At 50.0% G+C, this 142,100-nt stretch overlaps 3 protein-coding genes and 1 long non-coding RNA gene across 6 annotated transcripts; 2 read left to right on the top strand and 2 right to left on the bottom strand.

Annotated features, from left to right (window-relative positions):
- The first annotated feature begins 60,140 nt into the window (after positions 1 to 60,140).
- On the top strand, positions 60,141 to 61,746 carry GPR45 (G protein-coupled receptor 45). The gene has a single exon (XM_047779187.1). It carries the CDS (start codon positions 60,206 to 60,208, stop codon positions 61,493 to 61,495), a length of 1,290 nt encoding a protein of 429 aa, XP_047635143.1. The 5' UTR covers positions 60,141 to 60,205; the 3' UTR covers positions 61,496 to 61,746.
- Positions 61,747 to 74,944: 13,198 nt separating this feature from the next.
- TGFBRAP1 (transforming growth factor beta receptor associated protein 1) lies at positions 74,945 to 124,614 on the bottom strand. The gene is made up of 12 exons (XM_047781323.1): positions 124,560 to 124,614; positions 110,261 to 110,961; positions 101,722 to 101,916; positions 99,420 to 99,574; positions 90,560 to 90,642; positions 87,837 to 88,178; positions 85,372 to 85,429; positions 82,774 to 82,917; positions 80,660 to 80,803; positions 79,850 to 80,009; positions 78,176 to 78,609; positions 74,945 to 76,427 (listed from the first exon to the last, which is right to left on the bottom strand). Exons 2-12 carry the CDS (start codon positions 110,946 to 110,948, stop codon positions 76,251 to 76,253), a joined length of 2,580 nt encoding a protein of 859 aa, XP_047637279.1. The 5' UTR covers positions 110,949 to 110,961; positions 124,560 to 124,614; the 3' UTR covers positions 74,945 to 76,250.
- A 2,558-nt stretch (positions 124,615 to 127,172) lies between these two features.
- Positions 127,173 to 130,037, bottom strand: LOC125127784 (uncharacterized). 2 transcript variants are annotated; one of them, XR_007135061.1, is made up of 4 exons: positions 129,605 to 130,037; positions 129,321 to 129,381; positions 128,437 to 128,767; positions 127,173 to 128,260 (listed from the first exon to the last, which is right to left on the bottom strand). It is a non-coding gene; the product is annotated as an uncharacterized LOC125127784 (long non-coding RNA). The 2 variants fall into 2 exon arrangements; XR_007135060.1 differs by lacking the exon at positions 127,173 to 128,260 and having other exon boundaries at positions 128,406 to 128,767.
- On the top strand, positions 130,007 to 141,523 carry C5H2orf49 (chromosome 5 C2orf49 homolog). Of its 2 annotated transcripts, none has more exons than XM_047781320.1 (4): positions 130,007 to 130,334; positions 132,696 to 132,862; positions 136,503 to 136,932; positions 138,762 to 141,523. In XM_047781320.1, exons 1-4 carry the CDS (start codon positions 130,236 to 130,238, stop codon positions 138,816 to 138,818), a joined length of 753 nt encoding a protein of 250 aa, XP_047637276.1. In that variant the 5' UTR covers positions 130,007 to 130,235; the 3' UTR covers positions 138,819 to 141,523. The 2 variants fall into 2 exon arrangements, with proteins under 2 accessions (XP_047637276.1, XP_047637277.1); XM_047781321.1 differs by having other exon boundaries at positions 130,009 to 130,334; positions 136,503 to 136,878.
- Positions 141,524 to 142,100: the final 577 nt, after the last annotated feature.

The following is a 142,100-nucleotide window of genomic DNA, read 5'->3' as shown; positions in this document are numbered from 1 at the left end:
GCTTTGGGAGGAAAGCAGGTAAGAGGTGGGGCCAACTATTAAAGGGTTGGCGCTTCTTCTCACCGGCCCCGCGGCTTCGCGCAGTTAGCCTCCCAGGCCTCAGCTTTGCTCTTCAAGAAATGGTAGGACCGGGGACACACACACACACACACACACACACACACACACACACACCCGGATAGAAGGAGGTGGGTGGGAGCGCCTCAGGGTTGCCCAGGTGAGGCAGAGTCTGGCATTTTCCGAAGCTTGCTCGGGGGACGCGGGGGTGGGTGTGGATCGTGATTAGGAAGGAACACGCGGGCGCGCGCGCACACGCACGCACAGGCACACACATACACAGTTTCTCCGTCTCCCCGCATCCCTTCCTCTTCCTCTCACCCCGCCCCCGAGGGGCGGTACCCTAGTCCCTAGGGGGAGGTTTTTGGCCGCGAACCGGGGAGGGCGGCGGGCCCAGGAGGAGGGCTTGGGTCCCGGGCGCCCCAGCTGGGTGGCGGTGGCGCGGCGGTCCCTCCCCCACGGCCCCCTCCCCCTCCCCCGTCTCCTCCGCCCCATCCTCCTCCGGTCCTCGGCAGCCGCGGCTAGAGGAGCAGCCCGCGGCGCAGCGACCGCGCAGCCTTTGTCTCGGGGCCGCCGGGCGGCGGGCCCAGCGCAGGCGTAAGTGACCGGTGGCCGAGCCGCGGGGCTCGGCGGGGAGCGGGCCGGGGTCGCGGGCGCTGTCTGCGGGGGACGCGGGCCAGCCCAGGCGTCCGGAGCTCCGGTTGTGCGCTACCCGGGAGCCGCGGGGGGCTTGGAGGGGCTACGGCCGGGAGGAGCGCCGAGAGGGGCAGGGGGCCTGGAGATGGCACGGGGTGGGTGTGCGGGGCGCGTGCAGGGGTCGCCAAGACCCCGCGCTAGGGGACCGGGATTCGGTACTAGTTCGCTGAGCGCCGCAGCCTTGCGCCCGCGGACATGCGACTTGAGTGCAAATCCTGTCGGCTGTGTTTCTCCGGGCAGAGGCCAGGCGAGGACGCAGGAGGCAGCGATGTCAGGGAGTGATGAAGGAACAGGAGAGGAGCAGGCTGGCGTCACCATCACCACCACCACCATCATCACCATCACCGTCGCTGACCATCGTCCATACTAGCACCCCCCCCCCCCACCCGTGTAATGCCAACTTCATCAGATTATTTCCTTTTCATGGGTAATATGAAAATGCGACAGACTGCCTCAAATTAAGAATAAGTACATCCTCAGGGGCGTTCAGTCATCCCTCCATTGCCAGTTAGCCACCTCCATTTTCCCGTCAGGAAAAGGGGCACAGTCAGACCCGGAGGGCTGGGATGCCTTCTGTTTTTCTAGTTCAGGTACTGAAAAAGTTTTATAAATGAAAAAAGAAATTTCCCCCTCACTTGGAAATAATGATGATGATGATAAAGTAATATTTTTACTAAATTAGATAATCATGAGTTTAAAATTTTTCTCTTCTTTCATTTTTGAGTGAAAACATCAGTAGCAAAGGGAGACATAAGGAAAATAAAACTTTCCTAAAATAGCACCAAGAATAGAGGCAGAAGAAGTCTTCTGCAGAGAAATCACCCAAGTGGGCTGAAGGCTTTCATTGGAAGAAGAGAAAGTGCCCTGTTAGTGGTTAGTGTCACTAGATCTCATTAGTTTGGATGCATAGCGTGTCCCTTGGGTGTTTGTCACCCTCCTGAAGAATGTCTTAATTGCTGTGTCTCAAAACTGACCTTTACCTGATCCAGAGCCAGCGGGACTATTAGGAAGGCCAGCATGACAAGCAGAGGGACTTTCTTCTCATCAAAATAACTTCCAGAAAACAGGCACCCAAGTCTCCAGTGTTTTTGCCTACTGGTCAGAAATGAACCTTGGACGTTCACATTCTGAGTTGTAGTCTGAGACAGACAACTAGACAATTCTACCTTTCCTGATGTGCTTGGGAAAATGTCTTGCCTCAAAGTCAGGAGAACACTCTCCTTTTCCTTAGGGCAGTGGTAGGTTCTCCCTGTGTCCCGGCCCTGCAATTCAGGAAGAAGGAAGTGGTGCTAGCAAGCACAGTGTGGGCCCCCCAGAGCAGCTCTTGTCATTACCACAGTTTAAGATTCCTCAAACATTGAAATAGAACTCTACTTCATTAACGCAATTTGGAAATGGGGTTTTTAAATAATATATGCGATTTGTAGCGAATGGCTTTGATGACATTTCCTTCCTTAAAAATATTTCAGGGCTTCAAATTTAAGGAAGGCATCACCGCTCTAAAACAGTCGCATTTCCAGAACAAAACATCAAGAATTCCTTCACCATGTTTTTAGTTCTGGACCTTTGGGAAATAATTAGCTGCATAAGGAAGCTTTATGCCTTTGGTTGTTCCCGAGTTCTGTTGTTATATCTGGCATGAACTGTTCAGCCCATAGGAGTATTTATACCTCGTATGAATTACACTGTAGTATTAACTAACTTCCTTTTATTGATGATAAAAGCTATGATTTACACACTTAAGATGCACAACTCTTCAGGGTTGTACTGCTTGATGGATCTCTGCCTCTGTGAATCCCCAGGAAACCTCCACCCAGAGCAAGAGACAGAAAATCACCCAGGTCCCAGAGGGTCGGTCCCCTTATACCCCTTCCCACATACAACCACTCCTTAGGCTGTTCTCAACATAGAAAAATATTTTATTTTTTTGTTATTATTTTGTTTTGTTGGGGTTTTTTTTTTTTGGCCACCCTGTGGCATCAGGTCTGAGCCACCATTGCGATGTATGCCACAGCTGTGGCAATGCCAGATCCTCTAACCCACTGTGCTGGGCTGGGGATCAAACCTCCTTCCTGGCACTGCAGAGATGCTGCCAGTCCCACTGCACCATGGTGGGAACTGCAGAAAAATAATTTCTTTTAAAATAATTTCTTTAAAATCCCACCTCCCCCCACCCACCCCATTAAATCTAGTTGGCCTCTGCCTTTAGCAAATATGACTGGGTCCAGGCCCTGGGCCCAGCACAGTATAGACAGGAAACTTCCCCTGGAGAGGCAGATAAGGAGATGATTAAACAAGCAGGGGAAATATTATGTGCAGATACAGAGAGTTATAGGAATTCAAGGCAGACTGTACCCCGGCTTTGAGGGGGCAGTTCAGTTTGGGTTTTGGGGGGGCGGTTAGACTTTAGAAAAGTTTTTTATTGGAGTAAGGTTGACTTACAATGTTGTTTTAGTTTCGGGTGTACAGCAAAGTGATTCAATTATGCATATACATATATATACATATATCCATTCTTTTTTCAGAGTCTTTCCCATATAGGTGATTACAGAATATTGAGTAGATTTCCCTGTGGTATGCCTGGGAACCTCCATATGCCACGGGAGTGGCCCTAGAAAAGGCAAAAAGACAGAAATAAATAAATAAATAAATTCATTTGTATCACTTTTATTAGATTCCGCATATGTGATATTATATGATATTTGTCTTTCTCTGTCTGACTTCATTCAGTATGGTCATCTCTAGGTCCATCCATGTTGCTGCAGATGGCATTGTTTCATTCTTTTTTATGGCTGAGTAATATTCCATTGTATATATGTACCACATCTTTATACATTTCTCTGACAATAGGCATTTAGGTTGCTTCTGTATCTTGGTTATTGTAAATAGTGCTGCAGTGAACATTGGGGTACATGTGTCTTTTCAAATTCTGGTTTTCTCCAGATATACACCCTGGAGTAGGCTTGCTGGATCATATGGTAGTTCTAGATTTAGTTTTTTAGGGAACCTCCATACTGGCTTGGGTTTTTTGCTTCGTTTGTTTGTTTGTTGAGGGGAAAAGGGAAGGATGTGACTTTTTTTGGAGGATGTGACTTTTTAAGGTGGGAACTGAGAAATGAGCAGAAGTTGTCAAATAAAGCATAGTCAGAGGAGAGAAAGAGTCCATGAGTCATGGCTCAGAAAGAAGAGCACCTGGAGGGTTCAAGGAACAAAAATAAATGGGGGAGTTCTCGTCGTGGCATAACAGCAACAAATCTGACTAGTAACCATGAAGTTGTGGGTTCAATCCCTGGCCTTGCTCAGTGGGTTAAGGATCCAGCATTGCTGTGAGCTGTGGTGTAGGTCACAGATGTGGCTTGGATCCTGCATTGCTGTGGATGTGGTGTAGGCTGGTGGCTACAGCTCCAACTTGACCCCTAACCTGGGAACCTCCATATGCTGTGGGTGCAGCCCTAAGGGGGCGGAAAAAAGGGCAAATAAATAAATAAATGGGAATCATCAGAGGACAGGCTGTGGAAGGAGAGTGTGAGGGACAGCTGGCGGGGGGGCAGTGAGTGGTGGGGATAAAATGTATGAAGCCCACATTTTATCAGGCCAGAGCTGCAGCCTGGGGGCCACCGGGTGTGGGCGGTGACTAACGGCTTCAGCGTGAATGAGGTTGCCGATTTCAGTGTAAGAGCAGAAGCCTAGGATGAAAATCTCGAGGGCACCAGGAGACCAAAAGGGAGACGAGGAGAGACGGCAGAGAAAGCAGGAGAAGTGTGGTGTTCCCAGGTCTGGGGGTGTCCCCATGTCCCCCGCAGCTGAGAAGTCCTGTTGCTTTTCAAAGCTGGTTCCCCAGACCAGCAGCAGCAGCACCCAGGGATTTAGAAATGCAAATTCCGCACTCCACGCCGGACCTCCTGAATCTGAAACTCTGAGTGGGACCCAGCACGCTGGGTTTTTTATTATTATTATCACTATTATTATTATTATTATTATTTTGTCTTTTTAGGGCCTCACCCAAGGCATATGGAAATTGGGCTAGGGGCTGAATCAGAGCTGCAGCTGCTGGCCTACACCACAGCCACAGCAACGCTGGATCTGAGCCACATCTGCGACCTACACCACAGCTCACGGCAACACCAGATCCTTAACCCACTGAGTGAGGCCAGGGATGGAACCCGCCTTCTCATGGGTACTAGCTGGGTTCATTATCACTGAGACACAGAAGGAACTCCCACTCTGTGTTTCAAGCCGCCTCCCAGGTGGCACAGATGCTCCCCAGTGTTTGAGAACCACTGCTCTCCTGCAGTAATTGCTGAAGCTCCGTCAGTGCCTTGGAAACTTGGCGAAAGGGATGTCACCAGGTCCTGGCCTGTGTAGGCACATTTTTAAAAATTTTAGCAAGAGCGTTTAGTTTTTTTTTTTTTTTTTGAATTTAGGAATTTCAAATGTTTTATTTTATTTTGCATGTTTCTTTTGGTATATTAGTTGATAATGGATTCCTGTTTTTTTCATTCTGTGCTGTATGATTTGGGGAGTTTTGTCTTTATCTACTTTGAAACACTTCCATTTACATGGAAAGCCACCTGCAGCATTGATAATGGGTTTACCGCCCTCAACTCTGAAATGGAGGAATTAAAATACAGACCAGAGGACAATCATGGGGATAAGTGAATATCAGCTCTGAATGGCAGCCTGAGAAAACACCTCAATGCTTAAATGAGCTCTTCCCAAAAGTTCCAAGACTCCATCAGGGCTGTATTTCTAATTATGTGATCCTGATGCCATGTGAAGTAATTGGATATGTGCCCTTTGCACGCAACAACATAACCCTAATTATTGTACTGCTTTTTTTTTTTTAATCTTTTTTAGGGCCACACCCAAGGCACATGGAAGTTCCCAGGCCAGGGGTCTAATTGGAGCTATAGCCACTGGCCTACACCACAGCCACAGCAATGCCAGATCCGATCCATGTCTGTAGCCGACAGCAAAGCTCACGGCAATGCCGGCTCCTTAACCCGCTGAGCGAGGCCAGGATTGAACCTGTATCCTCATGGTTCCTAGTTGGATTCGTTTCCTCTGAGCCACAACGGGAACTCCTAATTGTTGTACTTCTAATGTACTTCTGAGGAAAAGGACTCTTCCTGACTCTTTTGTTGTCAAATTCCCAAGTATTTTATTTAATTTGGCAGGAAGAATTAGAGCATATTGTTCTCTTTTGCTATCATCAGGGAAAATCTGTGGTCAATTTTCAGATGAGAAGAAGCCCATTTGGATGCAGGCACACCTCCAAGATACTGCGGGTTCTGGACCGGACACCACAGTAAAGCAAATATCACAACACAGTGAGTCACGTGGATGTTTTTGTTTTCTAGTGCACATCGAAATTACATCTACATTGTAGTCTAGGAAGTGTGCGGTAACTTTATGGTTAAAAGGACAATGTGTATACCTGGAGTTCCGGTTGTGGCTCAGCAGAAACGAATCTGACTAGCATCCATGAGGATGCAGGTTCGATCCCTGGCCTCACTCAGTGGGTTAGGGATCGGGTGTTGATGCGAGCTGTGGTATAGGTCACAGACATGGCTCGGATCCCGCATTGCTGTGGTTGTGGTGTAGGCCAGCAGCTACAGCTCTGATTCTACCCCTAGCCTGGAAACCTCCATATACCACAGATGTGGCCTTAAAAAGACCAAAAAAATAAAAGACAATGTGTATACCTTAATTTAATAACACTTGGTTGCTAAAAAGAATGCTACCCATCGCCTGAGCCTTCAGTGAGTCATAATTTTTTTGCTGGTGAAGGGTCTTGACTCAATGTTAGTGGCGGCTGCCTGGTCAGAGTGGTGGTTGCTGAAGGCTAGGGTGGCTATGGCAATTTCTTAAAATAAAGCAGCAATGTTTGTGGCACCCCAAAACAATTACAATAGTAACACCAAAGATTACTGATCACAGATCACCATAACAAATAGAATAAAGTGGAAATGTTTGAAATATTGCGAGAATTCCCAGAATGGGACACAGAGCAGATGCTGTTGGAAAAATGGCGCCAATAGACTTGCTCAAGGCAGGGCTGCCCCAAGCCTTCCGTTTGTAAAAGACGTGCTATCTGCCCAACATAATGAAGAGAAGTACAGTTAAGCGAGGTCTGCCTGCATTACTTGTACTGCCATCCCTGTTCAGAATGAAAACTTTACTTTTTGTAATAAAAACTGGTGGGTAATTCCAGCTCTCTGTATAGTGACAAACACAAAGAAGGTCCTCAAACACTGAGTTGTTGGATGGATGGGTGGATGTGTGGATGGATAGGTGGGTGGATGGGTGTGTGATGGGTGGATGGATAGGTGGGTGGATGGGTGGATAGACGGTTGGGTGGGTGGATGGGTGGGTGGATGGATGGGTAGTGAGAAAGTATTTGGATGTATTAATGGGTAGATCTGGATACATGTTTGGAAGGACAAAGAGCAGAACGGATGAGTGGATGGATGAATGGATGGGTAGTTGGATGGATAAATGGATAGGAATTTGGAAGAGTGGATGGATAAAAAGATGGCAGGAGAGACTTGTTCTGCCTAAAAAGAGAAAAGCGGTCTTTTTTTTAAAAAAATATTGTTCCCTCTGTGGAAGGTACAGTGAAGTGCACTCAAGACGTAGAGGTTTTATTTCCCATGTGGTCCTTTTTTTGTTGTCTTTTTGTCTTTTCTAGGGCCGCTCCCACAGCATATGGAGGTTCCCAGGCTAGGGGTCGAATCAGAGCTGTAGCCACCGGCCTACGCCAGAGCCACAGCAGTGCAGGATCCGAGCCGCGTCTGCAACCTACGCCACAGCTCATGGCAACACCAGATCCTTGACCCACTGAGCAAGGCCAGGGATCGAGCCTGCAACCTCATGGTTCCTAGTCAGATTCGTTAACCACGGGGCCACAATGGGAACTCCTCCCATGTGGTCTTGCACAAATCCTCGACATCTCTGAGCCCCTCATGTGAAAGGATGCTGTCGGCCATCCCACCTGCTGCCAGGCTTGTGGTCAGAACCAGACTGTATGTGACCATGAATGTGGGGCTAGAGCTATAACATGTCATTTGCAAATAATTCCTACTACTTGTGGTTTTACCTGTGGTTAGATAATGAGTTGTAGTCTGAGCTTGATTTTAAATATGCTCCGCCTTGGGGACATCCAAGTCATCCTTCGTGCCGTTCAGCCAGACTCCTGCTGGCTCCCCTGGCTCTGTCACAATCAGGCAGCAGAGGCATATCTGCCGTATCTCTCTCTCTCTCTCTTTCTTTCTTTTTTTTTTTTCCTTCATGACCCATGGTATGTGGAAGTTCCCGGCCCAGGGATCAAACCCTGACCCCAGGAGTGACCAGAGCTGCTGAACTGACAGCACCAGATCCTTCACCCACTGCACCACCAGGGGACTCTCGGTCTTTGTCTTAATACACGGATTCACTGCATGGTGTACGCAGCATAGAAGCACATGTTACCAGTGTGTCAAATCCGTGATGTTTTTATTATAACAGGATGAAAATGTCCAGAACCATCATATAAAGGGAAATAGAGGCAAATGATAATGCCGGTGAGGTTGTGCTCTCTGCAGCAGAAATGGCAGAGGCAGCGGGTGCGTGAACCGCTGACTTGTGGGCACCTCTAGTGTAACTGTCTGAGAGTGGGATGCATACCTGAAGCTCCTGGCTGCTGTGAACATGTCATGAGCCAGTGGCCCCCGCGAGTTCGCCTCCTGCCCTTTGAGCCAGTCCTGTGTTAGTTCATTTAACCCTTGTAGCACCCTCTATAGGTGCTACAGCCCCATTTTAGAGATGAGGAAACCAAGGCGGTAGAGCCCTGCCAGGGGTCCAGAGCGGAGTGGTCCTTCAGGAACTTCAGGTCTGATCTCTCTTCTCTTGCTGGCGGTGTGCTAGCCGCCAGGCTTGGCTTTTTCTTCATTGCCATGGAGAAGGTGGTACCCAACTCCTTGGGATGTTCACACAGAACCCTGGCTGAGAAAGCACTTTGCAGTGGGAAAGTGGCCCATGCATGATCTGTCACTTTGGCACCCACCTCCCACACTGGGCTGCATGTCCGGGGCCCTCTGCTGATGGCCAAGGTGCCACAGAAAGGGGGTCTTCCCATGTTACCTCCCGGCCAGTCTCAGCTGCCGTCTCTGCCTCCTCGTCCCACCCTGAAGTCTGACTGCGTGCATCCTGTTAAGAAGACATCTGAGCTCCAGCTGCGTTTTAAGGCTGGGCATCTGGGGCGGGGAGCAAGAAAGAGCATGGGGAATCGTGTCCTTGGCAGAAATGTGCTCTGGTGGCATCAGCATCTCTCTGTAGATGTGATGGTGTGGACTGTGCCTCCGAAGCGAGTGTTTCCCACAACACTGCCACTTTCCCACTAAGTGGCCGCGCCCACCCACCCTGGTGGTTCATGCTCTAGTGGCCCCTGTCCCCATCACAGGAAGAATAGGACTGTCCAGTCTTCCTCACTCAGGCCAGGCTTCGCTCCCAGCAGTGGCAGGTGTGTGACTTGCTGGGTGGTCACCGGAGAGAGGGGCAAGGAGGAAGACCCCCAGCCCCAGCCCCTCAGGTGGCTTTCCTGGGATTGAGGAGCAGAGGGCAGAGTTGACAGGGTTGGTAGAGGCTCTGCCCACAGTGGCATCTTTTCTCTTCTCCTTCCCAGCTGCTCCTTTCCTGCTGCAGGAGAGAGAGGGCGTAGGGTTGCCTCAAAAAGCTGTTGAATGCCTGAGGCTCTTACACATGGTGTAGGATTAAGACATGTAAATATTCTTATGAGAGAGCTGACTTTTTATCTGATGGTCTCAAGGTAATAACAGAAATAATATCTAACTGAAAATAAACAATCGGCCTCCTGGATCATAAAATCTCAATTTGTGCACTTGCTAATTTTTCCTGTCTGCTACGTCAGAGGAATAAAATGGACAAAACAATACAGGCTGCAAACATTTCCTGCTGATTTTGCTGTTGACATTCAGTGGCCAGTGACTTTTGGCCACAGGCAATGGAAGGAGAGACAACAGCTTAAATCCGTCATTTTCTGCCTCAGAAGGTTTTGTTAACAAAGACGACTTACCCCACGGACAGCTTTCTAGAATATTCACATTTCCCAAAAATGTGGGTAGAATAGCATTTGAACAGGGGGGAGGGACCTGGTTTTGGGTTCTGCCTTCTCCATCTAACCTCTGACATTTGCAAGCCACCCCCGCCCCCACTTCCATGCCCATGAGCCTCAGTTTCCTCTTTTGTGACTGGGGTGGAGGGTACACAATTGCGGCATTCTTCCCAGCCCCGAGATGCTGTGATTCTGTGGTTCTCTTCCTTCGTGGACCTTTTCCTGTCCTTTTTCTCTCACATTCTGAGCTCAACACGGCTTAACTGGGTGCTGTTACCGTAATTACCCAATCGCTGAACACCCCATGATGGAGAATAAAGTCGCTACTGTTTATGCTAAACTGTTTCATTCTTTTGGAGGGAGGGTGGGTGCACGCTCCATGCATGAAGCACTAATTACAGTAATATAGTACATTCGATTACAGCTCTCTTTTGCCCTATTTTATTGATGATCATAGCTCAGGAAATCCAAGCCAAGATTTTTATTTCCATTCCCATATCCCGTGCATCCAACGAGAGGCCAGCTCCCCAGAATGAGAAAAGACGGACTGAGGTTGTGAATGTCACGTTAGGGACTGAGATGGCGGAGCCTGTACCAAGGGGACAACATGGGGGCATCTTTCTAAAATTTACTTTTTTCTTAAATATATTTGCAGAAGAAATATTAGCCAGATGTTACAATGAGTGCCACATTATTATGGAGTAAAATGCAAAATTTGTAGAAGTATTTAACATGAAATAGAATGCTTAAAAGAAATTTCAAGCAAATAGGGGCTAATTTGGGGGTCTTCCCCCAGATCCTCCTTCATAGTTTTCTACTATCCAGGGATTTTGGTGGAAAACCTTGTAAGTGTTCATTGCTAACATTTGGGGAGGACCATGAGCTGTACTAAGTGTTTGAATGGGATTCTCTGTAGATTCTGTAATTATCCCCATTTTGCAGATGAAGAGCCTGAGGTACAAAAAGAAGTTAAATAATTTGTCCAGAGTTGTCAGCACTAGTAAGTGGAGAGTGAACATGAAACGCCAGCAACCTCTCCCTCCCTCATTCCTCGCGCTGCCACCACCCCGCTCAGAGAGAGCAGCTGCACCCCAAAGAGTGAACTGTCCACGTCATAGACATGGCAGGTAGGTCTGATGAAGGGCGAGGATCAGAGTTCCGTCGAGGCTCAGCAGGAACAAATCTGACTAGGATCCATGAGGATTCGGGTTCGATCCCTGGCCTCACTCAGTGGGGTAAGGATCCAGTGCTGCCATGAGCTGTGGTATAGGTTGAAGATGAGGCTCAGATCTAGTGTCGCTGTGGCTGTGGCCTAGGCCAATAGCTACAGCTCCTATTCGACCCCTAGCCTAGGAACCTCCATATGCCACAGGTGTGGCCCTAAAAAGACAAAAAAAAAAAAGCATGGGGAGCACTCTTTGGGTCCCCCAAATGGACTTCATGACAAGGGCAGTGAATGTATCTCTGAAGTTTCCTTACTGGACCTTCTGAGGAGCTCAGGGCAGAACAGAATCTCCTGAAACCTGCACATTTTCCAGAAGTAAGCATATGCTTCTCTACCATGCCTCCTGCCTCCTGATGAAGTCAGCTCTGGTCTTGCTGTCCACTGATGGGCCTCTGTCTTCCCTGGACCAATGAGCCAAGAAAACTTGGTTTGGGACAAGAGGAGAGACTCTGCAAGGAACATACATTCTGTCTTGTAGCTACAAAATGGATTGAACGTATGCTTAAAGAGAGATGTGAGCAAAAGTCTCCCCCAAAATGGAAACACTTAGGTATAAATCTTAAAAAACTATGTACAAGACTTACATTCTGAAAACTTCAAAACGCTGATGAAAGAAACCAAAGAAAGTCCAAGTAAATGAAACAACACACCATGTTTATGGCTTGAGAATACTCAACTTATTAAAGATAGCAAGTTTTTCCAATCTGATAAGAATATTTAATACAATTTCTATCAATATCCTAGGAAAAATTTTTGTGGGTATAGATAGAATTATTATAAATTTTGTAAGGAAAGGCAAAGGAACTAGAGTAGCTAAAACAATTGGGATAAAAACAATAAAATGGGAGGAATTGGTTTACACATTCCAAGACTATTATGGAGGTGGGGTTGTACAAGTCTCTGTGGCTTCAGAGGAAGGATGGACACCTAGATTAATGATACAGAATAGAAAACCAGAAAGAGACCTACATATGCATAGCACTGGCTTTTTACAAAGATTCAAAAGCAATTCAACAAACAGTGCTAAAGCAACGCTCTATCTACAGGTTAAAGAAAGAAGAAAAAGAATCTTGACTTAAACCTCATACCTTAGTACAAAAATTAACTCGATATGGGTCATATAACTTGATATGCTTTCAGTGTAAAGCATAAAACTATAAATATATATATATATATAGTCTTTTTGCCTTTGCTAGGACCGCACCCGCGGCGTATGGAGGTTCCCAGGCTAGGGGTCTTATCAGAGATATAGCTAGCGGCCTATGCCAGAACCACAGCAACGCGCGCGGGATCCAAGCCACATCTGTGACATACACCACAGCTCATGGCAACTCCAGATCCTTAACCCACTGAGCAAGGCCAGGGATAGAACCCGCAACCTCATGGTTCCTAGTCGGATTCGTTAACCACTGAGCCATGATGGGAACTCCAAACTATAAATATTTTAGAAAAAAACATGGCAGGGCTTAGGGAAGCGTTCTTAGACGTGACACCAAGAGCATAATTCATAAAAGAAAAAAAATCAATGCATTAAACTCCATCAAAATTTAAATGCTTTGCTAAAGATCCTGCTAAGAAGTTGAAAAGGTGACTTATCGGCTGAAAGAAAATATTTGCAACTGCATATCTGACAAAGAATTCATCTAGAATATATAAAAATTTCTCGTCAACAGTTTTTATATTTGCTTATAAAAACAAATAAGCGTATTAGAAAATGAACTGACTACATGAAGAGGATATATTTATGGCAAAGAAGCACATGAAAAGATATTCAGCATCACCAACCACCAGGGAAATGCAAATTAAGGGCCTGATGAGACATCACCGCACATCTATCAAAACAGATAAATAAAATATACTGAAAAAAACCGTACTGGCCAGAGGCAGAGAAACTGTATCTCATACATTGCTGATGGGAATGGAAAATGTTACAGCCACTCTGGAAAACAGCTTATTTAAAAAACTAAATATAAATGAAATAAATCAGACAGAGAAAGAAAAAATATCAAATGACCTCACATGAATATTTTAAAAAAGCAAAAAAAATTATACTGAACTCAGAAAAAAGAGATGTGATTTGTGATTATCACAGATTGCGGGAGGTGAGATGTGGAAGAACTGGACGAAGGTGGTCAAACAGTATAAACATCCAAATAAATAAATAGTAGGCATATAACGTACTACATAGTGACCATAGGTAACACTCGCTGTAGGATATATTTGAAAACTGTTAAGGGAATAAATTCTAAAAGTTCTCATCCAAGGGGAAAAAGTCCTGGTTTTGAGAGATTGTGGGTTTGGGGATTTTTTTTTTATTTTGGGGGACAATGGTTATCCTTGGGGAACTGTGGATACATTTGAGGGACTGTGGGGAGACTTGGGAAACTGTGGGAAGACTTGGGGGACCATGGGGAGGCAGAGAAACTGTATCTCTGACAAAGAATTCTGTGGGAAGACGTGGGGACCATGGGTAGTCTTAGGGGACTATGGGCAGACTTGGGGGACTGTGGTAGTTTTGGGGGACTGTGGGTAGACTCAGGGGACGGCAGGTGGACTTGGGGGGCTGCAGGTAGACTTGGGGGACTGTAGGTAGTTTTGGGGGACTGTGGGTAGACTCAGGGGACTGCAGGTGGACTTGGGGGGCTTCAGGTAGACTTGGGGGACTGTAGTTTTGGGGGACCACAGGTAGACTCAGGGAACTGCACGTGGACTTGGGGGGCTGCAGGTAGACTTGGGGGCCTGCAGGTAGACTTGGGGGACTGTGTTTTTCACTGTGGGAAAGGGTAAAATAACAAAGAGGAATACTACCTCTAACTTGAAAATTCTTTTTTTCTTTCATAATTTGTGGTAAAATGTACATATCATAAAGTTTACCAGTCTAACCATTTTTAGGTCTACAGTTTGGTGGCATTACGTACAGTCATGCTGTTGAGACACCATCACCACCATCCAGCTCCAGAACTTTCTTCATCTTCTCAGACAAACTCTGTGCCCATCAAACACTGACTCCCCTCCACCAGCCCCTGGACCCCACTTTCCATCTCTATGAATTTGACTATTTTTGGTACCTCGTATATGTGGAATCAAATCGCATTTGTCTTTTTGGCTTATTTCATTTGGCCAGGTGACCATGAGGCTCCCCTATGTACTGGCATGGAACCGAATTTCCTTCCTTCCTCACCCTGAGAATATTCGATTTTGTTTGCCTACATTCACTGATGGTCACGTGGGTTGCTGCCATCCTTTGGCTGTTGTGAACAAAACTGCCGTGAGCACGAGTGTATAAGTATCTGTTGGTTTCTGCCTTCAGTTCTTTGGGGTGTCTACCCAGAAGTGGGATTGCTGGATCATATGGGAGCTAATTCCACGTTTAACTTTTGGAGGAACCACCATTCTGATCTCCAGGGCAGCACCCCCATTTTACACCCCACCAGCAATGAGCACCATTCCAGTTTCTTCACACCCTGCCCCAAGTGTGCTATCTTCTGTTTGTTTGGGGGGATCATAGTCATCCCCATGGGGGAAGGTGACTCTCCCTGTGGTTTTGGTTTGCATTTCTCTATTGATTAGTGAAGTGGTGCATCTTTTCATGCGCTGGTTGCCCATTTGTGTGTCTTCTTTAGAGAAACGTCGATTCAAGTCCTTCGCCCAAGTTTGAGTCAGGCTGTTTGTTTTTATCATTGGGTTTTAGGCTTGTCGGGGATTCTTCATCTATTCTGGATATGAATTCCTGTTGGGTTTATGCTTTGCAAATATTTCCCTTTGGTGGCCTTTTCACTCTGTTAACAGTGTCCTTTGATGCACGGATTTTTTTAATTTTGATGCTCTTTTTTGCTTGTGTTGTTTCTGTCAAATCAGCAAATTCCTTGGAGAATCTTCACAGTGTGGAAATACGAGGCCCTATCTCCTTGACACCCACACTCCCCTGTGTCTCCCCCCGCCCTCCAGTACCCTTCTCTACCTAGCAGAGTCTGGGGGGGTGGGCACAGCTGTGTAGGAATTCTTTCTACCACTCTTGTCTTCCACCAGGCTGATGGCATGATAGTCCTTCATTCTGGGGCTTTACAGAGTACTGCACAGCACAGAGTGGGGCTGAAAAAAATGTTGGCTAAGTAAATAAAAGGGTGACTGAGTAAATGGCTCCTGGAAGGAAGAAATTGGCCTCTCAGCAGGGGCTGTGGAGCCTCAGCCCTGACTGCTTTCAAAAGCTCTTTCTTTCTTACTCTCTTTCCTGATTGTCCTGAGAGGTTGGCTCCCAGTGGGACCTGGCTTTTATATAATTGTTTGCAGCCTAGCAATCCTGTTCTATAGCTCTAAGGCAGTGGCCTAATTTCCCTCCCTCTTTAATGAAAAGGACATGTCTTCTGTGGGAAGTCGGTGATTTATTGAGTGACCAAAGACTGTTTCTGTTCCTAATAGAAGCCAATGCAGACAAGCTGCTTACTGACTGCGAGACAGGAACTGGACCCTCTACTTCTGAATAGGAAATTCCTTTCATTGCCACTCGTGTGTCCTTGCTAACACGAAGCTGGGTTCGTCCTAATGGACAGCCCTCCTCAAGACACCCTGTCCAAACACCTTTTATTTTTTATTTTGAAACACCTTTTTAAGTGAACTTCATCCATGTTCCTCTCCTGTGAGCTCCCCAGATTTGGAACACAAATTCAATATAATACCAAAATTGAGGGCATTCATTCCGTGATAAAAGGAAGTCTCCTGGGAGTTCCCGTCATAGCTCAGTGGTTAACGAATCCGACTAGGAACCATGAGGTTGGGGGTTTGATCCCTGGCCTTGCTCAATGGGTTAAAGATCCGGCGTTGCTGTGAGCTGTGATGTAGCTTGCAGATGTGGCTCGGATCATGCGTTGCTGTGGCTCTGGCATAGGCCGGCGGCTATGGCTCCGATTCGACCCCTAGCCTGGGAACCTCCATATGCCATGGGAGCGGCCCAAGAAATGGCAAAAAGACAAAAAAGAAAAAAGAAAGGCTCCTGAATGAAGCATGAATCCTTGTTCACAATCCCTTCCCAATTTTCATTCCCTTTAGGACTGCAGGTGTCACTCTCCCATAAGGGATGGCAGGGGCAAAGCCTTAGGAAAGAATAATAGGAGAAAAAAGCATGAAATGAAGAAAATTCAATTAACTTTTGGTGCAAATTGGGAAAAGATTATCATTATAAATCATGATTTCATTTTAGCAGAGAAACCTCCCAAGTAAATCTTACTCGTTCATCTGGAAGAAGTTTGAAGAGTCATGACATTCCAGAAAGGCAGGACTCTGAACTTAGACAGACCTGAATTTGGGTCCGTGCAGTGCCTGCCCCTTGCCATATATGATCTCACACGGGTTATCCACTCCTCTGGAAAGAGGTATATAAAGAAAAATGCCTTGGAAGGAGTTGCTGTCGTGGCTCAGTGGAAACGAATCCAGCTACTATCCCTGAGGATGCGGTTTTGATCCCTGGCCTCACTCAGTGGGTTAAGGACCCACCAGCCCAGCCACCCTGTGTCCACTCCTCCATGGCCTCTGTAACATCTTGGGCTTCGGGGGGCAACCCCATCCCCTAGAGTCGTGTCCCTCCCCAGGGATGTGCTCGTGAGACTGAAGTCAGTGCCAGCAGTCGGTGCCAGGCATCCACAGGCTGCATGCGGGCAGCTATGGTAACCGTGGTGACTCAGCCACCACTTTAATATCAGGGCTATGGAGGATGAACACGTGCTTTCCTTCAGCTGAGTCAACAGATTCCGCAGATGTGTTTCTTCCCGCCTCTGGGAGGGTTTACCGGGTGTTCCTGTGGGAGGCTGTGCTCATTTAGTCAGTCAGTGAATGTTTCTTATTCACATACGTCCAGCCAGGCACTTAGGATGGGCGGTGGGTGAAACCATCCCAATCCCTCCTCCTCAGGGTGCATGTAGAGAGACAGAGGCCAGGTCAAAGCCGAGACAGACATACACGTAGTGTTGGTTTGAGGTTGGGCTTTATTTTGAAGAAAAATAAAGCCGAGGAGTAGCACAGAGTGTCAGCTGGGCGAGAGGGATGGTGACAGAGCAGAACTGTGAGCTTTGGTGTAGGTCACAGATGCAGCTCAGATCCCACATGGCTGTGGCTGTGGTGTAAGCCGGCAGCTGCAGCTCCAATTTGACCCCTAGCCTGGGAACCTCCATATGCCATGCGTGAAGCCCTAAAAGGACAAAGAAATAAAGAAAGAGAGAGAGAAGGAAGTCCTAAGGGAAGAAGGAGGATAGTGAAGAAGTACAGGAGGAAGAAAAAAAGAAGACGAAAAGAAAGAAAGAAAGAAGAAAGAAAGAAAGAAAGAAAAAGAAAGAAAGAAGAAGGAGGAAGGAAGGAGGAAGAGAAGGAAGGAAGGAAGGAAGGAAGAAGGAAAGGAAGGAAGGAAAGAAAGAAGGAAAGAAAGGAAGGAAGGAAGGAAAATGCCTTAGAGATCTGGTGTAGGACTAAGTAAAACAGTATTTGTAGAGCATGTAGCATACGTGCAGTAAATAACCCTGACCTCCCCTCCCGTTGTTCATGGCATTGGCTTTGAGAGGTGAAGCAACTCATTGGGTGACTGGCAATTTAAAAAGTGGTAGTCTAGCAGTAGACCGATGGCCAAGGCCTGGAGGACAGGAAAAGTGATTTTCTTTTCAACAAAACACCATCTTCTCATCCACTTACTCTTTCATCCAGTGTGTGTGCCTGGAGGGAGGAGCCGACGGCAGTGAGGAATTCAGACTGGTCTGGTCCTTGGAAGCTTGGACTGATTGGTAGTTTGGTTTTTCTTCCGTGACTCATTCCAGGGTTGTCTCCAGATAGCGAGGCTGGTTGGGGTGAGCCGCTGTGGCCGCATCATTCAGTGTCGGGACCATCTATTTTACCCTGTGCGCCAAGGATGGGTCCATGGGTGTCATCTGTGTCCCAGCGCCCTCCACACCAGCAAGAGGGCCCTCACCGTCACAGCTGACCACTGACCTGCATCCAGCAAATAACCACTTTTGCCTCAGACAGTTCAGCATAACTCCCTCTTTCTCAAGTCCCGGTTCAGAGAAGAAGCTGGGCAGGGCGTTCAGGGTCCGGGAGCTTGGTGGTTTCTGCCTAATTCACCGAGGCAGGAAGTGAGTGGCCTGCCTTCCTTGTCATGAAGGAGCAGAGGGAAATGCAGCCTTGTTTGGGAAGAACTTTGCAGAGCTAATGGGTTGATAGGAAACAGTAAACAGACTCCCCTGTGGCGCCCGAAGGCAAGTGAGGATAATTAGAATCCTTTGGGTCACCAAAGAGATAGGCGGTTCTGCCTTATTTATTTATTTATTTTTTAAATCTCAAATGTATCCCCTCTTATTCCCTCTGGACAAAATCTGTCTCCACATACATTTGTAGTTCAGCCTCCTAGAGGGCGGATGCCTCCCATCTTTGCTGCTCAGAAGTTTTCTTCTGCTGACAGGACGGAATAGAGGTGCTGACCTGTCCAGGAGCTCACATGAAGGAGGGTGGACAGGCCGCCCCTGGGCTCACAGACCCAGAGCTGCCCAGGCTTCCAGGACGAGGGAAGTTTCTAGTCTTCTTTTTAGAAAAGCAGATTCTCAACAGAGACATTTTCATGGTTTGTTCTCACTTTTAAAGAAGTTCAGGAGTTCCCATTGTGGATCAGCGGAAACGAATCTGACTGGTATCCATGAGAACTCGGGTTTGATCCCTAGCCTCTCTCAGTGGGTTGGGGATCCAGCGTTGCTGTGAGCTGCAGTGTAGGTCGCAGACACGGCTGGGATCTCACATTGCTGTGGCTGTGGTGTAGGCTGGCAGCTGCAGCTCCAATTCCACCCCTAGCCTGGGAACTTCCATATGCTGTGGGTAGGGCCCTAAAAAAGATTTAAAAAAAATTTCAGCAGCCAAGATGAATGTTTTTAAATTTTTTTTTTGTCTTTTTTTTGCTATTTCTTGGGCCGCTCCCGCGGCATATGGAGGTTCCCAGGCTAGGGGTCCAATCGGAGCTGTAGCCACTGGCCTACGCCAGAGCCACAGTAACGTGGGATCCGAGCCGCGTCTGCAACCTACACCACAGCTCACGGCAACGCTGGATCATTAAACCACTGAGCAAGGGCAGGGACAGAACCCGCAACCTCATGGTTCCTAGTCAGATTCGTTAACCACTGCGCCACGACGGGAACTCCAAATATTTTTAATAAAAGCTGTCCCCGTTGTTAAAAAACAAAATTCAACTGAGTAAATGCCAAGATCTTACTGGCTTGATTCAATGATTCGTGAATTAAGCAAGGTCCCATCCAGCAGATGGATAGCTCAGAGGAGCTGGACAGAGTTGAAGACTCTTATTTATTTATTTATTTATTTATTTATGTAATGCCACCTATGGCACATGGAGGTTCCCAGGCTAGGGGTCGAGTCGGAGCTTCAGCTGTTGTCCTACACCACAGCCACAGCAACGCGGGATCCTTAACCCACTGAGCAAAGCCAGGAATCAAACTTGCCTCCTCATGGGTTCTAGTCAGGTTCATTACCACTGAGCCACAAAAGCCTTAAGAATAAAGACTTTTAATGACAGAAGAGAAGGCAACAAGAATGTTATACATGACATAAAAAAAAGTTTATTGGCTATTACAGGGTCACTTTTCTGTAGGGTTGAGACAGCAGGGGTCTACCAGACAGGTGGCCTCACTACTGCTGGTCTGTCCCTCAGATAAAATAGGAATGATAAGAGGGCACCTCAGAAGGACTGAGTGCACTCACCCCTGTCACACACACCAGAAGTGCGTGTAGGTTTGATTTCGGTATTATGAGGTATAAGTTGTATGATGATCACTGAGAAACCCAAGCTGGACACTCAGACAGGGGGCTGGAGGTCAGTGCGTGGGAACCTTGCAGCAACGTGGGAGTGTGTCCGACGGGCAGAGGAGAGGTGGAAAGCAGCAGACACTTGGGGAGCAGGCCAGTGTAAGAGGGAGGTCCCCTGGCCGGGTCTCTGAACCATGAGGGTTGCTTCCCTAACTCTTGCCAGCCTCGCCACCTTCCAGCAGTTGCCCAATTCTCCCATGAAGCCTGTGTTTCTCCTTTAGACTCCATGAGGCAGGACCGGGGCTGAATCCCAGCTCCCGGGGCAGAGCCCAGCACGCAGTGCATATGCTCTGTAATTATTTGTTGTTTGGAGGACCTGGGTGGGGAAGGAAAATGTGCTGGGGGAGGAGTTGCAAATATTTGCGTTGCCACAAAAGAGCACTTGCTGGAGAAGGGACTGGGGGTTGCAGCGGGGGGTTGGGGCAGGGGAGTTGTTTCAACCTTGACCTTGCTCCCAGCGGAGCAGCTGCAGTCCACCCTGAGCTTATGAAATGGCAAAAAGTGGTTTTCCTGAGAATGAAACCTTGAAAGGCAGTCAGCCAAGCAGATCTAATCACATAAGCAAGTGAAAAATAAACAGCCAGTGTCTGGAATGGCTGAGCTGAGGTTGGGGGAAGAGCGTGTTGCCTGTCCTGCAGGAAGGGGCTGCTGTCCCCTCCCGGGAGCATAACTCTGAACCTCAGGGCACATCCAAGGATGCTGACCTCGGATTTACTGCAAGGGGCCACCAGGGGGCCTGTGAGCGCAATAAAGGCTTCTCTGGCAGGAAACGATGGTTCCTCTCCCCCAAGAAGAAAGAGGCACGGCCAGGTAGTGGATCCTCTGTCAGCAGTCCATCACTGTCCAGACGAACACAGACGCTTGGGTTCAGACTCTACGCTGTGACCATGTGAAGGCTCTGAGTCCATCACAGAGGAAGTCAGAAAGGGCTCGGAGACGGGGATGGAGATCCTCATTTAATGAGAACTAGATGGCCTGGCACTGAGCCGGCTGTCCCCATATGGCCTCACTTGAGCCTCACAAGTACTCTCTGTAGGTTGTTGGAAGAGTTACTGTGCATGTCTTACTCAGTGAGGGCAGCTCCCGTGCCCACATCCCCAGGAAGCAGCAGAGATGTGACCCAAACGCCAAGTCCTCACCTGCCCTGTTGTCCAGAGGGCAGAGTTATGCAGTGGTAACAACCCCAGGGAGCAGCAAAGTTGCTTATTCTTTGTGTTCTGCCATCACCAAGGACAGCTGAGCTCTCCTCTTTGTCACCGATATGCAGAGGAGTCTCCAGATCAAGGGCCAGGAGGGGAGAGGGAACACAAGGACCCACCCTGCCCTGCATAGAGGGTATGGTCCCTGGCCGGTGCCGGTCACTTGCCACAGTCAACCTCAAGAGAGCTGAGAGGGTGACCCTACGGTGGGGACACAGACCCGCAGGAACTGCCTGGTGGCTGCACCCATAACAGCACCCTTGCCCTTCCCACAGCCCCCACCCCCGCCCCCACAAGTGCTGAGATGCTCCCTGAGAGCAGAGCCCCAGCCCTCCTGTCACCCCACTCCCCACTTTCCTAGAGCCTCTCCCTCCGCCTGGCTGGAAAAAAAAAAAAAAAGGAAAAAACCCTTTATTCTTTCTCAGGGCACCTACATAAATACAAATATCTCGGCAAATATTTACAGAGCCACAGCTGAAAGATGTCAAGAGAACTAAAGTTACAGCCTGCAAGCTTTCCCCAGATCCTTGATATTAATGTCTCTTTTCTGCATGATACGTGGTACTGGAAAGACATTCTTTTCTAGTCAAATTTTCCTTTCTTTCTTTGCCTCCAAACTGCACACAAAACTTTTGCATTAATTTGAAATTTATTTAAGGAAGGAAAGGACCTTCCCCAAAAGCATTTTATAAATCTGTGTGTGTGTGTTCTTATGGAAACATTTTAAACACACACAGAAGTGGAGAGAATCATAACGTGGTTGTTCAAAAACATATCTGCAAGTCATCCGACCTGCCTGTCATCTAGAGGTGGCATCTGGATCCTTCTCCTCTCTACCTGAGTGAGCCTGTGTGGCTGTCTCCACCAAGGAATGCAGTGGAGATAAAACTGCATGACCCCGAGGCCACATTAGGGATGGCAGTGCAGGGTCTGTCTGGCCTCTCAGGACACAGACCTTGCAAGTCCTGGGCTGCCATGTAAGGAACTCCAAGCCATGGTAAGGGAGAGGGATACCCACCTTAGGGTCATGGTTGGGGCCCTGCCAATTAGACTGAAAAAAGATGAACAGGAGTTTATCAGGGTGTGGGTACTGGTTATGGGTGTAGCCAGTAGGCAGTTCCTGTGGGTCCGTGTCCCCACTGTAGGGTCACCTTCTCTGCTCCCTTGAGGTCGACTATGGCGAGTGACTGGCACAAGCCAGGGACCATTCCATCCCAAGCTGTGCCAGTTAAGCCAGTTCCTGTGACTCTAGGGGAGCTGGCGCACCTGTCTGCATCTCACACACACACACATGGGAGAACTCGGTAACTAATTCAAAGGGGTGGTTAGAACTTCGGCTTATAGAGCATCTCCAGAAGGACAGCTTTATAGAAAAGTGACGGACAGAGGAAAAGAACTGCTAACACCCAGGGGCGGCAGATTATGGGAAGGCAAGTGTATGAGGAAACCAGGGGTAGACGAGGGCCGCTTCTAGCAAAGTTTGTCCTGGAGAGTCCCCTGGTGCCATCTCTGCTCGAGTCACGAGTCTAGAGTTGTCTCTGGTGATGAACTTCTCTCCTGGGAACACATTTCCAAAGTGTTCATGCTTTTAGGCAAATAGGAGGAAGACAAAGGGCTGGGCTTATACTTGCTCAGCTGCCTTCAGCTCAAAATAACCCTCTGCCAAAGTGACATATTTGGGGTGGCATATTTTGCTCACTTTCATTTCCAAAGTAGAGAATCTCTCTCTCTCTTTCCCTCTCTCTCTCTCTCTCACACACACACACACACACACACACATGCACGTACGACAGAGGAGCCCCAGGGGCCCAGGCAGTGGTGTCTTCCCAGCACCAGAGAACCGTTGACTGGACCAGTGGGGAGAACTCAGCCCCCAGGGCTTGAACAGGAAGAGGAAGAAGGCCTGGGCTTGGTCCACAAGGACCAGGATTCCATCCTGAGCTGTGCCTGTGGCTCCGGGGGAGCTGGCTCTCCTGTCTGCACCTCATCCACTCAGTTATGAAAGATCAACCCTTTACATTCCACAGCGTCATTATGGGAGCCAGTGGGATGCTTTATGCATATGCTGACCTGGTGCCTGGCACAGCATTGCTTCCGCTTTGAGTGGCCAGTGCGGGCAGAGAGCTAGAAGCTGAGTGTCCTGGTCTCCTCGACGTGTTGAGCAGCTGCCCTGTCTGCACTCAGAAAGCACAAGGTGGCTCTGCCTTCTCCAAGAGCAGGCAGAAAATGAACCAGCCTGAGAACTGCCCTGGACCACCACTGGAGGGCAGGATCAGCCGGGCCGAATGAGGTGTGCCTTTTTTTTTTTTTTTTGTCTTTTTGTCTTTTTAGGGCTGCACCCACAGCATATGGAGGTTCCCAGGCTAGGGGTTGAATCAGAGCTGTTGCTGGTGGTCTACGCCAGAGCCACAGCAATGCCAGATCCCAGCCGCATCTTCGACCTACACCACAGTTCATGGCAATGCCGGATCCTTAACCCATTGAGCAAGGCCAGGGATCAAACCCACAACCTCATGGTTCCGAGTCAGATTCTTTTCTGCTGCGCCATGACGGAACTCCAGGACGGGGTGTGCTTTAAACACATGTCCTGAAACTCTCTTTGAGGAAAGTTATTCTTTTTATCCTTGCGTCTTCCAGAGCATCAGTGGTAACTCAGGAAGTTGCCACCACCCCAGTGAGAATGGATTTATTGGAGCGCTGCCCTGGAAGACGGGGTGAGTAAGGGCACCACAAGAGCCAGAAGGAGGGGTCGGTTCAGACAGGCGCATCCCCAGAGTCCTTCCTGTACCTCAAGCTGTGCAAGGAGTTGGCTGAGCACAGAGCTTATGGGATGAGCTTCGAGATGGGACGGGAGTGGTCGCCACACTCCAAACCCACCGTGACTCAAGGGGGCATCTGCTGAGAGCTAGGGTCCAGCTTCTCAGCAGGAGAGTAAGACAGAGGGCCAAGGGGTCTCCATGGAAACCTCTGGGGACTCAGCTGCCCCCACAGAGTGTCTGCTGAGGCCCCTCCTCCCAGGGCCCGGCTGCTGACTGTTTCCACTGCCTTCTCCCAAAGAACTCCTCCGCCCTTCATGATTTTTCCAGTGGAAATGATTTTCCCACCACAGCCAGTGTTACTCCGGAACCCGAGCCAGCAGCCCGGGGCGTGAGCATGAGAGGAAAGTCGGAGTGTGTATAGCCTGAGATAGGAGGGGACCTGAAAACTGAGGAGGGAAAGAATTTATTTTTTAAAACCTGTAGAGTTCAGGAGTCCCCTGATGGCCTGGCAGTTAAGGATTCTGTGTTGTCACTGCTGTGGCTCAGGTTTGATCCCTGGCCCAGGGAACTTCCGCATGCCGCAGGCACAGCCAAGCGAAAAAAAAACTGTAGAGTTCAAGCAGCCACATCTGCCCAAGGAAGCCTGCTGTGTGGACTGGACACAGGATACAGAAACCCGTAACCCTGTCCCTGACATTTATGACTTGTGTGATTTGGGACAAGCAGACTAACTTCGCTGAGCCTCAGTTTCCTCATCTGTAAAATGGAGATGGTCCCATCCCCAGGGGCTGTTGTGAAGATGACAGATTAGGCCGTTAAAGCCCTGGGCATGTGATAGACAGAATAATGAAAACATCTTCTCTCTTGAGAGTCAGTGTCATGTAACAGAAGGAGCCCAACTTCAAGCAAGGGCACCATCTAACTTATATCGTCTTCCCTGCAGCTCTTGACAAGTCACTCAACACAATTCTCTGAGAGTCTGAGGAAAGGACAGATGCGGACTGCCTCAGAAAGATGCACAAAGACATTCTTTAAGTATCCAGCACGGACCTGGTGCATAGCAAGTTCCAGTGGCTAGTGCATGTGTTGTTATTGTTAATATCACAGCCAAGGTTTGCATTAAAACATCAGCAATTCCCGGGAGTTCCCATCGTGGAGCAGGATCCATGAGGACGTAGGCTCGATCCCTGGCCTCGCTCAGTGGGTTAAGGATCCAGTGTTGCCATGAGCTGTGGTGTAGGTTGCAGACACGGCTGGATCCTGTGTTGCTGTGGCTGTGGTGTAGGCCAGCGGCTACAGCTCTGATTCGATCCTGGCCTGGGAACTTCCATATGTCGCAGGTGCAGCCCTAAAAAAAAAAAAAAAAAAAAATTAAAAAACTCTCGGCAGTTCCTGAACCTGATCTTGGGTATCATTCTCACCGCTCTGATAACAACGTGCCTGGCTCCTAACTGCTGCTCCAAAAGGATCTGTGATGAGAATGAGTGAGTGGCAGGTTGAACGGCCATGAACAATTGTTACTACTCCCTAAGAGGACCTGTCTAAAAGCCAAGGGCTCATAGGGACCAGCCTGGCACAGACCGTGTTTGTGACGCTGCCCTGCCCCTCCTGGTCTGCAGGGCCCAGGGTCTGTCAGTCTTGCTTGTCCTGGTTTCTCACAGCCATTTAGTCCTTACAGACCGTGAGACAGAGGCCCAAGGCCAAGGGCACAGTGCCGACCACTCCCACTGGAGACTGTGCCTCCCTCTCCTAGGGACCTGGTGACGTGACCATGAATGGGGTGGCTTAAAACAAACCAGGAGTTCCCTGGTGGTACAGCAGGGTAAGGATCTGGCGTCATCACTGCTGTGGCTCAGGTAGCTGCTGTGGCGCAGGTTCAATCCCTGGTGCAGGAACTTGTTACATGTACTATAGGCGTGGCCAAAAAAACAAAAAAGAACCAAGAATTAACATTGTGGCTCAGTGGTAACAAACCCAACTGATATCCATGAGGAATTCAGTTCGATCCCTGGCCTTGCCCTGTGGGTTAAGGATCCCATGTTGCCATGGCTGTGGTGTAGGCCAGTGGCTGCAACTCCAGTTCAACCCCTAGCCTGGGAATTTCCATATGCTGTGGGTGCAGCCCTAAAAAGAACCAAGTTTACCCCTCACAGTTCTGGGGGCCAGAGCCCAACACAGGACTCAGTGGACTATGGTCAAGCATCCTCGGGGCTCTGTTCCTCTTGGAAGCTCGGGGGGTATCTGTTTCCTTGCTTTCCCAGCGTCTCACATCTTTGGCTTGTGACTCCCCCCTCCCTCCATCCTCAAGGACAGCAACGGCTCATGAGTCCTCTGTTGCACATTCTTTTTTTATTTTTAAGGAAAATAATTTATTCCTTTAAAAAATGCTCTTGGAATACAGATGACTTACAATGTTGTGTTAGTTTCAGGTGTACGGCAAAGTGATTCAGTTACATATATACATATATCTATTCCTTTTCAGATTCTGTTCTCATTTAGGTTATTACAGAATAGTGATTAGAGGAGTTCCTGTCATGGCTCAGTGGAAATGAATCTGACTAGTATCCACGAGGATGAAGGTTCGATCCCTGGATCAGTGGGTTAAGGATCTGACGTTGTCATTATCTGTGGTGTAGGTCGCAGACATGGCTTGGATCCTGCATTACTGTGGCTGATATATAGGCTGGTGGCAACAGCTCTTATTTATTTGACCCTTAGCCTGGGAACTTCTCTATGCTTGGGTGTAGCCCTAAAAAGACCAAAAAAAAGAAAAAAAGAAAAAAAGAATCGTGAGTAGAGTGGTCCCTCTGCTGTGTGGGTCCTTGTTACTAATCTGTTTTATATTGTGTGTATCTGTCCTCTGCCTCACACTCGGATGGGATGCTGATTCTTGCCCCTGGAGGGCTTTTGTGATCCCACTGGAACACACAGATCACCTGGGATCCTCTCCCATCTCCAGGTCAGCTGGTTTGACAACCTCAGTTCCACTTGCAACCTTTGCTCCTCTGGGTCACGTTGTCACAAATTTCAGGGCATCGTCCTGGCTTCTTTGTGGGACCGTTATTCTGCTTGTTGCAGATCGTGTTACAGGTGTTTGCCTTTCAAATCCATTGAAGGTGCTGGAAGGGTTTCCAAGAAGAACAGCCACTCCATACCCTAGAGTTCTCTGAATTTCTTAGCTGTATCTCTTTGGTTCTTTACCTTGAATTATAAAAATCACCTTGCTAGCCTATAGGTCCTGAGAATTTCCAAGAGAAAGTTATATCATTAACATTCAGTTTTTCACTTATCCACTCAGCTCCGCAGTAATTCATTTATTCAACATGAATTTATTGAACACCTACTATAAGCCAGCCCTTTCATAGGCCACAGAGGTGCAGCAGAACCACACAGATGCTACTGCTGTTTTTGTGACGTAGACATTCTAGTGGTGAAGCAAAACGAGAGGCAAGCAAAATATTAGCACATTAAATTGATTTTGGAGAGTGATAAGTGTTATATGGAAAGCAAAGAGGAGATAATGAGTGACCGGTGGGGTGGCCGGGGACATGCTTTTTAAAGAGATGACCTTTCAACAGAGACCTGAATGCTGGAGCCACCATGGAAAGTTTCAGGGGTGAGAGCATCCCTAACAAGTGAGCTTCAGGTGCAAAGGCCCTAGGGCAGAAGCCAGGTGGGTCTGGTGAAGAACGAGGAAGGAGGCCCGTGTGGTCAGCAGTGAATGAGGAGGAGGGCTGTGGGAGGTGATGCTGGACAGCTAGGCAGCCACAGGAGGGGCTCTGAGGGCCCTGGTAAATGATGTGTGTCTGCTTGTTCGGGAAAGCTGTGGGGAGCTGTTTGCACTGCCTCTGATGGCAAGGTTTAAACTGAGCTTAGCGCTCATCCTCGGGTTCAGAACAATCACTTGTGTTGGTTGGTGGGCTGGGTGGGGGGTCCAGGTAGGAGAGGATGGGGGATGGGTCATTGAGGACGGACAGAGATGCTTCTGGGTGTGTCGTGAAGGCAGAGGTGATAAGATGCTGGGGGACCAGATGTGCCGAGGGGCCGGGAATTGACAGAGGGTGGAGCATCTGGGGTGTGGACCCTGTGCTGTCAGGGAGGGGAAATTCCCCGTTCCCCGTTCCCCGTTCCCCGTTCCCCGTCCTGAGTTCTTGCGGCTGGAATAACAATACTGTTGACACAATTCAGGTGCACAGGAGAAAAAGAAACGGGTGTAATCCACGCACAGGGAGGTGTCATAGAAACGGGCCCTAAGAAGTGGCCAAAGCAGGCAGCTCTTATACTTTTTTAGACAAAGAAACAATACATTTGAGAGGAATTGTAAGGAAAATTAGGTTTGGACGATTCATTTGTAAGGAATTTCAGGAAAGTTGGGGCTTGGGTAGTGAATTAGTAAAGAAGGTCTGTTTTTGGGGGTTTTTTGGTTTTTTGGGGGGTCTTTTTTGTCTTTTTGCCTTTTCTAGGGCCGCTCCCATGACATTTGGAGGTTCCCAGGCTAGAGGTCTAATCGGAGCTATAGCCACTGGCCTACACCAGAGCCATAGCAACTTGGGATCTGAGCTGCGTCTGCAACCTACACCACAGCTCACAGCAACGCCGGATCTTTAACCCATTGAGCGAGGCCAGGGATCGAACCCCCAACCTCATGGCTCCTAGTCAGATTCGTTAACCCCTGAGCTACGACAGGAACTCCAAGAAGGTCTGTTTACACAGGCCTCTCAGCCCTGGATCTCTAGCTTTTCTGATAAGGGCCCCTCTTCCTCCAGTATAGCCGGTGCCATCACATGGGAGGTTTAGTTCCTGCTTTCCGAGTTTGGGGGGGTGTCTCTTGGGGACCCTCTTGCACCACCCGTTTCTTAGGGAACTTTAATTCAGAATAATCAATATGCCATTGAGGGGCATTTGGGGCCAGCCTGCCCTGGATCCCAACAACACAGAGAGGCACATTTGTTGTTGTTTTGCTCCTGGCCAGAGAAGGATTTGGAACCCAGGTCTAGATACCTGAGAGAGGCTGTGGAAGAGGAAGTTGGATGGAAGAGTCTGGGCTGGGAGGAGGTACCATCTTCATGAATGATGTTATTTAAGGAGTTCCCTTGTGGCTCAGCAGGTTAAGGATCTGAAGTCATTGCAGCGCTTGGGTCACTGTTGTGGCGTGGGTTCTCTCTCTGGCCCGGGAATTTCAACATGCTGGGGATGGGGGTATCATCAAAAAAAGATGGTAGTTGAGCCAAGGTCTGGGTGTCTCTCCCTGGGCCAGGGTAAGGCACTGAGGCACTTGCTTCAGGAACAAAATTTAAGGGGGTGCCAAAACTCTATAGTCAAAATCATAGTTGAATGCACTTTTTTAAAAAAATTAAAGCTAATGCAAAATAGCATTGGGATGAACAAAACAGCAAAATGTTTATGTAAAGACAGGTACGATTTGAGGCACTGAGGGATATTGGAGCCTGAGGCAAAAAGCGAAATAGTAATTCTAACGCAGTCTTTGTAGCAGGAGAGGCACCTCGCTGCTCTTCCCATCGTCCCATCACTCCCCGCCCCCTGCACCTATTCTTGGGTCCAGCAGCTCTCAATCAACCCCCTGCACAGAGGAAACAGTTGGTGCACTTTAAAAAAAATGCAGATGCCTGGGCTCAGCCCCAGACCGATGCAGACAGGATGCCAGAGGCTGGGGCCTGAGTATTGTTTAAACCCCTGGGTCCCGGGACTTGGGGACTGCTGCGTCTGCCAGAGTCTGGAGGGTCCTGGAGAGCACGTTCTCTCACCAGAGAGAGGAGGAAGCAACTCATTCCATGATTATTTTATCTGCACAGCAACTGGCAGAAAGCCAAAGTGCTCGAATGTTCTGCCAATCCCAGATCTGCAGCTCTTAGAGGGCCTCCCTGCAGGCAGGCTGCCCGCCTGCTCCCTTGGGCTCCCCACCAGCCCAGCTGCCCTGAGTCCGCTCCTCCACGGCTACTCTGTAAGCATCATGGGCTTTGGGGGCCCCCCCATCCCCTAGAGTCGTGTCCCTCCCCAGGGATGTGCTTGTGAGACTGAAGTCAGTGCCAGCACAGTCAGTGCCAGGCATCCACAGGCTGCATGCGGGCAGCTATGGTAACCGTGGTGACTCAGCCACCACTTTTATATCAGGGCTATGGAGGATGAACACATGCTTTCCTTCAGCTGAGTCAACAGATTCCGCACATGTGTTTCTTCCCGCCTCTGGGAGGGTTTACCGGGTGTTCCTGTGGGAGGCTGTGCTCATTTAGTCAGTCAGTGAATGTTTCTTATTCACGTACGTCCAGCCAGGCACTTAGGATGGGCGGTAGGTGAAACCATCCCAATCCCTCCTCCTCAGGGTGCATGTAGAGAGACAGAGGCCAGGTCAAAGCCGAGACAGACATACACGTAGTGTTGCTTTGAGGTTGGGCTTTATTTTGAAGAAAAATAAAGCTGAGGAGTAGCACAGAGTGTCAGCTGAGCAGAGCTGAGAAGGAGGCAAGCAGTGAATGGTGGCCTCATGTGGAGAAGGCTCCAGGCAGGGAACCACGTGCAAAGACCCTGGGGTAGAAACGCTCTTGGCTATTCCAGGAACCACAGGGCCCATGGCCAAGGATGGCTGAGGTGAAGGGCGTAGGGGCCCCGATTCTTATTCTGAGTGTGAAGAGACTTGGAGTTTTAAGAAGGTGGAACAGCAGACATTCGGCAGAGATGAAAGGCCTAGTACAGCCTCATGAACTGTGGGAGGGGACAAGGTCCTGCTGAGGGGACACGGGTTCTGCCCGGGCCACAGAAACCTCCCCTCACCCCCTTTTCATGCTCCAGCCCCAGAGGCACATCACCTCTGAGCAGAGCGACACCTCCCTGAAGACTGCAGGCCTGGCATGGGGCAGCAGGTGGCTCCCAGGCCTGGGCGGGGCCAGCACCCCATCCCCAGGGCCTGGGTACCTTGCCAGTGCTGCCAAGCCCCCCTTTCTCCCAGGGGTTCTGTTCACAGCCATCACATGAATGCCGACAGAGCTTAGCTTTTGACAGTTTCCCTGTTTAAAGGAAGACAAGAAGGCCAGAGGAGTCAGAACCAGAATTTCTAAACCAGCAGGTTGTTGAAATGACTGCATGTTCAAGGTTCACTTCCTTCCTCAGGCGTTCAAGCTTCAGGGTGCTCCCCTCCTCACCCGCTGAGTCTGCAGCCTCCTGGCCTCTGCAATGCTGGGCCTCCCCCTGCCTGAAATTGCAGCTCATGTTTCTGGAATTTGCGGCTGTTTCTGGGCTCTGCAGCAGCACCCAGGGGCCAATCAGGCTGAGGCGAGCTGCAGGGCCAGGAAGCAAGGTCCAGCTCTAGGGTGTAGGGAAGGAAAACTCTTCTCTGCCCTTCCAGGTCTTTCTGGCTGGTCTAAGACTTAAACTGACATGAGACAGATGAACAGGAGGAAATCAACCCAAGTTCAACAACCTGTATCCTTGGAAGAGACCCAGGAAAACTGGGTAACTCACTGAAACCCTCACCTTAAATCCCAGCTTCAGCTAAAGACAACAGAGGCTGTGGGGGGAGTTGGGGGCTGTAAGGGGAGGAAGGTGACTGACAGGGAGATGGAAAGGCACAGGTTTGATGAACACGTTTGCTGGGCCTGCAGAGTCAGTGGGAGCCAGAGAGGAGTGGACAGGTGTGCGGGATTCCCCAGGCTGCATGCCCTGTTCACACTGAAGCCACCTGTGCTCATGCCCCTTCCCAAACCAGGTCGTCCAGTTACATTCGTTAGGCAGAGGCAGAGGTCAAGTTCTTCCTGAGCCATTGGCCTTGGTTGTTTGCCATTCAAAACTACCTGAATGCCAAAGAGGCATTTTGCAGGGGGTGACCCATTCCATAGAAACCTCCCTCCTGTATGAGGGCGGGGCAGAAAAGCCTCCCAGAAACACATGTTGTGTGGAGAATTCCCACAAAAAAAAAAAAAAAAAAAAACCTGACACAAGCCTGAGTCTTGTGTGATACAAAAATATCAGGGAGGCGTTCCCTTCATGGCTCAGTGGTTGACGAATCCTACTAGGATCCATGAGGTTGCAGGTTTGATCCCTGGCCTCTAGCTAAGTGGGTTAAGGATCTGGCGTTGCCACGAGCTGTGATGTAGGTCCCAGATGCAGCTCGGATTCCATGTGGCTGTAGCTGTGATATAATCTGGCAGCTGTAGCTCTGATTGGATCCCTAGCCTGGGAACCTCCATATGCCACGGGTGTGGCCCTAAAAAGACCAAAAAAAAAAAAAAAATCAGGGAGACTTTCTGGTTTGAACTTTCCTTGTCTTGATAAGGGCCTTCCCTCAAGAGTCTTAGTGACCAGGGTGGGGACCAAGTCCCTTACACCTTTGTCCCAAGCCCTTCCCCAAAGGGCTCCTAACCCTGGGCTTTGCATGGTTAACACTGAGAGCATGCGAACTGAATTTTACACGTGTTTATTTGTTCACCAATCATAAGAGAACTCAGGCTTCAGGATGCTTCTGCAGAAGCAACCATTTGCTCTTGGTTCCTTTTTTTTCGGTCTTTTCTAGGGCCAAACCCACAGCATATGGAGGTTCCCAGACTAGGGGTTGAATTGGAGCTGCAGCTGCCCGCCTACACCACAGCCACAGCAACTCGGGATCCAAGCCTCATCTTCGATCTACACCACAGCTCACGGCAACACCGGATCCTTAACCCACTGAGCGAGGCCAGGGATTGAACCCGCAACCTCATGGCTCCTAGTCAGATTCATTAACTACTGAGCCACGACAGGAACTCCTGCTCTTGGAAATTTCATCATCTTCGCTTCTCTGAATCCTTAGTGAATTTCCCCCTCATCTTCCAGCCTTTGCTGGTTGGTCCCACGTCATCTTAGTGGGGAAAGAATTGGAGGTTGCTTTTTATAACCTTTCTCATCCTGGTTGATTTAGCTATTATTGGACCATTTTATTTCTTCCTAAAGTATTTGGATTTAATTACATGTTTTTCTTCTGCCTTTGGTTCAAGTGCGCTAATTATGTGGTATTTAGTCTGTCTCAAGTTTATTATTAGGCTTTTCATTGTCCCTGCATTTGCTAAATTGCAGAGAATTTATATTTTTAGGGCTCTTTCCATTCATGATATTAATATTTGAGGAAAGCTTAAAAAAATACATGTATAAATGTAGGCTTTCCCAGTATTTCCAACTCCGCGTATAGAATTCTACTTAGGGAACAAAGCAGGTCAGTTCTGTGGTCAACCAGCTGGTGAGCATTCCTTTCATGAAATCAACTCAGTTTCAGAGCTTCTTCTTACTGAACAAATGGTTGAAAAAACCAGGGGAGTTGAGATGCTGGAGTGTTGCCTCAGCTCTGATGTTTGGTACCTGTGGTGTGGCTGCTGCAGTAGCATCCTGCTTTGAGGATGAAGATAAAGTGAGCACCTGGATGAACCAGGGCTGGGCCCAGAGCCTGTGACTGTGCTGTCCCATGGTGGGTTCTGGTAGAAGGACAGAACTGGCCAACAGCTTTGCACGGCCCCTCCCTGCAGCATTAAGGAAGGCCAACCTCCCCACTTCTTTTTGGCCCTTTCACAGCTCATTCCCAGCTGCACTGTAGGAGGTTAGGGACATGACTGCTGTCACTGTTCTCATGTGGCTCATTCATTCATTCACTCATTCATATATTCAGACAGCAGACATCTGCTGAAGGGTGACTGTTTAGGGGCCTGGGAGAGAACTCTGCAGGACAACCAATGTCCCTTCTCTCATCTCACATGGAGCTTCTGTTATATGGCAGGAAAAGTATTCTGGATAAAAACTAATAAACACACAATATCCCAAGCAGAGTGATAGGCTGGAGAATCGTTCCCTGATTCCCAGCTGCTCATATTAGAATTAATCATCACGCGTTGCCATGGAGAATGCAGCTCCTCCCCAGGAGACAGAATGAATTCCCAGCTCCTGGCCCCTGGGCTTGGTAGGTGATGTACCTTGGCCTACGGGATATTGGTAAGTGACATAAACAGAGGCTTGAACTATGCTTGCAGGGACTGGCTGGCTGCTGGTAGGTACTTCCATTGTTGCCACGAGAACACACCCTGAGTAGTTTCAGTGGGACATCTGTGGCACTGACTTGACCCCAACCCACAGCCCACAGACACACGCAGCAGGCTGAGCCCAGCCCACTCCATCAGTCACGTATCCTGTGGGCCTGTGGGTATGATAGGAAAGGTTTACCCCTGGACAGGACAGTTTGAGGGGTGATTTTTCCGGAGCATCATCACTGGAAGAGCTAACTAATACAGGTATCAATTGGAACAGAGAAATAAAGCAGAGAGTAGGACAAGGAAAGAGGAGAGACCCTCACAGCAGGAGACTGACACGTCCCGTTCATCATGGGAGTCCTGGGAGTTCCCATTGTGGCGCAGCAGAAACAAATCTGACTAGGAACCATGAAGTTGTGGGTTCGATCCCTGGCCTCACTCAGTGGGTTAAGGATCCGGCATTGCCGTGACCCGTGGTGTATGTCGCAGACGTAGCTCAGATCCTGCGTTGTTGTGGCTGTGGTGTAGGCTGGCAGCTGTAGCTCCGATTCGACCCCTAGCCTGGGAACTTCCATATGCCGTGGGTGTGGCCCTAAAAAGACAAAAAGACAAAAAACAAAACATCATGGGAGTCCTGACACCAGACACCAAGTATCCTGTTTAGCACTCATACATTTTGTGTAGCTGGTGCTGCTGATATGATCCTCTTAAGACAAGGAAACTGAGGCCCAGAGAGGCTGTGGCCTGCTCAAAGTCTCACACGTCGAGAGCAGAAAGACTGGGATTCTATTCTAGTTCAATCCCAGCTGGTCATGCTGAGTGCCCTTGTGGGGCTGACCACCTGGAGTTGGCAGAGACCCCACAATTCGAGGCCTGGACCCTGACAAGATCACCCTTATTTCATAAGCTATTGGGACTTCTGACTGACTGGCTATAAATTTCAGGGTTTCCAGGACCCCCTTAGGTTTAATAATTTGTTAGAAACACCCACAGAACTCAGGAGAGTACTGGACTTATGGTAACAGCTGAGTATACTGGATACTCAGCTCTGAAGAGTGTGTTCCCCCACAGCAAACTGTGGTGTCCAGAGCTTTCATCAGGTTTGACTAGGTGGGCACAATTGACTGGGTCACCACCCATGTGATTGAACTCAATCTCCCAGTTGACCGGGTCACCGTCCATGTGATTGAACTCAATCTCCAGCTCCCTTCCCCCTGGACACGGGGTGAGCCAGAGCCCCTACCCCCCATCCCAGCCTTTCAGGTGACCTGACCCCATCCTGGGACTCACCCTGAGCTGTGTCATTACGTCACAAAGACACTCCTATCAAGTCCCATGGCTTGTAAAGCTCTGTTACAGGGACAGGGGAGTGAACACTGTCATCATTAAAACCCTCCATCCAGACTACATAGCAGAATAGACCGAGGAGAAGAAAGGCTTTATGAACTGGAAGAAAGACTGAGTGATGATGAGATGGAAAATACCACAGGTTTGGAGACACAGGGAAGAAAGTAAGAACCTCCCTCCTTGTCTAACTGAGGAGGTAGTGGAAGAGAGAGAAAGCAAGATTCGATGACATGAATGGCTGAGAATTTCTAGAAATGAGGGGAAAACTTTAAAATGATGGTCTCCACCACAGCCACAACAGTGGGGTGTTTTGTAAACTTCTTGAAGTGCTGATGGATTAAATCCTAGCCATTCCCTCCAGGTTTCCATCCTTTGAGAGGACCTCCCTGGCCATCCCAGACACCAGCTTCCTCCTCTGAACCCCCAGCCTGTCTCCATCACTCCTCAGTACTTCTCTCCATCAACCCCGGGGCCACCTCTCCCCTCAGGTGTGCAGCTGCAGGGCTGTCAGGTGCTTAACAAAATTCCTTATCTTAGCAGATAAACATAAATCATTGTCCATGTCTGCTTTCTCTCTCTCTCTCTCTTTTTTTTTTTTTTTTTGCTTTTTAGTGTCACACCCACAGCATATGGAGGTTCCCAGGCTACAGGTCCAATCAGAGCTACAGCTGCCACCTGATGCCACAGCAACAGCATGCACGATCTGAATCTGCAACCTACACCACAACTCACAGCAACGCCAGATCCTTAACCCACTGAGTAGGCCAGGGATTGAACCCACGTCCTCATGGATCCTAGTCGGATTCATTACCACTGAGCCATGACGGAAACTTTAACTTCCTCTGGTTCAGGAATCTCTCACAACACTTCCTATTATGCTCGGATGCCTGAATCTTTCTCTATATACCTGGAAGAGTTCTGTACCACACCTGTTCACATGCCTGTTTGCAAAAGAGAGAAGAGGCCATTACAGATGCCAAGTAAACACCAAAAGTCCAATCCAGGCCCTGGACCAGTCCCACAGGGCCTGCCTTCATCCCCGACCCAGTTATCCTCAGGCCACACCCACCCAGCCCACCAGCCCTTCCAGGCAGCACTCCCACTCCATCGGCCTCCAGGTCGCTTTATTTTTCTTCCCAGCACTGACCGCCCTCTGACTGCTGTCTCCACATTTATTTGTTTCCTGTCTCTGTGTCTGGCCCATCTCCGTTTTAGACTCTTGAAGGTAGAGATGTTGCCTTTTTTCACCACAGAATCCCCAGCATCCAAAACAGTGTCTGACGTCATCAACCCCAGTTGAGTAAGTAAACGTGTATCATTAAATAGAAACTTCCATGGGAGTTCCCGTTGTGGCTCAGCAGCATCAGTGAGGATGCAGGTTCGATCCCCGGCCTTGTTCAATGGGTTAAGGATCCAGTGTTGCTGTGAGCTGTGGTGTAGGCCGGCAGCTACAGCTCCAATTGGACCCCTAGCCTGGGAACCTCCATATGCCATGGGTGTGGCCCTAAAAAGATGGAAAGACAAAAAGAGAAGAAAAGAAACTTCCATGAACACACTAGTTAAAGGTCTCAGAATGAGTGGGTGCCTGGGGGAGAATGTGGGAACGGCGACATTACCTTGCTGGCCCGGGGCTTATAGTCGTGCCCCTGTGGGAACCACCATGTAGGCAGGAGCATCGGGTGGCAGGCCACCAGGTGTGTTGGGAGGCCTGGCTTCCCTTTCTGGCTGATGCTGTGGGCTGAGGCTGTGAAGCACTTCCTGCTGCTGCTGCTGCTGCTGCTGCTGCTGCTGCTGCTGCTGCTGCTGCTGCTGAATGACTGTTAAAACAACAGCACTTGCTCTTTGTTTGCATCAACATGGAAGTGGCCCAGGAACACGTCCCATGTGTTGGGTTGAATCAACTTGTTCCTTCCACCGGGGAGATGGGAGCAAGGTGGCCCTGCCATGTCTCTTTGGAGCTGTTTGCATAGAAAAACCTTTTCTAACCCCCCTCCCACCCCTGCCCAGCCTTTCATCATGTCATGGGAAGGTCTCCACCTCTGAGCCTTGCTGTGGCTCTGCGGCGCCATGGAAGCTACACTCCTAGCCAAACCCAGGACACAGCTCCTGATGAGGATGGAGTGGAAATGCTAGGCCTCCCCAGGAGAGGTCAGGGGTGTCTCCCAAAGAGCATCCCACAGCTGAGGGTCCTGGGAGACATGGTGGAGGGACCAAGTGTTCCTGGACCAAATCAGCTGGGCTCCCCAGGTCTAGGGCTTCTTTCTTGCTGGACTTCTCGGGGCCTTCAGTGGGCCAATTCAGATGATAGTTCCTGATGGGTGTTGGGGTGTGAAGAGAAGGGGATGGGGGAAGTGACGAGGATTAAAAAAACAGGCATTGGTGATGAACTAGCCAGGAGGGTGGAGTCAAGCCTGACTCTGAGGTTTGAGAAATGAGGGAAGCCCTGTGGCTGCACAGAGTGGGTGAGGCAGAGGTTTGAGGAGAGGAAATAGTAGTTGGGGCAGGGGGGTCATGATGGAACTTAACGGCCTTGGTAAAGAGTTCAGAATTTGTTCTGAGTGAAACAGGAAAAGGGTTTGGAGCAAAGGAATGAATGATCTCCCTTACATTTGAGAAGAGTCTGTTCTGGCTCCACGTGAGGGAGACTGTAGAGGGGCAGGAATGGGGGCGAGAGGCTACTGCAATGGTCCAAGCCAGGTGTGATGTGGGCTGGAATGGGGGGTGGTGTGAGAAGTGGGTGTCGGGTTCAGGAAATACCTCAAAGGGAAGGTGAATAGGATTTGTTCAAGGCTAGATGTGGGGCATCAGAGAAGGAAGACAAGAGTGCTACAAGGGTTTCAGTTTAAGCCACTGGAAAACTGGAGTTGCCACCTGCTAAGAGAGAGGGGGAGACAGGACTAGGATGGCGTGAGAATTTTTTAAATATAAGTATCAGAGTTCAGGGAAGGCGTCTCACCTGGAGATATAACTTAGGGAGCTATTGGTGCACAGATGTCCCTAAAACCCTGGGACTTCAGACCACCCAGGGAGCAGGAGGCCCACAGACTTGTTTCTTTGGTGATTAGAGGCTGGGAAAGGAAGGGGAGACTGAGGACGAGCAGCTAGTGAAGTGGGAGGAGAGCCCAGAGCCCAGAAGTCACAGGAGGAAAGCCTTTCAGGAGGAGGAGGTCGGCGAGGATGGAAAAGTGGCTGGTGGGTCCAGCACTGTGACAGGTGGGGCAGGTGAAGCTCCTTCCCAGATGCAGCAACAAGGGGGCAGCTTTCTGTAGAGAAAAAATAGTAATGACCTAAGATGAGTCTACTTTTTATCATCACCATTCAGTGGTCATTCAGTGGTCAGTGAAAAACAATCTTTTTTGGTCTAAGTTCCAAATTCTGGGAGTTACCGTTGTAGCTCAGTGGTTAAAGAACCTGACTAGGATCCATGAGGATGCGGGTTTGACCCCTGGCCTCGATCAGTGGGTTAAGTATCTGGCATTGCCATGAGCTGTGTTGTAGGTCACACATGCAGCTGGGATCCCACATAGCTGTGGCTGTGGTGTAGGCCAATGGCTACAGCTCCAATTGGACCCCTCACCTGGAAACCTCCATATGCTGAGGGTTTGGCCCTAAAAAGACAAAAAAAAAGTTCTAAATTCTGTTGCAATTGCATTTTACACCTCTAAGTCTCAAGTGTCTGGCATTATAATGCAACATCTGCAACCACTACAGCGTGGTCACCACCCTGAGTCTAGTTAGCACCCATCCACCCATCCACCACCAAATGGTTAAGCCCTTCACCCATTTCACTTATCCCCCAACCCCTTCCCCTATGATAGCCACTAATCTGATCTCTGTATCTATGAGTTTGTTTTATTCTGTTTCTTCATTTGTTTTGTTTTGTTTTTTAATTTCTACATGTAAGTGACATCATATAGTATTTGTCTTTGATTTATTTCACTTAACATGATAACTTCTAGGTCCATCCATGTTGTTGCAAATGGCAAGATTTTGTTTTTTGTTCCTTTTTATGGTTGAGTAATATTCCATTGTATATATACACCACATCTTCTTTATCTGTTCATCTATTGATGAATATTTGGGTTGCCTTCATATCTTGGCACTTGTCAATAGTGTTGCTATAAATTTGAAGGGGCACATGTCTTTTTTAATTAGATTGTTGAATTTTACTAATATATGTGAAAGCTTCAAATTAGCACATTTGTTATTTTCTTTTAATAAACAAGGCCTTCTTCAGAGAACTACCAGTTGTAGAATTAGCCCCTACCCATATGGACTCAGGGTCACTCGAAACAGTCCAGAATTGTCTGTGCTCAGTTCCTTGTCTCCAGGCCTGATGGACCTTCATATTCCTGAATTCCAACAGGAAGTTTAGTGTGGGCACAATGGTAGCAGGGATATTGTCAAAAACATACCTGTGTTGACTTTAAAATGTATACCCTGGAGTTCCCACTGTGGCTCAATGGATTGTGACCTGACATTTTCTCTGTGAGGGTACAAGTTCAATCCCTGGCCTTGCTCAGTGGGTTAAGGATCTGGCATTGTCATGAGCTGTGGTGTAGGTAGCAGACACCTGGTGTTGGATCTGGTGTTGCTGTGGCTGTAGTGTAGGCCGGCAGCTGCAGCTGTGATTTGACCCCTAGCCTGGGAACTTCCATATGTCCCAGGTTCATCTGGAAAAAGGAAAAAAAGTATACTATTCTAAATAGAACTTGGTGACTTCAATTCTCTCATTCCCTATGACCAAATGAAGTTTTTATTCGTGTTTAAAATTCAGAACATTACAATTGAGTGCAAACTGCAAGGTGTCATGTTTCTTTTGGACAAATGCAAATTTTAGTCATGGAGATACTAAATTTGAACAGATTTGCAAAGGAAATCTGTGGCTCGGGTCGCTGCTTTGGTATGGGTTGGATCCATGGCCAAGAAACTTTTGTATGCCGTGGGTGCAGCCCAAAAAATAATAATAATAAAGCAGTTTTGCTGGAATGGGGCTGATTCAGTAGTGAAGAAAAATGGCCAAAGCAAGACAGAAAGGAGGTTTGCTGGACCATGTCCTGTTGCGGGGGTGGGGGTGGCCTCTGGACTAAGGACAGGTCAGCCAGGAGGGACAGCATCTGATCGCTGTGGCCTCAGGGCACCTGGAGATGTTCTGTGCCATCGCGTCTGCTGACCGCGGAATGGGAGGCCAGGCACCCTGCACAAGGATGAGGAGGATGTGACAGTCGAGGAGAGAGGAGGAAAAGGATGGAATCTGGCCGACTGCTCACTTTCTGGGCCTTCTGTGTGGCACATGCTGTCCAGGATGGCAAGAGAGGGACAGGCCCACCTTCACCACTGAGTAACGGGCAGTTGAAACCCCGGCTCTGTTCAGGGGCCATGCAGCATGCTGTGAGGCCACTGGGAGCTCCTGGGGGATGTGGCCTCTCAGCTCGTCAGCCACTGTCGCCTGCCTTGGAAGGTTTGTGCACTGGGAAGCCCTCAGGGGCCCTCCTCGGCTCAGGCCCCCTTTCTCAGCGCTTCCTGGAGCCGTTGCCATTGAGTGAATCCAGACCAAAAGGCTGCCTCCTTTCTCGGTTTGGATTCTCGGTGGTCCGGGTTGCTTCTCTGGGAGGTACGGAACATCTTCGTCCTGCCCAGCAAACCCAGGACAGTTAAAGGGCAAAGCCTACAGGTGGGATTCCAGCGGAGAGGGACAGGCAGGCTGGATTTCCATCTGCGGGATCCACGTAGTCAAACGGCTGTGGTCTCCCGTCTGTGCAGACAGCAGAAGTCACCAGGGGGAAGTGCCAGGGGCTGGACCCGAGCCCACCTTGGCGCCTTTCCTTCCTGACCTCACACCTGGGTCGGGAGGGGTGTTCGCCTCCATGTCCATCTGGGCTCTCCAGAGAAAGTGAAGCAGTAGGGGTGGGTGGGTGTGTGTGTGTGTGTGTGTGTGTGTGTGTGTGTGTGGAGAGAGACTGAGAAACTGAACGGTAGGATGTGTGTGCATGTGTGTGTGGAGGGGGTGTGTGTGGGGGGGTGTGTGTGTGTGGTGTTTGTGTGTGTGTGGTTTGTATGTAGAGAAAGACTGAGAAACTGAACCAGTAGAGAGGGGCGGGCTGTGTGTGTTTGTGTGGTGTGTGTGTGTGTGTGTGGTGGGTGCTGTGCTTGTGGTGCTGACATGTGAAATTCGCCGTCACACCCTCCCCGATGAACCGGAAGGTCCCCACTCCTCAGGACAGTCCCCTGAACCTCACCCCAAAGTGGGGAGAGCAGGGGGCCCGCTTGCCTTACTTTCCCCAGCAGAGTACCTCTCTGGAAGTCTGCCCTCCAGACTCTCTGAGGAACACAAACCACCTTTCTTCAAGGCTAAGGGCTGTTTCGTGCGTGCTTCCGATTAAGTGCATGGAGGGGCCTGCTTTGCATTAGCGTTGCCGAGAAGCAAGCTGGGTCTTGGGTTCCCGGGGCCAGCCCGCCTCCCTTCCGCCTCAGTGGCGCCAGCGCAGCCGCATCACATCAGATAAGCAGGCTCACGGGGACCAGGGGCCCATGACGAGGCAGGAGTCACTCCCGCCTTTAAGTAGTTCTCTCCCTGGCGTGGTCACTGAGGGAACCGTGTTCTTGCCAGGCATGGGGAGGGGGCATCTGTGGACACAGAAGCTCACAATATTCATAAAAGAGAAAGAAAACAAAACCAATGCAGAACTGCATCCTGTGCACTGTGATCCTGGGCGTCCAACGTCCCCATCACCACCGGTGCCCTGACTCCTCAGCCCCGGTCTGTGGTGAGGCTGCCTGATCCTGGCTCCCCACCCCCACCAGAGGTCCCTCCAGGTGGAGGCTCCCGGGCATCAGGGGACGCATGTTTTCCCGACCCCGCCTCCCCTCCCCCATCGCTACTGAGGGCACCTTCCCAGCGGCCTCCTTCAGGGCTGGCCTCAAAGGTTTGTTTGTTAGTTTTTCGTTTTAGGGCTGCACCTGCAGTATATGGAGTTTCCCAGCCTAGAGGTCAAATCGGCCCTACAGCTGCGGCCTACACCACAGCCACAGCCAGGCAGGATCCAAGCAGCATCTGTGGCCTACACCACAGCTCACAGCCATGCCGGATCCTTAACCCACTGAGCAAGGCCAGGGATCGAACCCACATCCTTATGGATGCTAGTGAGGCTTGTTACCCCTGAGCCACGATGGGAAGTTCCCAATTTCTGTCTCCATTCTTCAAAGAGGCTGGGGGCCTGGGTGTTACTACCCCTCTCTGTAAGTGAGTGGATTCGATTCAGGAATTCAGAGCCCTGACCAGGGAGACCCAGGCAGGCAGAGGTGGGGCAAGACTCAGACCCCAAGCCCCAGCCACCCCACTCCACTCTCCTGCCCACTCCCTTCTCCCTGATGTCAGCGGCTGGAACCCTCCTTCTCCCCAGTGTCATGTATTTCAGACAGATTCATAAGGAATGGAAGAGTTCCCATCCTGGCTCAGTGGTATCAAATCTGACTAGTATCCATGAGGACAAGGGTTCGATCCCTGGCCTCGACCAGTAGATTAAAGATCCGGCATTGCCAAGAGCTGTGGTGTAGGTCGCAGATGTGGCTCTGATCAGGCATTGCGATGGCTGTGGCCTAGGCCAGCGGCTATAGCTCCAATTCAACTCCTAACCTGGGAACCTCCATGTGCAACGGGTGCGGCCCTAAAAAGACAAAATAAATAAATACATACATACATATATACATGGAATGGGTGTGAACTACTGAAGTAATGAGGTGAGAATGTTGGGTATTGATGATGTACTCTTCCTCCCCTGGGGGTCGGGTAGGGGCTTGGCAAAGTCCCTGTGTCTGGCTTAGGCCTAAGGAATGACACCTTGTCCTTGCCCCCAGATAGTCAAGTTCTGAGTCAACCATGGGTTTCATATCTAGTTCATGTAAAATTTCATATGAAATATAAATACAAACATAATTTACACACAAAAAATTGTACATGAAATATAAGATTTCTATGCTGGAAATCAATGCTGAAATGTAGCACGTGAGCTGGAGGAGGTTTTGTTTGATTTCTTTGGGGCTCCAAAGAATCTTCCTTAATCCTCTAGGATGCTCTGGTTCTGCACTTGTCTGTTCTTGGGGGAGCGGCAGTTCCTGGGAATTTTAGGCAATGATGCTGCCTTGGTTGTTTTCACATGTCCATAGGGTCTGGCACAGCTGAGGGGCTCAAGCAGCCCTTGATGCATAAACCTTGAATTAAGGAACGGGTTGGAGTGTTTGTTCATTCAACACATGGTCGTCGAGTACCTGCTCCATGTCGAATGCTCTGCTGTGCGCCAGGGGCCCAGAGGGGAAAAGACAAGTCTAAGTCCTGCCCCAGTGAGCCGGCAGCAGCAAGCAGACACAAGCCACTACGCTGCATACACTATGATGTGTGCAGCATTGTGTGTGTGTGTGTGTGTGGGGGGAACAGGACATGTAGCAGAGGACCCAGCCTTGCCTAGGGGTCAAGGAAGGCTTCACGAGGGAGGGACATTTCAGCTGAGATCCGAAGAGTGAGAACTAGACATGCAAGCCCAAGGCAGGGTAGCAAAGAACTTCTGGGAGACTGGAGAGCAGGTGCAAAGGGCTGGAGGTCGCAGGCAGCTGGGCATGTGAGATCCTGTGGGTGACCAGAGAGGGTGGCAATGGGAAGGAGGAGGGGTCTGGGGAGTTGGGCCAGGGTCAGCTCACCAAAGGTCTCATCCACTAGTGTTTTTCAGACCTGTCCTCACTGCACCCCACAGTGAGAAACCCATCTTGTGTCGTAACTCAGGACATGCACGTAGGCATGAAGCTACAGCCACCAGCAACACTCTCCTTCTGCTTCGTGAAGAGCTCTGTGTCCATCCTCCTCCATCACTGTCAGCGCCAATCATGACCCAAAACTGATTTCACGGCATGAGTCTCCACACACCCTGCAATCCCTTTATCCCAAGGTTGGTGGGAAGCTTTGAGCCAAGAGCGACCTGATGTGGTTTCCCACGGGGGAGATTCTCCAGCGGCAGAGAGGGAGGGAGGGCCACGATGCGGGTGAGCAGGGGTACCCCAGGGCTGCTTGGCCACTGTGACCCGGTTTCAGGATAGGGGCACCCCAAACTCAAGCGTGGCAGTGTGAGCAGAGAGGTGGGTCGAGTTTTGAGATTCTTAAGACAGAGATCAGATGATCTGCTGGTGGCCTGGAGGGAGGGGAGGGGAGGGGTCGGGGAGGACTCCAGGCTCCACCTGGGAAACGGCAGGGCCAGTGGTGCTGGTTGTGGATGTGGGGCAATGGGGGTCGGCCCCATCTCGTGGCGGGGGGGGAGGCTGCTGAGTTCTGATTCGAGGATGTTGGGTGGGAAATAGCCAAGAGTTGGTGTCCATGGATGCCGGAATTCAAGGAAAGCAGCTGCATTTGGCTTGTGGAACTGGGTCTAAGCCGTATCTGGGGGTGTTTTAAAGTCTTGGCAAAGAAGTGACCTCTCCAGGAGCGCGTGGTGAGGGGAGCCAGGGCAGAGCGCAGGACGCCCACAGGTCCTGCTCAGCCACCGTCTTTGTCACCAAGTAGGAATTCCGCCATCGTCTCCACACACTCCAGACCTTGGCTGGCATCACTCCAGAGGTTAACACAGAACAGGCTCAAGTGTTCGAGCAGCTTGTTAAACATTTTCTCAAGAAACCTGAACTGAGGCCCCCTTATGGCAGATGCACCTCATCTGGCTGGTTTGGGGGGAAGCCCACATGGAAAGTGGCTGACCTGCGGGCCTCGTTGCCCTGTGGCCTGGTCGTGTATTTCAAGTGTTTTCCATCTTGGCTGCTTTTGAACTAAATGTGTTCCTCATGGTGGAAAAGGTGTGTTTGATGTTCTTAAAATCCTGAACAATAAAAATATGTTGGGAATTATTAGAAGTGGGAGCAGCTGGTATTGAAATAGTTGGGCCCCAGGTTTAAATTAGTGAGTGGCTTTCCTTGATAAGGAGTCATATGAAATTCCAGCCCCTTGATGAAGCAGCAGATCTGCCTGCTGTCTAGGAAATGCCGGAAACACCAGGTTCTCCCGGTCCCCTCCCTCTCCCTCCATCTCACTGTTTTCCATCCCTGCCCAACACATCCGTGACTCTTGAGTTCAAAACAGAAACGTTGTAAAACTGAGACATACAGATAAATGCTGCTCAGTGTTTAAACTGACTTTTTTTTTTTTTTTTGTCTTTTTAGGGCCACACATATGGCATGTGGGAGTTCCCAGACTAGGGATTGAATCGGAGCTACAGCTGCCAGCCTACACCACAGCCACAGCAACTTGGGATCCGAGCAGCATCTGCGGCCTACACCACAGCTCATGGCAACGCCGGATCCTTAACCCACTGAGCGAGGCCAGGGATCGAACCCGTGCCCTCATAGATCCTAGTTCAGTTTGTTACCACTGAGCCACAACAGGAACTCCTAAGTTGACCTTTTTAGGAGGAAAAAATAAGGTATGTTTACTGCAGAAAGTCTAGAATATACAGATTAGCAACGGAAGAAATGTAAAAATCATTCATTTACTCGACAAACACTGAGGAACAGCTGCTGAGTTCCTGAAGGTGCTATAGGTGCTGGAGACACATTAGGAATAGCATGGCAGGGTTCCTGCCTTCCTGCCTGTCTGTGCCAAGGGCTAAGACAGTGCCAGCTGAGTTCTTCTTGGTAGATGGTCGTCAACACCAGTGGACGGGGAAGGGCCCACTGAGATGGGCTTAGAAGAAAGACTGGGGGGGAGAACATTCTGGACAGAGGGACACCAAGTAGGCACAGCAGGAAAACCAGTGGTGTGGGGGCAGCAGGAGGGAGCAGGGGAGACGGTGTCATAGCAGGAGGCTGGGGCTGGGGCCACCATGAGGCAGCTCTCTCCAAGAGCAAGCTCAGGGTTCATTCCCATTTCCAAGTGTGTTTTGAGCCAGTGCACGAGACCTCGAAGCACAAAAAAGACTTGATCTGATTCTGTTTCCCCAGTGAGATTACTGACACCGGTTCGGAACAGGAGCTCCTCTGGGCCAATTCTTTCAATGTGACAATTAACCTCTATTGTTTTGTCAGTTGAACAAGTCTGAACAAGTAGCCCCAGATGCTCAGCAGGCCCGTATATAGTATTGAACACAGTAGATGATGGGTAATTTGGCAGCAGTAAGGACCACTGGTCTGTAGGGTGCCCAGGAAGCATGCCCTCCCCACCGCGTGGCAGAGGGGTTGGGCAGGGTTTGTCCCCACCAGACCCACCTCTCGGAGATCCAGGCGGGTGTTTCCTGAGGAGCTGTGCTGCCCGATGCCAGTATTCAGGGAAGAGAAGATTGTGACATCTGAACTGTCCCCCACCCAGCCCAGGGACAAATGATGGACAGTCTTTTAATGAAGTCTTGTGCTATACATATACATATATATATATATATATATATTATATTTTTTTAAATATTTAAATATTTTTAAATAGATTAGGTGTTTTTCTTAAAAGCTAGAGATTGAAACGTTGGCAAAATGCAAGACTACGAATTTTCTTTCCACTGGAGATGCATTTTAAATATAATGACACGTGGAGTCCCTGTTGTGGTGCAACAAGTTAAAAAGCCAACCAGTATCCATGAGGTCAAGGACCCAGCATTGCCACCAGCTACGGTGCTCAGATCTGGCATTGCTGTGGCTGTGGTGCAGCCCTGCAGGCGCAGCTCCGATTAGACCCCGAGCCCGGGAACTTCCACATGCCACAGGTGTGACTCTCAAAAGAAAAAATGTATATATTGACACAGACTGAAAATTAATGCATGGAAAAAGATGTGGCATGCAAAAGTAAGTATAAGAAAGCTGGCATAGTTATATTAATATTAGATAAACTAGATTTCAAACCGTATTATTGCAGATAAAGAAGGGCACTTCAGGAGTTCCCGTTGTGGCTCAGTGGCTAACGAATCCAACTAGGAACCATGAGGTTGTGGGTTCGATCCCTGGCCTCCTTGCTCAGTGGATTAAGGATCCAGCATTGCCGTGAGCTGTGGTGTAGGTCCCAGACGTGACTCAGATCCGGCGTTGCTGTGGCTATGGCATAGGCCAGTAGCAACAGCTCCGATTAGACCCCTAACCTGGGAACCTCCATATGCCAAGGGTGCGACCCTAAAAAGACAAAAAAAAAAAAAAAAGTGTAGGGTTTATTATTATTGTTGTTGTTGTTGTTGTTATTAAGGTGTGGTGAGGCCAACAAATCAGCAAAAGATCCTAACAGTTTGTTTGGCACAGTCCCCAGGTGGACAGCATGCAGGGCCACTCAGAGGCAAAGCCGGGGGGTGGGGAGGGGGTCGGTGAGAAGCCTTACTGTGGACTCTGCTAGAAGGAGGGGGAGGCGGTACTCCATGTAAGACTAGCTGCTTTCCATCACATCAGTAGGCTCCAGGACTCGGGGGCTATCTGGTCCTGGCCCTGGGCGAGGAGGGCAGGGGGATGGTGGCCCAGCCCGTGGGAGCCCCATGGAGGTGGGCATCGGCCCTGGGAGGGTAGTTTGTATTTGGGAAGTGTGTTCATGGTGGGGTGGGGGACTTGTCTCTGGTCTCCAGGACCCGGCTGACCCTACAGGGGCAGTGTTCCCAGGCTGTCGAGGCCCAGATGCCAGGGCAGCAGTGACAGAAAACCAGACGATGCTGTTCCCCTCCCCGCACCCTGTTCCCTACCCGCCCCCAGCCTGCACTCAGGTCCTGTCTCAAAGGGCAGGTGCCTTTTGAGTTTTACCGTTCTGGCCCTCCATCCTAGGGTTCTGCTGCCCCGGGAGTCCCCTGGGGGATACAGGGAACCCCCTCCTCCTTCGCTTCTGCCGTCAACTCTCAAGCTGCTACTCCCCAGAAGTGGGGTCTGGTCCCAGCAGCTCAAGCTGCACATTTGCTGAAGGACCGTGGGGTCACGTGGGCTGGGCACTCGCCTCCCCCACCACTCAGGACCCCCTGGCGGGGGCTGTACCTGAAATGTAATATTTCAGATCAGGGGATTTTAGGTACATTCTTCTATATTATGAATTATCTGTAGCCAAAATTCAGAGTTTTCTTCTTTTTCATTTGCACTCTTCTCATGCATAGAATTCAAGGGCTGTTTATTTATTTATTGTTTATCTGTTTATTTATTTCAAGGACATCCCTAGAAACTGTTCTTGGAAAAGAGAAACCAACAATAGACAATCATTCCAGAGGATTTCAGTCCAGATTAGCTGCACAGTTAGCAGAGTGGGGGTGGGGGGGGTTTCCAGAATGGCCTTGCTGTCCTGGTTTGTAGTAAAGGTGTCACCAGCACTTCTCTGGGTCCCTCCTTGCACACATGCCACCCCCCACCCCCCCACCCCCCGCAACTCGTGCAGCAAGGGCCTTTGCGAGGGAGGCATTGGGGAGAGAGCAGGACTGTGAGAATCTGGGGCACTGAGCCTAGAGGACTGTGGGGAGTTGAACCTAACACTCCGAGTAGGCCCAGAACCTTGCTTTGGATGCGAACTCGTTTGGAAAGAGGGTCTTGGCAGGTGTAAGCGAGCTGAGATACAGTCACACCGGATGGAGTGGGCCCTGAATCCATGTCCTCCTGAGTGTCACTGGAGACGCAGGGGAAAAGGCCTCTGCCCAGGAGGCCAGGGGGCTGCTGAAGCTGGGAGGGGCCGGAAGGAGCCATTCCCAGGCGTCCCACTGGGTTTCAGGCTCTGGCCTCTAGCCCTTGGAGACTAGAAACTCGGTTGTTTTATGCCCCCCAGGCTTGTGGGAATTTGCTACAGTGGAGACGGTTTCTGTCACTGGGCCTCAAGGGGGAGGTGGCTACTACAGTGAGGCAGCCCCTGTGGCCGACAGACTGACAGCCTCCGGGAACCAGGAGGAAGAGGAAATAATAGGGCTGAGTGCCCACAGAGGCATCATTTGCCTGACTCCTCTCAGGGCTCTGGGTGATGAGTATTAGTGCTCGTACCTTATGCCCCAGGAGAAGGAGGCTCTCCTCTGCTCACCAGGCTGGTAGGAACCACCTCCAACCCCTCCTCCACTCACCCCGCCCGGCACTTCCAGGGGCTTCCCCCAGGCAGCCTTCCCCGGGTTAATCCTCCAATATAAACAGCACAGCCAAGGTCACGTCCAGGGAAACTGGGATGGGCATTTAATGAGCTGGACCACTGGCACCCCGCCTCGAGCTGGGGTGTCCCTGGATGCTGTCCTGCCCTCGTTTGCAAACCCCCAGATGTCACCCCCCCACCCCCATGACAGCCCAACAGGAGTACAGTGATGGCTGTAAAGGGGTCTGGCCCAGGCAGGGCGTCATGGGGGGGGGGTGTGTCTCTGCATTCCAGGCCCCTCACTTCTCTGTGAGGGCCCCCAGCATCCACCGCCAGGCCCAAGAGGCCGGGAAACTCGGGGTCCCTGTGAGAAGATTCCTGGCTCCAGAACAGGGATTCTGATCACACAGGCCGGAGGTAGGGGGAGTGGGGGGGGGGGCGGGGGCGGGGTTGGGTGCTAAGTAAACAGTGAGTTTGTGGACAATGGCTGTTGTTCATGTTGTGTTGTATTATTTGACAAGACAGCCAGTCAGGCGTGGCCACAGGAGGAGTCTGAGGAGGGGCCCTGGAAAAGAGAGTTGATTCCACTTCACAGGAGGCCCTGGAAAAAGCCAGGTCGGGAGCAGAAGACAGTGGTGGGGGGAGTTTTAAGCCATGGCCTGTACTGGGGTGTCCGGGAAAGGCCAGGCAGGACTGGGGAACATCAGAGGATTGGCTGTTTGAATGATCTGGGGGGCTTTGGGGGGAGGGGTGGTCTCTGGTTCTCTGCCCACCCCCTACCCTTACACACTCTGCCCTGGGAGGATGGAGGAGAGGATATTTCCTGCTGGGGGGTGGGTGCAGGGGTACAGAGGGGCGCCTGGCTCTGGGCTGGTGGTCTGAATGTCAAGGGCAGCCACAGCTGGACCCTTTGCTGGTCCCAGGGAGGGGCAGTCCATCCAGCCAGAAAGGTTTTTTTTATTAAAGACGTCAGGGAGTTCCCATCGTGGCGCAGTGGTTAACGAATCCGACTAGGAACCATGAGGTTGAGGGTTCGGTCCCTGCCCTTGCTCAGTGGGTTAACGATCTGGCGTTGCCGTGAGCTGTGGTGTAGGTTGCAGATGCGGCTCGGATCCTGCATTGCTGTGGCTCTGGCGTAGGCCAGAGACTACAGCTCCTATTCGACCCCTAGCCTGGGAACTCCATATCCCGCGGGAGCAGCCCAAGAAATAGCAAAAAGACAAAAAAAAAAAAAGTCAAAACAAGACAGCAGGAGTTCCCTGGTGGCACAGTGGGTTAAGGATGTGGCATTGTCACTGCTGTGGTGAGGGTTCAATCCCTGGCCCAGGAACTTCTCTATGCTGAAGGCACAGCTAAAAACAACAACAATAACAACAACATAACACATAGAAAATTTAGAATATCTGCAGGATACAGATGACACCGTGTTGCGTTTTGATACCACGACACATGCAAGAAAAGGAGAAGGAGAAGCCCACCATACACCAGAGCGACACAATTGTCAGATACCTTGGAACAGATAAAAACAAGTACAAGGCAAAGGGAGATATGAGGACCATTCAAGCCCCACACGGGACTGCAGTCCACACACACCATGCCAGGATCTGCTTGGCCGCATCTTTTCCTTCTTCATGTGTGTAAAATGGTGAAGCATCTGAAAATCAGTGGCCCTTTGAGTCAATGAAAAACAAAATGTATATGTTTTACATTCTATTCTTCACCTCATTCGTAACATGCTAATAAGATAGGTATTATTATACCCATTTCTCAGATGATGTTACTGAGGCTCATAAACAGAAACCCTCTGAGCAACTGACAAGTGGTAGAACAGGAAGGTCAGACGCTGGGTCTTCTAGACATGGGGCCCCTCCCCTTAGGCCCCCAGCCCAGCCACCGTGTCACTCGAGGTTCTGCCTCACAGGAGACACTGCATTTCTGCCCAGCATGTCACTCAAGCAGGAAGATTTTCAGTGTGCCATTTGCAGTTATAGACATTCAGTCCAGGAAGCAACAAAATGACACCTTTGTACCCCAGCCGCCGTCTATGTGGCCTGTGTTTGTTAACAGCAGGCAGAAGCCACCTGCAGCCTGGACCACTTCCAATAGGCCCACGACATCCATGCCGTGTCTGGTTCAGCCCTCACAGGAGGACAAACCCCTTCTCAAATGTTTCACTGCTTGTTTTAAAAACCAAACATTCTATGAAGACCTCTCTAAAGTTGGAAGACATTCATCTCATGTTTCATGGGTTCATTCCATGTAATAAACCACATCGACCTCTTCTATGGTTATTCCTCCTTTAGGCAGGGCCATCTTGGCTCACTGAGGATGGGAACAGTCACTGATAAAATGGCTTATTTCTCAGCAAGTGCCTCAAATGCCAGAGGCCTGCTCCAACGAGCAGTGGGCACGCAGGTGGCTGAGAGGAAGATTGACACGGGGACATTCCGGACATGTGCTTTCTGCCAGCCTGAGGGCCTCGCGCTCTGTGGGAGAAGAACCCCAACGTCTAACCTGACAGAACTTAGGGTGACCCAGGCCAGCTCCAGCAGCATGGCACGGGTCCCATGGTAATTGGGTCAGGGATGTGCTGCAAAGCATGAAACACCACACATTTAAAATGGAGTTTAAGAGTTCCCGTCGTGGCACAGAGGAAACGAATTCGACTAGGAGCCATGAGGTTGTGGGCTCGAACTCTGGCCTTGTTCAGTAGGTTGAGGATCTGCCGTTGCCATGAGCTGTGGTGTAGGTCGCAGACATGGCTTGGATCCCCACATTGCTGTGGCTGTAGTGTAGGCTGGCAGCTGCAGCTCCAATTGGACCCCTAACCTGGGAATCTCCACATGCCGTGGGTGCAGCCCTCAAAAAGCAAAAAATAATAAATAAATAAATAAATAAATGGGAGTTTATTCAGAAGCACAACCTCAGGATAACTCAGGCAGCACCCCAGGACCCATGTGCCCACAAGTGGCTCCAATGGCCCCCAAGCCCAGCAGGATTAGAGGGTTGGTAATGAACTTGCCCTCTGCCCTGATGAAAGCCCCTTCCTACCCTTGCCTGGTGATGGCCAAGGTGCTTTTCTAAATAGTTCATCTTCACCACCGCCCTGTGGGGTCAGTACAAAAGAAGCAACAGGTGGACATCCCATTGTGGCTCAGCGGGTTAAAGAACCTGATGCTGTCTCTCTGAGGATGCAGGTTCAATCCCTGGCTTCACTCAGTGGGTTAAGGATCCGGTGTTGCTGAGGCTGTGGCATAGGTTGCAGATGCAGCTCTGATTTGACCCCTGGGCAAGAACTTTCATATGCTACAGGTGCAGCTGTTAAGAAGAAGAAGGAGAGGCTGAAGAATTACAAGCGTTTCTCAAATTTTAAGGCCAGGAAGTAGAGGCAGGACCATAGTTAGCTGTTCCAGAACTCCCCAACTGTCCCGGTCCCCCTGGCCCTGTGGTCCCCCGTGTGTCATCAGGCATTGATGTTGGTATGGTGATGGTTTCATGGAGACAGGGGTAAAGGGGTTAGGCTTGCCCTGCTCTCTGCCCAACAAATACTGTTCACTTGGGGTCAAGAATGTCAGGACAGGCCAGGTCAAGGGACCAGATGATGCAAATGCTCTTTCATCTTTGTCGCAAAGGTGGCCTCTCAAGTACCATTTCCCTCCTCGTGTTGCAGGCCCAGTAGGAAGGGAGCAGCTGCTGGGTTAACAACCCTCCCTACAACCATCAAGTTCCTGGATGGTATTAGGGACCCTTTTGTGAAAAATAAAGTTAAAACACTATTAATAATCCCATCAATTGACTACAAACAGACGGGGGGAGCAGTTTGAGGGTGATGGAAACCTTCTAAAAGTGGATTGTGGTGATAGTGGCACAACTTTATAAATTAACTAAAAATCATTGAATCGTAAGCTTACCATGAGCAGGCTTTGTGATATGTAGGTTACGCTTCAGTAAAGCTGTTAAAAAATGTTTAAAAATCATCGAAAATCCTCTTAATCAAATACATCAGCAAGGTCTGTTTTATCACAAATGGAAAAGCATGTTTGTTTGTTTTACCAGATCCAAGGTTTTCTTTTTTGAGAAGAGGGGCATAACATGTTAGAAAAATTGCAAAAGTTACCAAAAGAAGTTCAAACATAGTTTCTGAGAAAGCTGTGTGAAGGCAGAGGGGCAGGCGCCTGCAGATGTGATTTTGAAGAAGGAAAAGGGTTCTGCCAAGCAGTGTGGCTGCAGGCGGGCAAGTCAAAGGGCCACAGTGGTGGTGGTGGTGGGGGGGGGGCTCAGATTTAAGTAGCCACAGATGCGCCTGGAGCCTGGGGGAGGTTGCTTGAGACCGCACGGGTTCTACCTGGAAAAACTCTACGTTGGCAGGTCTGGTTTTTCAACTTCTTAAAAAAAATGCTAAGTGTCTCAGATTTCATTAAAACCTCAAAACTACATCTATTTTTAAACGAGCACCATATGCTTTGTGCCTCTAGCAAAATCTTCATACGTGGTTCATTGACTTTAAAAACCTACCTTAGATACAACACCTCTAAACCAGTTGAGAAAGGGAAGAAGCTGGCTTTTATTGGTGAAATGCACAAATGCAGTTGTCAAGGATTCACTTGGAAATGAACGTCCCCAAGTGAGCCGTATGCTCTGGCCTCCACGGCGTCATAGTGGGATCAGCAGCGTCTTGGGAGAGCTGGGACATGATTTCAATTTCTGGCTTGATACAGCAGGTTAAGTATCCAGCGTTGCCGCAGCTGTGGCTTAAGTGGCAACTGTGGCTCAAATCTGATCCCTGGCTCAGGAGCTCAATATGCTGCAGGGTGGCAAAAACAAAAAACAAACAAATAAAACCAACCAAAGAAACAAACAAAACAAAACCACAGGGTTAACATAAAGATGCAGAAAAGGGGGATTTAGTGGGAGTTCCCATTGTGGTGCATCAGAAATGAACCTGACTAGTATCCATGAGGATGTCTTTTGATCCCTGGCCTCATTCAGTGGGTTAAGGATCCGGCATTGCTGTGAGCTATGGTGTAGGTTGCAGACGAGGCTCCGATCTGGCATTGCTGTGGCTGTGGTGTAGGCTGGCGGCTACAGCTCCTGGTTGGACCCCGAGCCTGGGAACCTCCATACGCTGCGGGTCCCGGTGCCGCCCTATAAAGACAAAAGCCTTGGACACGCCTGCAGCCCATTCACCGCCCCAGCGGTCAAGCATCCCACTTGGAAACTCTAGTCTCCGGGATTCTGCAAATACACGGGTCTAACCTATCCAGCCTCCCGAGGATATATGTTCACATTCCCATTTACAGGCAAGGAGACAATCGAGGCATTTAGTGATATGAGTGGTGAGGGGCACTGCTCATGTCTCCTTATCTCCCCTTAGACCCCGCCGTGTCTCTGTCCTGGGGGTTGGTCAGTGACACCCACCCTCCACTAAGGGTGCACGTGTGTTTCATATTCTATAGATTCAGATCCACTGACTGCTCATGCTACACCAGAGAACTCACCCAATCTGCACCAAACCCCTAGGGGAGGGCTGCAGGCGTGTCCAAGGCGTGTCCAAGTTGTGTCCAAGGCGTGTCCTAGGGGCTTGGTGCAGATTGGGTGAGTTCTCTGGCGAGTTCTCTGGTTGCTGGGCCCCACCCCAGGGTTCTGACTCAGTAGGTCTGGGTACCCCGATAATCTGCATTTTTGATAAGTTCCTATGTGATGCTGATGTAGATAGGTGGTACACTGAGCTATGACAGGGCTCAGACCAGCAGAAATAAACACATGACACTACGCTTAGGCATTGCTAAGAGTCAATGAAGATGTGCTTCATTAAAAGACTCCCTGACAGAGTTCTGGTTGTGCCTAAGCAGAAATGAATCTGACTAGCATCCATGAAGACACAGGTTCAATCCCCGGCCTCGCTCAGTGGGTTAAGGATCCAGCATTGCTGTGAGCTGTAGTGTAGTTTGCAGATGCGGCTTGGATCTGGTGTTGCTGTGGCTGTGGCATAGGCCGGCGGCTATAACTCCAATTCAACCCCTAGCCTGGAAACTTCCATATGCTGTGGGTACAGCCCTAAAAAGCAAAATAAAAATAAAAGACTCACCAATTCTATTCTATTTGAAAAATCCCCACATGCCCCAAGAGTCTTGCCTGAATTGAGAAATAAAAAATCTGGTCTCTCTCAGCTCACTTCTCTTAGAAGTTGAAACACGTGGACTAACACCTGTTTTTAAGCACAGCTATTGATGAATTGCTTTTGGCAGTTCTTGCATATTTTTTCATTGCCAATAAAGTTATTGAAATTGGAATATACCATCTGTTTGAGAGTCTGTATCAAAAAGACAGGTGACATAACTGCAGGGAATGACAGAGTCAAGCTGTTTCCACAGCAAATATCTCCATCTGCCCAAACTGACTTCATTCCTTAGATTGGGCATTTGTGAACCACTGTGTTCTTCTGGTGTAAGAATTAAAAGTCCAGAGGTTCCCTGGTGGCTCATCGGATTAAAGGATCCTGGCGCAGCAGAAATGAACCCGACTAATATCCATGAGGATGTGGTTACCTAGTATCTCGTGAGGATATATCTCATGACCAGTATCCATGAGGACTCAGGCTTGATCCCTGGCCTCGCTCAGTGAGTTGGGTATCCAGCATTGCTGTCATGGTGTAGGTTACAGACACGGCTCTGATCTCACATTGCTATGACTGTGGTGTAGGCCAGCGGCTACAGCTCTGATTCAACCCCTAGCCTTGGAACCTCCATGTGCTGCAGGTGCATCCCTAAAAAAGCAAAAAAAAAAAAAAAAAAAAGGGATCCAGCATTGTCATTGCTATGGCACAGGTTTGATCCCTGGCTTGGGAACTTCCACATGCCATGGATATAGCCATAACAAAAGTGAGAAAATGCAGAAGCAAAGGAAAACAAACAAGACCAAATAACAGTAGTTTAATCACTAAGCAAAGCCAAGGATCTGCAGCTCCTCCTCAAGAGCTGTAGATGTTATTCTGAGCCGTGTCCCGTGAGCTGTCCTGTAGATACTGGAATTACCACCTGGTGGAAGAGGTTAACCACATGGTGACCAGACTGTAGCCATGACATAAGGTGCCATTATTCTGAGAACTGGTCTCAAGGAAATGGGAACAAACTGACCCTGGAACTTAAGACTAACTGTACTTACAACAATCAAGACCACCCATGACCACTTTCAGGATGACTGTGCTGCTTCTGCAGGCAGCCCCCTCCCTCCTCCTGTCCCCGCCGAAACTCCCCTTTAAAAGCTCTTGTCCCCTGGTCGTCAGTGGAAGGACTTGGAGTCTGGACTCTGGACTCTGTCCCCCTACTCCAGTTGCCAGCCTCTGAAATAAAGCAAACTTTCCTTCCTCCCAACGTGGCCTCTGTACTAGCTTTAAAGTGGCGAGCGGCAGACCCCACTCTAGGTGACAGAAGGAGATATGAGCCTCCGCTGAAGCCTCCACTGGTGCTTAACCCCTCTCGGCAGGAAGTCTTCCTTCTATGCCTCTTCTGGACTCAGAGCCCCCCGTCGCCCTGCCCAAGCTTCTGCTCCCATTGCTCCCCCTCTTCCCTCCCAGTTCTGTCACTCTCTGTCTCAAGTCACAGCCTGGTCGGTCTTTTCCTATCTGACACTGAAAAGGAGACAGGGAGAAAATAGTTCGGACTTTGTCCCTTCCTGTCTACTCAGAGGTACACATTACCAGCTAAGGAGACTTGTTACCTGCAACTGCAAGTTGTGCAACATCCTGTTGGGAACTCACCTCTGGCTATAGGTCCATCCTTATTAGAATGGCCAAAGCCTTGGAGCAGCTCAGAGAGATTTAGAACCCCTGCCCCTCTGCCCCCCCCAACCCCGCTTTCTAGGAAACTCCCCCCATCTGGCGTTCCCCTCCACATCCATCAGGCACTCCTCTGCCTCACAGCCCGTTGCTTGTCTCTTTCCAAAGAAACCCAGCAGAATCTCGTCCCTGTATTGGAAACACCCTGGACGGGCACTTTCTGGGGACAAGAAAGGTCAGAGTTGCCACCCACTTAAATGGAAGGCGATGGGAAAAACATCTCTCAAAAGCTCGGCCTGGTGGGGCTTTGTTATACTAGTTTTGCTACTTTTCTACAGGTTTGAAATGTACCATAATAAAAAAACATTTAAAAGCTAGGGAAGAGAGATAGACGAAGAGAAAGAAGATGATGGGAGGAGAGGAAGAGAGGGAACGAGGAAGGGGGAAGAAGGAGGGAGGGTCCCAGGGCCTTGTGGGATCCTGCGGCCACCCTGATCCAGGGTAAGCCCCCAGGGTACCACCTGGGGGTCCCGCCAGAGGCCAGAGATGTCCTATTTAGCAAGAAGAGAAAGACTCCTCCTCTCACCCTCACAGGTTACCACCCACCATCCTTCACCTGCTGGAAGGTGTGGTTCTCTGTACCTGGTTTTGGGTGGTTCAGGAGAAGGGACTGTCTTTTCCGTATTTGTCAGTGTCATGGACACTAAACCCTGTCGTTCGCTCTCGCTGTGATCCAACCAAAGATGGGCCCCTCTTTCGGAGTCTCGGCACCTGACCCCCATCTCGGGTCTTGCTCCACTCTGCACTACTTTTGTGAAGGTGAGCTGGTCATGACGGCACCTGAGCTCCCCTTCGTCTTCGCTGCCCCACCCCCGTGGTGTGGGGGTGCGATGGCAGGAAAGGATGGCTCCCTGTGCACAGCAGGACCGCTGAAGGAGCTTTAGCAAATGCTGTGGTTAATTCAGAGCGTGGATGGCAGTGTTTCCTCTTTGCTCACAGCTGAAAGCTCCTTCCATCCTTTTTGTAGACTTGGCTCACTCAGACCAAGGTCAGCGGGCTCCTGCTCTACCAGAGCCCAGCAGGACACAGGCTGGTCATCCCTCCGAGGCACATTAATTGAACCTCAGCTCAGGATGCTCATTTATCCTCAACCCCAGCGCTGCTGCCCAGGGCCAAGGGGGGTGTGTGGCTGGAACTCCAATAAAGTGCCTTGACCTTGAAGGGCTTCCCATCAGTTAACTTGCTTCTCTTGGGGCTTATATTCCCATCACGCATCTGCCTCCTCCAGGGCAAAACTGCCCACGAGGAGGTGATCGTGCTTCAGGCTGAAGAAGGACTGTGACCAAAATGCTAAATTAAAATAGAGAATTGTTGCCCAGAAGCCCAAATGATTCTAATCTGATTCAACCTCGAGACACACATTAAAAAAAAAAAAAATTCCTTGCACCATCTGTTCCTTTGGTTCAGCGTGAAATCACTCCCATAATTACCATCGTAGGGAAGATGAACTCTCACAGCGCAGAGAAGGGCACAGGTGAAGGGCTCACTATCACCCAGCATGGACAGGCTGAGGGTAAGCAGCCTGCCAGAGATGCCCAGTGATAGAAAAGTGGATTTAAAAAAATAATAATAAATAAATAAATAATTTAAAAAATTTTAAATTTTTTTAAAAATTCAAAAAATAAAAATATAAATAAATAAAAATTTTAATCAAAAATAAAGAAAATTAAAAAAAATTAAAAAATAAAAAGTAACTTATAAAATTAAAAAAATTAAAAATTAAAAATTAAATTTAAATTTAAAAAAAAAAGAAAAAAGTGGATTTCACCCACCCAGGCCATCAGACTCTGGACAAAGCTGAGTTATGGAACACCGTCCTTGCCACAGCCACAAAAGAAATGCAAAAGTGAAAAGTAACAGCATCTTTTAAAAGGCTGTCCTCCTTTCATCAGTGTTCCCAAACATAATACTCAAGCAGCAGGGCAGTTATCCAAATGTTACTGTTAGGGGAAACTGGGTCAGCAAACATGGGATCTTTCCAGATTCTTTCTCTTTTTTAAATTTCTTTTTAAGGCCAAACCTGTGGCATCTAGAAATTCCCAGACTAGAGATCAAATCTCAGCTGTAGCTGCCGGCCTTCACCACACCCCAGAAACGAGAGGGTCCTTAATCCACTGAGTGAGGCCAGGGATCGAACTCACATCCTTATGGATACTAGTTAGGTTCTTAACCTGCTGAGCCACAATGGGAACTCCCAGATTATTTCTTGCAACTGCATGTGAACCTACACTTAAAGTTAAGCAGGAGTTCCCTGGTGGCTCAGCAGGTTAAGGACCTGGTGTTGTCACTGCTGTGCCTCGGGAAGTTCTGCATGCCATAGGCCAAAAAAATAAATTTTATTTGCAGCAGTGTCAACTGCCATTTGTCTGTCTACCCAACAGATATCAGTGAGCATCTTCTCTGTGCCAGGCACTGTTCTAGGTGTTGGGGGAGAAAGTCCTAGGTGAGAATGACACAGAAAAACCTGCCCACATGGAGCTGGCTTTCTACAGTAAGTTGCCTCATCCAAAGCTTCATTGGCTCAGGCTGCTTACAAGTCAAGCAATTTAAAAAAATGCTTATTGGGGAAAAAAAAAAAAAAAAAACATGCTTATTTGGAGTTCCCCTCATGGCACAGCACAAATGAATCCGACTGTATCCATGAAGATGCGGATTTGATTCCTGGCTGTGCTCAGTGGGTTAAGGATCCTTCATTGCTGTGGCTGTGGTGTAGGCCAGCAGCTGCAGCTCTGATTCCACCCTTAGCCTGGGAACTTCCTGTATGCATTGGATGTGGCCCTAAAAAGAAAGAAAAAAAAAATGCTTATTGCACAAAGATTGATTACAAAGCCTTCACTTCTGGGCCCCACAAGGCAGTCTGATTAGGTCCCCGGTTATGTGGCAAGGCTCAGAGTGTCTGTGAAGACCAAGCCACCCCCAAGTGGCAAATCACTGAGTCATTAGTTCTCTCCACTGGTGCTTAGAACACCTGTAAAATGGAACTTGCTTTGTTCAACCAGCGCTTGGAAGGTCTGACTCCCTTCTCCTTGGTGCTTCTTTGCTCCAGGCCACAGAGAGCGTCCAAATAGGAGGCTGTGGGCATAGTCGGTTGTCACGGAGATGACGAGGCTGTGATTGATGAAGTGCAGATCCCAGCCAGTGCTCCCAAAGAAAGACGCTCCTCCCGGCCCTTCCGGCTCCCTCGAGATCCCAGTCAGCAGGGAGGAAGATGCAGTCGGCAGACAGAACGCGGCAGCCCCCCAAGCGCTGAGGGCTCCCTCCGCTCCTTCCGGCCCCAGCCCCAGGATCTCCTCCACCATGGCCTGCAACAGCACGTCCATCCAGACCGACGAATCTGCACCGCAGAACGGGAGCCTTGGGGAGGATTCCGGGGCGCCCGCCCCGCTCAGGATGTCCCTGGCGGTAGTCATGATGCTGATGATCGTGGTGGGTTTCCTTGGAAACGCCGTGGTCTGCATCATCGTGTACCAGCGGCCGGCCATGCGCTCGGCCATCAACCTGCTTCTGGCCACGCTGGCCTTCTCCGACATCATGCTGTCCCTGTGCTGCATGCCCTTCACGGCTGTCACCCTGATCACGGTCCACTGGCACTTCGGGGACTACTTCTGCCGGCTCTCTGCCACCCTCTACTGGTTCTTTGTCCTGGAGGGCGTGGCCATCCTGCTCATCATCAGCGTGGACCGCTTTCTCATCATCGTCCAGCGCCAGGACAGGCTGAACCCGCGCAGGGCCAAGGTGATCATCGCCGCGTCCTGGGCGCTGTCCTTCTGCGTCTCGGCACCCTCGCTGGCCGGCTGGACACTGGTGGAGGTCCCGGCGCGGGCCCCGCAGTGCGTGCTGGGCTACACTGAGGGCCCGGGAGGCCGCGCCTACGTGCTGCTGCTGGTGGGCGCCGCCTTCTTTGTGCCCTTCGCCGTGATGCTGTGCTCCTACCTGGGCATCCTGCACACCGTGCGCAAGAACGCCGTCCGCGTGCACAACCAGTCCGACAGTCTGGACCTGCGGCGGCTGCCCCGCGCCGGGCTGCGGCGGCTCCAGCGGCACCAGCAGGTCAGCCTGGACCTGAGCTTCAAAACCAAGGCCTTCACCACCATCCTGATCCTCTTTGTGGGCTTCTCGCTGTGCTGGCTGCCGCACTCGGTCTACAGCCTGCTGTCCGTGTTCAGTCGGCGCTTCTACTGCGGCCCCTCGTTCTACACCACCAGCTCCTGTGTCCTGTGGCTCAGCTACCTCAAGTCCGTCTTCAACCCCATCGTCTACTGCTGGAAGATCAAGAAGTTCCGCGAGGCCTGCCTGGAGCTGCTGCCCCAGACCTTCCAGATCCTCCCCAAAGTGCCTGAGCGGATCCGGAGGCGAATCCAGCCGAGTACCGTCTACGCGTGCCCTGAAAACCAGTCCGCCGTGTAGGGGAGGCCGACGCACCCCCTGGCCTGCGGCGCGGGGCCCCGCCTCCTCTGCTTGCCTCCACGGGGGCTTCTCCATCGCCAGCACTCTGTGGGGGCCTCTTAAGCACAAAGGGACTCATTTGTTACCAGGTGAGCTGCGGGCTCGCAAGGTTGCCAGATGAATTATTTTTGTTTCTAACGGCAGAAGAAACAATGTGTGGCTCTCAAGGAAACTGGACAGTGGTGAAGACGAAATGGGAAGTGAGTGGGTGATGGAGGAGTGGGGCACCCTTAGGGAGGGGACAGGGAGGGAAGTTGGCTGGGGGCTGGGGGTAGGAGGAAGCTTTGTCTAAAGAGCCCTCCCTGCACCTGCCTCCAGGATCCCCTCCACACCCTGGGCAGTTTCCATCCTGAGAAACCCAAAAGGTTCGATTCATCTCGTGGATCCTGAACCGTCTTGGGCACCAGTGTTCTCCAGAGGCTGTATGATTGCGGCTGTGCGTTGTGGAAACACAAAGGGTTCTTGGCACTGGTCGGGTGTGAATGTCCATGATGCCAGAGCATCCCTTCTATAAACCAAAGTCACGCTGGGAAGCGGGGAGCACCTGTGCTTTTCAGCTCCCCAGGGTGACCCATGGGAGGCCTCGGTGGCTTGAATCCCAGAGAATGTTCAGGGCAGCTCAGCTGAAAGGAGAAACCCACCCCAGCCTTCGTGCCAGTCTTTGACGCCCTACCTGGCCAGGCCCATCTAGGACGGGGGCTTTTCCAGAAGCCCATCACCTCCCTGCCTGCTGTCACAGCCCCTGGTCCCTGGGCCCCCCGTTCTCATTCCATCTGTCCCCGTGTGCAAGAACCACACTCCTGTAATTCGTCTTTTCAGCAAGTTCTTGTAGTGACTTACTTTTGGTCTCAGGAGTGGCCGGGGGGCTTTGCTGACGGGTTTCTCCCGGCCCCCTGAGGCCACCACATGTGTCCAGCGCTGGGCCTCCCCCCGCGGGCTGCCCCCTGACCTCTGTTCCTCTACCTCATTCAGGGCCACAGGAATCTGACCCCTGCCCTCGGGGTCAGTCACCTCCTGGGACCTCGGTCCCCCAGTCCGGGCAGGACTGGAGTCCCAGGAGGGCAGGGCCTAGAGGGGACCATTCTCCTTGTCCCAAACACCCAGCCCCTATGCCCAGGGCCACCATTACCAGCGGGAGCTTCTGACACGGGAGTGACCTTCCTGAGTTCAGGGCGCACGGGTGAGGCCACAGAGTCTCCTTACAGTTCCAGATCCGAGCAAAGTGGGGAGTTTAAGGAGAACTTGAGAAAAGATGACTCGAGGTCTAACTCTCTCAGGAACAAGTCATAGGGCCTTGCTTGCTTCACCCACTTCTCTGGGCCTCCACTTCCCCACCCGCCAAGCAGGGCAGCAGGTTGAGATGGTATCTGCTTTCCTGCCACCTACCTGATGCTCTGATCCCCACCTCCGTCTGTTTATCCATTCAGTGAGCACTTATTAAGTGTCCCTGAGATGCAAGGCACTGCAGGAGATGGTGACGAGGGGCAGGGGCTCAGCCCCAAAAGGCAGCTGATTTATCTCAGGATAATCGTAAGGCACACTTGGCGTCATGCACAGAAGCCCCTCTTGTGTTTGTCTTCTCATTTCCTTCCCGAGGTTGTATTCCTTCCCCCCGCCCACGCCGCCTTCTCTTGCTCTCCTCCCAGGACCAAGGCAGGAAAAAAGGGAACATCATTTACATGAATCTAGGACGGGGGCTTTTCCAGAAAATGATTGGCACCTTTTCTCACCAACTTCACCCTCGTTTTTGACCTGCCCTCCCCCCAGACCCTTTTATACCCAGAGAGAGGGGGCAGCAGGGAGAGAGAGAGAAGGAGCTAGAAGATGGGCCACGGGTCTGTGATTGATTGATGAGGGTCCCGTCACTTCTCTGTCCCCAGTGCCCCCAGCAAGGCCAGAGTTGCGTGGCCTCCGTGGTGTACAAGAGCACAGCCAGACCACCAAGGGGACCAGGGACCAGGCCTCTGGGATCCTCCCTCTGCCAGCGGGCATTGAAGAGAATGGTCTTCAGGAGTCTTGAGTAAAAGAGAAATCACAAAACTGAATGAGCAAAGGCACCCAAATTTACATCGATCAGTGTTCTCTGATGTATGTTGGACCGTAACATATATGTTTCAAAGTAATAATTTTGTATATATTTTAAATAAAGTATTCTTGTTCTTTCAGTGTATAAGACTGTGTTCTTGCCAGAATTAGCACCAGGGCCACAACTAGTAAGCCACGAGTCTGGGGTCCACACCTTGGAACACGCCATCACTTCTGGAAGCCTGGAATCTGGAAGCCACTAGCCAAGCTGCAGAGCCCAAAGGACAATACAGATCAGATGGCACCAGGAGACTGAGTGGTTTGGGGGGGGGGGTCATAACAGGGCTCCCACATTTTAAACCTCCCCCCCCACCCCCCAGTAACTCCAGCTGGCTGGTTTCCACCCCTGACTTTCACTTTGTGCCCTCGGGAGTCTCTGCAGCCCTGCTGAGCCTTAAACTTGGAGGTCCTTAGATACTATGTAAATTCCAAGTTCTTGTCCCCTTCACTGAAGCCTGTAGGGCAACCACTGCTTCTTTGTATTTTGTCTTCATCTTCTCTCCGGCCTTGGGCTTCATGCAAACTCTGGGCAGTGACTGGAGTGTGATAGCCCCTGGGCCCCATGGGAGAGCCTAGCCTCAGAAAATGAGACACAGTAAGTTTCAGAAGTGTCCTCCTAATTCTGACCCCTTGGAAAAATCACCACCTTGTCGTCGGGAATCTTGGCCCCTGCTGTTAAGGTGACAGAGGAGCAAAATTTCTCTAGGCCGTTTTGTCAACTGAAATGAGCAGGAAACTCTAGATCAGGCATTCCCATGGTGGTGCTGCAGGAACTAACCTGACAAGTATCCATGAGGACGTGGGTTCAATCCCTGGCCTTGTTCAGTGGGTCAAGGATCTGGCATTGCTGTGGCTGTGGTGTAGGCTGGCAGTTGCAGCCCTGATTCGACCCCTAGGCTGGGAACTTCCACCTGCCATGGGTGCGGCCCAGAAAAAGACCAAAAAAAAAAAAATAAGATCAATTCCCACGGCTACCTTGATCCCTGGTATACTTTCCCCAACATGATGTATAGCACATGCTTTTTTCAGACTACAAACGCCACCTCCTTTATTATTTCTGAGGTTGCTCTGTGCTCCTTGTTCACACTGTGGGCAGCCCTGCTCAGGAGTCCCTGGAGTCTTGGGGAGCAGAAGTTGGGTGGAGGGAATAGCACGTTCCCAGCCCAGCGCCACCTGCTCTGTGAGATTCAGGCAAATGATTCTTCCTCCAGGTTCCTAGTCTCCTAAATGATGGAGACGCTCCCAGCCAGAGGCCACATGAAGAATACATGAAATAGTGTATATGAGGGTCTAGTCCAATGTCAGGGTCATGGTAGGGCTGGCTCTCTGGGGCAGAGTTCATTAGACTTGTGCTGTCAACCTGCTCGAAGGCCCAGGACACAACATTCACTGAAGCCAGGAACAGGGAACCAATGGCCCGAAATGACCTCTTCCTTCCAGGGGAAACTCTGCCTGTGCTGTGAGTCCACCTCCCTGGGCTGTTAGGGGGTGGGGGGATGGTGTTGGTGTAACCCCACTACAAAGACCCAGGAAGCAACCCAAGGTCTCACCCCACTGTTCTCAGTGACTCCGAGGTCTGCAGAGAGCTGGGTAGGGTAACTGGGCACGCAGGGATACGGGTGGAAAAGGGTGCATGGGCAGGGCTGCTGTAACAGAGCCCCCAAGGCTAACTTTAAGACATAACCCCACTCCCTCTCAAGAAAGTCCCAGTAGCAAGGCGCGCCCTCTGCCCATGTGGTTGTTCAGAACGCAGGTTCCTCCCATCTCAGTCTCTGTTGTCCACACCTCTGTGGTCAGTCTGGGCAGCAACCAGGTTGTGTCCCAGCCCTTGACACAAAAGAGTGGAGGAAGGGGGAATACAGCACAAACACCCTCCCTACACTTCCCTGCTACTGAGTCTAGTCACATGACCCTGCCAGCTGAAAGGAGGCTGGGAGATGGAGCCACATAACCCCCCAGCTGTAAAGGAAGCTGGGAGACAAGTCACATTATGCTACCAGCTGTAAGGCTGAGAGACTAGTAATATGACCCCATCAGATGCATAGGAGACTGTGGGAGGCATCATGTGACCCCATCAGCTGCCAAGGAAGTGGGGAGTTGGGTCACATGACCCCATGAGTTGCAAAGGTGACTGGGAGACCAGTCACATGCTCCCACTGGCTGAAAGGAGATGGATGATGAGTCACATGATCCCACCAACAGCAAGGCCACCTCTCAGCCTTCTTTGAGTTTTGGGGTCATATGACTCAACTCCCATCCACCTCTTTAGCTCGAAGGCAGTGACTGGTCTCCCAGCCTGCTTTACAGGTCATGGGGTCAACTTCGGTTCAGTGGGTGGAGTCATGCAACTCCATCTCCCAGGCTGCTTTGCAGTCCGTGGTGTTATGTCACTCCTATCCCAGCCCCCTTGCAGCTGCTGTGGTCCTGTGACTCTCTCCCAGCCTGCTTTGCAGCTAGTGGGGTCTTGTGATTTGGCTCCCTTCTTCCTTTCAGCAGGTGGAGTGAGTCATGTGACTCCATCTCCTACCTGCTTTGCAACTGATGGGGTCATGTGACTGGTCTCCCAGACTCCTTAGCAGTTGGCTTTGTCATATGATTCATCTCTCAGCCTCTTTTGCAGTTGGTGAGGTTGTGTGACTGATCTCCCTGCCTCTGTTCACCTGGTGGGGTCCTATGAGACATATCATGTGACCCCTCCAGTGGCAAAGGAGGCTGGGAGAGTGATTTCCTAGCCAAGAGGCCCTTTGTCCAGTTTTAGCTTTGTCAACAGGGAAGGAGTTGGGGGCTTCTCAGGAGTCTCTACCAGGATGTTGCATGATCTTGAAAAACAGCCTTAGAACACATGAATATTCCCAAATCATAAGTACAGATTTCATAATGAGAATTTTCTCACTGTGAAATAAACATATCATCTCTTTACTGCTAGCCCCCAATGCCTGGGAACCTACCTCCAGATACAAAATTGCATGCATGTTCATGCCTGGGCTGAGGTGAGCATCACCACAGTTACACACAAGTGTTGGAGAATTCGTAGCCACAGAGGGCTGACTTTTGCCAGGATAAACAATTCTCCATTTAAAACAACAGTCAAGGAGTTCCCATCGTGGCGCAGTGGTTAACGAATCCGACTAGGAGCCATGAGGTTGCGGGTTCGATCCCCGGCCTTGCTCAGTGGGTTAACAGATCCAATGTTGCCATGAACTGTGGTGTAGGTCGCAGATGCGGCTTGAGTCCCGCATTGCTGTGGCTCTGGCGTAGGCTGGTAGCTACAGCTCCGATTAGACCCCTACCCTGGGAACCTCCATATGCCACGGGAGTGGCCCAAGAAATGGCAAAAAGACAAAAATAAATAAATAAATAAATAAGTAAAACAGTTAAGAGCGATGAGGCCGACTCTTTCAAGAATTTGATTACTTTAAAGAAAAGGTCATAATGTCACAGCTTTGTCTCTTGGAGGGCACTGAACAGGTTGCTGATGGCTCAGAGTATGGGAGCCTTGGGCCAGGACATAGTGATTGAACTACTCAAGGAAAGGGAGGGCTGGGGCCCTGGGGGCACTTACATCTGGATCGTGTAAGATTAAAAGGATGTTTGAACACAAGACGTGGTGTGTGTGTGTGTGTGTGAGTGTGCATGTGCACGCGCACATGTTATTGTGGGCAGGCGTCAGAGGGCACTGTAGCCAACAGTTATAATTTACCTTCCACTGTCTCCCCTTCTGTCCTGGAGGAGCTGGGGACAAGGAGTTGTAGGAACCAGAGAGGTGCCCGGCTCACACAGGGAGCTAGGGAGGGGCTGCAGCCCAGAGAGATGTTTCCTAATTAGTCTGATGGGAACAGAAGGAACTCATCTGTGTGGGAAAAACTCAGATGTGACTAGAACCTTCCCTTCTGCAATCAGAAATCTGAGGGTGCTCCTGGGCCAGTTCAGCCTCAGAAGGGTCAGGGTAACGCCTCACAGTCCCCAAGGCCAAGGTACTAAGGACAATGACACCTGGTGGGCACATTCCAGCTCCTCTGCGCTCTCTTCTGTATCACTGGCATCTGCTGTCCCTTTGCCAAGCCCTCCAGCCAAGGGAGAAAAATAGCCAAGCTCATTTTTGGAAGTTTTTGTTGTTGTTGTTGTTGTTGTTTTTGTCTTTTTAGGGCCACACCTGCAGCATATAGAAGTTCCCAGGCTAGAGGTCGAACAGGAGCTGCAGCTGCCAGCCTACACTGCAGCGGGTTCGTTAACCACTGAGCCACGGAAGGAACTCCCCGGAAGCTTTTTTTTTTTTTAAAGACGGAGTTGCAGCTCCTTATTCACTGTCCTTTCGGGACCCCTTTTCTCCTTTCCTCCCTCGTTGCTGCCGTCCCCCTTGGTTCGATGTTTTGCTGTGGTATCAAGAAGACTTCAAGTGTTTCACGAACTGTGAAGACAGGGTCCCTCACCTCACCGTAAAAGAGAAACAGATGTGAGTGATTTTAGAAATGCATAAGGTCCAGTGCAAGGTGCATTTGGCCTTCAAAGCCTGCACAATGGGACGGGAGGGAGAAACACTGGGCAGCAGGGTCTCCCCAAGACTTCCATTGTCCCAGGATTTACTGGGCCCTAAAGGAAGCAAGTGGTCGAGGCTCCCAGGAAGTGTTTTCCCCCCTCCGGGATGCTGGGGGCTGCTGAGAGCATCCGCTCTGGCCCGCAGGGGATAGAGAGAACCTGCCGACTTCCTGTGTTCTCTAAGGAATGACGTTCTAGGAGTTCCCCTCATGCTTCAGTGGTTAACGAATCTGACTAGCATCCATGGGGATGCAGGTTCGATCCCTGGCCTCGCTCAGTGGGTTAAGGACTCGATGTTGCTGTGAGCTGTGGTGTAGGTCGCAGACATGGCTTGAATTCTGCTTTACTGTGTCTGTGGCGTAGGCTGGCAGCTACAGCTCTGATTGGACCGTTAGCCTGGGAACTTCCATATGCCACAGGGCGGCCCTAAAAAGACAGAAAAAAAAAAGGAATGATGTTTTACTAGGTTTTTGTCTCGCAGAGTCTAAATCTCTGTTACAGCTTCCTGTGAACTGACAGATCCTCTTCCGCCCTCAGAGCCCTTCACTTCCCAGCCCCCGTCTCCATTTTTCTTGGCTCTTTCCTTTTCAGAGGATGCAATAAGCAGATACGGGTAGTTCTTAACTAGACATGAGTGGACTCTAAACTTTAAGGTTTAGATTTAGATTCTGTAAGAGGATGGTGTAGGCCAGCGGCTGTAGCTCCGATTAGACCCCTAGCTTGGGAATGTCCGTATGCCTTGGGTACAGCCCTAGTAAAGACAAAAAAAAAAAAAAAGATTTTTCTTTCTAGTCTTTTTAAATTACATTTTCAAAAAGCATATATTCGTTTGCAAATTTCAGACCATACTTCACCATGACTTTTTAGCCTAACTTTCTGGTGTTTTTTTTTTTTTTTTTCCATGTTTTGAAGTGATTTCTAAACGTCTCTTACATGGACGCACCACAAGTTAAGTTTTTTTTTTTTATCTTTTGTCTTTTTTTTGTTGTTGTTGTTGTTGTTGCTATTTCTTGGGCCTCTCCCGCGGCATATGGAGGTTCCCAGGCTAGGGGTCGAATCGGAGCTGTAGCCACCGGCCTACGCCAGAGCCACAGCAACGCGGGATCCGAGCCGCGTCTGCAACCTACACCACAGCTCACGGCAACGCCGGATCGTTAACCCACTGAGCGAGGGCAGGGACCGAACCCGAAACCTCATGGCTCCTAGTCGGATTTGTTAACCACTGCGCCACAACGGGAACTCCTCCCAAGCTAAGTTATTTAAGTACTCCTTGTTTTGATTTTTTTTTCTCTTTTCCACTGTTTTTAAGAGTCATGGGAGTTCATCTGTGGCATAGTGGAAATGAATCCAAATCCAACTAGTATCCATGAGGATTCAGGTTTGATCCCTGGTCTCACTCAATGGGTTAAGGACCCTGAGTTGCTGTGACTGTGGCGTAGGCTTCAATTTGATCCCTAGCCTGGGACTTTCCATGTGCTGTAGGTACAGCCATAAAAAGCAAGAAAAAAAAAAAATCTGTATGGTGTTCCCGTTGCGGCTCAGTGGGTTAAGGACCTAATGTTGCCATAAACTGCGGTATAGGTCATGGATGCAGCTCAGATCCTGCATTGCTGTGGCTGTGGTGTAGGCCAGCAGCTGCAGCTCTGATTCCACCCCTGGCCTGGGAACCTCCGTATGCCACGGGTACAGCCACAAAAAGAAAAAAAAAAGGCTATATTTTCTGTATTCTGATGCTTTAACGTTCTGAGGCCTGGCTAACCCTGGAGAGTTGGCCACTCCAAGGGCTGGCTAGTTCCTAGAGACAGTAAACAATTCACCTACTAGCTGGTCCAAATGCAGACCAGTTCACCCAGAGCCCATTCCCACCACCTCTATGGAGGGCCCACTTTCAGAGCTAATATCTGCCTGATCTAGTCACTGGCGGTGGGGTAACTAAATATACTGCTTAAAAACCATGAAATGGACTATTATTCAGCCTTAAAAAGGAAGGAAATTCTGACATATGCTACAAGATAGATGATTTTGAGGACCTTAAGCTGAGTGAGATAAGCCAGAGTATCAAATATGCTGGACAATGGAGTTCCCGTCGTGGCACAGCAGAAACAAATCCAACAGGAACCATGAGGTTTTGGGTTCAATCCCTGGCCTCGATCTGTGGGTTAAGGATCTGGCATTGCTGTGAGCTGTGGCATAGGTCACAGACACATCTCAGATCTGGCGTTGCTGTAGCTATGGTATAGGCTGGCAGCGACAGCTCCCATTAGACCCCTAGCCTGGGAACCTCCATATGCTGCAGGTGCGGCCCTAAAAAGACAATAAATAAATAAACAAATATGCTGGACAAATACCGCACGGGGATTGTACTCATATTGTACAGTCATAGGGTATCTGGACTTCTCAGATAGAAATGACAAGGGTGGGGCCCAGGGCCTGGGGGGATGGAGTCAGTGTTTCATGAGGACCAGAGTTTCTGTTTGGCAAGATGAAAATGTTGGAGAGATGGCCGGTGGGATGCTTGTCCAGCATTGTGAACGTGCATGGAGAAATGGTTAAAACGGTGAATTTTATGTTCCATGCATTTTATCACAGTAAAAGAATCCATGAAAATGGAGAGAAAACAAACATGCATGGAAAATGCATTTAACTATAGTCATACTAGTAGTTCTGATTGGACTGGAGTAGGCACAGGTGACTGTGGAAGTCCCAATAGGGGATCATAGATAAAGAGGGAAACCTGTGGGAGTTCCCGTCATGGCGCAGTGGGAATGAATCTGACTAGGAACCATGAGGTTGTGGCTTCGATCCCTGGCCTCACCCAGTGGTTTAAAGATCTGGCATTGCTGTAAGCTGTGGTGTAGACCAGCGGTGGCTACAGCTCCAATTTGACCCCTAGCCTGGGAACCTCCATATGCAGCAGGTGCGGCCCTCGAAAGCCAAAAAAAAAAAAAGAGGGACACCTGGGAGATGTTGGGAGACCACTGCAAGCTCAAGAAAACCATCAGCAGAACAAGGCAGGCTTGCTTAATGAGTGGAAGTGCCAGAATTGCCTCAGGTCATTGGGTAGGGGATGGAGTGAGGCCTGCATTCAGATTCAGACCTAGAGCAAGAGTTTGAATACTACCCCTCAGCCAATTTGAATACACACCTAACGGGATACTAAGGAAGAGCTACTACTCCCAGAAAGGAAGAGGCGGGCCTTTCTGACCCCCACGCCCCTTGGAGGATAAAACTTTCGGCTGTCAGGATTCTTGGGCAGAGCTTTTTTCTTGCATCTCTTACAAACGTCCTACCCTAATAAGCCTGTTTCTTGCCTATCACTTTGTCTCTCGCCGAATTCCTTCTGCGTGGAGGGATAAAGAACCTGAACCTCAGTAAATCCAGACACAGGGTGAGTAACTAGCATTTAAAATCGTGGTTTTAAGTCCCAATCTGGCATTAGGTTGGGTTCGAGACCCAATCTGTGTTTTGGCTGGGTTTAAGTCCCGGCACGTGGGTTCAAGCCCCAATTTGACTTCTGGCTGTGTTCAGTGCTGTTGGTTTCAGTGCGGTAATTTTTCTTTTTTTTTTTGGCAAGAAAATTTTCTGTTTACTCATATAAAGTGAATAAATTCTTGTAAGTTAAGTGAAATCAAAGAAATCAAATCAGAGTTCCGGTCATGGGTCAGTAGTTAATGAACCTGACTAGTATCCATGAGGATGTGGGTTCGATCCCTGGCATCACTCAATGGGTTAAGGATCTGGTGTTGCAGTGGCTGTGGTGCAGGCTGGTAGCTGCAGTTCCGATTCGACCCCTAGCCTGGGAACCTCCGTATGCCGTGGGTGTGCCCTCAAGAAATCAAATGCCCTTAGGAGCATGTACACAATTGGGAAAATGCCCTTCATTCTAATTCTCAGGAAAGCCTAAGTTCAGCATTTCAGTTTTAGTTCTTTATTTACGCCACACCCAAGGCAAGTGGAAGTTCCCAGACCAGGGATTGAACCTAGACCACAGAAGCATCCTGAGCCATTGCAGTGACAACACTGGATCCTTAGCCCACTGAGCTACCAGGGAACTCTTATATTTTACATATTGATGAACTTAAGTCAATTGCTGTCTGTAAGTCAGCAATGTATTGAAAAAGAATTTTGCAATAGACCTGGGGGTTTGGCTGGGATGTGCTGATTTCTGAAGTGGGAAAGGGCAGTCCTCAGTCCACCATGCACCCGCTGCTCCCAGCAAACCGTAACCATGTGAGCGGCAGGACAGAGGCCAAGGCTGGCAAGTGAGCAGGATGGCAGCAACAACGCCTCTCATGCTTGTCCTGTTCCTGCTTCCCCAGCTTAGTCAGAAACAAATCGAACCTGAAAAGGAAAAGCTGGTAAATCTAGCGAGACGAAGGAAAGAGTCCTCTAGAGAGGGGATTGGTCATGGTGAAGGGCTGTGGAAGCCAGAGCCCCTGAGAACAGGTAAAGCAATGCTCAGCCCAGACTGGAAGGCGCTGGAGCAAAGGGCACCCGAAACCTGCTTTTGCAAAGGGCAGCTGGAGCCAGTGGGCGTGGGCCACACCCAGGGCTTGTCCTGGTCACAATGAGATTCTGGGAGCAGATGCACTGCTGCGCCTCAGTGGGGACCTGCAGAGGAGCTTCTGTGCTGGGTGCTTCCCCGAGCCCCAGATCTGACAGGGCAGCATCTGGTATCAGGGCCTGGACCGCCTTCTCCTTTGCGCTGCTTCTCTGCTCGAAACCCAGGGCTGACACCCGAGGGTCCCCAGATACCTGCTGGGGCCACCTCCAGGCTGTGGATGGCACCACGTGGTTTCGCAGAGGTGGCTTTCCAGGACCGCCACTGATGTGCTTTGGCCAGTGAGACCGGGGCTGTCCCACACCTGCTGACCACGTCTTACCACCCAAGTCACATGTGGCTGTTGCCTCGTGGGTGTGGCTTTCCAGTTCCTTCTTGCTGGACCACGTGGTCCAGATTCCTGCACCTCCTCCTTCCACAGCCCCACTTCCAGCAAATGGGGTGTGAGTATCTAATTCCACCGACGCCAGTCACAGCCCATTTAGCAAGTCAGGCGCCAGGCTTTGCCCCCACCGGCGATCCATCAGGACCTCAATCCACAGGGCTGTTTTCTCTCAGCCACTTTGTCTGAATCCGTGATCTCTTCTTTTCCAGCCAGGATGGCCAGCCCAGGTCCCCCATTCCTCCCCCTAATATGCTAATGAGCCCTAAGTGCCAATGACACTGGAGTGAGAGAAGTGGCTGAGCATGGGCACCCTGGCTGGTTTCCGGTTTCCTCTTTTGCGGTCAGTAAAGCATCGGTGGGGAAACCTGTAGGCGGGGACCACAGCTCCCACCCACTGTGGCCCCAAGAAAGTCACCCCAACAACCTGCACCTCAAAATATGGATGACTCACCACAGCTCGCCCTTCCACCTCCCACACCTCCTTGGGCTTGACCAGCCCTATGGCAGGCAGGTCGGCTTAGATCGCTCGGGGGCTCTCAGTTGGGAACGGGCCCTCGCCCCCAGCTGGTGCAGGACCTGGATGGAAGAAGGGGCTGTGAGATACACACAACAGGATTTCTAGAAGTGCTGCGATGAATGGGGTTCTAAGGGATGAATTAAAATTTAAAGGGTGAGATTTAGACAAAGTATTTATTCGAGGGAGTAGAAATATAAAGACAGCAAGCTTGCCTTGGGAGTGTTTGGCTAAAGGGGTGCTAAGTGCAGTTCTCTTGTGCGTCAGCGGGTTAAGGATCTGTTGTCACTGCTGTCCCGTGGGTTTGATCCCTGGCCCCGGAACTTCCACATGCCGTGGATGTGGCCAAAAAAGATTTAAAAAATAAATAAAAATAAAGGGGTGAGAAGCCACCAGAAATCATTAGAGGAAGTACACAGAATTAAAGAATTTTAATAAAATCAATATTTCCATATGTACACCTTGGGTATCTGGGACCTGGTCCGGGCCGAGAGTAAACCTGCGAGGACCACAGCGTCTACAGGAGAGTGAGTGGGAAGCAGGGCTGCTCCAGACGTGTGGTGCACTGCAATTCCAGGCTGGCACCCACAGCCTGCAAGGTCCTCCTGCCAGCACATCCCTAGGCTCAGGCACGGACCTTCCAGCTCTGAGCGCAGGCCTGAGGTGCCACAGCCCCCACGACACTCCCACAGGGATACTTGATAAGTGACAGCACAGAAACAGCTTGTGAAATTAAAGTCTTGCCCATAGAATACTCATGTCCATGTCCACTGAGTCCATCCCTGCTGCTTTGACTGGGACGGTTACACAGCACCTACCTCGGGGAGAAAAGGGCCAAGAGGGGTTCTAATTGCTCTGTTCACCGCACAGTCACAAAACAGCAGGCCTTGAGAAAGACCCGTGCGTTTCTTTCAAAAATACGATTTGAGAAAAGGGAGAGTTAAGACAGGTGAGAGCAAGGTGATGCTTTTTAATAATTCTGCACAGAATTCTGCTGTGTCCAAGGATGTGGAAGAGACAGAAAACTGTTCACCTTTAGTGCCCATTATTCTAAAGGAAAACAGGCATTTCAAGATATGGATTGACGTTCAGCGAAGGGAAAGACATGTGTCCCCAAATTAGGGAGTCACCAGAAGGCTTTTCCAGGACTGCACCCACGCCTAGAGAGACGGTGCTTTGAAAAGTGCAGTGTCCCATGTACTGTCACCTGTCCTCAGGAATGAACCCAGACTCACAAGTGGTGACGATAAGGCGTCTGGAAACGTGACCCTCCTTCAATCACCGCAGGGGAAGGCTCAGGACCCGCTTACACAGCACACGGCTAAGTTATGGAATTTCTCCATCATTTATTCCTTAGAAATTGAGACCCAGTAGGAAAGAGCATGGATGTCTTTGCTTTCCGGCCTGGGCAGGATCCCAAGAGGAGAGACTGTAGACCATTATTAGTACAGAAAATGTTTTTCCGGAACAGGGGCTGATCTGTGTCCCCGTCCGTAAGGCCTGGACTGGAGGGAGGGATGGCTCCCAGGGTCCCCTGGTCACACATAGGCTGATGAGAGGCTGCCAGGCCGCACGGCTGGGGACATGGCCTTTTATTGTTAGTCCCTGATAGAGTCAATCCCCGCCAGGAAGAAATGCAGAAGAGGGCAGTGAAATAACCACAGCGTCAGCTTCCTTGGGGACGCCGGGTCTGTGAGGCTGGGGAGCATCTGTCCCCTCTGTCCCGTGTGTGCAGGAGGCCACGGGGCAGGGGGTAAAGTGTTGGAGGTAAGGCGGCCTGACTGGACTTCCTCGCAGGCAGCACTCCCTCGGGAGGAGGTGGATTCCCCGTCACTGAGCAGCGGCTGTCACCCATGGCCAGCCCCACCCAGGCCACCCTGCAGGGTATACTTGGCTTGGTGTCCCCGGCCTTTCGCTTTTCACCCAAGTCATCAGAGGATACATTTTAACAAGGAAAAACGTCCCTAACGAACATGACAGGTGCACTGCTGAACGAGAGAGAAACCACAAAGAGGATGTAACTTTAAATAAAAACTTCCAGTCCAACACGGCCATCGTGGAGTTTCGAACCAGCAGACGGTGTGGGTTTCGTCCCTGCCACCGACTTCCAGACCCATGTCCTCAGGGCCCTCACTGTGAGGCATCCAGAGTGAATGAATTTACCCAAAGCGGGGGCTTGGGTGCACAGGCAGGCCTTTTGGGGGGTGGGGGGTGGGGGGTGGGGTGGGAAGGAACAGATACTTCCCTAAGGTCCACGGTCCCCAGGGCAGAGCCCGAGATGGGGCCAGCGGCCGATCGGTGAGGATGAGGATGGTGCCCCCCACCCCCACCCCCCGCCACCGGTCCCCATGGAGCAGACATTTCCAGAGCACATGTGCATCTACAGATCGGGGCACGGTGGGGGGGTTGTCTGGGTGGCGAGGGGGGGCGGTGTCTGGGAAGAGTCTGGGGTCGTGATGTGCCTGGACAGGCAAGTCTGGCGAGTCTTTGGGGGGACCGTGCATTGACATCCGATGGCTGCGAAGAGCCCATTTCCCAGCATCAGATGCTGTCCCTCGGCCACGGCTGGTGCGAGCGCAGCGGCCTCTGCTCTGGGTGCCCGACAGGCTTGGTGAGGAGCCCCCAGCCAGGCCTGTCAAGTCCGGGCCCCGGGGCTCGGGGAGCGGGGGTTCGTGTGTCTGCTGGCCGCACAGTGGGTGTGGACAAGCCCCCCGTTGGGGAACCTGACAAACGCAGGCTCGGAGAACGGGGTTTGGCACAACTGGCAGAGCTTTTTGTCTGAGAGCCGAACAGAGCTTCCTTTCAGCTTCATCTGCAAAGAGACAGAAAGACAGAGACTTCTGGGACGTCAAGTCACACTGGTTTTCAGAGCTGACACGCATTACCCCGTGGATCACTGATGAGCTCGGCTTTCACATCAATTCCTGAGCTAGAATATTAGAGGTGAAAATAAACACAAACAGCCTCAGGAACTGGAAAAGTCAGAAAGGCTATGCAACTGCCTTCTTTTTTACAGAAGTAATTGCTGGTCTCAGTGGGGCATTTCCCACTGAGACCTTCTCTCAAACATCCGCTGAGTTCGAGTGTATTCAAATAAGGCCTGTTATAAAGTCACACGGTGTTGGAGCTGCAAAGACCATGGGAGCTGTCTAGTTACCTGTTCTCCTCGTTTGCACACAAGGAAAGTGAGGCCCAAATAAGAGACTTAGTCAAAGCCATGTGGTCGATCCATATGGCACGTTCCTGACCAGAGCCAGGAAGTGTCACTTCCTTCCTTTAAAGGTAATTGACCAAACTAACCAAACTTCATTACCCCTGTCTGATAAATAGGCCCCCTGCTCTGCAAGTTAGAAGCCTTTCTGTACAATTCACGCGTGTTGACCCAGCGAGTCAGCCCATTGGCAGGATGGAGGGATGGCCTGGTAAGTCACCTTATTAGTTTCTCTAGTCATTCAACAAACACACATTCAATGGCTTCAAGAGGCTTGGCTCAGGAACAGCAATATAAGTAAAGGAGGTTCTTGCCTCTGAGAACCCCATGCCTAACAGAGAAGGAGGCAACTCCGGGTACATGCAGCGAGTGGGCAGGCAGATGAGGCTCCAGATGAGGCACCAGTCTGCTTTCAGGATGAAAGGTTTCACAAAAGAAAAGACTTGGGTGGGGTTTCAAGTAGGAGTTCACCAGCACAAAATGAGCTAAGAATGTCTCAGGCAGAGGAAAGCAGGGTATGAGAGGAGCCCCCTTGGAAGGTGCACACCTCCTGAGAGCAGTGAGATGAGCGGGACCAGCCTGGGGAGGGAAGCCAGATCTTCCCGCCTGGACTCCCCCCCGCTCCCCCCCCGGGGGGGGGGGGTCCATGGAGGCTCCCCAGCAGGAGGAACACGTGGGTTCCTGCTCTGGGTGCGCAGGCTGGTCCTCTCCAGAGAGAGGTCTCCCCGAGTGAGCTTGGGGAGGCAGCTCCCCCAAATTCCGGCGTGGAAGCCCTAGGCCCCAGGTGAAGGCGCATGGAGGGGGGCCTTGGGTGGTATCGAGGTTGAAGGAATCACGAGGGTGGGGCCCCCACAAGCCCCGGGGGTGGCCCTTACAGGAGAGGAAGAGGCCAGCTGAGCCCTTGGCCTGTGGGATTTGTCACCGCAGCCGGAGAGGACTAGCAGTGCAGTTCTGGCTTGGTTGCAACTCACTCCTTGAAGGTTCTGTGCGGCCCCCGGTGCCTCTGCCTCCGCCCCCTTCTGTGAAAGGGAGACGGTAACGGCCGCGGCTGGGTGAACCAGCTGCGTGGACGAGGCCATCGTGACCTACAGTGTGGAAGGGGCGGTGCACAGCGCTATCCGCGCCTCCCTCGCTCACCCCCGATCCTCAGCGCCTGGCAGGGGAGGGGCTGCGGCCACCGCACACCTGCCCGCCCAGCGCGCACCTCCACTGCCGCACCTGATTCTGGGTGAACAGAATCCCAGCTGGGGCGCGTTGAAGCGATGGAGAAAAAAATGGAGAAAGAACATTTTCCCTTGGGTGCAATCGACCTTGACTTAAATGCCTAACACAGCAAGGCTGGCTCTCACCTTGTCATATTTGTAGATCAGGTTTTCGGACTTGGCCAGGCCCACGGCCACCTGGGTGGTCCTCCGAGCGTGGATGCTGTCCCTCACGGCCCCCGTTAGGAACGGGCAGAGCAGCTGCACCGACCACGAGCCTGGCAGCAGCTGCAGGACCTGAGCGGCGTCAAACTCGGCGGCGTGGCGGTTTAGGAGGTCCACGGCGGCCACGGTCAGCTCAGTCGAGGAGGGACCAGGGCCGAGGTAGAGGGCCAGCAGCAGGTGGAAGAGCCGCTGGCGGTAGGGTGGGTCTCTGCCCTCGGATCGCCACAGGCAGTAGTCCTCCGCCGCCGGGAAGTCCGCCAGCTCATGGACGAGGATGCGCAGGGCGTCCTCGTGCTGCTCCAGCTTCCCATGCAGGATGGCGCTCTCCATAGGAAGCCCGGCGCCCCGGATCCTGTCTGTGAGGTGGGATCCACTGGTTAGAGACGCAGGGCCCAGGCTTCATGGTGCCAGTCTAACCCGCGCTGCCTGCCCAGGGCCCTCGGCTCAAAAACCGGCAAAGCAGGGCTACCACTGGACACCCCACGGGGGGGGGGGGGGGGGGGGGGGCAGAGTTTTGGGGCATCTAGGCAGCTGGCCAGGAAGTCTGCCTGCAAGGTGCCTCAGGAGAAAGTCCACGTGTCCCCCAGGTCACTGGGGCCCAAGCCACATGCTCAGGGTCAGCCAATCAGCGGTATACATTAAATAAGGGTTTTTTTTGTTTGTTTGTTTTACTTATTTGAGGAGGGATTTTATTTTATTTTATTAGCCAGGCCTGCTGCATGCATAAGTTCCCAGGGCAGGGATCAAACTGGCACAAGAGTGACAATACCAAGTCCTTAACCACTAGGCCACCAGGGAATTCCAAATAAGATGTCTTTAAACAGACATATATTAACATGGTTATTGACTGAGTGGTTAATTATTGACTGGTATGGATCAGTCCACAGAAATGTGACCAGGGGTTTTTGGGAACCTGACCCTGAATTTCTCCAGATGAGAGGGCTCAGGAACCACAGATTCAGTTGTGGAGACTTTATAGGACTTGGTGACTCTGGACAATGGGAATGGATCCTAACAGTCAGAACATGGAGTTCACTGCAGCTAAAGAGCAATAGTCATTCACAGGTAAGGACACCCGGAAGCTCCACACTGTCCCCCAGGTAAGGACACCTGGAAGCTCCAGTGTCCCAGGAGTGCTCCCAGCTGCTGCGCTGAGGCTCTTCTACAACATGGAAACTGTGGTCTCCGCACTGGGTGGAAATGAAGAGCAGGCCCCTCCAGGATCCCTGCCTCCCGGCTCCAAGCAGGTGGGCACACTGCTGAGGGCAGGACCAGCCCGCAAGGCCAGGATCAAAGCTGGAGCCTCAGAGGGAATGGGCCCAAGTGCATCAATGCCAAGGAAGGAAGTTCGAAGGGAGATTGGCTCGGCCGCCGCGCAGGCCTCCTGACTTCCCAGGAGGCCTTTGTGCCATGGGCCCCAGAGCCACTGTCCCTTTCTTGGGGGGTGAAGGATGGATGCAGGGCCTCGCCCGCCCTCCAGAAGGCTGACCCTGTGCCACAGAGATTCCAGGACCACCCCTCCACCCAAGTCCAGACAAGATGCCAAGGCCTCCGTCCCTGCGTCCCCTCCACCTGAGGCTGCGGAGACCCACTCACCCAGGAGGAAGTGGACTCGGTACGAGTCGGATTTCTGGAGCAGGTGTCGCAGCTTCGCCCGCGTCTCGGTCACTGCTGCACCTGTGGCGTCGGCGCCGGGCTTCTGCTGCAGCACCTCATCCAGGTAGAGCATGGCCAAGTGCGTGTGGTACTCCTCCCTCTGCAGGACACGGGCGGGCAGGCAGCGTGTGCAAGGGGCCCTGAGACCTCCCGCCCGCAGGCACCCCAAGACCCGCCAGGCAAGGTTGGGGGGCGCTCCGGGGTGGAGCACATGCTCTGGGGTGAAAGCAGAGAGGCCAAATCTAAAATCTATGGGAAAATATAAAAGGCTCCCTTGTCATTTTTGAGAAGTAAGGGCCATAGGATTTAGGTCTTCTCCAAAAAGGGGCAGCCTGTTTTATTCCCTTTAAGAATCATAACAAGGAAGAAAAAGAAAAATATATATGTATAAGCGGAAGGGACAGGAGAACGAGTGATAGAAAAGCTACTTAGGCCTCCAGGTTTTTTTGTTTTTTTGTTTTTTTTTTTTGGCCTCGCACCCACCCAAAGTTGAAGTTCCTCAGCCAGAGATCGAACTCACACCACAGCAGAGACTGGAGCTGCTGTAGTAACAATGCAGGATCTTTAACTGCTAGGCCATGGGGAATTCCAGGCCTCTGGTCTTTTTCACAAACTGCCCAGCTCCCTCTGACCTCCCATGAGTAGAGTCTAAGCGCTGGGAACGGAAAGTTACGTCCGACCCGTCGGCCAAGTTGGGACAGTGTGAGGCCACTGCAGCCCACACATCTTGGCCTGTGCCCCAGGCCTCACCTGCAGTCTCCTGTCCATGACCAGATGTTCCAGGTACTTCACCAGAGCCCGAGGGTACTTCTTAAGGCAAGTGATAATATCGTCTGGGTTAAAACTACCCTGCTGGTTATCCAGCGGTCTCTTGGTGAAAACCTGAACTCCGACCTGAAAGAAGAGTAGTGATTTAGTTATCGTGCTTTTCAAAGACCCCATCTTATCATCATTCTGAACTCTAGGCTCTGGATAAAATCATCATCAAAGACATGATGAGGCAGAAAAACAGTGCCACACGAAGCACCGACAGAGAGAGGAACTCCCCTCCTGCAGCCGGGATGCCTTCTGAATGGTCAGAAATTAAGGGACTGGAGTTCCTGTGGTGGCGCAGCAGAACGAATCTGACTAGCATCCATGAGGATGTGGATTTGATCCCTAGCCTCGCTCAGTGGGTTAAGAATACCATGAGCTGTGGTGTAGGTCATAGACGCGGCTCAGATCCTGTGTTGCTATGGCTGTGGTGTAGGCCAGCAGTTGTAGCTCCAATTCAACCCCTAGCTTGGGAACCTCCATGTGCCATAAGTGTGGCCCTAAAAAGCAAAAAAAAAAAAGGAAATCAAGGGACTAAGCATGTCTTGGTTGCAGGTTTCAACAATCCCTGAAGTAACAACTTTACAACATTCAAGTCATCCAAAACGAAGGTCGGACTGGATTGTAAGTGAAAGAATAAGGGGCTGAACATTCAACAAACTCAGTTCTCTAAATGCTGACACACAGCGTGTGCATCACCCATGTGGCACCGAAGCCCAGCCCTGGCGTCCCCAGGCGGCCTCCCTGCCAGTCAGTCCCTCTGCAACCCCATTTTCCAAGGAGCCAAGCCAGGTGGCACGTCCCTAAGATTTATGTATGCAAGCTCTGTCACACTCACACACACACTATGCACACACACTCACTCTCACATGCTTACACTCTCAGATGCTCACACTCACACATGCCCCACATACACTCCCTCACACATAAGCACGCCCGCAACACACACACACAGGCTTCACACGTGCACACACATTCACTCATACACTTGATCACACACACACAAACACTCACACTCACACCGCCCCACAAATCCAAAACACAGCCAGCTCTGACGAGGATGAGCTCTGAGCCCTATGTGCCCAGAGCTGCCGCTCAGCTTCCTAAGCACTGAACCTGGGCATCCACATCTGCACAGAACGCCCGCCCAGCACGGTTGCCATGACACTTAGCAGTGATGACACCTGTCAGGTGACTGGCACACTGTTGGGCACACAATCTGTGCTTGATTTGCTGTCACCACCAGCAAATGGGCACTGGGCACCACCCAGCCCTTCCCTCAGGCCGATTTCCTGTTGGACACAGAGGCAGCGTCAGGATGGATAAAAGGCACTGGGCTCTGGCTGTACGGGGCACACGTCCTGCTCAGGTTGCACAAGAGCAGGAGCGAGGCTCAGAAACTCCACAATGAGGCCCAGGGCCAGCACTGGGAAGCTGATTTTGTCTCTGGGGGAGCCCAGGAATGGGAGACACTTGGATAGGTGAGAGCTGGACGCTCCCTGGTTCCCAGTCACCCCTGGGCTTTCCGAGGACTGTCCCTCCGTCCTGGGCACATGCTCCTCAGAGTCACAGGCTCTGGCTCCTTTCTCATCCTCCAAGTCGGGCAGGTCCTGCTCAGGCCCCCCATGGGCCAGGCCACAGCCACATGTTGGGATCAGGGCACGTGGAGGCGACGGTCTGCCCGGTGTGGCCCAGGCCCGGGTCCACGCCCTCCAGGCAGGTCCTGCTCCGGCCCACAGAGAACAAGGGACCTGATGCAGTTAGAGGTGGGCTCATCTACGTGTTTAAGAAGACGTTAAGCTTGTGGAGGCTGTGCTTTCCACTTTCCTGCACAGGGGCTGCCCAGTGGAGGGGTGCAAAAGCGCTGAGACGCACAACTGCCCAGACAGACCAGACTCAGATGGCTCGAGGGGACCTGCAGGGGCTGGGAGGACCCAAAGCCCACAGGGAGAGGCTAGAGGGGAGCTAGATTTCCCGCCTAAAATCAAGCTTTCTGTCCATGTGCACCAGCCCCCTCAGCTCCTGAGGGAACGCATTTGTGGAGCACTGACCTCCTGGCTCTTCTGCAGGACCCAGTCGGCGTAGGTCCACACGAGGTCGGAGTCGAGGCTGTAGGTGAGGAAATCCACCACATACTCGTACAGGTCTGAGCGTGTGGCGTCCTGGACATCCCCGTTGACAATGTTCACCCACAGCTAGGGACGACACAGAGGAAGCACTGTGACACACTATAAGTAGCTTTCAAAGGGCCTAGCTTTACTGACATGCCTTTTATTTTTTGCTTTTTAGGGCCGCGCCCACAGCATATGGAAGTTCCCAGGCTAGGGGTCAAATCAGAGCTACAGCTGCCGGCCTACGCCACAGCCACAGCAATGTGGGATCCGAGCCGTGTCTGTGACCTACACCACAGCTCACGGCAATGCCGGATCCTTAACCCACTGAGCAAGGCCAGGGATCGAACCCACATCCTCATGGATACTAGTCCGGTTCATTACTGCTGAGCCACGCTGGACCTCCGAGTGGGAAATGTTAAATGCTTTAAATCCATTCTAATTTTTTTCAGAGAAATTAAAATAGGGGAGTTCCCGTTGTGGCTCAGTGGGTTAAGGATCCAATGTTGTCTCTGTGAGGATGCAGTTTTGATCCCTGGCCTCATTCAGTGGGTTAAGGCTCTGGTGTTGCTGCAAGCTGTGGCAGAGGTCACAGATGTGGCTCGGATCTGGTGTTGCTGTGGCTGAGGTATAGGCTGGCAGCTACACCTCTGATTTGACCCCTAGCCTGGAAATTTCCATATGCTGTAGGTGCAGCTCTTAAAAACAAAACAAAACAAAACAAAACAAAACAAAAAGGAGAGAGAGAAAAAAGAAAAAAAAATTCTGCCATTTATGGAGACTTAGTCAATTGTGTAAATTTTTCTTTACATAGCTCTGCCAATATTATTGGTATCTCAAACTGCAATTCTTAGACCATATTGGGTGTTTTCTTTTAGGGCTGCACCTGCAACATATGGAAGTTCCTGGGAAAGGGGCTGAATCAGAGCCACAGCAGGTCCCAGGCCACAGCCACAGCAACTCTGGATCCTTAACTCACTAAGTGAGGAAAGGGATCAAACCCTTGTCCTTACAGAGATGTCAGGTCCTTAACTTGCTGAACCACAACAAGAATTCCACTGTTGTTTTTTTAAACATTTTATTGGAGAATAGTTGACTTACAAAGTTGTGTTAATAGAACATTGTGTTTTAAAAAATAAAAATTGTATCACTGACACCCCAATGCGTTCTCAGCCACGGGTGGCATGTTGATGGGGACTCCCCCCTCCGTTTTTTATGGCCATACCTGCTGGATATGGACGTTCCTGGGCCAGGGATCAAATCTGAGCCACAGATGTGACCTGTGCCACAGCTGGGGCAATGACCGATCCTTTTAATCCACTGTGCTAGGCTTTGGATTGAACCTATGCCACCACGGTGACAATGCTGGATCCTTAACCTGCTGCCTCACAGTGGGAACTCCTCCCCCCACCTTTTTTTAAACTTAATCCACTGTCATGTTACCATGGCAATTTTTCAGCAACCAGACATATGCGTGGCTTTGCCCAAGTGACAGAGTTGGGTGAAAACTGCTGACGTTCTTGGCCACTGACAAAAATGCACAAGAGACAAGATAAGCTATTTGGGGGCAGAGCCCCCAGCACTGGCTCAGACCCCAGCTCTCCCCCTGCCCAGGGCTGTGACCCCTGGGCAAGTGACTGACCTTGATCAGCTTTAGTTTGGTCACAGATGCCATGATGACCCAGCTCACTTGCAAGAATGGTCATTACAGTGGACATTACACACTGTCACTCACAGTCTTCGTTTTGATAAGGCCATGAGGTCACGTGCTTTGTGGCTTAGTAAGAAGTCATATTTTTCTTACATTAAAAAAAAAACCTCAGGGAGTTCCTTCATGGCGCGGCAAAAACAAATCCAACTAGGAACCATGAGATTGTGGGTTCGATCCCTGGCCTCGCTCAGTGGGTTAAGGATCCGGCATTGCCATGAGCTGTGGTGTAGGTTGCAGATGTGGCTCTGATCCCACGTTGCTGTGGCTGTTGTGTAGGCTGGCAGCTGCAGCTCTGATTAGACCCCTAGCCTGGGAACCTCCATATGCTGCAGGTGCAGCCCTAAAAAGCAAAAAAATTAAAAATAAAAAAAAATTAAAAACCCTCAGTCTTGACAATGCTCTTTAAAGAGACGGAAAGACAAAGAAAAGAAAATTCTAGGTCATTCTCTGATGCCCTAGCAGGTTGAGGCTCCTGTGTTCTCACCACTGTGGCTCTGGTTGCTGCTTTGCAGCATAGGTTCAATCCCTGGCCCAGGAATTCCCACATACTGCCTATGGGGCTAAAAAGGAAAAAAAAAATACAAAAAAAACCCCCAAGAGCGAGCCTGAAATAAACATTGCAACGCTCATTAAAAAAAAAGAAAGAAAATTCTTGGCCAGCATATCTCAAGGAATTCACTGTCTGAAACAGCATTATTTTTGTTCTGTAAAAAGGCTGCAGATCAAAGCAACAGTGGTCTCTATCAATTTGTGAGATTTTCCCCCCAAGCAACCCTGTCTTAAATAGCAGTGATTTTGAAATAAGGCTGAGATGCTTTTGACCTCACCTGAACTGCAGCAGCATCCTGCTTGTTGTAATGATACAGCAAACCCAGGGCAAAGTACCTGAAAGAAAACATGCAGTCAGTGTACCCTCTGCCATCTCCCCCGGGGAGGCGCCCCCACAGCAACACCCCCAGCCTCCGCCCCCACGCCCCCTCCGAGTTCTATTCAGCCTAGTTCAACAACAAATTTCAAGCCACAAAAAGATTCCCACTTCTGTTATTTACTTGTGCTATTAAAACGTACTCCCGAGGTCTCTTTGTGGCTCAGCGGTTAATGAACTCCACTAGGATCCATGAGGACGCGGGTTCAATCCCTGGCCTCACTCAGAGGGTTAAGGATCCAGCATTGCCATGAGCTGTGATGTAGGTTGTAGATACAGCTCAGATCTCATGTTGCTGTGGCTGTGGTATAGACCGGCAGCCACAGCTCCGATTCGACCCCTAGCCTGGGAACCTCCCTAAGCCATAGGTGCGGCCGCCCCCCCCCCAAAAAAAAAACCAGAAAGAAAAAAAAGTATTCCCTATCAATTTCCAGAAATTGATAGAAAATCATATTCAAATCTCAGATAAGCGGCAAAATAGAACTATAATTATACTATGGGAAATTACACTTGGAATTGCTTTACAATTTGCTTCAAATATGAGCATAATTTCGTATCTCTCCAGTGACCACTCTTCACGCATCCCGAGGTATTAAAAGGCGATTTGGAAGTGATGCTGTCTGAGCCGTCACGGTGTAAGGAGCCTGAATAGCAATCAAGGCCAACAGTGAGCAGATACCACAGAGAACAGGAAGGTCAGGGAGAGATGGGCTGGGGCACCCAGTGTTTCAATCCCGGCTTCTCCTTCTTCTTCTTTTTTTTTTTGCTTTTTAGGGCTGCACCCTCAGCACATGGAGATTCCCAGGCTAGGGGTTGAATTGGAGCTACAGCTGCCGGCCTACACCACAGCCATGGCAACTTGGGATCTGAGCTGCTTCTATGACCTACACCACAGCCAAGGCAACGCCGGACCCCCAATCCACTGAACGAGGCCAAGGATGGAAACTGCATCCTCATGGTCACTGGCTGGATTCGTTTCTGCTGTGCCACAATGGGAACTCCTAATCCCAGCTTCATTACTGTATGCCCTTGAGCAAGAGGGCGACCTTCTCTGGCCCCTTGCTTCCTCATTTGTAAGTGGACAGGACCAGTGAGGACACAGGCATTGCCTGGCCGGGAGCCGTGCCCACCCTCCCCGGCTGGCAGGTCCTCCTCCCAGCAAGGTGCCCCAGAGGCCTTTGGATTTCTCCCCAAAGGAACCAACTCTCAAGATGTGGGACTGTGCCCTGGAGCCCTTCTCTCCTCCTGAAAGCTTCTAGAAAGTTACAGGGACTTGCCAGACCCTCCATCCCAAGTCACTGTCAGGAGCAGTCAGTGCATCTTCTGGTTCCCTGATACGTTACTGCACTCTGTAGGGTATTTGAGAAACCGAAGGGGGGCAGTTGAATGACCCACTGCCCATGAGGAGACCAGGCACAAGCCCATGACGTCCTGCATCTGAGCAGCGCATGACCCTTTTGCTGTGGGATCTCACCAGCACTCCTGCCACGACCAATGCATAACAAAACCCACAGACAAACGGAGTTCCTATCATGGCTCAGCAGTAATGAACCTGACTAGTAACCATGAGGATGCAGGTTTGATCCCTGGCTTCGCTCAGTGGGATTGGGCATTGCTGTGGCTGTGTGGTGGGCAGGCAGCTACAGCTCTGATTCAACACCTGGCCTGGGAACTTCCATATGCTCTGGGTGTAGCCCTAAAAAGACAAAAAACAAAACAACACACACAAAGAAACCTCACAGACAAAGAATCTTATAGGGAGGAGCCAACTGCCTCTTTGAAGGAGCTGCCCTGACACCCCACCAGGCCTGGAAGGGTCAGGCCACTGCCGGTCCCCCAGCATAAAGAAGCTGTGATTCTAGTCATGTCATCACTGCTGATGCACCGTCCCTCCTACGGCGAAGGGGCTGGACGCTGACCAGTGCCCACCTGTAACCAGGCAGGGTTTGAATCCGCAGCCTTTTATACACAAAATCAAGAAGCTCTCCTCTATCTGTTTATCCAGAGGTCCATCTGTCCTTTCGGTCTGGCCATCGGTGGCTCAAGTGCACTATTCATGTTACCAACACACGTGTGGGCCCTTCCCCAGGAGTGGCCACCCCTAGACGGCTTCCAGAGGAAACCAAGTGGTCACTCCATCAGGCCTCTGAATAGCTGCCAACCTCATGTCTGGTCGTTAAGGAGCTGGCTGGCAAGTCAATGGCTCTGCAGACGTGGCTGGTAGAAGCCAAGGGGGCCAGGTGGTCACTGTGGTCGCACGGCCATCCTATGACCCCCTGGCACTCGGACGTCACACACATCAGGTCCCCAATGGCTTCTTCCCCCAGGGTTGGGGAAGGGGGTGTGGTCCCAGAGGAGGGCACTCACTTTTTGTGCTTCTCCAGCCAGGCGGCACTGTCGGTGAGCAGACAGAAGTTCTCGGTGACCAGGAGGTCCAGCAGGCTGTCGTGGTCGGCCTCCGCGTACAGCTTGAGCAGGGCCGTGTCGACGTCCTCCTTGTAGCCGTTGGCCATCTCCGTGCTGCGGACCTCATTCAGGTAGGACATGAGGAAGCGCTTGCACCTGGTCACCTTCTCCTGGTCGCCCTGGGTCAGTTGGTTGAGGTCTGCATACTCGTGGAGAGGAGGGTGGGACCGGGTGAACGAGGAGGAGGTGGGCAGCAGGAAGGGATAGAGAGAGATGAGCTCCCGCACGTCGAGTTGGCCGCTCCTGCAATGACAGGATCAGACCACATGAAGCAGAGAGAGGAGCACACACAGGTACATGAGGTGGCACCCCCTGGCCCGCTCTCGCACGCTCACGGGGGTGGCATGCACAGCCAAGTGCCACCAACCGGGGCCGCCAACAGCCTGCCCACCCCTCAGCCCCCCAACACCCAGGGGGAGGTGGGACGGTGCTTCCCAGGGATCCAGGTGGGACGGGACACCAGGAAACAGCACCATCAGGTCCCTCTGAAGCCAGTGTTTTCCCCAGCACTGCGCTAGGAGCAGATGTGCTCAAGTCCACAGAGAAAGGACTTCCACGCATGTGATGCTGCTCAGTGATCTCACAGCAGACACAGTCACCCCTGTGGTCCTTTCTGGGGTGACCAAGACTGTTTCAGGACAAAAACGTTAGGATGCAAGTTGTGTTGACCAGACGGGATGAGGTCGGGCTGGTCAGTCTTCAGGGGGGCAGAGTGTGCATCCAGATTCCACACCCAGGTGTGACCAGGCATGCTGTCCTAACCCCATGGGGCCCAGAAGGCCATCCGCAGGGACGACCCTCCTCTAAGTCACTCTTGGCCCCTCCCCCATCTCCTCCCGCCCAGCCTGTGCGTCCCCGACCATGAAAACTGGTGATGATGGCATCTCTGAGCTGTAGGTCTCAGCCTGGCACCAGATCCACTTGTGAAGCCTCTCGAGGGAGGAACAGGCCCCCAAGACGCACGAGGGGACCCTCGGGACAGGACCAGGATCTGAGCTGCCCACCATGTTCCCCCCCGCCTTCAAGCTCTGCCATCTCTTCGGAGCTCCCGGCTTCCCACTTCTGATCTCCCTTTCTCTCTGCCTCCTTGGCCCCACCCGACCTTCAGAGGTTCTGTGTGGCCCAAGGGACAGGTTTTCACACCTCTGAGCGCCACATCCGAGGCACTTCCTAATTGAGCCCCAGCCACACCCTGGCACTCTCAGCTCTACCTAATTATTTTGCCAGTTTCTACCTTTGTGGCTCCATGTGTCCACAGCAGCAGTTTTGCCCCCCGGGGGCCACCTGGCAAAGTCTAGGACTTTCTGTCCTGACTGGAGGGAGCTATGGGCACTTCAAGGCTGCTACACGCCCTGTGAGGTACGAGCGCTCCACGACAAGAATCACCCACCCCAGATGTCAGCTCCACAGGTGAGTCACCTGCCCAGATACAGGTCTCAATCTGGGACCCGCTGCTCAGTACTTAAGACCCAGGACAAACCCCGGTTGGCGGCCATGCCAGCAACACTGATTGCTGAGATGTGCCCTACGTCGGACATCCACGTGAGCCATGAAGCCAGGCGTCCTGCCCTGCCTCCTGGCCCTGATGCTCAGGAAGTCAAGAAGGCCCAGGAGTGCTGACCAGACTGGACGAGGTCGGGCTGGTCAACCTCCTGGAGGACAGAGTGTGCATCCAGACCCCATCCAGGCAGCAGCAGTGGCTTCGGGCAGTGAGTGTCTGAGGCCAAGTCCAGACCCACGAGAAAACCCACACGTGGTTATTAGCACATCTGCTGTGGGCACAGGGTATGTGGGGGGGGTGCCTCCTTCAAACAGCAACTCCCACACTTTCGACCAAGGCTGAGCTGGACCATGAAGCTCAGGGGGCTGGGCACTGGTGCCCCAGCAGGACAGGAAGGCAGAGGCAGACGTTCATGCAGCATTTCAAATTAACCCACGAGAAAAAGATGTGCTGGAGACCCCACGGCCCGAGTGGGTGGTCATCACGTGGCAGAGAAGAGATAGGACCACAAGACTGGGCAGGACAGAGCTGGGGTCCGAGGGGACAAGGGACTATTCAAGCAGCAAAGCTACTGGTCTTTCCAGGAACAGAGGACGGCATGGGGAAGTTACATGAGCAAACTCAGACAGGGCATCGTCAGTCAATAAATGCTCCTTCTTCCTCACCCAGAAATCTGTTCTCTGCAGCCTACTTGCGATGGAGCTGAGATGGGCCTGGGTGGGGGCAGAGGTGGGGGGAGGGGCAGCTGGGCCACACCTGTAGGACCGGTGTGACACAGAAAGGACCTCAGCTCCCTAATCAGGGGCGCCGTTTACAACAGCTTCAGAAGAAACATAGTTCTAAGTCTTCCCAGAGGCACCTGCTCTTTCTCTGAACTCACAGCTTCTGGTAAAATCTCTGGAGAAAAGGGAAAGGGAGCCATCGTCTTTCCTAGGGCCACTCTGTTCGCCCCTCACAGCCCCACTGTCTTCGAGGTGCAAGACAGTGATGCTCAGGCTAAGCTGAGGGGTTGGGGGAGGGACGAGGCTGCAGCGGATTCGGGGAGCCCTAGCAGCATCACAGCCACAACAGGGGTGGGGGGACCGCAGAGGGACTCAGGCTTGCTACCGACACCAAGAGTTACCTGAAAAGTTCTTTAGCCTCCAGGAATTGGAGCTGCGCAAACTGTATGAAGCCTGCCTGCTGCAGAACCCGCCTGTACATGACCTGCAGGAAGAGACAGGGGTCAGCGCTTGGACGGGCCCTGGAACCATATGGTAGGAAGAATGGAATTCCCAGTCCTAACCCAAGCTATGTGTTGATTATTATGTGGGAATCTTAAATCTGCAATATAGACATACAGCAACCGTATACGTACACCTATTAGCCCTTTGTTCCTGAGGTCGAGTCGGTCTCCATCCCATCCTGCTCTTTCTTCCAAAACTCCTGGGCTTCCTGTGGCTCCCACATCCTGGGCTCAGGTGGATTTTCTTTTTTTTTTAGGGCCACACCCACAGCATATGGAGGTTCCCAGGCTAGGGCCCGCTCAAATAGGCACTGTAGTGACTGGCCTATGCCCCAGCCACAGCAACGCCAGACCTGAGCCTCGTCTGCAACCTATACCACAGCTCACGGCAACGCCAGATCCTTAACGCACTGAGCAAGGCCAGGGGTCGAACCTGCAACCTCATGGGTCCTAGTCAGATTCATTTCCTCGGCGCCACAATGGGAACTTCTCAGATGGATTTTAACACCGGCCACCCTTCCACGCGAGTGGACCTGACCTTCACAGCAGCATTTTCTGAGCACCCCTCAGAGCCCAGGGCTGATGCCATTTAATGAGAAATAGATAAATAAGCCCGCCTTCTGGGCGAAGCTGGAAGCACAGGAGCGCACAGCCCCCGCCCCATCCCAGAGATGCACAGCCACACCTATGCACCATAGTCTCAGGAGTCCTGCTCCCAAAGAGCCATTGATTTTGTCTAATCCAGTCCTGCCCACAGAGCCCTTCGTTCTGGGAATGTTCAGAAACAGCAGTGCCCTGAAGGAAAACGCCCTGTGGCGTCCCTTTCACCGTCCAGCTGAGCTGCTTCCAGCTCTGTCCACCTTTGTCTCGTGGGCCTGTCTCTGCTGTTTCCCCTGGTCCCACGCCGTCTGCCCAGGTCCCCGTCACCTCACAGCTAAAGACTCCGTGACTTCAGCCCCTCCTGCGGGCTGATGAACCATAACTCCCAGATGGCAAGGCACACACACCACTTGCATGGTACCCCGCACCCGGGCATGGGACCTGCTGGCAGTCATCACCTACTGACCTGATCAGTTTTCATGAAACTGCACGCTCACCCACTGCGCCCATTTCACAGATAGGAACATTCTGCCCTGAGACGTTAAGCTTTTAGCCCAAAGTTCCTAACATGTACATGGCTTAGGAGCCCCATTCCTTCCACTCCTTGGCTCCACCAGGTATACAGTAGGCAGTGAATAATGTCAACCCTGAGGAAACAAGGGAAGTGGAGACAGTCGGAGCCTAAAAGCCGTTCCCTCCAATCAGTTTTAATAGGGGCTTGTTCTCAAAAACAGCAGCATCTCCCCACCCCTCAGAAACCCCTGCGGGAACGTCAAGAAATGCACCTGCTGGGAGTTCCCGTTGTGGTGCAGTGGAAATGAATCTGACTAGTAAGCATGAGGATGCAGGTTCAAACTCTGGCTTCACTCATTGCATTAAGGGTCTGGCATTGCTGTGGCTGTGGTGTAGGCTGGCAGTTGCAGCTCCAATGCGACCCCTAGCCTGGGAACTTCCATATGCTGCAGACGTGGCCCTAGAAAGCAAAGCCAAAAAAAAAAAAAAAAAGAAAGAAAGAAAAAAAAGGCAGCTGCTTTTCCATGACTCTCCCCTGACGCCAGCACATCTGACCTAAACACCCATCTGTGATAAGCGGATAGGAGCGGGGGCCGTCCTGCTGTGGGGAGGAAAAGCTGATTCCATTTCTGAAAGGAGAAACGACAAAGGCCAACCACTCAGCAAGCAGGTTAAAAGGCCTGATTGCTGCCTCTCATTCACGCCCAGGCTCGCTGCTGGGAAATCCTCGAACGACCACTTCTCCTCGAATGACCACTTCTCGTGGCCGCAGGGCCCAGGCGTCGCGACCCCTGCCCTTCCTAAAGGGGAATGAAAACTGCCTTTGCGACCAGGCCATGTTTCCAAGCATATGGGGGCATTTTCCCTGCTGTAGTCCAGGAGGCTGTGAACTTGAACGATGCAGGCAGAGAGGCTCCTTCATCCTGGAAGTGGGAACTGGGCGTGACATGGAGGGCACCACAGACTCAGAAACTTGACCAAGCACGGCGCCTCCTGGTTCTCTGAAAGGGACTGTCTCCCTCCCCGAAGGCCTGTGTGACCGAACCTACTCCCACCCTGTGCTCAGGGGGACCCTGAGCTACAAGAGCCAGGGCTAGGCAGGTGGCAGGAAAAGGATGGGAGGATGAGCCATGGGGAGGACTGGGACCCAGAAGGTCTGCTTAGAGCCCCAGCGTTGAGCTAACTCACGACAGAGTCCTCCACTTGCTCGCTCTCTCTCTTTTTTTCAGTCGCACCCATAGCAGATGGAAGTTCTGGGGCCAGGGACAGAATCTGAGGTGCAGCTGCGACCTACATCACAGCTGCAGTGACACCAGATCCTTTACCCCACTGCTCTGGGCTGGGAATCAAACCTGAGCCTCTGAAGCAACCTGAGCCACTGTGGTCCATCGGATTCTTAACCCACTGCACCTTGGCGGGAACTCCAGTGTGCTCTCTTTTTAACTTACGAGATTGTCTTCCTGTGTAAGGTGGCTATCGAAATTCTCAGGGGAAGTGAGAAAATGAACAGAACAGACCTGTAAGCGGTGCAGGGCTGAGCGCCCAACACCCACGGCCGGGAGCAGGAATGAGATTGAAGTCACAACCTACATCACCAGTATTTGATTTTGGGATTGACATTTCTCATGTCCAAGATTGCGGGAACTGGTTCGGATGGGGAATTTTACATTATGCGTATTTTATCACAAGTGGAAAAAAAAAAAAGCAAAACAACTGAGCTAGCAAAACCACAAGTTCATGGACCACGTTCATAATGACACAGTGACAAGGCCTGCCCACAACCCACAGGGACAAACCATCAACCCCCACGGGAGGTGGGTGGGACTTGAAACTGTGGGAGGAAGTGGTAAGGGCAGAAAGAGCCTGTGGGGCCACAAAGCAGAGCCCCCAAGTCATGATCGGGAGACCCTGGGGACTGGGTGGGCCCTGGAGACGAGCGGGAAGCAGAAGGGCCTGCAGCCAGCCTGCTGGAAGGGCTGGCACCCAGAAACTGGACTCTGAGCTCCTCTGGGCATCCAGCAAAAGACCAAGTCCGGAGTTCCATGGCTCAGCAGAAACGAATCTAACTAGCATCCAGAAGGACGCAGGTTCGATCCCTGGCCTTGCTGCTCAGTAGGTTAAGGATCCGGCATTGCCGTGAGCTGTGGTGTAGGTCGCAGACACAGCTTGGATCCTGCATTGCTGTGGCTGTGGTATAGGCTGGCAGCTGCAGCTCTGATTAGACCCCTAGCCTGGGAACTTCCATGTGCCAAGGGTACGGCCTTAAAAAAGACAAAAAAAAAAAAAAAAAAAGACCAAGTTGCCAGGAGGGACAGAAATTCAGACTGTCATCAGGTTTTTGATCCCCACATTTTGTGCCAAAAGATACTGGTGGGACTTAAGTTTCTCATCGAAAGATATTGTGAGTCTGAGCTTTTATATCCAGCCAAACTGTCGTCCAAGAGCAAAGGCTGCAGAGGGGCTGGGCCCCACATGGAAGCACTCAGGGAGGGTGTCTCCAGGTGCCAGTCCTGAACCTGGGCCACTGGGGCCACAGAGCCATCGGCAGGAGTGCCAGCGAGCAATTGGGACCCTGCACACAGAACCAAGTCTGACACCTCTAAGTGCAGGTCCCCAGGCCCTGAGGGGCAGAGACAGCAGAACCGCCCACCATGGTGCACGTACATGATGCTTGCCCATGTCTGACAGGTATTAACTGGGATGCAGGATGTTACTCTAGCCATGGATGCGGGGAGATGGAGAGGAAGAGGTTACCAGCGAATTTCAACCGAGGCTCAAAGTGCGGAAATGACAGATAACATGAGTCCCCCACTGCCAGGCCAGATAAACAAGAGAAAACTGGGAGTTCCTGTTGTGTCTCAGCAGACTCACAACCCCATAGTCTCTGTGAGGATGTGGGTTCCATCCCTGGCCTCATTCAGTGGATTAAGGATCCAGTGTTGCCACAAAGTGTACTGGTCACAGATGCAGCTCGGATCTGGCGTGGCTGTGGCTGTGGTGTAGGCTGGCAACTACAGCTCCTATTAGACCCCTAGCCTAGGAACCTCCATATGCTGCGGGTGTGGCCCTCAAAAGACAAAAACAAACAAACAAACAAACAAACAAAAACCAAAGGGCTTGTATAAAGCTGAATACTGTGAGGATGCCCATCAGAATAAAACAGGGACCCTCATACCCACAGACAGACACACAGACAGATGGGGAGGAAGCGAGATAGTGGGAGAAGGGGAACAACGGGGGTGGGAAGAAGGGATGTAGACTTGTTTGCATAGACTCTGTTTTGTTGAGTAGATTCTGGATCATGTGCCTATTTCACATAATGACAGAATGAAATTAAACTTAAAAAGCAATCCCTATAAAACAACGGTCAAACAAAAACAAAAGTTAAGAGCGAACAAAAGTCAAATGAAGTGAACAGACCTGAGCATATGACCACTCAGAGAAGAACTCGCCCATGTGACCCTGAAACAGAAGTCTCATTGTCCAGCCCACGGATCAACAGAACACAAGACACAAACACCCAAGGACAGGTGGGGAAGTGAGGATGCTGGCAGGATACTCCCGCCTGGGAGGGAGCAAGTGTTGACTTTAAAGGCTTATGTGGAGTTCCCGTCGTGATGCAGTGGTTAACGAATCCAACTAGGAACCATGAGGTTGCGAGTTCCATCCCTGGCCTCACTCAGTGGGTTAAGGATCTGGCGTTGCCGTGAGCTGTGATGTAGGTTGCAGACATGCCTTGGATCCCACGTTGCTGTGGCTCTGGCGTAGGCCGGCGGCTACAGCTCCGATTAGACCCCTAGCCTGGGAACCTCCACATGCCACAGGTGCGGCCCTAGAAAAGGCAAAAACACACACACTAAATAAAAATAATTAAATAAATAAATAAAGGCAGGCTTATGTGATGGTTACACTTCCAAGGGGGCTTCCTTGTCTTTCAAAGATACACAGGGAAATTTTTTTCTCTCTCTTTCTCTTTCTTTCTTTCTTTTTTTTTTTTTTTTTTTTTTTTTGCTTTTTAGGGTCGCATCCATGGCATATGGAAGTTCCCAGCCTAGGGGTTGAACCAGAGCTGCAGCAGCCAGCCTACACCACAGCCACAGCAACGGGGGATCCGAGCCACATCAGTGACCTACATCACAGCTCACGGCCACACCGGATCCTTAACCCACTGAGCAAAGCCAGGGATTGAACCCACATCCTCATGGATACTAGTTGGGTTCAACACCACCAAGCCACAATGGGGACTCTCAGCGAAATATTTTTCGATGAAATAAGAAAACAGCAGGTATCAGAGCTCTGGCTTAAATATGATACTATCCAGCCTCCATGGCACAAATCAGGCAATCTTTTTGGTCAACACGAACCTGTGTCTGTAAACAAGATGTCTCCTTCCTGCCTTCTTCTTCAGAGCATCCCAAACCTGAATATCATTTAAGCCCAGCTTTCTTGCAGATCTAAACTCTCTGACCTTTGGATCTCTCGAAGGAATGCTGCTTAAATCCGAGTCCCATGGTTAACCTTCTTAACAAATCCCTCCCTGGTTCAGAATGCAGTGAAGCAAAACCAGTGCTTGTTTTAATGGAGGGAAAGAAGAGCCGTGAAAAGCCAGCTGCTGAACTTTCCGTCTCTTTTCCCCCCTCCTTTCTGGTTTTTCTGAGCCTAGGGTCTAGCGTTCAGTCGCAAGCATCCCCAAGTTAAAATAAACAATGTGAGCATCACACCTGACCCTTAAAAACGTGTACCGATTCACGAAAAGCTATCCCTGGACCTTTTCGGTCGCTATCGTCTTCTTTTTCTCTCCTGGTTCTATTTTAAACAAAACTCCTTCTGCTCCACAAGTCACACAGCCCAGCTGTTTGAATGCTGGTTCAAAGCTCTGATTGCCCGCCCATCAATCCTGGTAGTTCAGCCCCAGGCGTGAGCAGAGGGTGAGGGAAAACAGAGGGAAAGGTAGGGCCAGGAGCTGGCGAGGGGAACTCAGGCCCCACACGCTGAAGTGATATGTGTTAGAGGTTAACACAGATGATTGTGGGAGCTCAGAGGGGCTGCTCCGCCTGCAGGGGAGGGACAGATTCAGCAATGGGGGCAGGGAGGAAGTTCGATCCAGTGATAGAAAATTGCACATTTTTTTTTTTTTTACCAAAGAAAGAGAACAGGGATGGCAGGGAGGTGGGTGGGAGAAAAGAGCCTGTTGCACTGAGTGCCCATGGAGGGCTGCCTGGATTTACCCAGCTGCTGGGTGTCTTCCTGGCTTCGGGCTCTGGCATTGGTTGTTTTGTTTTTGTTTTTGTTTTTTGCTTTTTCAGGCCTGCATTTGTGGCATCTGGAAATTCCCAGGCTACGGGTTAAATTGGAGCTGCAGCCACTGGTCCCACAACAGCCACGCCAGATCTGAGCTGAGTCTTTTGATCTACACCACAGCTCATGGCAACACTGGAGCCTTATGAGCTCAGCTGTGTCCGCGTGGATGCTAGTCGGGTTTGTTACCACTGAGCCTCAGCGAGAACTCTGGCACTGGTTGCTTTTTTTTTTTTTTGGTCTTTCTAGTGCTGCTCCCGCAGCATATGGAGGTTCCCAGGCTAGGGGTCTAATCGGAGCTGTTGCTGCTGGCCTACGCCAGAACCACAGCAATGCCAGATCCGAGCCGCATCTGCGACCTACACCACAGATCATGGCAATGCCAGATCCTTAACCCACTGAGAAAGGCCAGGGATCGAACCCCCAACCTCATAGTTCCTAGTTGGATTTGTTAACCACTGTGCCACGACGGGAACTCCACTGGTTGCTTTTGACACGTTCTGAGGACTGAAGTGTTTGAAGATGCCTTGCAGGCTGCTGTCCACACAGGGCAGGGCTCAGGCCCGGGTCACAGGTGGACAGAAGCAGTGGGGGAGGCTGGGGGCTGTGCAATGAGCAACACCCCACCCGTGCTGTCTAGACGCTCAGGGGCTCCTGGGCCTCTCTCAGGAGGAGAGAAGGAGCTGAGAGAGCAGGGTGGGGCTGAGGCTGCCCCCATCTACCTCACTGAGCTTCCCTGCAAGGACGCACAGAGAAAAGTGTGGCAGAAATAAGCCCTAGGAAACACACCCTGACCTGAAAGCCTTCTTCTTTTGGCTTTTGCTGCCCCCTGCTGAATGCTCATAGATTGTCTCCTTTAAAAAATTAGCATCGGAGTTCCCGGCGTGGCTCAGTGGTTAACAAATCCAACTAAGAACCATCCCTGGCCTTGCTCAGTGGGTTGAGGATCTGGCATTGCCATGAGCTGTGGTGTAGGTCGCAGACGCGGCTCAGATCCCACGTTGCTGTGGCTCTGGTGTAGGCCACTGGCCACAGCTCTGATTTGACCCTTAGCCTGGGAACCTCCATATGCCGCAGGAGCGGCCCTATAAAAGGCAAAAAGACAAAAATAAATAAATAAAAATAAAAATAAAAAATTAGCATCAAGGCCAGAGGGATAAATTAGGAGTTTGGGATGAACAGGTAGACACACTATACATAAAATAGATAAGCAGCAAGGACCTACTGTGGAGCACAGGGGACCAGACTCAATATCTTGTAATAACCTATAAGAGAAAAGTATCTGAAAAGGAATGTGTGTATATATATATATATATATATATATATATATATATATGCATAACTGGATTGCTTCACTGTGCACCTGCAACTAACAACATCGTAAATCAACTCTACATCAATAACATAAATAAACACCAAAAAAGCCCCATATTAGGAACAATGATGCCAAGTTTATCTATATTCAAGCCTGTGACCATAAATACATGTTCTGACTTCTTCTACCTGCGGAATCTACTCTCTGAGGCCAGAAAGCACAGCCTTACTCCATGGCAACCACATCGTCCTGAAAAACTGGCTGACAGGTAACTGTTAAGGGGATGGCTATGAATTCATAAGCACGTTTAACCATCGACTTAGGTGTTCACAGGAAGCATGCACACACCAATAATATGCTTTATTATTCTCAGATCCATAGAGGAACCTGAACTAACCTTGCAACTGATCAAGGAGCAATTTTTAGGGAATCTGATTTCATTGGACATGAGACCACGTTGTTGTTTTATCAATTACACGTGTCAGACCTACTACATTAAAGTTATGTTTCCTGGAGTTCCCGTCGTGGCTCAGTGGTAACAAACCCGACTAGGATCCACGAGGATGAGGTTAGATCCCTGGCCTTGCTCAGTGGGTTAAGGATCCGGCGTTGCCGTGAACTGTGGTGTAGGTCACAGTCGTGGCTCGGCTCCTGAGTTGCTGTGGCTCGGATTTGACCCCTCGCCTGGGAACTTCCTTATGCTACAGGTGTGGCCCTTAAAATAATTAAATAAATAAATAAAATAAAAAAAAAAAACAAAAACAACAAAAAAAAACAACTTGGTGCATTAAGCCGGGGATGATGTCAGAGGCTCCAATCCTGACCTCGCCTCTGTCAACAGCGTGACTTTATCCAGCTGTCCGGCTCCTCTGCGACCCACCTCCTTATCTGCACGATGCATCCATGTTGAGCAAATTGAGTAATGGATACAGAATGTCTGCAGGGCCGGACGTGCTTAGTTAAGGGGAGCTAACCCCAGTTCCTAATTGGCCGCTTGGAGGAAGGCTTCCTCTTGAGCAGCTGACTACCAACCTGAAACTTTTCCTTTGGAATGTTCCTCCGGGCGCCTTTGGCCAGCACAAGGGCCTCCTCCACCCTGTGGCTTGCTAGGAGACCCTGCACCTGCTCCTCCAGAGGCCGCGGAACCAAGATGTAAACTCCTTTATTTGTGGCGACAATGACTCTTCCTGGGAAGGAAGTGCACACCATTGGCAAGGGAGGGGACGTAGGCCAGCAAGAAGACACCCCAAGCACCCCAAACCAGAGCCCGCCCTGCCATGCAGCCTGACTTCATCACGGTTCCCCCTACTTGGAGTCCCCAGGGCAGCTGCATGTTAAAGATTCTTTCTCCCTCTTCCCACCCTCGGGGAGGGATGAGCTTATAACGCTGCACTTCCAGAGTGTGAGACATAAAAACGTTTCACCATTTTTTTTCTTTTTAAGGCCACAGCCATGGCATGTGGTAGTTCTAAGGCTAGGGGTCGAATCAGAGGTGTAGCTGCCGGCCTACACCACAGCCACAGCAACTTGGCATCTGAGCATCCGAGCCATGTCTGTGACCTACACCACAGCTCATGGCAACGCAGGATCCTTAACCCACTCAGGATCAAGCCCGCATCCTTGTGGATACCAGTCTGGTTCCTTTCCGCTGAGCCATGAGGGGAACCCTCCTTCTGCCTTTTTCGAGTCTCATGTGCTGACACATTGTAAAGCCAGGTGAGTGGATAATAACCCATAGTCCAATCAGGCTGTAAAGCCCAAATCATGGGAAATTGTAAGAATTATGCTCTCCCTCCTATTAAGGTCTTTAAAAATTCTTTTCTCTCCAGGTTAGTCCCTTTATAGGAAACGAAGATGATAGCACCCCATTCTTTTCTTTTTCTTTGCCTTTTCTAGAGCACTCCTGAGGCATGTGGAGGTTCCCAGGCTAGAGGTCTAATTGGAACTGTAGCTTTCAGCCTACGCCAGAGCCACAGCAACACGGGATCCGAGCTGCATCTGTGACCTACAGCACAGTTCACGGCAATGCCAGATCCTTAACCCACTGAGCGAGGCCAGGGAATGAACCCGCAACCTCATGGTTCCTAGTTGGATTCGTTAACCACTGAACCAGGATGGGAACTCCAATAGCACCCCATTCTGAACTATAAGATGATGTTCCTCACTTGTCCTGGTGCTTCCTCCTCCTCTCCCCCCTACTCTGCCCATGACCCTGACCCTCAGCAGTGCTGTCACTGTCTGCTGGGGAGCTGGACCTGTGACCCGAGACGGGCTCCTTCTGTCAGACGCTCAGAAAAGGAGATGCATTTCAAGCTGTCACCTGTTCCCAGGGAGCAGTGGAACAACCCTGTCTTTCTGCCTGAAGATCGTTCAGCATCAGCCAAGTCTTTCCTGCTCCCCCAGATCCTCCCTCCTCAGAATCCCTCCTTCTACCTGGGTCCCACCGCCTGGTTTGAGGGGAACCCTGTCTTTCCTGGCCTGGATACACATGACTTCCTGCCTGAGGCCCTGCTTGATTCTTGTCTACATTATCTGTCTTCCATGTCAACCAACATCATTTGTCCTATATTCAGATGAGGTTCTGCCCCTTCTCTGCACTGCCGTCCCTCTTCCCAGGAAGCCCCCCACCTTGTGCCCACCTGGGGTGGGGGTGGTTATGTCACCAGCCCATGTGAGCCCAGCACTCTGTGCCCACCTCCACTCCAAGGCACATATTGCACGTCATATTCTTAGAATGTGCTCTCCGAGTGCCCCCACCGAGCACTGATGCATGTCATGTGGGACTGGGAGTCTCAGCAGGCTGATGTCCCCAGCATCTAAAACAGGAAAGGCCAGTCTGGGGAGCCACATCCTGACACAGGAAAGGCAATGCATGGACCTGGATTAGCTCTCGGTATGACGAAAATATCAGAACGGGTATATGAGGGAGTTCCTGATGTGGCTCAGTGGGCTAAGAACCCGACATAGTGTCTATAAGGATGTGGGTCCAATCCCTGGCTTCGCTCAGTGGGTAAGAATCTGGTGTGGCTGTGGCTGTGGCTGTGGCGTGAGCTGGCAGCTGCAGCTCAGATTCGACCCCTGGCCTGGGAACTTCCATATCCTATGGGTGCGGGGAGGGGGGAAAAAGTGTTTAGTGAAGAAATATCAGCAGGAGCTCCCTAGTAGTGCAGCAGGGTAAGGATCCAGCACTGTCACTGCTGTGGCTTGGGTTCAATCCCTGCCTTGGGAACTTCCACATGCCATCAGTGTGGCAAAAGAAGGAAAAAAAAAATCAAACATATCATTGTGAAAGTTTGGTAGCTAAATGTCATTAAGATTCCACGGAAACTGGTACCTTCAAAATCCTGGAGGATGTGGCCTTCCTTAAAGGGTAGAGTCTGCTTCTGCTGCTGGTCCAGCATGCTGTGAACTGTGATGAACTCGTCATCCAGTGCGATGACGTAGGGGAAGCAGACGGCCGCCCCAATGACGTTCTCCGACCAGTGCACGGGGGCTCGCTGAGATATCCCGGCCACTGTGGCGAACATGCCTGGAAAACAGCAGGAGTCACGTGGGACTTCAGAAAGCCGTGGTTGTCTGCTTTTCTGTCGATGTGTCTGGAGGCAGGATGCCTGCCCTGTCATTCTAACTCAGGATGGGAAAGGCAACTTAACATGATGCCTCTGATTATTCTTTTTTTTTTTTTTTGTCTTTTGTCTTTTCAGGGCCACACCTGCTCATATGGAGGTTCCCAGGCAAGGGGTCAAATGGGAGCTACAGCTGCCAGCCTATGCCATAGCCACAGCAACACAGGATCCGAGCTGCGTCTGCGACCTACACCACAGCTCATGGCAAGGCCAGATCCTTAACCCACTGAGCGAGGCCAGGGATCAAACCCGTGTCCTCATGGATAACCAGTTCGTTAACCACTGAGCCAAGATAGGAACTCCCCCCTGACTATTCTTATGCAGAGGATCATCTTCCCCAGAATGTCTGTCTCATAGGTCCTTTCAGTTTAAACAGGAAGCAAAAAACCATGTACATGAAGGTAGATGTAGCTCATGTCCTCACAGGTGAGAAGAGTGACCTTCACAGAGTCTAAGAAGTTTTGCAAGTCTTCTTCCGCCTCTTATTCTCCAATGCGTGTGCGTCTCTAAGTGACAGCTCGTCCCTATACACTCACTTGATGGGGAACAGGGTCAGTGATACTGAACACAGTCGTTCCATGCTTATTGAGCATCTACTGTGTGCCAGGCCCTCCACAAGGCGTCCTATCCTGAACTGTCCCTGCTCAGAGTCCAGGTCTAACTCTGGATACATGTTCTCTCTGATGTAAAGAAAGAGGTGATTTTGCAGGTTACTGTCAGAGTTTCCATCGTGGCTCAGTGGAAATGAGCCCAACTAGGATCCATGAGGACGTAGGTTCGATCCCTGGCCTCACTCAGTGGGTTAAGGATCCGGCGTTGCCGTGAGCTGTGGTATAGGTCGCAGACACGGCTTGGATCTGGCATTGCTGTGGCTGTGGTGTGGGCCGGCAGCTGCAGCTCCGATTCAACCCCCTAGCCTGGGAACTTCCATATACCAAAGGTATGGCCCTAAAAAGCAAGCAAAAAAAAAAAAGGCTCATCTATTTTGTACATAAATCACTAAACAACATTTCCAAATAAGCTGTTCAGAGGCCCCAGATCCTGGGGTTTCTCCAAATTAGGAACCTCACCCAGGAAAATCAATTCATTTTAACTTAGTTTTCAAAGTATTTGACATAAAACACCTTTAAAAACAGCCTGGTATGAAAATCAACTATACTTCAATTAAAAAAAACAAACCAAACTACAAAAATTGCATGGTATTGCCCGCAAAAGGTTAGCTGCAGGAGACAAATGTTTTCCACTTACACAACAGAGAAGGGGGAACAAGAGAGGCAGAGAGATATGGACAGTATTTCATTATTATTATTACTATTATTATTTTGGCTGCACCAGTGGCAGGTTGACGTTCTCAGGCCAGGGATCAAACCCGGGCCACAGCACTGACAACGCTGGATCTCTAATGCACTAGGCCACAGGGAACTCCCTAGACGGTACTTTAAAACAACAGAAAGTATCTCAACTATAGCACAGACGTGAAATTCCTAAGCCCGTGAAATCACTGGCCCTCCTGAACTTGCTGTGGCTACAAAGAGCGAGACGTATTGCACATAATCAAGTACAAACACAGCTCTTGTCCCTCAAAGCGGAGAAACAGGTATCAAGTGGGATCACTCATGTGTGCCCACGCTGTGCTCAGTCTGACACACTCGGAGGGCCCCTTCTGCAGTGGGCACTTAGACACACAATGCTTGTTTGATTCGGCTTCACACTTTCAGTATTGGTTCTTGACATGTAAGTAGAACCAACTGAACCTCTTGTCTAGATGACAGAGCAGTGAGCCTTGGAGGGGGTGTGTGTGTGTGTGAGTGTGTGTCTCCCACTAAGGAGTTACAACTGTCTAACATGAACCATTCATTTCTCCTTAAGTATTTCCCTTTCACCCTTTACTGTCTTTAAAAGTCATTCCAAGAATGACTAACTCAAGAGAAAAACAAAGGATATGAATCAGTAATGCACAGAAAGCAACATGAAAATAGCTAATAAATTCATGAAGAGATTTCCATATTCATTAGTAACCCAGGGAACAGAAATGTAAAGATAAAACAAAGTGAGGCATTCCCACTGTGGCTCAGCGGTAACGAACCTGACTAGTGTCCATGAGGATGTGGGTTCGATCCCTGGCCTCGCTCTGTGGGTTAAGGATCCGGCGTTGCTGTGAGCTGTGGGGTAGGTCGCAGACGTGGCTCAGATCTGGCGTTGCTGTGGCTGTGGTGTGGGCCGGCGGCTACAGCTCCGATTCGATCCCTAGTTTGAGAACCTCCATATGCCACAGGTGTGACCCTAAAAGGACAGAAAATAAAAAAATAAAAAATAAATAAATAAAGAGAGAGCATCAAAAACCCCAAAGGAGAGAAATAGGTGCAAAGCTCTAGGAGGCATCGGGAATCTGAGATCAAGACCAAGCTTCTCAGGAGGAAGTGAGGTTCACACTCTCTTGCATTTTCTGCACGTTTAGAACCTGCCGGCTGGAGGGCCTGAAGGGGAAAGAAAAGTGTGTCACCGTCAGCCAGGCATTGGCCCAATGTAATCTGGTGCTGGGACAAGCGTATGATAATCCTGAGGATCCTGCGCATTTCAGGGCCAATTACCGTGTTCTGGACACACAGCTCCCATGGGAACACAGGCGCCCAAACGCTGTCCATTAAATCAGGGTCGAGGCCCTTACCCTACCCGGGGACCGTGCAGCAAAGGCCCAGACATAAACATTCTCAAAATGGAAGGGGCAGAAACCAGGTTGGGAAGAGAGGCTTCTACACAAAAGGAAAGCAGAAGATTTCACTGGAACAAAAGAGCAGAGCAGTCACTGGCAATCAGGGTCCAGCTCAGGCAGTAGAAAAGCCACAGATTCACTTAGAAGCAGGGCCGCCACTGACACCTAGCAACTGATTATATACGAGAAAGCAGTTCACATGCTCTATCGTTTCCATATTGCCAAAGGCACATAAGTGTACCAGCCTGCAGACATAGAAAGTGTGTAAATGGAACACGTTTAAAAACCATTATTTTCCGGGTGTTCCTGTTGTGGCTCAGTGATAACGAATGCAACTAGTATCCATGAGGATGCAGGGTCCATCCCTGGCCTCCCTCACTGGGTTAAGAATTGGGCGTCGCCATGAGCTGCAATGTATGTCGCAGACGCAGCTCGGGTCCGTGCTGCTGTGGCTGTGGTGTAGGGCGGCAGCTGCAGCTCCAATTTGACCCCTAGTCTGGGAACCTCCATGTGTCACAGGTGTGCAGTGCTAAAAAAGCAACAACAACAACAACAACAAAACCAAAAAACAAAAAACCCAAAACAAAACACATTATTTTCCCTTGCACACCTTCTAAGTATTGGTGGGCCCCCTTATCTGAGCTGGGGCAGGGGCATTTGGGCGGAGGAGTAGCTGAATTATTTTCTAAGAAGCATTATCAAAGGATAGAGTTTAAAGTAAGTCACAATCATCAACTGAATTATGAAAATTTCAACAAAGTACTGCTTAAAATAATACAATTTAAACTAAGGCCAAAATGGAGTTCACTGGTAGCTCAGCAGGTTAAGGATCCGGTGTTGTCACTGCCTTGGCATGGAGTGCTGCTGTGGCACAGGTTTGATCCCTAGCCTGGGAACTTCTGCATGCCATGGGCATGGCCAAAACAATAAAAATAAAAATAAATCAAGGCAAAAATGTAAGAGCAATTTCTTATGACAGAGAAGTGGATACAGGTGACCTTCAGGGAGGAAGGCAATGAGGCAAATGAAAATGTACAGCTTTTGGAGTTCCCGTTGTGGCACAGCGAAAATGAATCTGACTAGAAACCATGAGGTTGAGGGTTTGATCCCTGGCCTCACTCAGTGGGTTAAGGATCCAGTGTTGCTGTGAGCTGTGGTGTAGGGGGCAGCACGGCTTAGATCCTGCGTTGCTGTGGTTCTGGTGTAGGCCGGCAGCTGCAGCTCCGATTGGACCCCTGGCCTGGGAACCTCCATATGCCACAGGTGTGGCCCCAAGAGGCAAAAGAAAAGAAAAGAAAAGAAAAAGTACCATTTTCATATGTCCCAAGGTGCAGGTGCGTCCCTTTAATAATTTGTTTTGAACTTAATTTCTGGAGCCTTTTTACAATAACAGTGGTGATCACAGTATTGCCTACAGAGCCTGAGCACAGTGACGTAGCACAGCGCCTCCAAGGAGGTTCCAATTTGCTTATGATCACATCCATGACAAGCAGAACAACAACCAAGACAGTGGGTCATTTAGCATGATGTCCACGTAGTCGAGACACATTAAGTTTGGGGGAAAATGCAGCCTGAACATGAGGGACTCTCATTTCCCTTCAATCCTAACACAAACACCAGCAATAAGATATGGGAGTCAAATGTTTTCACGATACGGGCTTTGTAACTAAAACAGTCAGGTATTGGCTCATCAATAAGCTACCAGACAGATGGAGCAAGACAGAAAACCTGGAGCTGGGCCAATGGTATAAGGAAACTGCTTGTACCGAGGGGCAGCCTCCTGCATCCGCGAGGAAAAGGGGTCATGAATCAGGCAGTGGGATAACGGATGATCACACGAAGAGGAAAGCAAATTCATTCCTTATACACTCACTATAAGGAAAAAAACCCATCAAAGTCCCAGCAGGAAACCTGGGCAGATCCGTCAACAGCCTGGAAGAGGGAGAACCACCCCTGATTAGGTCTCAAAAAAGCAATAACATCAAAAGGTTAATACACGGGATCACACAGAAATGGGTGAGGAGAGCTCCTGCTGTAAAACTGGAAACTGATATTTGAAACATACCTCAGACAACAAGCTGGTATCTCGAATATATAAAGAACTAGATCGGAGTTCCCGTCGTGGCTCAGTGGTTAACGAACCCGACTAGTAACCATGAGGTTAAGGGTTCGATCCCTGGCCTTGCTCAGTGGGTTAAGGATCTGACGTTGCTGTGAGCTGTGGTGTAGGTTGCAGACATGGCTCGGATCTGGTGTTGCTGTGGCTGTGGTGTAGGTTGGCGGTTACAGCTCCAAGTGGACCCCTAGCCTAGGAAACCATATGCTGTGGGTGCGGCCCTCAAAAGATAAAGGACAAAAGATAAAAAAAAAAAAAAAAGAAAAAAAAAAGAACTAGAGTCAACGGTTGTAGAGAAGAATGGAGAATTCGCATTGAAAGAAGAGCAAATGGCTTGTACGTGTATGAAAAATGTTGGATCTCACTTATGACACAAGAGAAATGGGACAAAAGCCACAGCAGTGCCATTCCTTGGGTGCCAGATGGGCAAAAACACCGAAGCCCGACAACACAGGGACTCTGCTGGCAAAGCCGAAGGAACACACGTACCAGGCTTGAGGGGTACGTGGCAATGCCCCCAAGACTCGCATGCAGGTACACCTCGACCCAGGAACCCCACTTCAAGGAAGATTTCCCAGAGACGCAGGAAAAATGCCAACAGAGAAGCTCCTAGCCATACCCCAAGACTGAAAACCCCTGAAAGCCTACCGCTGGCTGTGACTGGATGCTCGGTGGTCCCTCTGCCCTGGAGTGTGGCCTGTGGCTGCGGAAGCAAACAGCGACAAGCTCTGTGCTATGCCACCAAGAGCTCTCTGGACCGCCAGGAGGAGCAAAAGGCCAGGAGGAGGGAGACACCAATTCCTACATAGTCGTTTATCTTTTTTCTTTCAGAATGAAACAGTTCACCATCATAAGGGTTACCGGTGGGGGAAGGAGAGAATGGACCTCACTGAATCTGTCTGACTTGGCACCTTTGCAGAAGAAAATGACAAAATAAAAGAAAGTGATTTCTAAGAATAGAAAGTGAAATGAAATAGATGAGTCTGACCGTATACCCAGTCGGTGGCATGACCACAGGAGGGTACAATTCCAAGTGACTTCAAAACACAGAAAGGGGACTGCACATTCCTGATGGATAAGCTGTCCCCCACCCCCCAAGGACCAAAGAAGTTGGAGACAACCAAGCTTTTCTTGGTAATTAAACGGTGGGCACAGTGGTGCCGCTACCGACCCCCTGTCCTTCTGTCCTGTGTGCTGTTGGACAGATCAAAGGAACAGTGATGTCTCGGGGCTGGGTAAGACTTGGGGTGCGTGAGAGGAGATGCAGGAATTCGGGTCTATGTCAGTGGCCCTGAACCGGTCCCAACATGCCCCTTTTTAAAAATGCTATTCCTGGGAATTCCCTTCTGGCACAGCAGGTTAAAGATCCAGCATTGTCACTGCTGTGGCTCGGGTTGCTGCTGCGGTGTGGGTTCAATCCCTGGCCATGGGTGTGGCCAAAAAATAAAAATAAATTAAAAAAAAGCCACTCCTGGGCATATATCTGGACAAAACTTTCATTCAAAAAGACACATGCCCTATGCTCACGGCAGCACTATTCACAATAGCCAAGACATGGAAAGAACCTAAATGTCCATCAACAGATGAATGGATTAAGAAAATGTGGTATATGTGCACAATGGAATATTACTCAGCCCCAAAAAGAACAAAATAATGCCCTTTAAAGCAACATGGATGGAACTAGAGACTCTCATACTAAAGTGAAGTCAGTCAGAGAAAGACAAACATATGATATCACTTATATGTGGAATCTAATAAAGAATGCTACAAAAGAACTTACAAAACAGAAAAAGACTCGAAGATTTCAAAACCAAATTGATAGTTACTTAAGGGTAAACGTTGGGGAGAGGAATAAATTGGGAGGTTGGGCTTAACATATACACACTACTATATATAAAATAGATAACTAACAAGGACCTACTGTATAGCACAGGGAAATCTACTTAACACTGTGTCATGACCTGTGTGGGAGAAGAGTCTGAAAAAGAATGGTTATACGTATATGTATAACTGATTCCCTTAGCTGTACACCTGACACAAATTTGTATATCAACTACACACCAATGAAATTTTTTAAAAAAGTAGCATATGTTCATTGTGGAAATCTGGGCCATACAGAAAGGAAACAAATAAAAATCACCTATAACCCTTAAAAAAAGAGAGAGTGAAACTCAAAAGTCTACAACTTAGCCTGTGACCTCAATATTTTTTTTTTTCTTATGCACCTGTGGCATATGGAAGTTCCCAGGCTAGGGATGGAGTCAGAGCTGCAGCTGCCAGTCTATATCACAGCCACAGCAATGCAGGACCCCTGGCCCACTGAGTGAGGGCAGGGATAGAACCCACACCCTCCTGGATACTAGTCTGATTCATTTCCGCTGCGTCACAACAAGAACTCCAACCTCAAGTTTTGTTATGATGAGAAAATATGTCTGAAGTATCATTCTGAAGTGAGATGCCTACACTCCAAGTCTCACACACTGTCAGCAGCACTGTAGGTCACACCCACACACTATGAACCGTCCCTGACCACAAGCCACCAACAACACTACTAGCTGTGACTCTTAGGAGTCAGAGAATACACAGGCCACTCAGGCAGCCAACACACTTTCAAGGAGCTACCAGACACTTTATTTATTTATTTATTTTTGGCTTTTTGCCTTTTCTAGGGCCCCTCCCGTGACATATGGAGGTTCCCAGGCTAGGGGTCTAATTGGAGCTGTAGCCACTGGCCTACACCAGAGCCACAGCAACACAGGATCTGAGCCTCGTCTGCAACCTGCACCACAGCTCACGGCAACGCCAGATCCTCAACACACTGAGCAAGGCCAGGGATCAAACCTGCAACCTTGTGGTTCCTAGTCAGATTTGTTAACTGCTGCGCCACGACGGGAACTCCATACCAGACACTTTTTGATGGAATGAAATTACAGTCTCAGAGAGAAAATTAGGGCTATAATGTGGGAGCCTCCTCATTGGAAAATATCTGTAAGTGAGCTACCCTAACTCCTTTTCAGAAAGATGGAGAATGCAAACAATCTGCTGGGAAACCCACCCACCAGAGAGAGTCTCATAGTGAAATGTGACAGATTCTTATTTCTGTTGTTATCCCCATGGAAGAAGCCCCTCCCCAGAGTCATTCTCAGGCTCGACTCTGGCCCCAAACAAGAGCGGTTCTATGACTGGTCTATTTTTGCTCCATTAAACCCACACTCACAAAACACTCTAAGGAACATTTAGCAAACACGGGGTGTGCAGTTCTGGGTGCATCTCGCCTCAAGGCTGGCAAATATGCTCCACGAGGGCCTAGCTTCACCACGGCCATCGCCCTCTCGGATGGCAGCCCGGATTCGAGGAGAAAACGCAGGGAGCCTGGGCAGAGGGAGCCGAAGCTGGCAGGGGCGCTGGGGCGGCTCACCCAGTCCCCCGGGGCCCGCCAGGAGGAACTCCTGTCTCCCTATCCTCTTGACGATCGGCCGCTTCTCCTCGCTGCAGTAGGGGAACAGGTCCTGCGAGGCGCCCGTGCTGTAGTTCAGGATGATGTACTGGGTGCTCAGGGCCAGGCACAGGAAGTGGCCGTCCACCGCCACAGCCAGCGGCTGCTCCGGCGTCGACACCTCCCTGACGATCTGCACGCGGTCCTCGTACACCAGGAACACCTGGATGGTCCTGCGCTTGACCGAGATGATGCAGACCTCCACGCAGAACGGGTCCCCGCTCACCGGGTTCTCGTTCAAGGCAAACGCCGCGGCCCCCTTGATGCGGGCGCCAGACGGCACGGGCTCCAGGCTCAGCATGTGGACCAGGGAGATGCAGCCGTCACACAGCACCAGCAGCCGGCTGAGGGCCGACGCCGCCCGCAGCTCGTTCACTGCCTTCTTGAAGCCCAGGTGTCTGTGCAGCTGCCGGGTGGCAGTGAAGGTGGCAGTCCCCGCGGGCAGGGTCTTCTCCTCCAGCAGGAAGTGGTACACAAAGCAGTCGCTGGTGCCCAGGTACAGGTTCCTACCGCAGCACTCCACGCACTCCAGCGACACCCGCTCTCTGTCGCCCATCAGCTGCTCCCGTTCGACCGCGGGGACCAGGGTGAAGGCCTTGGTGCTCATCATGGCGGCGGCTGGTCTGCAGGAGAGTAAGGAGAGGGTAAGTCAGAGCGACAAGAAATAGCGAGGGAAAAGTGGAACCATGTTGGTTGCAGTAAACCCACACGGATCCCCAGTTACAGCCTCGGTAAAAGGAAACCATTCAACACTGTAGAAAGGTCGTGAAGGAAGGAAAAGAGTCTCGGAGCTCCCTTGAGGCTCAGTGGGTTAAGGACATGGCGGGGTCACTATTGTGGCTGGGTCACTGCTATAATGCAGGTTGGATCCCTGGTCTGCGAACTTCCCCACGCCACAGGCGTGGCCAAAAAAAAAGAACAAAGAAAAGCTTGCCCACTGGCTCTCCTCCCTCCAGGCACACAGAGACCCCAGCAGAAGGGCACACGCCTGCTTCTGATTAAGTGCCACCCTGCTCATTCCCAGCAGAGCTGAGATTTCTATGATGTCTCCCTGAAATTAAAAATAGAACTGCCCTATGACCCAGCAATCCCATTCCTGGGCATCTATCCAAAGGAAATGAAATCAGACATTTAAAGAGGAGGCTGCACTCCTATGTTCACTGTAGCACTATTCCCCATACGGAAGACATGGAAACAACCTAAGTGTTGCCCAGCGGGTGAATCGATGGAGATGGGAGATACACACACTCAACACCCACGATGGGATATTATGCAGCCCTGAGAAAGAAGGAAATACTGCCATTTACAACAGCATGGATGGACCCTGACGGCGTTACACTATGTGAGATTAGTCAGATAGAGGAAGACAGACATAATGGATCTCACTCACTCAGGGAGTTGGAAAAAGCTGAACTCATGACAACAGAGAGCAGAGTGGTGGTCCCCAGGTTCTGGGGGTGAGAACTGGGGAGGGGCTGTCTAAGAGTACAGCCATATAACTAGACTAGGGAAGTCCCAGAAAGCTAATGCCCTGCATAGCAATGACTAACAATACTGAGTTATAAACTCCCAAGCTGCTAAAACTAAACTACGTGGAGGAAAACGAAAGCTGCCAAAGTAACATTCTGATACTTAAAAGCGGTTTATTCCTTTTTTTTTTTTTTTTGTCTTTTTAGGGCCGCACCCACAGCATATGGAGATTCCCAAGCTAGGGGTCCAATCAGAGCTGTAGCTGCTGGCTATACCATAGCCACAGCAATGCAGGATCTGAGCTGCGTCTGCAACCTACACCACAGCTCATGGCAATGCCAGATCCTTAACCCACTGAGCGAAGCCAGGGATCAAATCCGCATCCTCATGGATACCAGTCAGGTTCTTAACCTGCTGAGCTACAACAGGATCTCCAAAAACAGTTTATTCCTTTAAACAGCAAGAAAATTTTCCCCATTATCTAGTCACATGATGAATTTGCTTAAATAAAATATGAATTATAGAATTGATTGGGGCCATACCTCCCCATATTATCACTAAGTCCAACTTACTGGGACCTGAATTCAGAGAGGTTTCCATATGGTAAGAAGATTAAGAATTACTCTGAGGTATACAACTTCATTCTTTATTGTGTGATCTCAAACTAATTTGATTTTTAAACTAACTTCTTAGAACTACACCTTAAAAATGAGGTTATAATACAAAAGAGCAACATTTTAATAGTTTTGCTCAAAATTGCATACCTAGAGAAAAAGACTGAAAAATATTAATATAGGAGTTCCTGCAATGGGTTAAGAACCTGACTGCCGCAGCTTGGGTCCCTGCAGAAGTGCGGGTTTGATCCCCAGCCTGGCACAGTGGGTTGAAGAATCCTCCTCAGATTCCATCCCTGGCCTGGGAACTTCCATATACGTGTGGAAGTTTACAGAGGACGTTACTGTTGGCATGGAAACTCGCGAATAATCTATTAGGATTAACAAACATTAGGAAATATCATTTGATCAAAAAAATCAATATACCAAAGTCCTCTGCATTTCTAAACACAATTAGAAATTTTGATCTCAAATAAAAGATATTGACAACAGTACAAAAATTATTAATTGTCTCAGGAAGTTGTATAAGAACTTTAAGGACAAAGTCATAACATCTTATTGTTGTTAGACATTAAGGAAGACTGAATTTTTAATCTCAGCAGATTTTCTGCAGAAATTGACAAGCTGATTTTAAAATTTAAATGGAAATCAAAGTACCTAGAATAGTTGAAACAATCTTGAAAACAAAGAACAAAGGTGAAGGACCTACAATGATTTCAGAAATTGCTATACAACTAGAGTAATTAAGACGTGGGGACAGGCAAACAGATCAATGGAACAGAGAAGTCCAAAATTAGGCCCACAGATATGCATTTATTTAGCTCTTGGCAAAGGCTTCAAGGCAATACATGGGGAAAGTAAATTCATTTCCATCCATGGTGCTGGAAAAAGTGGATAATATTATGGGGTTAAAATTTAATCTTAATGGCCCCTACCTCAGACCATAGACAAAAGTCAATTTGAGATGCATCGAATTACTTTTTTTTTTTGCTTGTTAGGGCCGAACCTGCAGCATATGGAAGTTCCCAGGCTAGGGGTCCAATTGGAGCTATATCTGCCGGCCTATACCACAGCCGAAGCAACACAAGCAAGATCCCAGCCACGTCTGTAACCTATACCACAGTTCACAGCAATGCCAGATCCCCGACCCACTGAGCAAGGCCAGGGATCAAACCTGCATTCTCACGGACACTAGCCGGATTTGTTTCCACTGAGCCATAATGGGAACTCCCTATTTTTAAAGCAAAAGCTAAAACTATAAATCTTCCAGAAGAAAAGACAGAGGAATATCTTGGGGACGTTGGGTTCATGAAGATTTCTTAGGATACAAAAAACACTATGAATGAAAAAAGCTGATATATTGGGTTACATAAAAATTTAGAATGTGGAGTTCCCCTTGTGGCGCAGTGGTTAGCGATTCCGACTAGGAACCATGAGGTTGCGGGTTCAATCCCTGGCCTGGCTCAGTGGGTTAAGGATCTGGTGTTGCCGTGAGCTGTGGTGTAGGTGGCAGATGCAGCTTGGATCCTGAGTTGTTGTGGCTTTGGCATAGGCCGGCAGCTACAGCTTGGATTAGACCCCTAGCCTGGGAACCTCCATATGTCGTGGGAGCGGCCCTAGAAAAGGCAAAAAGACAAAAATAAATAAATAAAATGTATATCCATAGAAAGACATCATTAAAGAAATGAATAGGCAAGCCCCAGACTGGGAGAATAATTTGTGATATAAAGATGGCAGGCAAAGGGCTCATATCCAGAACACATAAAAACTCCTACAAACCGATAGTAAAAAGACAAATTTATTTTTAAAATGGGAAAAGGAGTTCCTGTTGTGGCTCCGTGGGTTAAGATCCCAACATAGTCTCTGTGAGGATGAGGGTTTAATCACTCAGTAGATTAAGGATCTGGCATTGCAGCAAGCTGTGATGTAGGTTGCAGACGCTGCTCGGATCCCACATTGCTGTGGCTGTGGTATAGGTCGGCAGCTACAGCTCTGATTTGACCCCTAGCCTGGGAACCTCCATATGCCGTGGGTGTGGCTATAAAAAGAAGAAAAAAAAGATGAAAGTAAAATGGAGAAAAGATTCAAAGAAAAAGGGTATGTGAACAACCAATAAGATCATGAAAAGATGTTCACCTTCATTAGTCATCAGAGAAATTTATTTTAAGCCACGATGAGATGCCATTTCACACCTATCAGAATAGCTACAATTAAAAAGACTGACAGGAGTTCCCATCATGGCTCAGAGGAAATGAATCTGATGAGTATCCATGAGGACGCAGGTTCAATCCCTGGGCTTGCTCAGTGGGTTAAGGATCCAGTGTTGCCATGAGCTATGGTGTAGGTTGCAGATGCAGCTCGGATCCCATGTTGCTGTGGCTGTGGTATAGGCTGGCAGCTGCAACTTTGATTCTACCCCTAGTCTGGGAACCTCCATATGCCTCAGGTGTGCCCCCCCCAAAAAAAAGCCAAAAAAAAATTAATTAAAAAAAAAATAAACATGGAGTATCCACAAAGCAGACTGTAACCTGGAAACAAAAAGGACTGACTCAGGGCGAAAGGCAACAATACGGATGAATTTCAACAATTCGGATGAATTTCACTGGATGAAAGAGATCATCCAGGTACATGTATCTGCATTTCTATGAAGTTAAGAAGCAAGTAACACTTATCTACAGTGACAGGAGTAGGAATCCATTTGCTGTGAAGAGAAAAGGGTGACTACGTGGAAGGGGACATGAGGGACCTTTTTGGGGTGACAGAAATAGCCTATGTCTTGTTAGAGGTATTGGCTACACAGGCCGGTGGGTGCATCAAGTCATGGAACTGTGCCCTTAGGTTCAGTGGATTTGACTGTATGTAGACTATGCTTCCATAAAAAGAAAGTGTTCCCCTAAATGACCCAGAGAAAAAATGTGATTCCAATAAATTCCTAACAGGTATATGTGCGTGGATAATTTTACATGTCTGTAAAATTCATATGGCAGGCGTTCCCATTGTGGCTCAGCAGTATCGAACCTGACTAGTATCCATGAGGATGTGGGTTCCACCCCTGACCTCGCTCAGCAGGTTAAAGATCTGGCATTGCCATGAGCTGTGGTTAGGTCACAGATGCAGCTTGGATCTTGAGTTGCTGTGGCTGTGGTGTAGGCTGGCAGCTGCAGCTCAGGGTTCATCCCCTAGCCTGAGAACTTCCATATGCCACGGGTGCAGCCCTCAAAAGACAAAAAAAAAATTTTTTTTAATAAAAAAATCAGATGGCAGAGAATAGAGCAAGGGACTTGTGAAAAAGGAAGGAACAGGACTGAAGAGAGAAGATGTGAGAGAAAGCTGTGGTTACTAGGATACTGTGATGCTGGCAGAACCCCAGAGAACATACCCAAGGGCTTGGGAATAGACCATGCATCCAGGGGACCTAGAATAATGACCAAGGCGGCCCTGAATATCGGGGGCACATACAGGGCAAGCACATGCTCTGTAAACGGTGCTGGGAGAGCTGGATATATCCACACGGAGAAAAGGCCAGAGTCCTACACTACCCCACGCATCTCACCCACTCCAGATGACAAAGCCTCTTAAGTATGGGAGGTATAATCTGAACACTTGGAGAAGAAAACATGGAAAAATATGTTTATTACTTAGAGTAGGGAAGAACTCTTTTTTTTCTTTTTGGCAATGTGTAAGTTCCTGGGCCAGGGATCAAACCTATGCCACAGCAGAAACCAGAGCCACAGTGGTGATGACACTGGATCCTTAACCCTCTAGGCCACCAGGGAACTCCTGAGCTTCTAAAATAAGATATAAAAAAGCACAAACCCTTGGGGAAAAGATGAATTTATTCCCATCAAAATGTAAAACCTATGTTCTTTGAAATGGAAAAGTCAAGATGAAGAAGCATGAGGATGGGGGAGAAGGCACTGATGTCTGATGTCACACATCTGACAGAAAAGGCCCAGAGGGTATGGGAAACTCACACAGGAATAAAATAACACAACCTCAGAAGGATTAGCAAGACACATGACCAGGCTTCCCACAGAAGATGAAGCACGAACAGCCATCAGCCACGGAGGAGTGACCTACCTGCTGGACCACCTGGGATTGTAAACTGCAACCACGAGAAGATGGCACTTCATACCCATGTGAAGTCTGATGGCATTGGGGTTTGCAAGAACACAGAGCAATGGAAGCACTCCATGCGGCTGGTAGAAGCATGTGGATTGGCCAGATATCAGGGAGGTAGCAGAAGCCCATGGCTCTAGGTAAGCTGATGATGCTTCACCTGGCATGTGCCCCACAGAACTGATGTTCTTCAGGGAATGAGCAAGGAGGCTGGCAGCAATTCTGCTCATGACTGGGGGAAGCTGGAGACACCACAAGTTCTCAGACAGGGTGGAAGGGACCACGACATGGCAGGGGGAGGATGTGGTACAGCCCTTGACAGGGGAATGTCAGTGCAGGGGGCAGACACTAGGTACTGAATGATAGGTCCTAGGTACTGAAGGACAGGTAGGTACTGAATGATAGGTTGTAGGTACTGAATGATAGGTTACTAGGTACTGAAGGGCAGGTACTAGATACTGAATGATAGGTTTGAAATACTACATGATAGGTCCTGGGTGCTGAAGGACAGGTACTAGGTACTGAATGATATGCCCTAGCTGCTGAAGGATATGCCCTAGGTTCTGAAGGATAGATCCTAGGTACTGAATGATAGGCCCTAGGTACTGAAGGACAGGTCCTAGGTACTGAATGATAGGCCCTAGGTACTGAAGGACAGGTCCTAGGTACTGAATGATAGGTCCTAGGTACTGAATGGTATGCATGGCTTGGTAAGTTGCAGAAACACAAAACTCTAACTATGCAATATTTAGGGTTTTAGCCAAAAGATCAAAAATAAAAGTAAGGGAATGATGAACAGAATTCATGGGGGGTAGGACCTAGTACCAGAAGGACAGGTACTAGGTACTGAATGATAGGTCCTGGGTACTGAAGGACAGTACCAGGTGGGCAGACACTAGACTTCAAAAGTATTAGTAATGTCTATTTCCTAAGCTGAGGTTGCTTCTACTATTACTCTCCCTATCCTATAGGATATGTGTTATTTTATATATATATATATATATATAGTGTTCTTTTAAATGTATAAAATATTGATGAAAAAAATAAAATAAAATTCTACTCATTTCCCCAAACCAGCTTATCCTGGAAATAAATGCAGAAAGGTCCTCAGTTTGGTGGGATTCACAAAATGCACGTTCCTTGTTTAAAATTTCATTTAATTGAAACAGTTATCATCTAGTAAATCATTTACTTGCCATTTCTTAGTTCATCTGAGTCGAGTGCTTAGTTGGCCTGAATCCATATTTACAAAGTCCAAAAGAAGGCATCCTACCAATTATTTCCATAAATCCTGGGGTCATTGGAAGATGGGGGCGGGGGGTAGAGGGAGTAAAGGGAAGAAGGTGGAGCCTGAGGTGGAGCCCAGCTGCAGCTTCTGCCTCCACGCCCACTTTTGCCAGGTGGAGACTGGTGTTACTAACTGCCTGGCTCCCCTTTGCATTTTCTCTGAACCAAAGCCAGGTTCAGATCTCACCAAGGCCAGGTTCAGATCTCACCAAGGCCAAGCCTCATTCAACGTCACAGCAGAAAGAATAAACATGGTACAAAGGCAATGTTTGAAGTAGCAGATTATCTAGATGCAGAAAGAAGCATGTAGATCCATAGTTACAAGAGTAAAGAAATAAAAGATAAACACACACACACACACACATGTATACATATATAGACTCCTGATCTGAGACAGAAATATATCCTGCTAAAAAGAATGCTCTGATGGAGGGGCATTTATTAAGATGGGAACCAGGAGTTCCCATTGTGGCTCAGCAGAAACAAATCTGACTAGATTCCACAAGGACACAGGTTCGATCCCTGGCCTCACTCAGTGGGTTAAGGATCCGGCATTGCCGTGAGCTGTGGTATAGGTTGCAGATGCGGCTTGGATCCTGTGTTGCTGTGGCTATGGTGTAGGCCAGCGGCTACAAGTCTAATTTGACCCCTAGCCTGGGAACCTCTATATGCCACAGGTGCGGCCCTAAAAAGACAAAAAGAAAAAAAAAAAAAGATGGGAACCAAATATAATTATTGAATTATATTTCTTGAACCAAAGAATAGCAATTACCTCCTGTCACAGAATATGCATATAAAAATTATGAGAGTGACTGTAAGATAAGCTTGGTGTCCTATATGTCTGCAAAGAATCACACATTTGAGAATTACACCAGCACCTTAAAACGAAACAAACTCTTTAGAGCCCTAGGTCTGGATGTGGACCAGACTCATCACTTTGGAGGTAACAACCCATCAGTGGGTATCACAGCCCTAAAACAGGAGCCACTTTCCTATGGACAAGCTGAAGATTAAATCTTATCTATATTTTGAAAAAGACACTCTACCTAACGTCAGATTTGCTACTGTTCCATTTATAAGCTTTTTGGGTTTTGTTTCTGATAGGCTGTGATGAGTGAATAGATGTCAAATGGCCATTTTGACATCTGAACCAAAGCCAGGCCTGATTCCAGACCAATACATGATCGACAGGAGCGTGGACCCCGCCTCACCTGTCATATCACTACCCTCCTTAAAGCGCTTCGGAAAGTGTGCCACTGCCTAAAAGATCAACTCCTAACTCAGCGCAAGGTGGAAAGCCCTTCAAAATCTACCCTCAGCCAAACTTTCCTCTTCTTTACAAAGAGATATTACAGCTATTAATACTCACATTATTCCACGTCAGTCATCTGTTTTATCAGCTCCACTCAATTCTGTGTTCTTGAATTCACCAGGCACCTGAGCTGGAAAGCCAGGTGAGTCTAAGAGCAGCTGAGGGGCTCTACAAACCCACCAGTTGTCAAAAAGGCTTGGGAGCAAAAAACCACCCCTGGGCATCCTTTCCAGGGACTGAAACCACTAAGCAGAAGACAGCGTCGATGGCAAGGGTCTGGTTGAATTCGGAACACGATAACCCCTAAAGTAAAGCGCTGCCTCCTGGGTCACTTGCGCCTGCGCCAGGTCTGGGGGTCAGAGTCTTGGAAGTGGGCACAGGGAGGGTGGCGGAGGTCTGCTGACAGTCTGACCCTGGTCACAGGAGTTTGGGTGCTTGGTACAAGAGAGCCTGCATTCTTTGAACCTTCCTGCCATTTACAGTATTTCTAGAAAGACAACTTTTTATTTATTTTTTTATTGTTTTGCTTTTGAGGGCCACACCTGCAGCATATGGCCATTCCCAGGCTAGGGGTGGGAATTGGAGCTACAGCTGCCGGCCTACACCACAGCCACAGCAATACCAGATCCGAGCCGTGCCTGAGACCTACACCACAGCTCACAGCAATGCTGCATCCTGAACCCATTGAGCAAGGCCAGGGATCGAATCTGCATCCTCCTGGATACTAGTCAGATTTGTTTCTGCTGAACCATGACGGGAACTGCCACAACTTTTTAAAAGTTTATATTTTGCCATTTTAACAATGGACTTTCCTCCTATAGACAGAAAATGTTTCATAGGAGTTTCTCAATTAACCTGGGTAAATGTATTTATGGAGACCTAAAGCTACATACAGCAATACCCAATGGGAAAACGGGAAACTGTTGGGAAAACGGAAAACATCGGTTCTAGAGCCCCTGCCCACAAGTGAGTTGACACAGTTGTCACACATCCTCTCCCTCCTGGGGTGCTCGGGCCCGGGATGGGGGAGGGGACACACACAGAGGCACCCACGTTTCATCAGCTGTTTTCACTAGGTTACTACGTTGGTCCCACAGGATCAGGAGGGAAAGCTGATCCCCAGGGGACAGAGCTGAGTAGAAGGGGCAGGAAGGAGGGCCCACAGCGCCTGGCACCCCATGTAAACTGAGACGGAAGTGCGGGGTTAGGCTTCTCATGGACCCAGGACGAAGGCTGAGCAGATGCTGGACCACAGAAGTCAGGGGATGCATCCAGGTGGACGGAGGTGGGTCCTGGCAAGTCACCTAGAGCCTCTGAGCCTGTTCCCTCCTTACAAATGGTGTGTGAGTGGACGACACGCTTCCTCTGTGCTGGCCTCCAGCTCCTCCGAGGACAGGGCAGTGATAACACCACCCCAGGGAAGCCACGGCCCCGGAACGCCCTGGAGCTCTGGACCAGCTAAAGGGCTACGGAGAGGTGGGTCCTGAACACTGAGCCATACTGCCCACCCCAGGGTCAGGGCTGCTCTGGGTCTGGGGTGGGCACCAGCCAACTGAGGCCCTGCCTGGGCGCCACCTCTGAGCCCCTGGGCCCTGGAGGGGATTGGGCACTTCGCTCAGAGAGGTGGACATCACCACGGACACAGATTTTGAGCCTCTTGTTCAAGGTTATCCACTCACAGGTGAACAAAGAGGGACTCCACTCCAGTGTCCCTTTCTAACTCCAAGGCCACATTCTTTCCACGGCACTGACCCCAGGGGCCACGTGTGACTCCAGATCCCTGGTAAGTATCCAGGCGGCTTGGGCCAAGAGGGCACTGCGGTGTGGGGCCAGTAGACGGCAGCCTCCTGCAGGGCTGTGTCTTCACAGGGCCTCACTTCTGCCCTACAGCAGGATTCTCCTCCCTCCTCATGCTTCTCTGCTGCCAAACACCCTCCCCCTCCCCACACCCCTAAACAACGTGTATCACAAACAAACTCTTCCTCCCAGAAGGAGTGTGACATCATCAGCACTGCCTCGCTAAGTTCCAGATAGGGAACGACACGGTGACACGTTTCTCCGTGGACCTGGTAACCTTACCAACAGGACATGCGTTTACATGACACTGATGCTGCCAATGGGAAGGCAGCCTGTCTGCTCTGTGCTCCTCGCAGCCGCCTACTCGGTGGCTCCATCCTGAAGTCGCCAGGAGTCAGGCACACATTTACAGCCTTGAACCGAAGACAACTCCCTGTCTTGTGAAAATTCGGATGTCACCAGACAACCATTTCATGCCATCTTTGGCACTCATGTGACAGAGATAACATAAGGCTAGTGACATCACAACAAACCTGTTTCCAGGACCAGAAAGAGTGTCCTAAAAAAGAAGAAAAACACACCTAAGGTCTAACCTGCCATCTTGATCTTATCCTGGTACATACCTCCCTGTAACTATTCATAGTCAGAACCCTTTTCCTGGGCAATACTAATCAGAATTATTTCAATATACATATATGTCAATATACACATATAATTGTATGTTTATCTACACATGTGCACCATTTGTGCACATGCCACATATATGCATGCAGTGTGTATCTGTGTACAGATCACATGCAGCCTAGAACAGCAACACCAGCAGTTTTGACTGAAGCAGGGCCTTGGGAAGAGGGGGAGGGGAAGGCAGGGGATGGGGAGTGGGTAGGGGTCTCCAGGGCATTTCCTTTGTAACATCTCCCTCCCTACTGGACCTTCAAATAGACGTTAAGAATTATTAAGGGCCCACTAGGTGCTAGGCAGTTATCCTCTTTTACCTTTGTTCTTTTGCTGGAATCTTTTTTTTTTTTTTTTTTTGTCTTTTTAGGGCCACACCTGCGGCACCAGGCAGGGGTTGAATAGGAGCTATAGCCGCCAGCCTACACCACAGCCACAGCAACACCAGATCTGAGCCATGTCTGCGAGCTACATCATAGCTCACGGCAACACTGGATCCTTACCCCTCTGAGCAATGCCAGGGATTGAACCCACAACCTCACGGTTACTAGTCAGATTTGCTTCCACTGCACCATGATGGGAACTCCTTGCTGGAATCTTCCATTTACCCAAGAGCAGCCACCTGAAGATCAAGAAAAGATCTTGATCTCAAATCATTGGTAAGATTTCACAGCCCAGGCAATGACTGAAGCACACCAGCTCACTCGGGGTAGCCCCAACTTGTCACTTCTACGTTCGTGTAAGAGCACAGGATTTTTTCATAAAGAGAAATGGGTCAGGTTTGGCACAGAGGAGAAGAGTCTTCAAACTCAAGCCAGATTACTGGGCAGTGTCCAAACACCTGGCCACCACAATGATCACGCTAATGTATTTCTAACGAGAACTGGATTCGGACCAAGACGAAGGTGCTTAACCCATTAAGTAAAATTTCCTCGAGTTTTCTTAAAGGATCGCAAATGTTTAATATTAGCAGGAAGGAATATGCCACAATAACTACTTTTTTTCTCTTTTTTTGCTCTTTAGGGCCGCACCCGTGGCATATGGAGGTTCCCAGGCTAGGGGTCTAATCAGATCTGTAGCTGCTGGCCTACACCACAGCCACAGCAATGCCAGATCTGAGCCACATCTGCGACCTACACCACAGCTCATGGCAACGCCAGATCCTCAACCCACTGAGTGAGGTCAGGGATCAAACCTGCTTCCTCATGGATACTAGTCAGATTCGTTTCCATTGAGCCATGATGGGAACTCCCCCCCCCTTTTTTTTTTTTAATGAACAGAGATGACAGCTGCAAATCAGGCCTGGAAAATGAAGTGTTTCTTGAACAGTAAGCTCTGTGTTCTTAAAACTTGTCCACAGGAGCTGCCTGAGGGAAGAGTGGGTCCCTCACAATCCCTTCGCTGGAGCGTTAGGCAGAGGCTGAAGTGTCCTGGGAGCCCATGTGGAAGGCAAGCTGTCCCCGACTCCAGGACCAGAGGGCTGAGTGAAAGAGAAAAGGCACAGCACCTACCTGCGGGCGAGGTCAACCCTCACACCTCTCCCCTATGTCTCTGGAAAATGTGCCCAGCAACCTGATGGAGTGTGGGACCCACCAGGAGTCCAGCCTGGTGAAAAGCCTCCCTGGGTTAGCAGGTACTCAGAGCTGGGGCCCTGAATCCTTGTTTAACAACCATCTATCGAGCACCTAACAGTGCTAGGCTCTGTGCCAAAGGCACATTTCATACTGGGATGTGTGTCTTTTTTCTCGTATTTCCCCAATTTTGATTGAGGAACTTGAGACTCAGAGCTTCCAGTGAAAACCCAAAGCCCCCAGTTAGGAAGAGGTGGGGTCAGGGTTTGAACCCATGGCTCCATGGCCACCACCACCCACAGCACGGAGCAGCATTGCCTGGTTTCACAGAGGAGCCAGGCCAGGGAAGGCTGGTGTAGACAGCTTCTGGGAGGGGAGGCTCTTCCTAGGGCCACACACCAAAGAGGCCATTTCAGTGACTGCTGTCGCTGCATGGCTGGCAAAAAAGAAGGAAAAAGAAAAGGAAGCAGCTGGCCAGATGTTCCTTCCTATCTGACCACAGGGATGGAGCTTCCCGCTAACCAACAGAGTGAGGGGCCGCCAGGGCAGGGGTTGATGGGCTTGGCAGCCCCTCCCATGGTATGTTCTGAGTCCAGGTTCACCAGCGCACACGCAAAAGTCCCTCCTTGCCAAAGGCCCTCAGTGCCTTCACCTGCCACCAGTTCCTCAGCTGCCTGGCCTCGGCAAGCACTTCCCCAAGGATCAAATCCTGATCCAACAGGTTGGGACACCAGCGCTCAACACAGTCGGTCTGCAATAAGATGCACTGCATGACCCCCTATTTCCAGCAGCCAGTGGGGCTAGGGAGCTATGTAATGGTCACCCAACAGCCCTCAGTAGAAGCCATGGCAGTTGCGGCAACTGCAGACCACAGCTTCTGTCCTCAAAGCCATCCCCTTAAACGCATGAGGCCAATGGAGAACCCAACTTCCACCTGCCCCTCCGAACGAGGGGTGACAGCGGGCCGCCGACCCTGGACTGAGAAAGGGGCATGGTGTCCCCGCCTCCCAGCACACTCCTGCCGGCTCTCCAGTTGAGGCCAAATTTTCAGGCCCGAATGTGACCCGGAATTTGCGCTCTCGAATCCCAGGAGCTCTGGGAAGCGCTCATCACGTCGACAGAAGCACTACAGACGACGGTGGTGGAGCGAGGGGCGCAGGGGTGCGGACGTACCCCCAGAAGACCGCCCCCGACTCAGACCAGGACAGGGTAGCGGACGGTCCCGGCCCGGAACTCAGGCGCGCGGCGCACCCGCCCCCTCCACGCGCCGGCCCCTGGCTCCGGCCCGGGCACCTGCCGCGCACCTGCCCGCAGGCCGCCGCCCTCCAACCCCGTCCGGTGCCCCCGGCCGCCCCGCGCTCCCCACCCGCGCTCACCGGCCCGCGCTCCGGCCGCTCCGGGCCCCGCGCTCCTGGGCCCCGGCCCCGGCTCCGGCCCGGCCCCGCCGCTTCCCGTCACGTGGGCGGCCGAGGGCGGGAGCGCCGGTCTCCGTCCGGCCCGCGGCCCCGCGTAGGCTGCAGACCCCGCCCTGAGCCGGGCCTGGAGGTCCGGGGGGCTCCCCTGCGGCCCCAGCGCCCAGGATCTGCAGGGGTCACGGCGCCGGCCTGGGGGAGGAGGAGCCCGGAGGGAAAGGCGCCGACCGCCACCGAGCGCTCGGAGCAAAGCCCGCCCGGCGCAGGGAGGTGTCGGTACCGCGGTGAGGCTGCCGCCGCCGGGCCGAGCTTTCTCCTCCCACAACCGGCCTGCCGGACTCGCTCGCCACCCTATTTCCAGCGCCGCGACGGCGCCAGCAGTGTACCTGCTGCGTGAACGAATGAATCCATCCATCCGTCAATCCTGGGAAAGGCTGGACCACCCTGCCACCTGACGAAGTCGGGCTGGAGGGGCTGACCGCTGCTGGTGGCCCCCGCGAGCTGAAACGTATTGCTGGGCACGAGCCGCCCACCCCTCGGCCCAGGCCCACAGCTAGCCCAGAGCCTCGGGCAGTAGGGCCGCATGGTGTCCTTACTGAAGCAGCGAGTCCTGGCACCCGTTTTGTTAGGAAACCCCATCAATAGCTATTCTTTTGGATCAAGCCAGAGAGCAACCCTAGGTTCGGATGAATCACCAGCCTCTTTTCAACATAGTCAAAATCCGGTTGCATGATGAAACCATGAGAAAGCTCCCACCAGAACCGTCAGCGCTTGATTATTAGCATATAAAAAGTTCAGTTTTCTCAGTGATTTCCCCTAATTTCAGAGGCCACAGCCTTCCTCCAGCCCCTGGGGATTATAGAACAAAGCTGTCATCCCCAACTGGGAGGCAGATACCAGATTCTACTTTGTGGTCTTCTGATTCAGAGAGAGAAAAACAAAGGATACACACACACCCAAAGTGAAAGGAAATAAAGAATCTTCTGTGGCCTATTTTTTAGCCCCTTCCCTTCTTAGTTCATGGTCTCACAGGTGCCCCAGCCCTGGCCCTGCTTCAGCTCTGGCAGGTGGATCCCATGTCACTGGCCCAGCCCCCAGGTGGGGCAGTGGTTTCCCAGACTGTAGGGCTATGTGTGTTTCGAGGACAAGTGGCAGTGAATGGCCTCTCAGGTCTAAGGAGGCTGGCAGCCAGTGGAGCCAGGGAGCTGGAGGACAGAAGAGTAAACTCATTTTGCCCAGGCCCACGGAGAATATGTGACTGTCATCACTTGTCACTGGCCCACTGGGGCCTAGAATCCCATCCGCGCTTCTGCTTCTTACTGCTCTACCATGCCCCGGGGGAAGGTTAGTTGAAGAACCGCCAGACACAGGGCTAGGGCCTCAGCCCTGTGCTGGCATTTAAACCTCGCCTTACCAGGTAGGCACTGCTGATTCCCGCACTGTGCAGGCAAGCGGACAGAGGCAGAGAGAAGTGAAAGACCTCCCACAGTCCACGGTGGTAAGAACAGCACAAGGGTCAGAACCCAGAACTCAACACCACTGGAAACTTTTTCTATATAAAATTCAGCTGTCGGTGGAATAGTATATAGAATAACATTTGTGTTCTCCTTTAAACAATGTAAGAGTGAAAATGTGTTAACGAACAAGAGGAGTAAAAGGAGATAATTCAGAAATAACTGTTTCCTTCTGAAAAGGATTTGCAATGAGATTTTAAAAAACGGCAAACTTCACGGTGCACATTATGCCATGTAGAAACATTTATTCTTCCTGAACTTTCTGAGAAGTCTGTTTCACATGACTGATCGCTGTATGTACATAACTAGAAATGTGCAAAGATTGACATCAGGCTAATTCCAAATTCCTCATGTTTTGACTGGTTACATTTAAGAATGATCAAAGTCATATTTTTTCAAAAAAATATTAACTTCAATCATTGACATTTATTAAATATCCCTTGGGCTCATACTAAACATGTTGGAAGGTGGAAAAGATGTGTTCTAATAAACTAATGAAGGTTAAGAGCTGCTGATCAGATACAAGTAAATACCTCCATAGTTATAGTCTACTCCCCAAACTCAGCATCCTTGCACTTACACATACTCACACTTACGCCAAGTTCCTCACTTCCACGCTGGCTCTAAGCTCCTGAGTGTGTCCATCATGAGCTTGCTGTCTGTCTGCTTAGAGGAAGCACTAAACCACTTTTTACACTTCCTGCTGCTCAATATTAATAAACTAGGTCATCTTTAAAAGAAGCTTTTCATGCAAAGACTGTTACTCTAATTTATAATCTCTCTTATTAAGAGTATACATCTACACATTTGGGTATCATTTTAGAAAATGAGGTTAAGCAAAGAAAGGTTACACTTTAAGATTTTTTTAAAAAATCTTTTTGGGGCCTCACCCATGGCATATGGAGGTTCCCAGGTTAGGGGTCAAATCGGAGCTGTAGCTGCTGGCCTACACCACAGCCACAGCAATGCCAGATCCTAGCTGTGTCTGTGACCTACACCATAGCTCATGGCAACGCTGGATCCTTAACCCACTGAGCAAGGCCAGGGATCAAACCTGTGCCCTCATGGATCCTAGTCAGATTCATTTCTGCTGAGCCACAATGGGAATGCCAAGAAACTTGTTGAACTGTTATTCAAATAATTATTCCTATTTTTTAGCAGCTCCTGTGTGCTCAGTACCATAGCAGAGGCTGCAGACCATCCTGAAAGGAGGAAGACCAGCCCTGTCTTCCAGAAGCTTAATTCAATGCAGTGGTTTAGAAAGTACAGGTCAATAGTCAACAGTATCAGCATTACTTCAGAACTTGTTAGTAATGTGAATTCTTGTGTCCACACGCCACACCTCTTAAATCAGAAACTTTGGGTGTAGGGCCCAGCTAAGCGTTGTCAGGCTCTCCCGGTGACTCTAATGCTCATTCAAGTTTGAGAAGCTATGATTGAATGGGATACGATCCCAAGGCAAAAAAATAACATCTGAGGATCAGGAAAGGTTTATGCACACTCACTTGGGACACACTTCCTGGTCTCATCCTGTGTGCCAGGTACTGTGCTGGCTGCTGAGAACCCGAAGATGAGAGACACGGTTTCAGGGACCTTATCAAAGAGGTGACCGAGGAGATGGGTTTTACAAGAAAGTCAGTGTTCTAAGCACATAAGCACAGCTTCAATATGATCTGGTTGTAAAAGGAATGAGAAATGACAATAATAAAATAACATAATCATCAATTATGATACTGAAGGTAATTATCCGAAACTCAGAACTGTGGTTCTAAGTAGCTAGAAACATAAGTCCAAAATGTGACCTATTTTTTCAGTTGCTATATGCACTGTGAAGCATTTTAATTTTATTTGTGCTCAGACATACAGTTGGCACATCTGATAAAATATCCGAAACATAAATATCTTAAACATTATATAGCCAACAAGAAGAATCAATACCCCAAGTTCTCAGTATACATTCTTTTCATGATTCATTCATTCAACACATTTATCGAGACCTTCAAGTGCAGACACGGTGCATGCTCGGAATGAGGTGGGAGAGTCAAAAGAAACATACAGATCTGTCCTGGAGGAACTTCTAACCCAGTGAGGTGATGATGCCAGCCAGGCAGGACAGTGCTTGTTGGTTTCCCTCAGCTTTGTTCCTGGCAACTATTGGCACCAAATAAAAATGTTAGTGAGAACATCATGATCTTTGAATAAAAGGAAAATTCTTACACTAAAACTTAAGCACTTATGGTTACTACATAATACTCACAGATAATACTTTACCAGAAATAAATCTTTGGTCTACAAATTCAAATGTGTAACAACACAAAGCTCTGTACCTGAGCTTTATTTCCACTTTAAGCCCCCACTCAGCTGCAGTGACAATGACCTTGACAGCGAGGCCGGCCCCCTTCTTCAGGGCTGTGTCTGGTTAGGGGATTTCTGAGGTGCCAGGACAAGGAGAAATGGGAGATGGCAGGTCCTCACATCACTGGTCCCCACAGGGGTTCTGAGATGCTCTTTGTCCACGTGGTGTCTGGTTTTCAGTCTTGGTTTCGGGGCTGACAGGCCTGGCCCCTCCAGTCAGGGTGACTATCTGGCTTGAGGGTGCGGATGTCACAGCCTCCTTGCTTGGATGTGGCAGGAATCTCTGTGAGGTGGCCCTTCTGCCTGGACACATTTGAAACATTGCCTGAGAACTTGTTAGAGGCAAATTCTCCCCTGCTCTACTTCCCACATCAGAAACTTTGATCAAAACACAGCAGACCCCATATACTCTCAGACTCCAATCTCCAAGGCTCTGTAGTGAGAGCAGGTGTTACCATCTCTCCTGCCCCTGAGGTGCACAGCCACATTAAAACCTTATTCTACTTCCTCCTGACTCTTGATGTTTTTCTTCTGCCCAGGGGACACTCGGAGGCACCAATTATCATGGGGTTTTGTTTTGTTTTTGTTTTTGTTTTGTTTTTTGTTTTTGTAGGGATGCACTGTGGCATATGGAAGTTCCCAGGCTAGGGGTCAAATTGGAACTACAGCTGCCAGCCTACACCACAGCCACAGCAACAACAGATCCCAGCCTCGTCTGCGACCTAGGCAGGTTCGTTAACCGCCAGCCATGAAGGGAACTCCAGAGGCACTAATTATCTTAATAGATTTCGTTTTAAGCAGGGAAGTACTGTTAAACTGGAAGGGGGGGCGGGGGTTGGGGAAGCACAGGTCTTACCTGCTGTAAAACATTTTTGCTGATGAAGAAGAGCTTCGGGCTTCAGGTTAGGTGATTGGTCCTGAAAAGGACAGGAATAAAGACTACATCAAAAACCTCATTTTTAGACTCTAAAATGAGGTACTTAGCTGAGGTGGGGGTGGAAGCTTGAGGAAATTAGACAAGGATAGCGAACTGAGAGGGAAAACACCCACCATCACCATCATCCTGCCACTTCTCTGCCCTGGTGACTGTCAAGAGGCTACAAGAGATGTCCAGACAGAGGCGACAGGGGAGGGGCTTACCCTACTTTGGCTCCAACCTCACGACACCTAGTTGGGGGCATTCATTTCCATTTCATAGAGGTGGGAGCTCAACAAAGATGCGCTTCTCGGGCGGCCGTTATTTTCAGAGTCAGGTTCATTCCGAGTATTATTTCCGGAACAAACACTTGAGTGCCTACTACATGCGAGGCGTTTTGAACTAGGAAACAAAAGGTACAACGCTTAAAAGAAAGAACACCAAGGAGCTTCCAGAGGCACCTACTGCTGAATTGACTGTAACACTCATCGTCCTCCCTAGTCGCCTTCCCGCGAGGCCGCCCTCGGACTCTCATTGGCCTCTGCCCATGACGTCATAGGAGGCGCGACCAGGACCGACCAATCGTGGCCCGCTCTGTGAACTTCGCCTGTCTCTCTCTTCGCGCAGACTTGAAACGCCAATCGTATCCACTACAAACGGCCCTTTCACTCCTCTCGCCCTAGGATTATCCCCTGGCGAGAACCCGCCCAGCATCCCAGCCGAGCCGGAGAAGCGAGCGTCCCGCGCGGCGCACCCTAGTGACGACATACCCGAGGCCCCGTCCCTTACGCGTCATTTCTGAGACGCTAGCTGGGGGCCTTGTGGGTAGCCGGCCGGGGTCTCCTGGCGACGACGATGGCGGGGGATGTGGGCGGCCGCAGCTGCACGGATTCCGAGCTGCTGCTGCACCCGGAGCTGCTGTCCCAGGAGTTCCTTCTCCTCACCCTGGAGCAGGTGCGGCGCGCGCCGGGGAGGGCGGGCCTGCTCGAGAGGGCGCTGGGACTTGAGCTCGCTCCGAGGCATCCTCGGCGGCGCCGGACACACCCGCTGCTGGGTACTATGGCTCTCCGCCCGGCGCCCCTGTCGGGGAAGAGGCGTCCTCAGAACGTCGGGAACTCCGGGGAGTTAAAATTCCCTTTTTGGTCGCTGATGGGTCCGAAGAGGGGTCCAGGCGACCCCCCGCGGCCTGGGTGTAAGCAAGGCCTGCGAAGAGAGGAGCCGGGGAAGGTCTTAGAAGAGTGGGAAGGAAGGGTGGTGGTCCCGGGCCGCCAGGGCTGGAAGGCATCGGAGAAATCGCCCTTTGTCCACTTTACCCACGTTCAGAGATGAAGAAACTGGGTCCTCGAGAGATGAAGTCACTTCTATGGGGGTCACACTCTCGGTAGATGGTGCAGCCAGGAGAATCTCGGCCTCCTGGCTCTCATGCAGCTTTTGCTGTTTTTCAGCTGATGTGACCTGTGACAGCAGCTGAAAAATAAGACCAAAAGAAGTGATGAGTTTTGTTTAAAGTGGTAGAGAATAACCGAAAGCCTTTTGGAGGTTTTAAGTAGCATGTTTTCTTTGAGTTTCTCGGCTTAGTACTCTCTGATTTCCTCAACCCACCGCCGTCCCCCAGTAGGTAATTTTAGGGATGTCAGTTACCTTTCCCACCTGTGGTTCTCAAAAGCTTTTAGGTAGAATCACAATCACCCCAGGTCTTGTGAAAACACAGACTGCTGGGCACCATCCCCAGAGTTTGGGATTCAGTTTGGGGCTGTGGCCTGAAAATTGTCATTTTTAAGAAGTTCTTGCTGGTGGTCCAAAGACCACAGTTTGAGAAGTACTGTCCTGGAGCAGTGCTTCCCAAACTAAGGTGCCTGTGGATTGTCCAAGTCCCATTCCTTTGAGCAAGTCCAGAGTGGAAACTGATGATGAAGAATAGTCCAGTGTAAGGGACAAAGGAAGTAAAGTTTGTGCTTTTATTTTTTTCTTTTCTTCTTTGGCTGTCATTTGGCATATGGAGTTCCCTAGCCGGGGATCAGATCCGAGCCACAGTTATGAGTCATTTAACTCACTGTATCTGGCCGGGGTTGGAACCTGGGTCCTGGCATTGCAGAGACACCACCGTTGGTGCCACAGTGAGAACTCCAAGTTTGTGCTTTTAAATTTTGAAGAACAAGGACTGGGGATGCATTTGTTAGAGGACATAGATTGGATTTATTTTGTCAGTTCTACCAAACAGAAATGTTTCCAAACCTTTCTGAACTGCTTTTGAGCCCATGATCTCCTTTCCACCCTCATTTCCTTCCTAAATCCAGACCCTATCCCTAACTGCTCCTGTGCCTTGTGCCGTGTTTTCCATCATGGTGAGAACAAATGGGAAAATGGGGGAGAATGAGCTGATGCAGAGGTGGGTGGTGGGGCAGTGACTGGGAGCCACCTGAAAGGCCTGGCACAAACACCAGGAGCTGCTTGCTCTGATGTGCACTGTTGTCAGGGCTGCCATCAGTAAGGAGACTGCAGATTCCATCTGCAAGGCCACGTGAAATCTGGGTAGTGAACTTCCATTTAAGACGCACCATCAGGGCAATGTGGGGAATAACATACAGGGTGAGACCTCCAGCCTGCTGATGTGATCATGATGGTAACACTCTGGATGTCTTTTTGACAGGATGCAGTCACTGTTACTATGTTTGCTTTCTTTGCTCTCATCTCCACAAGTCCTTCATTTCCAGTTCTCTTCATGGATTAGGATGATGCTGTTGGAATGGTCTTCACGCCTGGTGTGTGGGCTGTGCAGTGTGGACAGCAGTCCTTGTCACATGGAGGACATACAACTATTGTCTTAGAGATGAGGCTGAATGGAGTATTTGAGGAGCTTAGGCTCTTTGTAATACTGCTTCTTGCAGTCTCCTTTGGGATCACAGGCACTTGTCTGATCTTGAGGATGGTGTTACACTTGTTATTTTATTTTTTTTTTGTCTTTTTGCCATTTCTTGGGCTGCTCCTGCGGCATATGGAGATTCCCAGGCTAGGAGTCAAATCGGAGCTGTAGCCGCTGGCCTACACCAGAGCCACAGCAACGCAGGATCTGAGCCGCGTCTGCAACCTACACCACAGCTCACGGCAATGCCAGATCCTTAACCCACTGAGCAAGGCCAGGGATCGAACCCACAACCTCATGGTTCCTAGTTGGATTCTTTAACCACTGAGCCACACGGGAACTCCTACACTTGTTATTTAAACAGTCATGTTGTACCCTGTTAGGTGGGTAGTTGATGAGTTATGGAAATGGAGAACCTTGTTTTGAAATTACTTTTGTTTCCTTTTCCACAGAAGAACATAGCTGTTGAAAATGACCTGAGAATAAACAAAGACAGTCTTACCGATCTTTATGTTCAGCACGCAATACCACTGCCTCAGAGAGATTTGCCAAAGAATAGATGGGGGAAAATGATGGAAAAGAAAAGAGAACAGCACGAGATAAGAAATGAGACAAAAAGGTACTTTTCAGTTGTTCTGGTTATCGTCTTGTCTTAGATGACTGAACAGTTTTGCTTTTCTTTTTTTCCCCAGGTAAACTTAGGTACAAAGTACCTAAGCTCAACTGTTCATTGAGCACCAGGCTCTGGGCTGTAGCATGAATAAATCTGACAGAATTCCTTGCTTGTATTTTAGGTGGGAGAAACATAATTAAAAAGCAAAGTAAAATATACAGTGTACTACATTGGGATAAATGCTAAGGAGAAAAATAAAACAGAGTGGCCAGGATCAACCTCGGTGAGAAATGACATTTCAGTAAAGGAACCTGTAGAAAGCTAGCATTCCAGGCAGAACACGAGAGCCTGGCCAGGGCTGTGTCCCCATAATGTGCCCAGAACAGCGCAGAGGCGTTCAGGGCTTGGGGGGTGGCGGGTGGGAGGATGTGGAAGAGGGAGAGTGTGGGAGACTGTCGGTCACTGTAGGAACCTTGGCTTTGCTCTGAGATGAGAGGCCATTAGGGATTTTGAGCAGAGCAAGGACACCGTCTGATGTATGTTTTAAGAGGTTCACACTGGTACCTGTTCACTTTGGACGCAGCATCATCTTAGCCTCTGGTTACCTATTGCTACAGGCTGTGTTTTAGCACTGGCCTTGATGAATCTGTGGATTGTGCTGTAGATACCTTTAACTTATCTTTGGCGACTCTTATTAATCAATGAAAGTATTCCCTTCTTGATCTGTACGTTCAGGCACATCATCCTAAGCAAAGCGCCCAGTGCTGTTACGTCTTCCTTCCTATGACAGTCCCTTTGAGTCCTTCTTTGTCATTTTGGAAAGGATCTCTGACTCTGTTGTAAAAATCACACTTGGACTCCTGAATCAGAGCCTCCAAGCTGGAGGGATCTAAGGGCTCATCGGGCTTTGTTGACTTGCTTATGATTGTATCTGAAGGAGCTGTGATGTACCCCAGGTCACACAGTGCCAGGACCAGCTCTAGGACTCTGCTTCCCGTACTTTCCTGTGCTCCTGAGTCTTAGGCTGAGCCCTCCCGAGCTGCTGAGTCCTGCCCTCAGCCCCTCTGCCTCCCTGCTGCAGTGGCAATGGGTGTGCAGTGGGCTTATTTTTCATCTTCTACCAAGTAATGCTCGTTGGCAACCTAAGATTTGGTGAGTTTGGCCAGTCACCTAGGTTCTGGCTGAAATGCAAATTCTGAATCAGTTCAGACTCAAGCCCCAGATTCTGCATTTCTTATAAGCTCCCAATGTGGTGCTGATGCTGCTGGTTCCTGAGTAGTGAAGCTACTCATAACCAGCTGCTCAAGCTGTTTTTTTTTTTTTTTTTTTTTTTTTTTTTACAGCCGCACCCACAGCACATGGAGGTTCCCAGACTAGGGGTCCAATCAAAGCTACAGCTGCTGGCCTACACCACAGCCACAGCAACACGGGATCCGAGCCTCGTCTTCGACCTACACCACAGCTCACGGCAGCGCCAGATCCTTAATCTACCATGAGAGGCCAGAGATGGAGCCGGTGTTCTCATGGATCCTAGTCTGGTTTGTTACAGCTGAAATTCAGAAACTCCTCAAATTCTTTTTTTTTTTTTAACTTTTTTTTCTTTTCTCACATTCTTTCAACATGTTTAGTTGAAGGGTTTTTTTTTTTTTCCCATAAACAAACCTGTTGTTTCACTTGAGGTATAATTAATGAATATATGAATGCTTTTTTTTACTTCTCTTGCGGTTTAAGAATGGAAAATTAGTTTTCAGAAACTAAATATGAAGATTTTCCAAGTTTAAAACTCAAAATTATACAAATATAAGAAAAAGTTTAGAAAATGCCTTGGCTTTAAAAGACCTTCAGTGAATGGAAAAGAGCCTCCTATCATTGTTTGTGGACTGCCATGATGGTAGTTTGGTACAGTTTTATTTTTTCTTTCTTTATTTTTTTTGCTTTTTTAGGGCCACACCCATGGCATACAGAGGTTCCCAGGCTAGGGGTCTGATCAGAGCTACAGTTGCCAACCTGTGCCACAGCCAGAGCCACATCAGATCCGAGCCACGTTTGTGACCTATACCACAGCTCACGGCAGCGCCAGATCCTTAATCTACCATGAGAGGCCAGAGATGGAGCCGGTGTTCTCATGGATCCTACTCTGGTTTGTTACAGCTGAAATTCAGAAACTCCTCAAATTCTTTTTTTTTTTTAACTTTTTTTTCTTTTCTCACATTCTTTCAACATGTTTAGTTGAAGGGTTTTTTTTTTTTTTCCCATAAACAAACCTGTTGTTTCACTTGAGGTATAATTAATGAATATATGAATGCTTTTTTTTACTTCTCTTGCGGTTTAAGAATGGAAAATTAGTTTTCAGAAACTAAATATGAAGATTTGCCAAGTTTAAAACTCAAAATTATACAAATATAAGAAAAAGTTTAGAAAATGCCTTGGCTTTAAAAGACCTTCAGTGAATGGAAAAGAGCCTCCTATCATTGTTTGTGGACTGCCATGATGGTAGTTTGGTACAGTTTTATTTTTTCTTTCTTTATTTTTTTTGCTTTTTTAGGGCCACACCCATGGCATACAGAGGTTCCCAGGCTAGGGGTCTGATCAGAGCTACAGTTGCCAACCTGTGCCACAGCCAGAGCCACATCAGATCCGAGCCACGTTTGTGACCTATACCACAGCTCACAGCAATGCCAGATCCTTAACTCACTGAGCGAGGCCAGGGAGCAAACCCTCAACCTCATGGTTCCTAGTTGGATTTGTTTCTGCTGTGTCACAACGGGAACTCCTGATAGTTTTATAGTCTCTTATCCTTTCTAAGTAATTATTGATACATGGGCAAGGTAACCCTGTCAGGATGGTGATTTTTAAAAATTAAAAATTTTTTTCTGGAGTTCCCGTCGTGGCTCAGTGATTAATGAACCTGAGTAGTAACCATGAGGTTTCAGATTTGATCCTTGGCCTCGATCAGTGGGTTAAGGATCTGGAATTGCCGTGAGCTGTGACGTAGGTCACAGATGCAGTTCAGATCCCACATGGCCGTGGCTGTGGTGTTGGCTGGCAGCTGCAGCTCCAATTCGACCCCTAGCCTGGGAACCTCCATGTGACATGGGTGCAGCCCTAAAAAGACAAGAGAAAGAAAAAAAATTTTCAGTTACTAGGAGATCCTGTTTGAAGTTTTAGGGTTAGTTTGTGGATTGATGCTTTGAAAATAACAGTATCTTATGTATACATGAAAGGGAACTTTAAATTTTTGTCAGTCAATGTTTTCAACTTAAAAGCACCTGAAGGTTGGGAGTTCCCATCGTGGCTCAGTGGTTGGTGAACCCAACTAGTGTCCATGAGGACAAGGGTTCCATCCCTGGCCTCGCTCACTGGGTTAGGGATCTGGTGTTGCCATGAGCTGTGGTGTATGTCACAGATGTGGCTCAGATCCCGAGTTGCTGTGGCTGTGGTGTAGGCCGGCAGCTACAGCTCCGATTCAACCCCTAGCCTGGGAACCATGCCAAAAAAAAAAAAAAAAAAGGCACCTGAAAGTTATTTTGTTGAGGGAGTGCATAGAAAACCTCATTTCCAGTTGTCCTCCTTACATGGGTTCATTCCCAGGCCCTGGTTGGCCATCTAGGTGGTATCGTTCACGAAGCCATCTCTCCGATTTCAGGAGCAGCAGTGTAGACGGGCTACGGAAAAGACCCCTCATTGTGTTTGATGGAAGTTCAACAAGTACAAGCATAAAAGTGAAAAAGACCGAGAACGGAGATAACGACCGACTCAAGCCCCCGCCTCAGGCGAGCGTCACCAGCAATGCCTTTCGGAAATTATCAAATTCCTCTTCAGGTGTTTCACCCCTAAGTTTGTCTTCCAATTTGCCTACGAACAATAAAATGGAACCCAGTACTAATGACACTAACCAGAACCATGACTTACTGCATAGGAAAAGCCCTCCGGGCCCCGTGAAGTCGCCGCCTTTGTCACCTGTTGCAGCTGCTCCCGTGAAGTTAAAGCGAGCTGCCCCTAAGGAGGAAGCTGAGGCCGCGGTGAGTGTCCTGGTCTCTGGGCCAAACTGCGATGTGAAGGAAACTATGGCAGAGGTGGGTCTGCTGTGTCACCTGCTGTTCTGGAACCTTCCAGGGACCTGTCCTGTTTGCACTTCTCATTTCTTATGTATTTGAGCCTTGGAATCCACAATAGGCTAATGTTTTTTAAAGTGCACTCAATTTATTTCTGTTTAAAGTGTAAAGAGAGCGTCCCTGAGGACTTTTCCTAGCTGTTCCTCATTTAGATTCTTTTGCTGTCTTGGAGCTGAAAGGGGGAAATACTCCTTTGTTAGCAGGGCTCGGATGTTAGCCAAGTCGTCCAGGGTCACACATTCATTAAGGAGCGTTTTAGAGCCTGATCCTAAGTCAGTCTGTTTGCACTGACCTTAGAATCACACCAGAATCTTGGGATTTGCCACCTACCTCCCCTGCTCCTCTCGCATTTCCGTCTTTAGAAGGATGGAGGAGGTCGGGAGCTCTGCCCCCCTGTGCTCTGCTGTACCTACCCGTCTGCATGCTGACCTTGGCCTAGGCTTCTCAGAAAAGTGACTTCACTTTTAAACATCCAGCAGTTCATATGCTTTTATTTATTGTCTTAGTTCATTCAGGCTGATGCAACCACAAAATGCCACTGACTGGATGGCTCAAACAGTAAATATTTATTTCCTATAGTTCTGGAGGCTACAAGTCCAAAGTCAGGATGGCAAATTCAGTATCTGGTGAGGGACCCCTTCCTGAGTCCAGCTCAGCTGCATTTCACTGTGTCCTCATAGCGAGGGAGGGGCAGGTGTTCCCTGACCCCCTTGGTGAGGCCCCCACCCTCAGGACCTAATGGCCCCCCAAGGCCCCGCCTCCAGATACTGTCACATGGGGGATTTGGAGGTGACACACATTCAGTCCGAGGCATTCCTGTAGGATACTTTGGCTTTGTTGTCTTCGTGTTGTGTGTCAGAGGGATCAAGCCTCTGAAATAGCAGACCCTGGAAAGAGAAAGCTGCTGCGTATTGACCAGCCCAAAAGTTCCTATATTAGTTCATTTGTTTGTTAACTCCTTCCAGCAACCCTGTGAAGTAGGTGCAGTAGTTCTTCCCATTTCACAGATGAGGAAGAAGAGGCTTGGTTTTTGGTTTTTTGTTTCTTTTGGCCACACCTGCAACATGTGAAAGTTTCCAGGCCAGGGATCGAACCTGCGCCACAGCAGTGACAATGCTGGATCTTTAAACCACTGCACCACAAGGGAACTCTCCAAGCATAGATAATTTAAATAAACTGCCCAGGGTTCCAGAGTTAGTACGTGGCCAGTCTGCAGTTTGAATTCAGGTCTATTTGACCCCAGCATGCACACTGCCTATGGCAGCGCACTGCCTCCATCCTTATTTCCGTCACTGCTGTGGGAAAGAGGAGGGTGGCAGGTGAGAGGGATATAGTAAAATACCCTCCTTCAGAGGTGTGCTTTTCCCTTTTAAATCTGTGTTAAGATATTAGGTGGTGAGGTTGGTGGGAGATGGGCTTGGCAGAGAAAAAGTAGGTCTGGAGTGATCTGTAGTTCTGTACTCCAAATGTACCTTGGTTCACCTGGAGGCCTTCCAAAAAGCCCAGACAGAGGTCAGAGCTCATCCCAGCCACCTCCCGTGGATGCTGATTCGGTGGTTCTGGGATGAAGCCCAGGCTTAGCCATGTTTGTAAGCATGCGGGGTCTACTGGACAACCCTGAGAACCATAGCTGGTAAAGGGGGTGCCCAGCTGGCCTTCTCCCTCAGGGCCTGCGTGTGTCCCCACCAGGTGGCAGCAGCGCTCTCCTCGCAGGCTTTGGCGTCACCCTGGTAGTTCTGGTATTTGCTGTTTCTGCAAGTGTAAGCTGGTTTCTGCTCATGTCTTTTCAGAATAACCTGAAGCCCCCAGAAGCGAAGAGGAAGATACAGCATGTTACATGGCCATGAAGGAAGGTTTCCAGAAATGTAAATATTACTGTAATGGTAGTTTTTCAAAGAAATTCACATGTATTGAGAGTATTTACAGAGATCCTGATTATTGTGGAATTTTCTTAAGAGGTTTAAATTAGGTTCCAAAAAATAAAGTCCTTTCCTTTCCCTTCCCCCCCTTCTCCTTCCTTTAAAAATCGAACAAGCAAAAACCTTACCTTTCATGCCCTGATTAGGAAAGAATTTCTTTTTAAACGAATGGTTTCATATATATCATTTATACTGATCCTAGTCAGTTAGCCGCAAGTCTGATATAACGCAGTCGGTGAATTTTAGGAATTATTCTCATTAGTCTGTGTTGGTTTTTGGGGAGATTGGAGGTTTTTTAAAGCTCTAAAATATTTATTTTAGAAGTTCGCAATTTTTTCTTTTCTGGAGTTGCAAAAGAATATAGCTGTTCATCACAGTATTTTAGTCAATCCTGCCAAGCTCATCCCCAAGGTTCTCCGTGGGAAGCATGTTGGTAGTGCTGGCAGTAAACCAACCAGAAATTCCAGACAAACTTGCTGCCGTTTCAGTGCTCACGCTGCTGCTTTCCATGATATCAGCAGGGCAGTCAGTGCTTGCTGGGGCTCCTTCCCCTGTGCTGGGAACTGACTCATGGAGAGGAGGCCCCCCTTCCCCCTGACCCCCTGGGAGGCCCCGTCTCGAGGCAACCATGCTCCTCCTCACTCCCAGCTCCTGGGGTCTGAGTCTTAACCTTTAAAATCTTCAGGTGAATAATCATGTTGGAGGGGTTCCCATGGGCGGAAGGGGTTCCCACGGGTGGAAGGTTTTCAGGAGAGGGCTGGAATTCCAGAACCGGAATCCAGGAAGCCTGGCTGGGTGGGGACTCAGCCTGACGTGTGGTTGGCAGAAGAGGGGTCCTGAGTCAGGTCCCTGGCCCACTTCGGGCACCACCATGGTTCCCGTGGTATCAGCTGACGTCTTTTCCCCCTTGTCAGAGAAGTCGGTGGGGAGGCGGGTGGCCCTCGTGTCATGGGCTCTGGTACCCGCTCCCTGCTATCTTTCTAGCCAAGGCCCAGGGTGCTGTATACTCCTGCCTTGTGTGTGGTTGATCTTCAGTTGGGGTTCACCTTTCAGAGCAGTTTATTCCTTTTTTTATTTGTTAAAACAAGCATTCGAGTTCAGCTATTGAATAGCCTTACAGAAAACTAACTCAGCCTTGCAGGTAAATACTGGACTAAAACTTTAACCCTGCAGCTTTTAGCCTTTGCCTTCATCCAGACTATAAGCCCACACACATAAGATGAAATTGAGAGACACTAAGTGTTGTGTGTGTTGTGAATGTTAAATTGTTAACTATATGGTTATCTGCAGGGCTGATGTCTGCATATTGTTGAAAGACAACCATAATCTTCTACATAACTGTGTTAAGGGAGATTTTACAAGTAGAGATTCTAGGATAGAATGACAAATTATATTTTATATTCAGTTGTCTCTTCTGCTTCCATCTGCATTTCTCTCTTAGTTAAGAGAGAGCCATTTGACAGTTTTAAGTCAGTGGAAACTTATTTTTAGTTACTCAATAAAATTAATTTTTAATTTGTATATTTAACTTACAGAGTAGGTTGGTAATAACAGCTGAACTGTGTAACATTGTTGCTTCAAATTGAAGTTTCTATTATGAACATTCAGAACCAGTGCTCATATAGCAGCATATTATGGAGCTATTTTGAGTTGGAACAGTGGAGAAGCCTAAACCTTGTGCTGTGTGTCACATACCCCAACACCGGGGCACGGTGCCTTCTTGGCACGGCTCCAGCTCCGCACAAGAGGCTGCAGGACAATAGGGACAGGGGGTCTGTTCCGTGTGTGGGCTTCAGAGCATCCAAGGCCGTGAACCAAATGGCACACCCGGCCTGCTCCTCGCTCACTGACGCCGGCCGAGCTGGTCGCGTGGATGCCTTCCTGGGTCAGCGAGTGAAGGGCTTGCGAGTCAGGTGGCTCCTGGGTGCAGGCACCTGTTGACCTCCTGCCCCTGGCCGGTGGCCTCGATATCCTCTCCCTCTCCCTCTGGTCCCTGCCTTCCTTTTTCTTGCTCTCCTTTCTGTTGTTGACTTTGTCTGCTCCCCTTCTCCCTCATCAGCTCTGTAGGTCCCCAGCTCCAGGCCTCTGCAGACACCGGGGCTGCAGGTAGGCAGGCTGTTCCCCACGCGAGGACCACACATGCCTTGGGCCCCTGCAGCACCGGGCCGTGGGGTTCACTGAGTAGCTTTACTCACCTGGGCAGCGACCAGGCATGTGGCAAGGTTGGTTCAATGACTGCTGTGAGGCTGTAATATTTCTGCGAGTATTAAAATTCTTCAGAATTGTAATTATTATTTGAAATAGTGTTTTGGTTGACTTAAGTTTTGAGAGATGCCTCTAAAACCGATCTAGAGACTCATTCAGTAGCAACGACTTGTTAAAAACTTACATTAAGTAAAACTGCCAGTAGATTAAATCATATGTATGTAAGAGCTTCCTCTGTTTACTACTGTGGAACCTCAGTAATCTTGAGAGGCTCCAAAATGGTCAAGATGTTGTAAAGTGTGTGCTTTTATTAAATGCTTGTGCAGGTTTTGTAATTCAGCACAGAAAGTTTAACCTTGTAAGGTACATTTTTGTATGTAAGTCTTTTAAGTAGCCTTATGCTTATTTAAATAAAACAAATAAAATTATTGACTAGGTCTGTCATTCATAAAAAAATAAAATGGAAAAATACTCTGTAGTGATTTGATCTATTTTTATTTGACGAAACTATATTGAAAAGTGTCATTTATTCTTTATAGTACAGTATTCTTTTCTTTTTTTTTTTCTTTTCAGGGCTGCACCTGCAGCGTATGGAGGTTCCCAGGTTAGGGGTCCAATCAGAGCTACAGCTGCCAGCCTGCACCACAGCTACAGCAACGTGGGATCTGAGCCAAGTCTGCTGTGCTCACGGCAACACTGGATCCTTAACCCACTGAGCGGGGCCGGATCGAACCTGCGTCCTCATGGATACTAGTCAGACTCGTTTCTGCTGCGCCACAAGGGGAACTCCTATGGTACAGCTTTCTGTCCCTGGGATCCGGCCTGGTGGCAACACCAGCCAGGTCTCAGGCCCCTGTGGGCAGCCCCGACTCTGCAGGCCGGCTCACCGGCTGCCACTGTGCTTTGAGGGATCCTGTCCCCTGACCCTTATTACCCTGTGTAAGGCAGCTGACCAAAGGTGTGGCTGTGGAATTGTTGCAGATTGGAGTGATCTTGAAAATGTTA

This window comes from Phacochoerus africanus, chromosome 5 (genome assembly GCF_016906955.1).
Source record: "Phacochoerus africanus isolate WHEZ1 chromosome 5, ROS_Pafr_v1, whole genome shotgun sequence".
NCBI classification, from domain to species: domain Eukaryota; kingdom Metazoa; phylum Chordata; class Mammalia; order Artiodactyla; family Suidae; genus Phacochoerus; species Phacochoerus africanus.
This window is presented reverse-complemented; position numbering and strand designations above follow the sequence as displayed.

Bases quoted from the DNA above. Each gene is read 5' to 3' on its own strand.
- GPR45 (XM_047779187.1), top strand. From the start codon at position 60,206: ATGAAGTGCAGATCCCAGCCAGTGCTCCCAAAGAAAGACGCTCCTCCC.
- TGFBRAP1 (XM_047781323.1), bottom strand. From the start codon at position 110,948: ATGATGAGCACCAAGGCCTTCACCCTGGTCCCCGCGGTCGAACGGGAG. The intron at 90,643-99,419 runs GTTGGTAGTCAG...CTCTTCCTGCAG, and splicing joins TTCCAAAGGAAAAGTTTCAG to GTCATGTACAGGCGGGTTCT. The intron at 82,918-85,371 runs GTGAGGTCAAAA...TGTCGTCCCTAG, and splicing joins AGGATGCTGCTGCAGTTCAG to CTGTGGGTGAACATTGTCAA.
- C5H2orf49 (XM_047781320.1), top strand. From the start codon at position 130,236: ATGGCGGGGGATGTGGGCGGCCGCAGCTGCACGGATTCCGAGCTGCTG. The intron at 130,335-132,695 runs GTGCGGCGCGCG...CCTTTTCCACAG, and splicing joins TTCTCCTCACCCTGGAGCAG to AAGAACATAGCTGTTGAAAA. The intron at 136,933-138,761 runs GTGGGTCTGCTG...ATGTCTTTTCAG, and splicing joins TGAAGGAAACTATGGCAGAG to AATAACCTGAAGCCCCCAGA.